Source organism: Rhinatrema bivittatum, chromosome 2 (genome assembly GCF_901001135.1).
Source record: "Rhinatrema bivittatum chromosome 2, aRhiBiv1.1, whole genome shotgun sequence".
NCBI classification, from domain to species: domain Eukaryota; kingdom Metazoa; phylum Chordata; class Amphibia; order Gymnophiona; family Rhinatrematidae; genus Rhinatrema; species Rhinatrema bivittatum.
In genome coordinates, this window is record NC_042616.1 from 506,009,614 (window position 1) to 506,152,832 (window position 143,219).

General features: G+C 44.8%; 1 protein-coding gene across 1 annotated transcript; it reads right to left on the reverse strand.

Annotated features, from left to right (window-relative positions):
* Nucleotides 1-22,228: 22,228 nt before the first annotated feature.
* On the reverse strand, nt 22,229-117,760 carry LOC115085092 (E3 ubiquitin-protein ligase RNF182-like). The gene is made up of 3 exons (XM_029590687.1): nt 117,646-117,760; nt 34,432-34,679; nt 22,229-23,524 (listed from the first exon to the last, which is right to left on the reverse strand). Exon 3 carries the CDS (start codon nt 23,298-23,300, stop codon nt 22,554-22,556), a length of 747 nt encoding a protein of 248 aa, XP_029446547.1. The 5' UTR covers nt 23,301-23,524; nt 34,432-34,679; nt 117,646-117,760; the 3' UTR covers nt 22,229-22,553.
* Nucleotides 117,761-143,219: the final 25,459 nt, after the last annotated feature.

The window sequence follows — 143,219 nt, forward strand, 5'->3', positions numbered from 1 at the left end:
GGCGCGCACAAGGGGGTGCACATTTGCCCTGTGCGCTGCCCGTTCCCTCCGAGGCTGCTCCGAAATCGGAGCGGCCTCGGGAACTGTACTGATAAAAAAGATACAGAGTGCAGTATTCCAAAATAGCATCTCCCACCTAGTGTGAGGATATTACCCTAAAATTAGGGAACCAAATCACACAGAAGAAATCGCTGAAGCAATTCCTCTGTGCACTGATAGTGAGAGGGAAATTTAATTATTTTATTTAGCTAGCCCAGTTCAATAAGACTTCTAGACCACAGCTTGAGGGAACAACTAGAACACTTGCGGAAGAGACTGACGGTGCCAGTGTAATTAGGAATGCACTATTTCTGTTATTTAAAGTTTAGTTAGGCACAAAGTCAAGCCAGGAGACTATGCTCCCCAATTGGAACTGGTGACAGGTTCTCCAGTGGCAAAAGCTGCGATTCCTAACAGCAATTTAGTCAGCTACGTTATCAAGCATCAGTGAAGAGACAAAGATTGACTGCAGAGCAAAGGAAACAGCTAAGTGTATGCAACCCAATACTTACACAAGGAATACTATAAAACCCCCCCCTGAGATTATAGTACTTACTGACCCTAATTCAAATATTATAAAGAAAAGAGAACACTTACAGAGAGTTATAATCTACAAAAGAGCCAAAAAGAGGGTATCACACATATATAAGGAAAGTAATCAAGAGAGATACCAACATCAAATAACTAAAGAGAATAACAATTTATACTTATCTTCTTCAGAGACCGTGGTTATAATTTATAACCAAGAAGTAAATACAAAGACTCAATTTCTTTAAGGAAAAGCAGTAAAGAAAAACACTTTACAAGAGAGTAAAGTGGTTTGTTATATAGAGGTCAACTAATCTGATAAATACTCTTTTAAATTAAAAACCGGATATTTCTTTGGAAGAAGTCCCAGCAGGAAGAAGGGCATCATATTTTTCCTCTCTCAGTCGGTGCTTTGATAACATCTGATAATGACCTCTTATTAACATCTGAAATTCCATTAGTTGAAATTTCTCACTCAGCCACCGAAGCGGGAGAGTCACTACCATGAAGTGTCCTTTTGGTGATATACATATTCTGCTGTACTGGACTGAGAACCGCGAAATTTTGTTTATCTTGCAGAACAGGTTATTTTAGAAGTAAACTATTTTTCTTTTTGGAGTACAACTTTTGTGTCACATTGTGTTTTTAAAGGTATCCTTGGCCCATTTCCACCAATCTGGTTGCATGATCCCAGTAGCTCTCTGGGACTGGGAAGGTAGTTCCCAGCAAAAGTGGGGTTACATCTGATTCTATCTCTGTCTAGAGTCTCCAAGTGAATTGGATTTTAATCAGTCTTGGACTCTAGATTTTACTATGTCAGGGTGCCTCTCCTCTGACACCTTTCTAGTACACTCATCCAGTCCTCTGATAGATCCCCCTTTCTCTCTTGTTTCTCTTCAGATTCTGATTCTCTTCAGGAACACTGCATCCTTCCAAACTCTCTGGAATCCCAGGATCTTCCCATCCTGTAGTCCTTCCTGTCAGGTAAGGCCTGGCCACCCTCTCTCTAGGTCCCAGCCACACTTTCTGAACAGGAACTACTTCTCATCTCCAGAACATTCTCTGTGGAAGGACAGGCCCACTGTCACAATCCTGTGGAGAGATGGCACTCAGCAGAACTCCAGCTCTTCGAATCCCTTCTCCATATGGATGCAGGATTTTATACCCCTCCCAATGGTGAGTGGTGTATCTTCCTAACATACAGCTACTACACTGATATCACACAAGGACAAGGCCTAGTAAGTCAGACCAGTTGAAGTCACAGATGCCATGCAAGTGAAGGGCAAACTACTTATAGGGGGCAGAATCTGACACCTTGTTATATATTTCAATGAAGTAAACTTATTGTTGCACTAAGTCAAACTGTGGAAATAAAGTTTGGAAAACCAGTTGCAGGTCTTAACCCTAACAGAGAGGTCAGCAACCTCTCTGTTAGGTTTCGTGGGTTTTGTGGAACCTTGGCCCAAGTTAAGAGTTGTTACCACCTGTGGGGAGGAGCCCCACAGGTCCACACCATCGGGAGGTGAGATCAGGTGCAGCAGGAGCTGAAGGAGAGAGTCTGTGGGGAGGTCCCAAGGAGCGGGGTGAGAGACACAGTACAGAGGGACCCCACAGTATACAGGTTGGGCTGGAGAGCAGTACCTGGGCAGAGACTCCCCGCAGAGCGGGGAGTGCGATGCAGAAAGTGCAGGAGGTATACTGCTGAGACAGCTCTGAGGGGCGGAGCTGCATTGTGAGGAAGGCATGGATGCTATGACGTAGGCTAACCTGCGGAGTGGGGAAGCCTGAGTCGAGTCTCCAGGTAATGACGTAAGCAACCCTGAGGAGTGGGGCTGCACACTGTGAAACCTCTGGAAGAGGAATAGAGGCACTATCCCGAGAAGCGGGGAGGTGTGAGTACAGTCACTGATGCAAAAGAATGCACTGCCCCGAGGAGCGGGGAAGCACAGGCAGCCACCGGTGTGGAACGTAGGCACTTGCTCCGAGGAGTGGGGAAGTACAGACAGTCTCTGGTGTAGAACATAGGCACTGCCCTGAAGAACGGGGGAGCACGGACAGTTGCTGATGTAGAACGTAGGCACTGCCCCGAGGAGCGGGGAAGCATGGAGATGAGTCTCCCAAGTGGTGAAGCAGCTCCCAGAGGCAACCCTGAGGAGCGGGGAGGCTGGTGGGTAGGACTCCCGGAAGACACAAGGCTAGCCCGAGGAGTGGGGGAATCCAGGAGACCAGGTCTCCGAAAAGAGTGCAAGCAGGCCCCTGAAGAACTAGTACCTGAGCCAGAGTCCAGGGTCCAAGGAAGGTCCGAGACAGCCACCACAGGTCCGAGGAGACAGGAGCAAGCAGAGTAGCGATGGAACTCATTGCAAGTCAGCTAGCAAGGGGTGAAGGCGGTGCTTAAGAACCTTGACCAAGTGATGTCATCAGTCAGGGATGCCCCTGAGGTTCCCGCCGTAGTGTCTTCAAAAGAGGGCCCGGTGGCACGCGCTCGCGCCTAGGAAGGCCCGGAGTTGGCGTGGGTGGCAGCGGCATCCCGGCCGCCACGAGGAACCTTGAGGTATGTGGTGGTAGAGGCTAGCCCCCGCCGCGAGCAGGCCTGGAGAGGAGAGAAGAGTAACACAAGATGTGAGTAGACGCGGTCGCAGCCGTTTGCAACCGACAGTCATAACACAACCCATGGTTCCCAAGCTTGATCTGAATGCTGCTTCATCCTCTGGATACTGGCTAGGGATGTGCATTTGTTTAAAACAAATGAGCATCCTGAAACAAATTTGGTCCAGTTTGTTTCTTTTGGGGGTTTTCAAAACGAATGGAGAGGGACTCCTGAATTAAACAAATCCTATTCATTTCATTTGTTTAGAAATGAATCATATCTATGAGCCATTAAAGTCAATGGCCCCATAGAAATCAATGTGAGAGCAACAGATGTACAGTTAGGAATTGATTCAAAGTATAAAGCAGCCAACTAGCAGACATGGGTATGACAGATGTCAAGGAGATAACAGAGATGACATATCACAGTGCTTCACTTCACACTGCTTCACTTTTTTGAAGGAGTTAATAAACATGTGGATAAAGGTGAACCGGTAGATATAGTATACTTGGATTTTCAGAAGGCGTTTGACAAAGTTCCTCATGAGAGGCTTCTAGGAAAAGTAAAAAGTCATGGGATAGGTGGCGATGTCCTTTCGTGGATTGCAAACTGGCTAAAAGACAGGAAACAGAGAGTAGGATTAAATGGACAATTTTCTCAGTGGAAGGGAGTGGACAGTGGAGTGCCTCAGGGATCTGTATTGGGACCCTTACTTTTCAATATATTTATAAATGATCTGGAAAGAAATACGACGAGTGAGATAATCAAATTTGCAGATGACACAAAATTGTTCAGAGTAGTTAAATCACAAGCAGATTGTGATAAATTGCAGGAAGACCTTGTGAGACTGGAAAATTGGGCATCCAAATGGCAGATGAAATTTAATGTGGATAAGTGCAAGGTGATGCATATAGGGAAAAATAACCCATGCTATAATTACACAATGTTGGGTTCCATATTAGGTGCTACAACCCAAGAAAGAGATCTAGGTGTCATGGTGGATAACACATTGAAGTCGTCGGTTCAGTGTGCTGCGGCAGTCAAAAAAGCAAACAGAATGTTGGGAATTATTAAAAAGGGAATGGTGAATAAAACGGAAAATGTCATAATGCCTCTGTATCGCTCCATGATGAGACCGCACCTTGAATACTGTGTACAATTCTGGTCGCCGCATCTCAAAAAAGATATAATTGGGATGGAGAAGGTACAGAGAAGGGCTACCAAAATGATAAGGGGAATGGAACAGCTCCCCTATGAGGAAAGACTAAAGAGGTTAGGACTTTTCAGCTTGGAGAAGAGACGACTGAGGGGGGATATGATAGAGGTGTTTAAAATCATGAGAGGTCTAGAACGGGTAGATGCGAATTGGTTATTTAGTCTTTCAGATAATAGAAAGCCTAGGGGGCACTCCATGAAGTTAGCATGTGGCACATTTAAAACTAATCGAAGAAAGTTCTTCTTCACTCAACGCACAATTAAACTCTGGAATTTGTTGCCAGACGATGTGGTTAGTGCAGTTATTATAGCTGTGTTTAAAAAAGGATTGGATAAGTTCTTGGAGGAGAAGTCCATTACCTGCTATTAATTAAGTTGACTTAGAAAATAGCCACTGCTATTACTAGCAACGGTAACATGAAATAGACTTAGTTTTTGGGTACTTGCCAGGTTCTTATGGCCTGGATTGGCCACTGTTGGAAACAGGATGCTGGGCTTGATGAACCCTTGGTCTGACCCAGTATGGCATGTTCTTATGTTCTTATGTAAGTGGATACAGGATATTGCTCATGTTGCATTTACCAAGGATTCAAAAGTATTCCTTTTGGCTTTCCAGTTGCTAGTATTTCTAGGAAGTTACAGATATTACTAACACAATTCATTCTGGCAGCTAGGTGTTCTTTGGTGGCTTATGGAAAGAATTCTTCAACTCCAAGCTTACACTTTGTGAATCAATGCATGAGGACTTTATATTGTTTGGAAAACCTGACTGTGATTAAGAACTATGATTTTTCTAGATCTGAAAATATTTGGCTCTCATATCGGCAATGATGCGAGGCCCATGGCTAATATTATATTTTGAAACATATTGCCCTTTTCTATTTTTTTCCATGGTATATTTCTTTCCTTTTGATATTTCTGATTCATGATTTTTGTACCTTACTCTGTACTGTAGAGGAGTGGTGGTTGGGTTGGGTTGTAGGGATGGGTTGTGATGTATGTTATAGAGTTGATGTTATTAGTATTTGTCATTTATTTTCTTGAATTATAATAAACATTAAATTGAATAAAAAATGCTGATATTTGTAAAACACTCAAATATGTGTAGTGGTCTTTACTCAGTCACCTCCTCCTCATCTCTAGATCATTCCCTCCCTTTTTCCATTTCTCCTTTGTCCTGTCCTCTTCATCAACAATAATGCCTCCTGTTTCAGCAGCCAAATTACCCCTTTCAGATCCATATCAGTGATACCAGGGAGGGAAATTTTGGCAGCTCCAACTCCAGAAGGCACTCACATCTGATCATCCACTCTCTACAAGCACCCTGTAGTGCTGGGGCCAGGGCTGGCCTGGGGAGTGGGCCCTGATGGTGTCCTGTGAAAACAATATGAAGAAAAGGGAGTCTATATTGGTGGGACCCTAGGAGAACAGAGAATCGGTATGGGTACTCTTTAAATGGTGCCAGCCCTGCTTATAGGTAGAACAGCAGAATAACAGAATAACACAGTAAGAGTTCTGTAGTCTAAGAAAATGAATTGTTGGCATCAAAGAAGCCTTCAACACTGAGACTGATGTTCTGGGTCAAGACTCAGAATAGCTGCAGTCAACTTTGATCAGACTACCCACATTCATAACAGCAATTATTGTCAGAATCATGCCAATCTGTATGACTTTGTGGCATTATTAGACACAGTATTTGCTTTGTGCCTTCTACATTGTAGAGAGTTACATCACCTTTATCTTTCAGCCACAACAATGCATGCTGATAATTGTGCCTTTCCAATGGTGTGCACATTAAAAGTTAACACTTGGTAGATTATAGTTGTATAAATTGTAATTCATCTTTGGTTTATTCAAATTGCTGTATTGTACTGTTATATTCTTATAAATAAGCATAAAAAAAGTTAACACTTGGTCTGAAGCAGGTGTTAAATTTGGCCTTTTGTGAGCATACATTATCTAATGGAAGGAAGAAAGAATACCACACTATTTCCTGTGCACACACTAAAAAGTGAATTTTCAAGGAAGTTACACATGTAAATTGATGCAAGAGTGGACCCTTGGACCGAGGTGAATTGGCGCAACTCATAGGGAGGAGTCCTATAAGTCCCCACTGTCAGCAGGCTGAGCTGGCTGGAGCAGAGGCCCAACAGGAGCTTCACCAGTACCAACCATTGTTCCCCTTAGGTTGAGCCCTCGGGTGCTGGGACTGGCTGGACTTAGGCTTGGGCCTCTGTAGAGATGTAGATCTGTCATGTAGGGTGTTACAAGCCAGCATGGAGAGAAATGGGGTCAGTACGAGCAGTGGTCAAAGCAGGCAGCAGGCAGAAGAGGCTGGTGCAGGCTGTGGTCAGAGGGAAATAGAGCTCATTCAGTGTCGTGGCTCGGGCAGAGGTCTGGGCAGGTAGAGTTCAAGCAAGCCAATGAGCAGGCAGTAGTTAAAGGCAGGTGGAGGTCAAGCAGAGTCAAGGAACAATCCAAAGTCAAGACCAGGAATCCAATCCAAAGTCAAAGCCTGGAGTTCAATCCAAAGGGGTGAGTAGAGGAGGAACAGTAGGACAGATGAGAGGAAGACAGATGAGGGGAAGACAAGAACTCAGAAGAAGGCCAGACTTGCAAGGGAATGAGGAATAGGACACAGGAACTTGAAAACATACAGTGGAACAGGAACCAGAAGACAAGGATCAGGAACCCGGAACGCAGAGGCAAACTAATGAAGTCAACTTATTGCCAAAGTGCCGGTGTAGTGTCAGAAGGGGTCATATAAGGGCCAGGATAAATGAAGTCATTGGTGGGTGAGGGACTGCAGGCTTTCCCTCCTTGGTCCCTTTAAATTCTTCCCAGGGCAGCATTGCGCGCATAAGGAGGGCATGCTGCAAGAAAGCCTATCAGCAGCGCCACGGCCCACAAGTACCGCCAGCTTGCCATCGCATCGGGCGGCGGTGCTGCTGCTGCAGATGGCAGCACAGCGCATAGAAGAGGCCTCACAGCACCAGGACACAGTGGTTCTGTATAGGCCTGCTGGAGGTGAAAGTGGTGGTTTGTGGTATGGGCTGGCAGACCCTCCCGAGGCCTTTAATTTGTTGGGCTACTGATCATGACAAGTTCTTCAGACCTCTACAGGTCTCCTGGTTCGGGAGATAGGTTCTACAACCAAATGATTGGTTTTGTTCCCTAGTTCATGCAATTCCAGGGAGTGAACCTGAACTACCAGCAAAGAGGTGGTCTCATCAGGGTTGCTTTGAGAGAAGAGAGGCCCCAATATTGGGGCGATGATAGCTTTTCCCTTTTCAGGGTCTAGACAGGCAGGATCAGACAGGACTAAAGGTTTCTTCTCTCTCTCTCTTGTTGCAGAAGGGTGTTCAGAGTTCATATTTCTTCCCCTTTCTTAGAAACTAAAAACTCAAACCTCTTCATTACATGGTTGAGGTCCCTCTCCAGGTTCTTCTGATCTGTCCTTTCTTGTCCCAATTGTTCTTTGAGTTGTTAAAAAACTAACCAGAGCATATTTTCTTAAAGACATCATAGAGAGGTCTGGGTTCCTCTGGAGTGATGGCAGGGAATTGACAGCATTGGAAAGGTGGTAGCCATGAGCATTTGGGAAGATGCCCCTTCAGGTGCAAAACAAGATCCCATACATCCTGGTTCCCAGTGAATAATTTCAGCGGTAGACCACTCAAACTGGGGCTGATGTTCCCGCAGCCATGGCAAACCTAATATCACTGGGCTCATGGCTCGGGGTAGCACCATGAGACTAATACCCTCCATGTGAGAAGGACCAATATGAAGTGTGAGGGGCATAGTGGAGCTGGTTACCTGCCCTGGAAGGGGGTCCCTATGGACAGAAGAGAGGGTCAAAGGAGGAGACATGGACACTATAGAAATGTGGAACTGTTCAACAAGCTCCTGTCATACAAAATTTACTCCAGAACTGGAGTCTACCAGGGCCTGAATGGAAAAAAAGAACATGTGGAGGTTTGCTCAAATAAAATTGGCAATAGAGACTGGGGGGTCCTGGATGTCAAGCCTATGTTCATTTGCCTAGGTATCTCAGGGCATAGTACTGTTCCCCCTCTCTCCAGGCATAGAGCCAGTAGGTGGCCAGGAACTCCACAATAAAGACAGAGGCCTAATTGGTGGCGTTGAGCTCTCTCTTCATTTGTGAGATGAGAATGACCTAATTGCATGGGATCCTCAGATAAGCCTCTCAATGGTGTGATGGAATCAAGCATAGAAGGAGATGATGTCCTGGAGAGACCCTTTTGGGCCAAGCGTGTTTCTCAGGCTCACTCCTGGAGGTGTCTATCAATTTTCCCCATGAGATCGATGAGCCCTTCGAGAGAGGTGGGAAGTTCCCACACCGCAAGCTCATCCTTACTGTTGGGAGCTAAACCTTCTAAGAATAAAGCATGTAAGGTATCCCCCTGCCAGTATGGTTCTGTGGCCAGGGTTCGGAACTCTATGGTGTAATCCATTAATGACCGATTTCTTTGGTGCAAGTGCAGGAAGTCAGAACCTATCGTGGGCAGCCGGCCAGGCTAATCAAAAACCTGCTTGAAGGCAGAGACAAATTTTTGGAGAATCATGAGAAGGGGTTTGGAGCACTTCCATAGCAGGGAAGCCCAGGCCAGGGCCTTACCATCGAGAAGGGAGAGAACGAAAGTGTTGTCATCCAGGAACAGTGCCACCTGGAGGGAGAAATGCATGTGGCACTGGTTAAGGAATCCCCGGCATTGTTTTGGATCCCCAGCATACTGGGATGGAGCTGGTAGGTTCCTGGAATTGTGCTGGAATTGCAGCAGGCAGCGGTGGGGCAGTGGGTAGGATCAAGGAGTCCAGGTGTGCAGTGAGGAAGTTCATATCTGTGACAACTAGTTCTATGACTGACTGGAGGATCTGCCGTTTCTGGGCTAAACCAGGAATGGCTTTCAACGTGGCTAGATCTGCTGGGTCCATGGCCTTGGCAATCTGTTGCAGGAGTGGACCCTTGGACTGAGATGGATTTAGTACAACCCACAGGGAGGAGCCCTGTGGGTCCCCACCATCAACAGGCTGAGTTGGCTGGCTCAGAGGCCCAACAGGAGCTTCATCAATACCAGCTCTCATTCCCCTTAGGTTGAGTCCTTGGGTGCTGGGGCTGGCTGGACTTGGGCACAGGCTTCTGTGGAGATGTAGATCCATCGTGTAGGGTGTTAAAGGCCAGCATGTAGAGAAGTAGGGTCAGTACGAGCAGTGGTCGGGGCAGAGACTGGTGCAGGCTGTGGTCAGAGGCATGCAGAGTTCATTCAGAGTCATGGTTTGAGCAGAAATCTGGGCAGGCAGAGTTTGAGCAAGTTGATGAGCGGGCAGTGGTCAAAAACAGGCCGAGGTCAAGCAGTGTGAAGGAACAATCCTAAGTCAAAATCAGGAGTCCAATCTGTGCCACAGCCACAAGTACTGCCAGCATGCCATCACATCGGGCAGTGGCATCGCTACTGCAGAAGTGAGCACGGTGCACAGAGGCGGCCTCACCGCTCCAGAACATGGTGCTTCTGCATAGGCTCGCTGGAGGGGAGAGCGGTGGGAACTATAGATGCTGTCACCTAGTGTTTATCGTCCCAATGTACCATCAATCCTCATGGAGTTTTAGTTGGAGCATGCATTGACCAGTTGTTGATTTTTAGTTTAGCTCTTGTGGGAACCGGACCTCTCTGGCTCTTGTTCTATAATTTTCCTCCTAACTTATAGGAACGGAGTAAGGAAGATTCCCTTTCTGGGGTTAGCTTTCCAGTTGCCTTTTTGATTGTTTTGAACTCTTTTAAGCCAATTTCTGAGTATTCCCTGTGTGAGCCTTGGTACCCTTTCGCAGTGGATTGGGGTGTCTGCTGTGTGAGGTTAGATCATGTGTATGGGAAGATTCTGGCAGACTTTTGTCTCTCTTCTAAAGGATAAAGCTGTCTTGTGACCCGATGCAGAGCAATTATATTTTTGAATTAATTATTTCTTTTTGCACTACTTCTTCTGTTGGAGGCAAGGAAGTTTTATTCCACCCTTTGTGCTTCTTGCTTGATTTTTCCCCTTTTGGATTTAAGTAATATTTTTGTTCCACTTGGAGCTGATGCCGCTTGGTACCCAAGAATCAGTAAACCAAATCATTGAGAGAGTGAGAGAGAAAGGAACAGAAGTGCGGAGAGATTCATCTAAAGGAAGGGATCCCAGCAAAGTGCACTAAGAGGAGATAAACTAAAGGATACAAAGTAAAGGTAGCAAGAAGTCTGTTGCTGCTATTTTAAGTGTTAACTTAAAGAGGTAGAGTTTAACAGCAAAAATGGCCACATATGTGCATATGCAGGCCATGTGTGAGCAACGCAAATTTTAAGAAGCTGTGAAGTACACATGTAGATATCCATGCGCGCGTCATGAATGAGGGGGTAAAAAAGGGGGCAGGGTATGGACAGGGCATGGGCATTCCGGGGCAGTGCCAAGAGTTATGTGCATAACTCCAAATTTAAAAAAAAGCTGCCCATGGCATGCGTCTGCATGTTATCCGCGTAACTTTACTGCTTGCCCTGATGAGGAGCAAGTCTGGAGATCTCCAGTTTCAGGGATTCCAGCACAGCGTGAAGGTTCAGGATCAAGTAGGGGGCTTACAGGATGAAGAATCAGAGGGGGTCTTGAAGACCTCAATATCAACTGGACACACTGGTGGACTAATTTGAAAACATGGTTTTTCGCTTGCGCGAGCATGTTTTGAAATCCGTCTACATGCATGCGCAAAAGCCGCTGAAGCCCTAGCATAAATATGCATGGGACATTTACTCGAGCCACCTCTTAAGATTATGCGCACACATACGCACAGCAGAGGGATTTTAAATGATCCGCGCGTACTTGTGCGCACGATATAAAATTGCAGCGTATCTCTGCAAATGCGCGCCGATACGCGCATTTATGGGTGCACACTCGTTCTTTTAAAATTAGCTGGAAAGGAAGTGAGAGATGCCCGCCCGGCGCTGATCAAGGAATTAGTGTAATTAAAGAGGATTGGGGAAGAGGATTAAATCTGGGACTAAGTTCTCATAATAAATTGGGACTATATACATTCTAATCACCTCCAGTAGGAAGAGCAGAGACTTAAATTGGGGATAGAAGAGGGATTGAAATATTTTCAATCTAAAGACTGGAGGATGGCCAATGTAACCCCAATATTTAAAAAGGGCTCCAGAGGCGATCAGAGTAACTACAGACCAGTGAGCCTGACTTCAGTGCCGGGAAAAATAGTGGAAACTATTCTAAAGATCAAAATCGTAGAGCCTATAGAAAGACATGGTTTAATGGAACACAGTCAACATGGATTTACCCAAGGGAAATCTTACTTAACAAATCTGCTTCATTTTTTTGAAGGGGTCAATAAACATGTGGATAAAGGTAAACCAGTAGATGTTGTGTATTTGGATTTTCAGAAGGCGTTTGACAAAGTCCCTCATGAGAAGCTACTAAGAAAACTACAAAGTCATGGGATAGGAGGCGATGACCTTTCATGGATTACAAACTGGTTAAAAGACAGGAAACAGAGAGTAGGATTAAATGGTCAATTTTCTCAGTGGCAAAGGGTAAACAGTGGGAGTGCCTCAGGGAGCTGTACTTGCGCTCATGTTATAAAATCGGGGGTCGGCACGCGCAAGGGGATGCACATTAGTGCAACTTGTGCGCGCCGACGCCCGCGGCCTTCCCCCGTTCCCTCTCAGGCCGCTCCGATTTCAGAGCGGCCTGGGAGGGAACTTCCCAACCCCTTAAACTAACCTCCCTTCCCCTTCCCCTAACCTACCCGCCCCCTAGCCCTAATCTAGACCCCCCCTGACCTTTGTCATACCTGCGCAGGTTGCGCTTGCCGGCAGCCTGCTAGCATGTGATCCTCCGACATAGCGGCAAATGGGCACTGTGCCGGGGGCCTCTCGCCCCGCTCCTGGACCGTCTCGCCCCTTTTCTTCGGCCCCGGGACTAACACGCATCAGGGGGCCTTACGTGCATGGCCGAGACTTTTAAAAATAGGCCTAGCATGCGTAAGGCCACCTACGCGCGTAAATCCACTGGATTTATGTGTGTAGAGCTTTTAAAATCTGGGCCTCATTGTCTAAGTCTTTCAAACCCCTCTGGTTCTTTATTCTACATGCTCCCCAGTTGATCCAGATCTCTCACCATATTCTATAAGCCCTAAAATTCAAGATCTACAAACTTGCTCCTCATCAGGAGCAGCAGTAAATTTACATGGATATCTTGTGTACGCGCATTGTGGTTTTCGGTTTTAAAATACGGAGCTACGCGCATGTATTGGCCCCGCCCCAGAATGTCCATGCTCCGCCCCTTTTACACCCCCCTTATTCCTTATGTGTGCATGGGTATATACACACGTAATTTGCAGCTTTTAAAAATCCATGTTGCTCGTGTGCAGCCCACCTACGTTCCTATGTGGAGCAACGCTTTAAAAATCAACCTAACTTAGGTAAATGGGCTTTTGAAAACTGCTACGATAGAATGTAACATTTATATTTTCCTTTGAAAATTACCCTGTGAAGTGGAAAGTGCTTGAGAAATGTAATTGAGCAATGATACATATTCTGAAAACTTTACTGCTCTTACATTATGTTAAAGAGATGCAAGGTATATGATGCCATACATATGCCATACTGCACAGATAGAACACAAGTCAGTCAGATCATTCATTTCCATGACTGTGTCCTATAGTACATTGGGTGGCAATGACTGTCACCCATCCACATAATGCACATTGACAAAACTTCCTTTCAGTAAGAGCCAGTAGCTTGCTGAAGTGACAGTAGCAGACACAGTTCATGCCTTGCTCAAGATTCAGTTCTTACAATGATTTTTTTTGGCCTGGCAGTTTTCTCTTGCTTATTTGGGCTTCCAACTCGATTGGAACCAGCCTCTACTGGGCTACAGCGTCATGAGCCTTCATTTGGAATTTATACAAGGTTTCTCTCCGTGTTATACACCCTCTTCCTCCCTCTAGCCCAGCCATTCAGTGACCGTCCTTGGCCAGGGGCTCCTCCTTGAACCTGAAACAAATGTACCCAGAGTGAGGCCATTAGATGCATCGTGTGATGGCCATTAGATGCATCGTGTGATGGCCATTAGATGCTACCATAGTGTGATGGCCATTAGATGCTACCATAGTGTGATGCTAAGGAGGTAGTGTGAATAGACCTTGGAACTTTTGAGCTCTGTTCACCCCGAGGTTAGCGCTGGGGATAGGAGGGTGGGGACAGGGTGTTGCAATAAGGAATTTTCTCTTATTCCTAACCCCCCAGGGAACTGCTTTCTTCATAACTAATATTCTCTGTCAGATAGTTTCCAACCTTTGGTGTTTCTGGCTTGATTTAAAGCTCAGTGTCTCTCTCTTCTCATTCTTTGTCTTTGTCTCTATCTCTTTTCCTTGGTTTCTGTTTCTTTCTGGTGTTCTCTCTCCTTTTCTTTTCTATCCTCTTCTCCTGCTTTTCTCTTCTTTCCTCTTTTCTTATTCTTCTTATCTTCTCTCCTTTCACCATTTTTCCTCCTCTCTTTCTGGCATTCTGTCTTCCATTCCTTTTCCCCTTCTTCTCCATTATCTTCCTGGATAACCCCCCAATCTAGGATCCATTTCTCCATTGCCTGCCATCCTTAGTTCTCTCTCTCTCTCTCTTGTCCTCCTCTCCATCTTCTACTATTGCTCTTCCCCTTCCCCATACTCTCATCTCTCTCCCCTCTGCTGTCTCCTTCCTCTTGCTATTCCTCATCTTGCTCTCCCCTCTCTCTTAGCCCACTCTTCTCCCCCAGATTTTGATCTCCCCTCTCATATATACACACACGCGCACACTCTTGCCACCTTGTACTTTTTCCTCTCTCTTTTCTCTGCTCCCCTTATTCTTTTGCTCTGTCCTTGCTCTCCTCACTGTCTGCGTCAGTCAGTCTCTCTTTTCTCCTTTATCTCCTTGGATCAGTGCAGTCGCTGGTAAGGCTGAGAGACCTGCATGGAAAGGGCTTCCTAAAAGAGTACAGCTATTGTTTCCTTTCCTCATGTTGCTGATTGGCTCTGGTTAGCAGAATGAGAGCCAATCAAAAGCAAGGAGATGAAGTAGCTGTAGGCTGAGAGGCATCCCCAACCCCCTGTTCCTCCCTGCTTTGGCTGCTATCCTAGTGCCTGCCTTTTCTTCATCACAGTCTCTAGAAAATAAGACAGCCACACCAGCGGAAAAAAAGGATGCTTTTTTTAAGACCCTGGAGAACTTGAGCGCCCTCCTAGAGACCTGGAGTTGAGTCTCTAAACCCAGGGATTCCAAGTCAAATCCAGATGGTTCCCAGGTATGTGGATGATCCAGAGATCAGAAGCCGGGCCCACGAATAAATGCTCGGATCTTCTGTATGGCAACGCACTGCACTATTATTAAGTCACTTGGCTGACCCACCTAAGTTTCCTTTATGTTTGCAGGATTTCCACAGCTTCAGTCCTCAATGATCGATGCTTTCAGCTGCCATGGAGGTTGCCAGATGTGCAGTTCTTCCCTGTACTAACAACTATTCTGTGCCATCTCTTTGCTTTGTTTCATTTCCTTATCCTCCCAACTAGCAGTCATATTTCAGTTTTTAGGCTGGAAGGGGATGCTTGCACTACTCTACGTTTGCACTCCCAGAAAGCACTAACATGCCCCATAGAGCCTATAAATGGAATACTGCCATCTGTTAGAAAGGAGAGGAAGCTTAAGAGAGGAGAACAAATATCCAGGGACTGAGGGGAGTCAGTGAAAAGGCATGGACATACATACAGCTTCAGTTCTAGGCTATGTGTGAATGGTGCAATCACATTGGGTTCCATGGCTGGAGGGGACCCATGCTGGTTGCACTACACAGTCCTAAAACAGCCCTGTAGCAAGAGCTGGCAGTGGATGAAGGAGTCAGCTAAAACATGAGGCAGGCACAAGGAGGAACAGGCAGAGAAGAACTGTGTAAGACTGGCCAGGCAAATAGCCAGAAAGAGGAGTCATAGGGGAAGGCAAGGAAGTGCCAAGTCTCTTCTTCCCTCCCCTCCCCTCCCCTCCCATAAATCCCATATCTGGTCCTATCCAACCCCTGATCCCAGGTCTCCCTTCCCCTCCAATTTCAAGTTCTCAATTTTCTCTTCGATTCTCCCGATCTGCTATCCTCTTTCCATACTTGCTGACCCTGAGTCCTTAAACTCCTTTCCCCATCCCTTGGACAGCAGGAGAAAAACTGCATTTTATTCTCACAATGAGTGATTTCAGTTCTGTAGTTTGAACTTCACAGGACCCTATTGTTTTCATTTTGCTAATGGTGTTTTTTTTGTGGGGCGTGTTCATTTTTCATTTTCAAGGTTTTTACTTTTTTCATTTTTTTTGTGATTGTTTTTGGAAAATAGTGTGCACTATGTGTCAAAAACAAACAAACCAAAAAACATCAAATGAAACAATAATGGGCTTAGTTGTACCCATTTGCTTCAAATGAATGCACATGCCTACTATTGATCTCATGCTAATCTTGCAGGACCTGCTAGCATTGCATGGTTAATACTGTGGGACTGGAGCCATGGGGTAGAGGCTACATGCAGGTATGAAGCACTGTTGTTCTCCTATTGACTGGAGGAAGGGAATGAGCACCAGGAACTGGGGTGACAGGAGGGAGAGAATGTTAGGGTATGTGGGCCCTGGACCGAGGTGAGGGATGGTACCACCCACAGGGAGGAGCCCCATGAGCCTCACCGTCAGGAGGCGAGGTCTCAGCTGCTGGGTGCGTAGAACAGCAGATGCTGGAGAGGGAGCAGAGAGCGAGCTGGAAGGACAGAAGGAGCTAGAGAGGATGGCCCCAGGGGGTGGAGCCATGGAGCATCAGAGCTGGGTGCTGACGTCAGATACAGCTCGGAAGTCCTTGAGTTTCCATAGAGAAATAGAGCCACACTAGAAGGACTTGGGGGTATTCCATGAAGTTAGAAAGTAGCACATTTAAAACAAATAGGGGAACATTCTTTTTCACTCAATGCCCAATTAAGCTCTGGAATTTGTTGTCAGAGATGTGCTTAATTTAAAAAAGGTTTGGTTATGCTCCTGGATGAGAAGTCCATTAACTGCTATTAGGTTGATTTAGGGAATAGCCACTGCAGTTAGTAGCATGGGATCTATTTAGTGTTTGGATACTTGCCAGGTACTTGTAGTCTGGATTGGCCACTGTTGGAAACAGGATGCTGGGCTCGATGGACCCTTGGTTTGACCCAGCATGGCAATTTCTTATGTTCTTATGTTCTTACCTGTGGAGCGGGGAGTGTATCAGGAAAGTCACACAGACACAGAGGTGCCACGGGGTCTGTGGGGTATATCAAGGAGGATTATTTCGTAGAGATGGTACGGCAATGGTCCGTAGAGCGGGGTACACCAGTGAGGATTCCTCAGTAGAGATGATACGGCAATGGTCCGCAGAGTAGGGTACACTGATGAGGGTTCCTCAGTAGAGATGATACAGTAATGGTCCGCAAGCAGAGTACTCACAGTAGAAGTAGTGGTGGTTCCAGAGGAAGCCCCAGGGAACATGACAGGCAGCAGTCCTAGGGGCAAGGCCCTCTGAGGAGTGGATAGCCAGAGACGAGGAAAGGGCCACCGAGGAGCGGGTACCCGGGACGTCTCACGCCGAGGAAGCAGGAACTGGAACAGGAAGTCCGTAATGAGCGAAGCGGATTCAGCAATGAGGGAACTCATTGCCAAGTCGTAGGCAAACAGGGCCAGCTGGCTTAAGAGTCTACGATGAATGAAGTCTTCCGGGGGGATACCCCTGAGGTTCTCGCCGTGACATGCATAAGACTGGCCCAAGAGTGTGTGTGCGCGTGCCTAAGGAACTCCAAGGGCAAGATGGCAGTTGGCAGTGTCCAAACTGTCCAGGGAGGCCCGGGAACAGAGGCAGGCAGGCTGGCGATAGTGGGCAGAGGCCACAAGTCTACCCAACAAAGTCAGTGCAGTGAGGCAAGAGGTGAGCAACAACGGTCACAGCCATCTGCGACCGATGGGCGTAACAGTACACCCCTTCTTAGGGCCCCTCCTCGGGGGTTTGGGCTTTCTTGGGTGAGAAGCATGGAACTGCTTGATCAGTTCTTTGTCAAGGATATTGACTGCAGGCTCCCAGCTGTTCTCTTCCGGACCAAATCCTTCCCAAGAGATCAAATATTCCCATGGCCTGGGTGTCACTCCCAAAGGGGTGACACCCAGGCCAACGCTTTTCCATCCAGAAGGGACAAGATGTATGTTGTCTTGGAAACTACAGCAGGGAAATATGCAGGTTGTAAGAAAAAGAGCATGTTGCACTGGTTCAAGAAGCCCCTACACAACAAGGGGTCATCTGCGAAACGAGGGGGTGCTGGCAAGGGTGAATGGTGAAGCATGTGAAGCTGGGCTTGGCTTGGCAGGGGTCGAGGCGGAGTCCAGCTGATTGCTCAATTGATTTATGGCACTAGCCAAAGTCTCCGGAATTTTTTGCTGCTCTGTAATTTGCTGGGCCAGGCCAGGGATGGCCTGAGGTGCCACGACCTGTGCTGGGTCCCTGGACTTGGCAATCTATTAGGGTTTGTGGATATGTGGACCCTGGGCCAAGGTGAGGGGTGGTACCCCCCATGGGGAGGAGCCTCGTGGAGCCTCACAGTTGGGAGGCGAGGTCTCAGCTGCTGGGTGCATAGAACAGCAGGTACTGGAGAGGGAGCAGAGAACAAGCAAGCTGGAGGACAGAAGGAGCTAGAGAGGATGGCCCCAGGGGGTGGAGCCACAGAGCATCAGCGCCTGGTGCTGACATCAGATACAGCTCGGAAGTCCTTGAGTCTCTGTAGAGAAATAGAGCAACACTACCCGCGGAGCAGGGAGTGTATCAGGAAAGTCACACAGACACAGAAAGTCACACAGACACAGAGGTCTGTGAAGTGGGGTATACCTAAGGAAGATTCTTCTGTAGAGATGGTACGGCAATGGTCCGCAGAGCGGGGTACACTGGTGAGGGTTCCTCAGTAGAGATGATAGGGCAATGGTCCGCAGAGTGGGGTACACCAAAGAGGGTTCCTCAGTAGAGATGATACGGTAATGTTCTGCAAGCGGAGTACTCACTGTAGAAGTAGTGGTGGTTCCAGAGGAAGCCCCAGGGAACGTGACAGGCAGTGGTCCTAGGCGCAAGGCCCTCTGAGGAGCGGATAACCAGAGACGAGGAAAGGGCCCCGAGGAACGGGTACCCAGGACGTCTCATGCTGAGGAAGCAGGAGCTGGAACGGGAAGTCTGTAGTGAGCGAAGCGGATTCAGCAATGAGGGAACTCGTTGCCAAGTTGTAGGCAGACAGGGCCAGCCGGCTTAAGAATCCATGATGAATGATGTCATCCGGGGGGACGCCCCCGAGGTTCCCACCATGACGTGCCTAAGGAACTCGGAGGGCAAGATGGCAGTCGGCAGCATCCACGCCATCCAGGGAGGTCCGGGAACAGAGGCAGGCAGGTCAGCGATAGCTGGCGGAGGCCGCAAGTCTACCCAATGAAGTCAGTGCAGTGAGGCAAGAGGTGAGCAACAGCAGTCTCAGCCATTTGCGACCGACAGGCGTAACAGAGGGGTCCCAGGTTCATACTGCAGGGTAGAGGAAGGAAGCAGGGAGAGAGAACCAGAGAGTGGGCGGACAGAGAGGGAGGACCTGAGATTTAGCTGATGGGAAAGGGAAGGGAGATGCTCAGGGATGGAACAGGGAAGAGATGACCAACAATCAAGCTAGTGGGAAGGGGAAGAGAAGGTAAGAGAGTTGGGGATGAATCTGGTGGGAGGGAAGGAGTGGGCATATATCTATAGATATGAAAAATCGCCTATCTTATTACCTTGCTCTAGCTTAAAGACCACTCTGTGGGTGCAAGATAGGACAGAGATATTAGAAACAATGAGAAGAAATAAACAAAAAAGGAAAAGAGAAGAAGCAGGTAAAGGGAAGGGGAAAGATAAAAGAAACAAAATGAAACAAAAAGATGAGACATAAAGATAGAAGCGAGAGGAGTAGAAAATGAAATGGTATACAGAGGATGAGAGACAAAGGAGGCAGAACAGAAAATTTGGAAGGAAGGCAAGCAAAAGGGGAGAAATAAATAGACAAAGTGGGGAGAAGAAATAAATGGAGGAGAGAGGAAGAGACCAATAAATGGGGAGAAGAGGGAAAAGGAGAAGTGATGACAGACAATAGATATAAAGGACAATAGGTAGACAAATGAGCAAACAATAGGAAGATGACTTGATTTTAAAAATAACCTTTGGCCCAAAGCATTTTTTTTTAAATCACGACCCTCAGTTTTTTTGTATTTGACTCCTTCAAGATCCATATTGAGTACGCAGGAGTGCAGGAAAGCTACCCATGTAAGTTTACTCAGATATTCAGAGGAACATTTCTGGGTAAGTGTTCCACTAAAGATACTCAGGTAAATTTAGGACAATGGTTTTTCCAATGAGACTTACCTGGCTAAGTGTATCTGGGTAGTGCGGAATAGCGTTGCTAGATGGATACATTTTAGTCACTCCCCTTGAATGCCCCCCACCCTGCCTCTTTATCTGACTAAATTTTAGTGGGGTAATGATTTATGTGGGTAAAATTTCACCAGTGAGAGGGGTGAGAAATTAAAATCTCAAGATTTGTCCAGACAACTCTGACAGTTTGAATATTGAATATTGATGTCCTTCATTTTTCTCTAGTGGCCCTTTGCACCACTGCTCACAAAGCAAACTTTAGATGGAATATGATGCCAAATAACACTCACAGAATATGGACACATAAATAAACATTTGATAAACATTTCCAGAAATTTCATTTTGTGCCATCCTCTCCATTTGTTTGACAAGTTATAGTTTAAACAAAACATGTAACACAAACTACTACAAACATGCTAATCCCCAGTGATACACAAGTCCTCAGAACATTAGATATATTCTTAGGTCACATAGGGTCGCTTACCTCTCTTGGTTGACTGTGCCATGACATTGGGTTGACAGATTCATGGATCATTTATACCAGGTGAGTTAGCTATTCTGGACATAGTGTCTTATCTCACTACACATGCTTTATTACCACAAGTGTTCATCTTCATAATGGCAATTTCTATGAAAGTCAAAAAATTCATAACTGCCAGATATCCAAAGCAGGTTACTGAAAAGCCACCTTCCTAGAACCAACATAACTCTATTATGTCATTAACGTGTCATTCCTAGGAAATTTAATTCCAATAGAGCGCTGTTTTTTTGTCTGATCACAAAAATGTATTTTTATAGGCATCCACTGTGTATACTAAAAAATTACAGTAATTGTTTTATCTCAATCCACAAAATCTTCATGAATGCCAGATTGTTTTATAGGCTGCTTCAATCACCCATAACAGGGCTAGTAGTAAGATATAAGCTGTGTGTTCTTTCTCTTCCTGCCTGAGCTTCCACGCAGGTTTATTTCTCTCTTTATATCTTAATATAGACCCTTTTGGTAGAGTAGTCCTCCACTTGGCTTCTTTCTTCAATCTTCATAACACACATAACGCCGTAAGTCCAATGATAAATGTTAACAATACTTCATCTTTCCTTTTTATTGTTTTGCTGTTATAAAGATTGTCTGGAAAGCTTCTGTTAGGGACACACAGAGAGCAGAAGTTGTAGACCAAAAGACCAATATTTTCTATGATGGTGGGGAGAAGTAGTCAAGCTTGGAGAGGACAAATATTTTAAAACAATCTAGTTGTATTAAAAAAGGATTAATATGCCTAGATTGTCCTGTCTGAAAATGCCCTCCTCAGCCCAGGTACATGTACATGTACTATGGGAGCCTGCACATTCTTTTAGTCAGACTGTAAGGAGGCATTCCAGGGGACCTGTACAGATTGGGAAAGGAAAATAGTGCATGTACACGACAGTTTCATAAGTATGCATACTATTTTACCCTCCTTGACCGCCTGTACAGACTAGCAGCTGTGAAGTACATGCAGTGCTTTTACCACATGTACTTTATGTCAATCATTTTGAGACCTGATTTACACATAGAAAAAACCCCATAGAGAATAACTTTCAAACAACTGCATGCAGAAGCATATATGTGCATTTATGGCCACGTCCAGATTTAGGATAGTATTTTATAACCTGTGTGTATCAGATATGCACATGTTGTAAAATATGTGTATCTTTATCCCACAACGTGGATGCTTACACACAAATACATTCAATGCACTGAAAGTATTTCAATGAGGTTCACGTGTATATTTTACAATCAAAAATAAAGAAGGACTTACTCGCATAAATTGGGATTTATATGTGCCAGTTGGTATATTTTAAAACATGTGCACGTAATTATAATGACCACTTTTACCAATTACTCCACCAATTTGTCCAGTCCATCTCCAGGTCATTGAGACCCTCCTTGTTCTTCAGCCTAAACACCTCACAGTTCACCCAGACCTCTCACTTGACCAATCATAGTACACAATAAACATGTTTAATATCACTGTGCAAGATAATTAGCAGGTCTAAAAATATGTAAGTTGGCAACTTTATGCACATAAGTGCCTTTTGAAATAGTAACTTCTACATGTAAATGCTGGCCCCACCCCGGAACACCTCTAGATCACCCCTTTTTAAACACGTATATGTGCACATGAAAGCAAAAATACGTGCATATGTATGATGTTTATAAAGAGCATGTACAAGAGTAGATGCTACTTACACCCATATATACTAATTTTTATGTATGTAACTCTTTGAAAATTCCCCCCTAGTAAATTAGACCCAAAGAGAAACTAAAGGCACCCATATACTTTGCAACTATGTAGGTTATTTGAAAATGCCCCCCCCCCCCGTAAGCCTTATAGCATTCTCTACAAAGGTTTTAATAAGGCACTCTTGTTTTTTTACATTTGCATTTAGAGAGCTAAAAGCTTATCCTAAAGCTGAACTTTCAAACAATATGTTAGAAATGTAAAATTATTTCCAATGATTAATGCAAAATAAACTACTAGAGTTAAGAGAACATTACCATAAAAATGGTTAATGTTTTACTTTTAATCTAATGAACTGTAATAAATAACAGTAAAAAAATATAAACATAACATCTATCGGCTGACTACATTTTCAATACTACAAACACAGTAACCTATGCATAAATGCTAAATTTTCACTATGAAGAGGACATGCAATCTAAAAACTCATGACATATACACTGACAAAAACCATAGACCATGAGAATAACAAGGCTTGAAGGAACAAGGCTGACAAAGACGACCCCAAGGGTGACTTTCTTGGATACCAGTAAGTAGATCCCCAAAGGCAAAGAGCTGAAGTATAGTAAGCCTAGCAACCAAACAAACAGTCGAACAGAAGTCTGGCAGATCAGCGAAGTACAGTTCCACACTGTCCAGTGGTAGGGCATTGAAGAAGCAGAGTCAAAATTAGAAGGTCTATAGAATTCCACTACAGGTGTTGAGTTCAGAGACTGGGGGCTTTCTCTCTGCACCTCCATAATAGTTATAACCAAGCAGTTGGAGGAGCTATGGGAAGGACTCACAAGGGTTGACAGTCTCTTTGGGGTCAGCACTAGCTCAGAAGGATTTTCTGGTGTGCCTTTCTTTCCTTGGCCCCCACAAGTCAAGTTCCCAAGGATGTTGTTGTCATCTGGAAGGCTGCTAATCTCATCATCAGGCAGGCATGTTTCAAATCTACAAAAAGGACACACTATGACACCCTGTGGAGAATCTCCAAAATCTATGATTTTGTGAAGACATTTGGCACATACTCTGTGACAACATTCCAGCACTTTTGGTTTTCTTTGTCTAAGGTTGTAGCGGTTGTAGCAGATCTTGCACTCAAGTTCATCCGAGTTAAAAGTTGGAGACTCTGTGGTTTCATCTGCCAACTGACCGGTCATTTTTTTTTTCAGTTTCTGAAGAGATGGTAGACCAGTTTGTGATCCTGTGGTGCTGAAGGATCAGTCTTCCAATATTTCTAGTTCAGTTACACTCCTGAATCATTTATCCTGGAGCAGACTGAAAACCAAAAAAGTTACAAATGTCCAGTATCTTCATTTACTCTCCACTTCCACTTGAGATCCTGTCTGTATGCAAGCATGTGAAATAAACCAATGTGGAGCTCCTGTAGAGGAAAAGGAGAATCAAATGTTAATATGGTCTTAAAGTAGCTGGATAAAGATACACAACTTATTTGTAATTTCAGTTTGCTCATTTTTCTGCAAGCAAAACCCATCCCCCACATGTGTTACAATGGACCTAGCTGCATAACCTACATAATAACAATATAAATACATCATAAAATATAAATACAAATTATAAACATAAATACAACTATGTAAAAAAATCCCTACTACATTCTGACACCTCTACTCTCACTAGGAGGCTGGAATCAGATTGCATTAACAAACACACACAACATCATTATTCCATCTCAAAACCTACACATTAATAATACAATAAATATAAGTATGAATCCTAAACAATACCCATATTAAAATCCCAACTAATTATCCCTGTTCTAATCTATTCCTTTATAGCTAACAAATTTATCAAATGAAACAGACTAACCATTCCAAAACCCTCCCAAGTAAACTAACCAAAGCTCCAGCACAAAAATAATCCACCCTGTAATGGAGTGATCCCGTTTTCTCCTTTGTTGTATATGCAGGACCAGGCTAGAGGCCTGGTCCACCTTAAATTCCATAGAGGGAGAGAACTCTGTGGGAGGGACCCTGAGGTACAGGGGCAGGACTGAGGGCAGGAGCAGCTGGGGAGCATAAGCATGTAAGCCCAGTTGGGTTCAGGAAGCCCCTACATGTCCAGGAAAGGCAGCTCCTATAAATATATGCTGACCCAAACCCAGGGAGTGGGAAATGTACTGCAAAGATAGGCAGTCATTCTATTGTGCTGAAATGCTGTAACTTGAATAAAGTTTTATCTGCATTAGAAAAGCTGGAATCCGTGTGGCTTTGTGCCTCCAGCCTGGGAAATACCGCTTGGTTTCCCATATATGGTTTCAGGTCAGGGATTTTTTTCTCTTTGCTGGGCACAGAGAAAAACCCCATGTCTCCAAGGGAGGACTTGAAGTTGGTTGTGTGGCCTGCCATAGTATTTAGAGTCAAAGCAGTGCTGCAGGGAAAATGGTATGGCTCAGGGAGCACACTGAAGTGAGGCGGGCTGCATAAAGAAAGTTTGTCTAGCCTTGCCTAAGGAAGGGGGCTAGGATAGAAGAAAAGCAGTGTTCTTAAACTATGTACAAGAGCACTGGAAGATAGAGGGCTTGTGTGGCTCAAGGAGCACACAAGAGGAAAAAAACCTGAAAACTGCCTTTAAACTAATAGTGGTCTGTGGGACCTGCAGGCAGGGTAGATTTTTCTTTGCAGACTAATAGGACAAGCCTCGTCTGAAGATAGAACTGCTATATTCAGTACTGTCAGGGCTGGTGAGGCGGTTTTTGTTTTTTTTTTACTTTGTTTTTCCTTTAAAGAGAAAAAAAAATAGAAGTGAGAGAAAGCAGTTTGTGCACTGTGGTTGGAGCAAGGCATGGCCCAGAATGAAAATGAAACTGCTAGCAAGAGCAGAAGCCAGAGAGCTTATAGGCCTGGGTAATACTACCAAAAAACCTGGTTTGGATCCAGTGGGTGTACTGCAGTACAGGTAAAAGAAGAAAGAGAATCCAGAGAGCTCAAAAGAAGTGTATTGCCATAAGAACATAAAAACATAAGAAATTGCCATACTGGGTCAGACCAAGGGTCCATCAAGCCCAGCATCCTGTTTCCAACAGTGGCCAATCCAGGCTACAAGTACCTGGCAAGTACCCAAAAGTAAGTATATCCCACGCTACTAATGCTAGCAATAGCACTGGCTATTTTCTAAGTCAACTTGATTAATAGCAGATAATGGACTTCTCCTCCAAGAACTTATCCAAACCTTTTTTAAACACAGCTACATTAACTGCACTAACCACATCCCCTAGCAACAAATTCCAGAGTTTAATTGTACGTTGAGTGAAAAATAATTTTCTCCGATTACTTTTAAATGTGCTATATGCTAACTTCATGGAGTGCCCCCTAGTCCTTCTATTATCTGAAAGAGTAAATAACTGATTTATATTTACCCATTCTAGCTATGTAAGTCAGTGTAGTGGGAGTTCCCCAGTTCCAAGAGCTGGGTGAGAGGGGGAACCTGAGACTGCAGGTGTAGCAACTGGAAAGGCCAGCCAGATCAGTGGGGGCAGCAAAGCCACTCCCAGATGTTGTAGATGCCTAGAGAGGAGTGGCTACAGACAATAGCTGAAATACAGGCACTGGCTGCAGAGATGGACCAAATGCTACAGGCAATATGGTAATGTGCCCTTGAGGAACAGAGGAGCACTATTACAGTTGAAGACATTGCTGTGAGCCAAGAAAAGCTGTCGTGGGAAACCCAGAAAAAGGGACGTGGAGCCCCCTGAGACAGGTGTCACAGAAGGAAGCAGTATTAAAAGGCCTGAGGCAGCAATAAAAAGCCTGAGTGGGGCGCTACAAGGAGGCCTGAGGTCAGAACTACAGAAATGCCACAGGAAGATGCTGTAGGATGCCAAAACACTGAAGAAAACCTGGGAGAGGGCAACCCTGACTGTCCAAAAGGAGGCCATATTGAGTGGCCAGAGGAAGGCAGCATGGAAAAGCCTGAGAGAGGCGCTGCCAAGGGGCCAGCTGAAGAGGTCGTAGAGGCTATGGAGTCCCCAGTGAGAAAGGCTACAGAGGAGTCTGACAGATGCATTGCCAAGGGATGAATTGAAGAGGCCACAGAGGCCATGGAGTCCCTAATGAGAGTACAGGGGAGCCAATGTCAGGGAGTGATGAGGAGTCAGTGAGAGCTGCAATGGAGTCGCCAGAGGGAGCTGGTTGTGACAGTGCAGATGAGGCACAAGTCACCACAGAGATGACTGAAAAGTATTCACTACAAGTCTCACAGCCAGTCCAAAGAGTCCCACTAGGGTGGAAGTGGAACCTGGAGCTACAGATGGACTCAGATGAAGGACTGTGGATGTACACTGGGCAAGGGTCACAGTAGGTGGTACTAACAGTATTGTCTGGGGAAACTCTAAGGTGCGGAGGTGAGTCTGACCCTAGGTCCCCGACCCCAAGCCTAGCTGGTAGGAGGCCAAATGAGGGGACTCAGGTGTGTGGTACTTCCCTGGATAGGATCCACGGGGGAATAGTGATGCTTGGACCAATGGGGCCAAGCTAAGATGGGGATGTAATGGAGTGACCCCATTTTGCCCCTTGTTGTATATGCAGGATCAGGTTAGAAACCTGGTCCAGCTTAAATCCCACAGACAGAGAGAACTCTGTGGGCGGGACCCTGCAGATCAGGGGATAGGACTGAGGGCAGGACCAGCTGGGGAGCATAAGAGTTTAAGCTCATCTGGGTCCAGGAGGCCCTTACGTCTCCAAGAGAATTAGCTCCTGTAAATCTAAGTTGACCCAAAGCCCAGGGAGTGGGAAGTGTACCGCAAAGGTAGGCAGTCATTCTATTGTGTTGAAGAGCTATAACTTGAATAAAGTTTTATCTGCATTAGAAAAGCTGGAGTTCATGTAGCTTTGTGCCTCCAGCTTGGGAAACACCCCTCAGTTTCACACACACCACTTCCATAAAGCCGCTTACAATCTCATCCCCATCACTCCAACTAGCTCCTGAAGGAACTCCTCCAGAGGAGACCCTGTTTAGGTTGCTGTTGCGCTGGAGGTGGACCCTTGGCCTGGTGCAGGATTGGTACGACCCTCTGGTCGGACCCGGAGGGTGCCTGCCACCAGGAGGCGGAGCAAAGGAGGAGACAGAGGCTAACTGGAGCTTCGCCAATAGCAACCCAGGATTTCCTTAGGTTGAGCCCTTGGTTACCCGGGCCGCCTGGTCTTAGGTGGGCCTCACAGGGTCTCTGAGAGAGGAAGCGCAGGGGAGTGCCCACCACGAACAAGGGTGCGTGGTCGATGTCAAAGCAGGAATGTCCAGAGGTCGCAGGAGGCCAGAAGAGAGTGTCCGAGTGGATAGCGAGGATCAAGGCCAGAGTAGCAATCCAGCATGGTCAGCCGAAGCAGTGATCAGTACTGGTTGTCAATCCGGGAGTAGTCAGGTCAGGCAGAGGTCAAGTTCCAGGCAGCAATCAGGAGCAGTCAGTGAACAGGCAGAAGTCAGGTCTGGGCAGCAAACAGGAGTAGTCAGGAGCAAGCAAAGGTCAGTACCGTGAGATCAGTCCAAAGGATACTATCAGTGATGGAGAGCCGAAGGAACAGAAGACGCTGGAACAGGAGACACGGGAGACACTGGAAAAGGAGACACTGGGACAGGAGACACTGGAACAGGAGACACTGAAATAAGAGACACTGGAACAGCCAAACTAGAGACAACGGAGTGTACGACCCGATTGCCAAGGCAAGGAAGGGCATGCCGCAGAGCTGGGATCCGCCCCTGGTCCTTTAAGAGGCCAGGCGGTCCGCACGTGCGCGCCTAGGGGCGGGGCCTACGCCATGGAGGACGCTGAGCCCTGCCGTGAGGCCTGGATGGAGGACTAAGCGTGGGGAAGCCGGAGAAGCCGCGAACCGACTGCGGCTGAGGAGGAGAGCCCGGAGCTCATGGACGGGAGAGAAAGGTGATAAGCAAGTGAGGCCCCTGAGGAGTGGGTACCCCGTTAGCGTTAGAGAGTCCAATAGAGATTGGAGAGGCAGAGTAGCTGGGTATGGAGAGCGAATCCCATCCATAAGATTCCATAGGATTACCCTTGCTAACTCAAAGGCTAGCAAACAATGTAGGCTTTAAATATCTGGCCAGCATGACGTCATCATAGGGGGATGCCCCGGAGGTTCGAGCCAAGTAGGAAATAAGAAGAAGGTCTACGTGGCGCGCGTGCCCTATGGTACAAGCGGGGCATGGCGGGAGGCAGCGCCCAAGCTTGTCCAGGGACGCCGGAGAGGACGGCAGGCAGACGCCGCGGTAGCCAGGCATCCAACCGCAGCATGAGGAGGAGCAAACAGAGAGGTAGGTGGAGTGAAGCCGTCGGAAAGGGACGGTTTTGCAAACAATATATTCGGATATCGCCTTAGTCTCGGGGAGCGAGAGTGGAAAGGTCCTACCCTTGGGAGGTGTAGTACCGGTAGAAGTTCGATAGGACAATAATATTTTCAGAGTGGAGGTAATGTGTCTGCTTTCTGTTTCGAGAAAACGTCCTTGAAGTCTGAATACTGAGCCTGTAGGCTGGCGAGGGTGGTGGTCTTCAGGACGGTCACTGTTGGGGATATTTGCTTCAAGCAGTTTTTCTGACATTGTGGATCCCACTGAACTAGCTGGAGGGACTGCCAGTCAAATTGTGGTCCATGAGTCTGGAGCCAGGGGAGGCCCAGTATAACTGGGTGTGTTGAATGCTTTAGAACATATAGGGATATCTCTTTTTCGTGTAGAGTTCCCACGGTGAGTCGGAAGGCCGCCGCGCGGTGCGTGATACGTTCAGGGAGATGTTGCCCTTGAATAGAGGCTATGTGGAGAGGAACTTCTAGGAGTTGTACTGGAATCTTCAGAAGGTTCACTATATTATCCATTAGGAAGCTGCCACTGGCTCCTGTATCGATGAAAGCCGTGGTGGAAAAGGAGCGGGACTCCATGGATAGAGTAACAGGTAGTAGAAGTTGGGGGCCGGTGACATTAGCACCCAAGCTCGGGATCCCCGCCGAGCTTAGGCCTTGAAGTTTTGCGGACGGACCGGACAGGACTGCCTCAGATGTCCTGAAGCACCGCAGTAAAGGCATAGGTCCTTACGTTGAAGATGTTCCTCGGGGGACAACCGCCCATGGTTGACTTGTATCAGTTCTTCATTGGAGGAAGGTGGTGCCAGTACAGCCTTCAGCTGAAGGCTAAGGGCATGTGCTGGGCATTGAGCAGGAGGCCGGAGTTCTTTTACTTCATGGTGCCGTTGTCTGAGGCGATGGTCAATTTTCCCAGTGAGGGAAATCAGGTCCTCTAGAGATATGGGAATCTCACAGACAGCAAGTTCGTCTTTGAGAGCAGGTGAAAGACCCTTGAGGTAGAATGCCCGAAGGCAATCCTCTTGCCATCCCAGTTCCGTTGCCAAAGTCCGGAACTCCACCGTGAACTCCAAAAGGGATCTGGAGCCTTGACGAAGGTATAGTAGGTGATGGCCAGCAACTGCCTGACGACCAGGATCTTCAAAGGTCCGCTTGAAGGCGGTGATGAACTGGGACAGTTGCGTGAGGATAGGGTCAGAATGCTCCCAAAGTGGAGAAGCCCATGCCAGGGCCTTCCCCTCAAGGCGAGAGAGAATGAAAGTAATCTTTGTTGATTCCTTCAGCAACAAGGAGGCTTGGAGAGCAAATTGCATGATGCACTGATTGAGGAAGCCTCGGCAGAGGCGTGGCTCCCCATTGAAGCGAGGAGTTGCTGGCAGTACCAGTGATGCTCTCAGTAGCAGGGTAGAGGTTAGCCCACTGGATTGGCCATTGCTGCATCCTGCATTTGAGAGTGGAGTTCCTCTACGGAGGAGGCTAGAGTCTCTATGGCTCTTCGTTGTTCTTGAACAGTTTTGGCCAGACCCCGAATGGTCCGTATGGTGGGAGACTCTGCCAAGTCATGGCCTTGGCAACCTATTGCGCCAGGAGGTGGACCCTTGGCCTAGTGCAGGATTGGTAGGCTCCCTGGTTGGACCCAGAGAGCGCCTGCCACCAGGAGGCAGAGCACAAAAGGAGACATAGGCTAGCTGGAGCTTCGCCACTAGCAACCCTAGGTACCCCCGGGTTGAGCCCTTGGGTACCTGGGCCGCCTGGTCTTAGGTGGGCCTCGCAGGATCTCCTTGATAGGAAGTTCAGGGGTGTGCCCACCACAATCAAGGGTGCGTGGTCGATACTCAGGCCAGAAGTCCTGGGTGCCTGAGAAGGCCAGAAGAGGGTCTCTGAATGTATGGCAAGGATCAAGGCCAGATACAAGGAAGCGTGGTCAGCCAATGCAAGGGTCAAAGCCAGTTATCAGTCCGTGAATAGTCAGCCAAAGCAGTTCCAGGCAGGAAACAGTCAGACGTGGTCGAGTTCAGGCAGAGGTCAGTTCCAGGCAGCGTGAAGACGTGGTTGGTAATCAGGCAGAGGTCAGTTCTCTCTCTCTCTCTCTCTCTCTCTCAGCTTAAACCTACTAAGCATGGTCCCCCTAGTGGTTGTATGTAGGAAATACATAAAAGTTATCGCAATTTGCGCTAAGATAGTGCTTCACATAGGTATTAGCGCAAATTGTGATAAACTGCCTATTACCATAAAACACACCCCTTTTCCTATCACATGCGATATTTAGTGCATTTTGATAAATCCAGGCCTCAGTTTGGCCAGGTGGGTGGTATTATACTCCTATCTCTATACTCTTCCCCAGCGCATATAGGATTTCTACCCATAAAGATTCTACTATGCTTTTAGTCTCTATGCCATCCTAAACATAAAGTGCCACCCCACCCCGACGTTGATCCACCCTATCATTGTGGTATAATTTTCTAACTGGTATAGCACTGTCCCATTGGTTATCTTCCTTCCACCAGATCTTTGAGATGCCAATTATGTCTACCTTTTCAGTCAGTGCTATACATTCTAACTCTCCCAGGGAGAAATATTTAAACCACAGATTTGTTCAGCTAAGTCCAAATTTGCCAGACAAATCCTTTTGGATATTGATCTCCTAATAACTTTTTCATTTTCCACCTGATCCACACCAAAGTTTTAGTACATATCAGGGGTAAATGAGAATTCTGGCAATTGTTTTTGGATTCACTTATTCCACAAAGACATGCGTGCAATTATGTCACTTAATAATGTTTTGGTTTTGCTTCTAATCCATACCAAGTTTTCAGGACATGTCATGGGATCTATGATGATCAGGATGGGTATTTTTAGAGGAAATCTATATGTTCCATGAATATATGTTGTCTATTCATTTTGGGGTTGTGTATATGATACCAAATTTTCAAGAGATTTCTGTGACACCAAGAGAGGTTGGATACAGGGAGGACGATTATCAGAGGGTTTAGGCTCCTAATTTTTGGAGTTAGAATCTGAATTTGGCTCTTTGGAAAATGTAATAGGGTTGATATTCCTAAATTTGGAATCCTAATTTCACTTGAAGCCTATATTTAGGAGCCTAAAAGGTGGGTGATTTCTGGGGTGGAGTTAGAACAGGAAAGAAAAGTTAGGGGCTTAATACAGATTTTCAGCATAGGCTTCTAAATCTAGGAAAATCAATTGTATGACTAAATTTAGGTCCTTAAGGTTTAGGATCCTAAATTTAGGTGAATTTTCAGTTGAAAATGTAGGTCTCTTCCTATCTGTAACATCACCTCAGGTTCTATTCTGGAACACCTCTTGGTAGCTAAGTAGGTAAGAATACCTTATCCACTTTTCTCTGCCTTGCGTGTGTGTGTGTGTATATATATCAGCATCTCAGTTCACTGTGACTGGCATTATGTCCTAAACCAGCGGTTCTCAACCGGTGTGTCGCGACACACCAGTGTGTCGCCAAGAACACACAGGTGTGTCGCCACACTTCCCGGTCCCCCACTGACCCAGCTGCTCCCTGGTCCTCCTCCGCCCGGGCTTAAAATGCTGTCAGCCCGGGTGGAACGCAGCAGAACAGCTGGAGTCAGTGGCGCCGGCATGGTCTCTTCTTCCCCCCCCCCCCCCGGCCCGGAAGAGGAAGTGGTGAGCAGCAGGTGCGTGTGCGGGAAGAAGAGACCATGCTAGTGTGGTCAGCGTCAGCCCGAAGAACAGAAGAGAGATGCCGCCGGAGGAATGAGCAGTGCGGCACGCAGAAAAATGAAGAAGCACGTCAACCCCCACGGCCGAAGCGACTCCTTTCTCCATGCGAGAGCAGACAATGAAGAAGGTTAGGGTTGGGAGGAGGCTGCTGCTGCCGCTAGTTCTGGGGAGGGAGGGAGGAAGAGCGAGTGAATGAGCAAGCAAGCAAGCAAGCATGTGTGTTTGAGATCCTGTGTGTTTATGTGTGTGAGTGAGATAGCATGTATGTGAATGATTGAGAGCCTGTATATGTGAAAGAGAGTATGTCTGTGATTGAGAGCCTGCCTGTGAGAGAGAGAGCATGAATGTAAGTTTACGATTGGGAACCTGTATAAGTTTGTGATTGAAAACCTGTTTGTGTGAAAGAGTATGTGTGTGTATGATTGAGATCCTTTGTGTGTGAGAGAGATCATGTGTATGTATGATTAAGAGCCTGTGTGTATAAGTAAGAGAGAGACCATGTGTGTCTAGTGTGATTGAGAGCTGGTTTAGGTGAGGGAGCATGTGAGTTTGTGATTAAGAGCCTGGGTGTAAATGAGAGAAAGAGAGATAGCATGTTTGTAAGCATGTGAATGAGAGTCTGTGTGTGAGAGAAAAAGACAGCATGTATGTGTGTGTGATTGAAAGCCTGTGTGTGTAAGCGTGAAAAGATAGACAGCATGTGTGTAAATGTGTAATTAAGCGCCTATATAAGTGAGAGAAAAAGCATGTGTATATGTGAATGACTGAGAGCATGTGTGTATAGGTGTGTAATTGAGAACCAGTGTGAGAGAGCGCTGGTATGTGACAGAGAGAGGAGAAAGTTCCAAGCAAACCACCCCTCCTCCTGCTAATTCAAAACAACCTCAGGAGACCTGGATATCAAACGTTCCCAGGTATGCAGAGCAAAAACATTTTTGTATCCTTATTTTTCATTACTGGGTCTTTGTGTCTGCTATTTTGAAATATTTTATTGGTATCTAGAATTTTTTATGAGTTTTTAATTATTGGATATTCCACTCATCAGTGTTTCGAAATAATCTGTTCTTTTTTGTTAGTATGGTTTTACTGCTACTGATTCTATATTTCTTGATTTGTTTTATAAGAATGGGTGATGTTTCTTTTTTCCTTTATTATACTGCATACGGAGATTCTGGCTTATTGCAGTTTCCAATTCAGTTTTTTCTGCATGTTTCTAGTTGTGCATTTTGGTCTCTTTATTCTTTGTTAGGTGAGACTCAGCACATGTGATTCAGGTGAGGTTTTCTGCTGGCATGTAGTTTCTGTGTAGGGCTCTATAGCAGCCTGGCTTGGTCCGTTTTCCTAATAGGAGATGTATTGGTGTCTTAAGGCCTGGCGTAATATTTTCAGTGTTGCCTTTTCTTAGGTAAGGTGGTTACTGTTAAGTGCTGGAAATTGGTGCTATTTTGGTGTGGGATGTTTACTAGTTATGTAATTTCTGTTCAGACAGAATACATATCTTTTCCTTGTTCATTTTAAACAATAAAAACAATTAACGGACCTTTACTTTTTATTTCCGCCGTGAATTGTAATGAGCAGCGTGTCACACATGTGAGCATGGCCTGACAGGTGTGTCACGATGGGGAAAAGGTTGAGAACCACTGTCCTAAACCATTCTCAGCAGCCAAATAATACCATTAGTTACTCTGCTGTGATTAGAATATATTTTTTTGTATGCTGGTCTAGCTGAAATCCAGCATTCTTGCATAGATAAGATATACGTACACCGACTTATTCTACTCACTAATTGTTTAATACAAGTGTTCTTTACTGGTCTTTTAACCACCAGTGATTTCTTCCTTCTTTCTTCCTCTTACACCATTCCCACATCTCCTTGTTTGAGTTCATTTTGTATGATTTGTTAAGATGGCAACTACTTACCCTAGTTAATTAGCTACTTAGCTTTCACCAAATTTTCCATGAACCAAGATAACAGCTTATTCCTCCATCTTATGTCTCAGCAATATATGTATTTGCTGCAAAATGGTGAATATTATGGTGTAAACTCACAACCACAGCAACTAAGTTTATGGAAAATACATGAACAAAGAATCTGGACCTTAAAACTTTCTCAGGGACTAAGATGAATATGTCATAGTGACCAGAGACATCTCAGTACCATCCAGATAGTAAGATACATTGTTTACACTTTCAGTTATTTTTCCACTTATAATTGTAATTAACCTTCTCAGACTTCTGCAAGTATGCCTACCTTCCTAAAATTTTCTTATCTTCTGGTCTTATCTTATTTTCTTATCTCCAAAGACCTTCCTGGGTTCTTCTTCATTACAAGTAACACCGCACTTGCTTTCCTCAGTGATGAAGGTTCACTTCATCATGTGGGGCAAATGTTCTGGACACTCGCCATTGGATGATGACTCCTCAGTAGATCTCTATACATCTTCTTCTGATGTCTTCTGATGTGTTGACACATGTGGTCTGATGACTGTTTGGAATATGCTGAGAGGAAGTACCAGTAGAAAAGAATTATTTAAAACCAATTTTCTTTTCCAATCAGAATTATAGCAATACTACATTGCTTTAAATTAAAGCTATGAAAAGCCTTGGCTGTTACATTCATAGAAATTATATATCCAAATATATATATACAGTATATATAAATTAGAAATTTATCCAATATCCCCCATTTTTATATATCTCTAAAATAAAAATAAAAATATTCAAAATGGCAGTGGCCAGCCAGACCATCAAAGCAACAAGGAAGGCTATCTAAAAAAGCCGTTAGGGCAACAAAATGGGTTAGAAGCCAAATGTCCAATCAGAACATTTTTATTTCATGGAGACATGTTTCTTATTAGCAAGCCCGACTCTGGCTGAGTTTTGCCCCCTGCATTGGGGCTGCCTCAGGGGCTAAAATACACAAACAACATGTATAAATCAACAATATTTGACAAATAAAATAATAAAACATAATATTAAAATAGGATATATACAATGGTAACATATAAAACTGTGTATTAATGTGCAAATGATGATAAATTTATTGTTGAGCAGCTCTAAAGAAACCTTGTAGTATATTTTAAAGAAGAATGATGAAACCATTAGTGCCAGTTTTTACCTATGTGCAGTCAAGTGTACTGAATCTGAGAATCACTATCATTCAGGCAGATTATGTTAGATGGTCTGAAATGGTAGGTTTATAAACATATAAAATCAGGGTAAGAAAAATAAAAATGAATATAAAAATCCTTAATGTGTGATAATGTCACGTGATACCTACGAACAGAACAGTGGTCTCTTGTGAAGATTTGCTGGCCTTCGGAGTGAGGAAACTCACTCCAAGATGAGATTTGGGCAATGTTCTCTCAACCTAGCTTGATGTTACCCAGGTAGAGAGTCCTTCAAGCTAGGTTGAGAGAACCTTGCCCAAATCTCATCTTGGAGTGAGTTTCCTCACTCCGAAGGCCAGCAAATCTTCACAAGAGACCACTGTTCTGTTCGTAGGTATCACGTAGAATGTCAAAGTGGCCCCTAACCCCCTACACTCTTACCTAATCCCCACCTCGAGTTTCTAGGTGGGCCTACCATAGGGATACAAATACCTACCTATGGGCCATGATATTATGGCCAGGTGCGCTCTCTCTCTCTCTCTCTCTCTCTCTCTCTCTCTCTCCTCAGTAAAAATGGTCCCCCAGTCTTTGCACAGATAAATGCTATATTAGCATAAAACACACCCCTTTTGCTATCGCATGCGGTACTTACCGCATTTTGATAAATCCACCCCTAAGGTGGGGGGATTTAGGTAGGGCTGGGGGGTGGGTTAGATAGGGAAAGGTGGGGGGGAACAAAAAAAAGGTTCCCTCCAAGGCCGCTTCGATTTTGGAGGGAACGGGGAAAGCCATTGGGCCTCCCCTAGAGCTCGAAGCACGCATGTAATAAAATCGGGTGTACATTTGTGCGCGCGGGTAGCGCATACAAATGTACCCTCGCATTTAATTTAAAAAATCTGCCCCATAGTGTGTGTCCTTCATATAATATAAAGTATTAAAAGACCACAATTGGAAATAAAATTATTGCATTAAATTAAAATGAAAGATGATAAAATAATAAAATCAATTGAAAAAAGAATGAAAAAATAAAACTGGGGGTTATAGCTAGAAAATATATAGGGGCAGATTTTCAAAGGCTACGATTTCGAATTGGCCTTGGAGGAAACGGGAAAAACCATCGGGGCTCCCCTAGGGCTCGGCGCGCGCACGGTGCACATGTGTGCACCCCTTTGCGCGCGCTGAGTCCTGATTTTATAACATGCCCACGGCAGCATGCGCATGTTATAAAATCAGGCGTAGATTTGTTTGCGCCAGGTTGCACGAACAAATCTACGCCCGCGCACACCTTTTAAAATTTGGCCCTATAGTGTTAACTAAAAAAATTAAAAGATATGAAAGACATATTAAAAAGGTCAATGGTGTGTACTAACTAAAACATTTATGCCTCAACGGTCCTAGCATAAAATATTAAAATATTAAGGATTAAAAGGCCTCAAACGGGAATAAAACTATTACATTAAAAAGTCCAAGGAGTGTGCAATTAAAACAAGGATGATAAAATAATACAATCCAAATTGAGAAATAACCTGGAAAACATATGTGTAAATTGATGATAATCAATTGTATTGATATGTAAATTAAAAATTGTGAATAAAATGTATATAAAAGATTCAAATATAAGGATAAAAAATGAATAAAAATATGTTAAAACAATGATAGTGTGAGTCGATTAAAAACATGTAGGCAGACCAGCTATGAATGAACCTGAGTACTAGGTAAAAACATAGGCACTTTAACTACTAACAACCATATGTACAGGGAATTCTTAGCAATTGGATAAACAATGTTCAGAGGAACACAGAATAATCTATTTCTAAATTCAGACCATTTGGTTCCATTGTCATAAACTCAAAGATATATTTCTGTTCTAATTGTAAAAGTAAATTATCCAAGTCACCTCCTCTCCAGTTTGAAACAGGTTGTTGTAGTACACAGAATCTGTAATCATTAAATTTATGATTCTTCTCTAACGTGTGTGAGACTAAGGGTTTAGATTCAACTGCTCTTTTTATACTACTTCTGTGTTCTATAATTCTCTTATTGAATTGTCTTATAGTTTTTCCAATATAAATTTTATTACAGGGACAAAGTGCAAGGTAAATTACCTCTTTGCTTTTACAGTTAGTAAATGATTTAAGTTTGAATTCTTTGTTTAAGCCGGGAATATGTAAGTTAGTTACTTTCATGTTCACATAACAGACTGAACAGTTTCCACAAGGATGATGACCCGGTGGTCTTTTGTCTTTTAATTTTGTTGCTGGTAATGCAGATGGAGTGTTTACGGCGGGCCGCGACCGGGACCAGGTGTCATGGCTGCCGGTTGCGGCGGTCTGCGACTGGGGCCAAAGACTCACCTGAGGCGTCGGGCCGCCTCCGGGAACCCCACAGAGGCAGGCAGGCCTCTGTTCTGATGCCTTCGCGGCCACTGCCGATGCTGGGCCCAGCCACTGGTGCTCTCTCTCGGCCGGGCTGACTCCTCCCCCTTTGATCTTCCTAGAGCCACGCGCACGGCAGTGACTATTCATTTAAAGGGGCCGCGACAGGAAATGGTTGTGAGCTCCACCTTCCGGATTACAATTTAGGCAAAGGTCTGCTCTTCAGACCTTGCCTTGGCTTCTTGGCTCGTGGTTGGGGGTTCTGTGCTCCAGTTCCTGTCTTCTCTGTTCCTGGTTTTGCTTCGCTCCCAGTTGATTGGGAGTCTTCTGGCATTGACCTGTGGACCGGCTTCCGACCATTCTTCTGGCGTTGACCTGTGGACCGGCTTCTGACCATTCTTCTGGCATTGACCTGTGGACTGGCTTCTGACCATTCTTCTGGCATTGACCTGTGGACTGGCTTCCGACCATTCTTCAGGTTTGACCCTTGTACCGACTTCCGACCATTCTTCGAGCTTTGGCTCCTGGACTGACTTTTTCGACCTGCTGGAGGCGCCAGCTATCTGGACTATACGACCTGCAGGAGGCACCTGCAATCAGATTCCTGCTCAGTCTTCAAGAGTCTACCTGAGTCCAGCCTCGCCTTCTGACGGTAGGCAGCCAGGAGGGGTTACTCTCTCTTGGGTAGTGCCAGCTCTACCTCGGACCAAGGGTCCACCTTCAGAATCATAACAGTAAGCCAAGGCCATGGACCCGGCAGAGGCTTCAGCCCTGCAAGCCATTTCTGGCTTGGCCCAGAAGATAATGGAACAACAGAGGATGTTGGAATCTAGGGCAGCATCTATGGATCGACTCCACGCCCGTCTGGATGCGGTGGTCGCAACACACGCTAGTCCTCCTTCAGCACAAGCATCGCCGGCAATACCTGACTACCCTCGGCCGGTAATTCCACTGCTAGCTTCTCCACGGTATGCTGGGGAACCTTGTCTATGCCTGGGATTTCTCGATCAATGCAGTATTCATTTCTGTCTTCAAGCTACCCTCTTTCCGGATGACATAACTAAGACAACGTATAACTTGCCCTTATTGGAGGGCAAGGCTCTGGCTTGGGCTTCCCCGCTGTGGCAGTGGTCGGATCCAGTATTATAAGATTTCCCATGATTCCTGGAGCTATTTCAGACAGTGTTTGAGGAACCTGGAAAACAAGCAGCCGCTGGTTCCGACCTTCTTCATCTTCATCAGGGAGGATGTCCACTCACGGACTATACTATCGAATTTAGAACCCTAGCCACTGAACTCCATTGAGAGCGTGTTCTCCAGACTATATACCTCGAAGGACTGTCAGCTAGGATTAAGGATGAGCTGGCAGCTCGGGAACTTCCGTCCTCCTTAAATTCTCTCATAGAACTAGCCACCAGAATTGATCGTCGTCTACAGGAAAGGGCTTGTGAAGGTCTGGGTTTGAGGGGATGCATGGCAGCCCCTGTTGCTTCACATTCATCTTCCTCTGCCTCTCGAGATTCTTCCAACACCGAGGGGATAACCGAAGAACCCATGCAGTTGGGTAGAGGTCCTCTCTCACTGGCAGAACGTCAAAGATGCCGTAATGCTGGCCTCTGTCTATATTGTGGAGGGTCGGGCCATCACATTGCGGGCTGTCCCATACGTCCAGAAAAACTCCAAAGCCTAGGTTCCACGGGAAGAGTAACCCTAGGCATCACTTCACCAGCTCCTCCACTTACCTTGCCTGTTACTCTTTTTATCGGAGGACATACATTTACCACACTGGCTTTAGTAAATTCTGGGGCTGGTGGAGACTTTATCCTGCAAGAAGTGGAGGAACAACTTCATATTCCCACACGCCCTTGCCTGAGACCGTTGGTTATCTCCTCTATCCATGGAGAACCCTTGCCGGAAGAATAAGATACCACACAGTACCTCTGGACTGTCACATTGCACCCAACCATACAGAACAAATCACATTCTATGTCCTCCTGAAAGCTATTCATCCAGTTGTTCTCAGTATTTCCTGGCTGCAGCGCCACAATCCACAGTTTGATTGGACATCTTTAAAACTTGTTCATTGGGGTCCAATGTGCCACGAAACCTGCTCTAAAGGAATTAATACTTCTGATACTTTCATCTGTACCTCTCTTCTGAAGTATTTGCCCTTTCAGTACAAACAATTTGCGGATTTTTTTCAAAAAAGACCGCAGATTCCTTGCCTTCGCATCGAGATTTTGACTGTGCGATTAACCTGATCCCTGGATCTACACCACCTCGGGGCAGAGTCTATCCCTTGTCCACTCGTGCTATGTCCGAATATAACCAGGACAATCTTCAGAAGGGTTTATCCGAAGAAACAAATCCCCCGCCGGGGCTGGGTTTTTTTTGTCGGAAAAAAAGATGGAACTTTACGTCACTGTATTGACTACCGGGGACTGAATGCTATTACTGTCAAGGATCGCTATCCTTTGCCCCTTATTGCTGAACAATTTGATTGCCTACAGGGGGCCCGGATATTCTCCAAATTGGATCTTCGAGGAGCATATAACGTAGTCAGGATTCGTGAGGGTGATGAGTGGAAGACGGCTTTTAACACCAGGGACGGCCACTATGAATAGCTTGTCATGCTGTTCGGACTAACCAATGCTCCTGCCGTCTTTCAGCACTTTGTTAATGAAATATTTAGAGACTTACCCTACGTCTGTGTGATAGTCTACCTACACGACATTTTGATTTTTTCCTGCGATTTACAGACGCTTCATCAACATGTTATTCAAGTATTGCAACATCTAAGAGAACATCGACTCTATGCCAAACTAGAGAAATGCATTTTTGAAAAAGAATCATTACCCTTTTTGGGGTATATCATCTCTAAGCAAGCTTTTCAAATGGATCCCACTAAATTAAAATGTATCCAAGAATGGCCCCAGCCTAGTGGTCTACGCGCACTCCAGCGATTCCTTGGATTCGCAAACTATTATTGTAGTTTTATTGAGAACTTTTCCAAGCTGGCTGCGCCCCTTACCGCACTCATTCATAAGGGGGCAAACATCAAGACCTGGCCTTTAGAGGATGAAGAAGTCTTTCAGGCTCTCAAAGATTCCTTTCTATGACAACCTTGCCTCTGACATCCTGATCCCAGACATCCGTTCATAGTGGAGGTTGATGCCTCCACTGAAGGAGCAGGAGCTGTCCTGAGCCAGATTGACATATCAGGAATGTCTCATCCGTGCTCCTACTTCTCTAGAAAATTTTCATCAGCTGAACGCAACTATTCCATTGGCGACAAGGAACTTCTAGCTATCAAGCTTGCATTTGAGGAGTGGTGTCAGTGGTTGGAAGGAGCACAACATCGTATCACTGTTTTCACGGACCATAAGAACTTGGTATACCTCCAACAAGCTCAACGCTTGAATCCACGTCAGACTCGCTGGGCACTTTTTTCACACATTTTGATTTCGAACTACGATATTGACCAGCTAACAAGAACATCAAGGCTGATGCGTTGTCTCGATCTTTCTCCAATGAGGACATTGAGGAGCCACTTCAAAACATTATTGACCCGGCTCGCATCATTCTTTCTGCAACCTTCATGGTTCCACCGGGCAAGACTGTGGTGCCCAAGAAGCTTCGTAATAAAGTATTAAAATGGGGACACGATTCCCAATTGGCCGGACATCTGGGACGTATACGGACACAAGGCCTTATCCTACAACATTATTGGTGGCCCGAGATGCGCAAGGACATTCGCGTTTATGTAGACTCGTGTCCAGTCTGTGCTCAGCACAAAAGCCCTACAGGGAAGGCTTGGGGGTAATTACAACCACTTCCGACTCCTACGAGACCATGGACTCACATCTCCACGGATTTTATTGTGGATCTTCCATCTTCTGAAGGACATACTGTGATATGGGTAGTAGTGGATCGATTTTTGAAAATGGCTCATTTCACTCCGCTACCTTCCCTCCCGTCTGCTCCCCGTCTGGCCCAGCTCTTTATGTTACATATCTTCCGCCTTCACGGAATACCTCAGCACATCACATCTGACTGTGGTTCACAATTCATGGCCTGATATTGGCGGAGCCTCTGTACCAAGTTTCGCATTGCTCTGGACTTCACCACAGCATTCTACCCTCAGGCAAACGGTCAGGCGGAACGTACTAATCAAACTTTGAAGCAATTTCTACGCATGTATGTTAATACTCATCAGGACGACTGGGCTGCACTGCTTTCCTGGGTGGAGTTCTCCCATAATTTTCATGCGGGTACCTCGACTGGGGCTTCACCATTTCAAATTGTCTTTGGGCAACAACCCAGTCCACCTTTGCCTATACCTCTGCCGGTTTTGTCCCCTGCGACCCAGCTTACAGCCCTGCAACTGAAGAGACTCTGGGTTCATACTCAACAGATGCTATGCAAAGCAGCTAGTGCCGCAAAAAAATTTGCAGACAGACATCAACGACTGGCTCCTCGGTTTCTTCCAGGGGAGAAGGTGTGTCTCAGCACCAGATATATCCGCTTAAGAATTCCTTCGATGAGATTGGCCCCTCGCTATATTGGTCCTTTTCCAGTGCTACGGCAATTAGGTCCCATGACCTATCAACTATGTCTGCCTGCCACATTGCGAATATACAATTCTTTTCATGTGTCTCTGTTGAAGCCATCGGTCCTCACTTGGCCCTCTCGGAAAGCTCCCACAGCTCTACAACTGAGGGCTGAAGAAGAGACTATATACCAGGTTCGTGAGGTTCTTGATGTCCGGAGAAGAGGATGCAAATGGGAGTACCTCCTGGCCTGGGAAGGTTTTGGGCCAGAAGAGAATTCCTGGGAACCAGCTACTAACATCCTGGATAAGACTCTTCTCCAGAACTTTCACGCTGAACACCCGGGAAAACCCAAACCTTCTAGAGGGAGGTCTAAAGGAGGGGGTACTGTTTGTTGCGTTCGTGCCTATTCTCGCCCTTGCTCCACCCTCTCTACCTTTGTGGCGACTCCCTTCGAGTCTGACGAACAGATGCTGCCACGGCTTCTCCCTGCCTCTGAGTCCCGGAGTCCCCGGGCTGGCTTGACGCTACGGATCCGCCATGTTCCTGATGACGTAAGGGCGTGCGCGTAGTGATGTCATCTGCTTCCAACATAAAAGGTCTTTGCTTGCAGCTATGAATCGAGTTAGCAAGGAGGAATCTTTCTCCGCTGCTCTGCCTCTACAAACTTACCTAGGGGCCCAGCTCTTTCTCTTCTTGATTTCAGATACAGGACAGAATACGGTACTCGCTCCACAAGGGCCTACGTTCTGAAGACTCAGAAGACTCCTATTCCCTGGAAGTGATCGCAGACGTGAATACTGTGAGTTCTATTCAGATAGGAACCGGTACTCGCTCCACAAGGGCCCATGTTCCTAAAACCCTTCACAAACTCTCTTCTTTCTCAGAAGATATCGCATACCTATATCTATGGATTGCTATTACAGATTGCAGATAGGAACCGTTATGCGCTCCACGGGGGCCTATGTTCCTCAACTCTCCTAAACTCTCTTCTATTCCAGAAGCCATCTCATACACAGTTATTGTGAGTTGCTATTTCAGACTGCTTACAGGAACCAGTACTCGCCTGTGGCTCCTGTTCCTGAATACTGTAGACTCTCTGTTGCATAAGAGGACCTTACAGACATCTACCACTGTGAGTGTATCATCCATTACTGGTTATGTATCCAGCATACTCTGTCTACTCACTACCTATAGTCTCTCTCTACAGCTCAGCAACTCAGAGATCACTATTCCAGTATCTGAAGGACTTCAGCCCTGCCAAGCACTATCAGCTCACTACTGCCACCTCTGGTGGTTCTACTTTCAGTCTAATAAAGAACTATCTGTGTTTGTCTCAATACTCCAGCCTAGCCGGTGGTTCCTCTCAGAATCTCTCTTGAGGGCGCTGTCATCTGCCATCGGCCCAGGGATTCACCATTTCTACTAAGTGTTCATTCCGTACACTAATAGAGCGGTATTATATCATCTACCACTCTGTGGGAGCCAACCCACATTAGTTCACTAATTCTGCCTATGGAGTATCATCACTGTTACTCCTTCTTCAAGGGAACAGATCCATAACAGATTGCTACTTCAGTACAGAGATTACCGTATTTTTCGCTCCATAAGACGCACCTGACCATAAGACGCACCTAGGATTCAGAGGGGGAAAATAAAAAAAAAAAAAAATTGTGCTAAACCGGCTCTGCGTCTGGGCGTCTTATGGAGCAAATTAGGGGAGTGCATAGCTTTTTTTTTTCTCCCCATTTTGTTTTCGGGTCTGGGGAAGGCCATTTCGGTCCACTCCCCAGATCAGAAAACTTTTCTTTCTCTGGGAACCCCTCCCCCAAAACCCCCCCCATCCCAACCCTTTAAATTAACAACCCCCACCCCCCTGACCCCCAAGACCTGCCGACTTAATTTACTGCAAACCCCCACCCTCCTGACTCCCCCAAGACCTGCCGACTTAATTTCCTGCAACCCCCCACCCTCCTGACCCCCCCAAGACCTGCCAAACGTCCCTGGTGGTCCAGCGGGGGTCCAGGAGCGGTCCGGGAACGATCTCCAGGGCGTGGGCCGTCGGCTGCCAGTAAACAAAATGGCGCCGACGGCCCTATGCCCTCACTATGTCACTGAGACCGACCAATAGCAGCGGTCGGTCTCAGTGACATAGTGAGGGCATAGGGCCGTCGGCTGCCAGTAAACAAAATGGCGCCGACGGCCCTATGCCCTCACAATGTCACCGAGACCGACCAATAGCAGCGGTCGGTCTCGGTGACATAGTGAGGGCATAGGGCCGTCGGCGCCATTTTGTTTACTGGCAGCCGACGGCCCACGACCAGGAGATCATTCCCGGACCCCCGCTGGACCACCAGGGACGTTTGGCAGGTCTTGGGGGGGTCAGGAGGGTGGGGGGTTGCAGGAAATTAATTTGTCAGGTCTTAGGGGGGGTCAGGAGGGTGGGGGGTTGTAGGAAATTAAGTCAGCAGGTCTTGGGGGAGTCGGGGGGGGGGGGGGTTGTTAGATTTTTGTTTGGTTTTTTTTTATATTCGCTCCATAAGACGCACATACATTTTCCCCCCACCTTTGGGTGAAAAAAAGTGCGTCTTATGGAGCGAAAAATACGGTATATTAAGTGCTAACTCCCTAGCGGATCTGTCTCAGATTGCCCAAGTCCAAAGCAGAATTATAACAGAGTGCTAGCTCTTTCATTCTACAGGAACCAGCGCATACCAGATTGCCAACTCTGCCCTCCTGGCGGGGTCAGCCATATCAGACTGCCAACTCCTCCCCTTGGAGGAACTGGTTGATACAGACTGCTAACTCCACCCTCCTGGCAGGTTGAGCCACAACAGATTGCTAACTCCGCCCTCCTGGCGGGGTGAGCAATAATAGATTGCTAACTCCGCCCTCCTGTCAGAGTGAGCAATAACATTGTTATGGCTGCTGGCCGCGGCGATCCGCGACCAGGGCCAAAGACTCACCCGAGGCTTCGGGCTGCCTCTGGGAACCCCACAGAGGCAGGCAGGCCTCTGTTCTGATGCCTTCGCGGCCGCTGCCACTGCTGGGCCCAGCCGCTGGTGCTCTCTCTCGGCCGGGCTGACTCCTCCCCCTCTGATCTCCCTAGAGCCGCATGCAGTGACTATTCATTTAAAGGGGCCGCGACAGGAAATGGTCGTGGCTCCTTCCTGTGAACTTTACCTTCTGGATTACTATTTAGGCAAAGGTCTGCTCCTCAGACCTTGCCTTGGCTTCTTGGCTCGTAGCTGGTGGTTCTGTGCTCCAGTTCCTGTCTTCTCTGCTCCTGGTTTTGCTTCGCTCCCAGTTGATTGGGATTCTTCTGGCATTGAATTGTGGACTGGCTTCCGACCATTCTTCAGGTTTGACCCTTGTACCGACTTCCGACCATTCTTCGAGCTTCGGCTCCTGGACTGACTTTTCGACCTGCTGGAGGCGCCAGCTATCTGGACTATACGACCTGCAGGAGGTGCCTGCATCCAGATTCCTGCTCAGTATTCAAGGGTCTACCTGAGTCCAGCCTCGCCTTCTGACAGTAGGCATCCAGGAGGGCTTACTCTCTCTTGGGTAGTGCCAGCTCTACCTCGGACCAAGGGTCCACCTTCAGAATCATAACATGGAGAGATAAATTCTTTTATGTTCTTCGCTGAACGACCTCCTGCAGTCGATCTCCTGCCGGCGCCATTTTCCGTACGGAAAACGATTCGCGGCAAGAAATTGCTTCCTGAACCCCGCTGGACTCCCAGGAACTTTTGGCCAGCTTGGGGGGCCTCCCGACCCCCACAAGACTTGCCAAAAGTCCAGCGGGGGTCCGGAACGACCTCCTGCATCGAATCGTTTTTGTCTATGGCCGCCGCCATTTTGCGGTGGCCATTTTGCAAAATGGCGCCGGCTGAAGACAACAAGATTCAATTGAGGGGGCCGTTCCGGACCGCCGCCGTTCTGGACCACCGCTGGATCCCCAGGTTATTTAAAGCATTGGGTGGGGGGGGGGGGGGGTTCGGGAGGGTAGGGGATTTAATTTAAAGGGTCGGGGGTGGGTGTTAGGGGGTTTTAGTGTGCCGGTTTTCCTGCCCTCCCCCTTCCCCCGATTTACGATTTTTTAACGATAAATCGGGGGAATTGGTATTGTATCGTGGCCCTAACGATTTTTGACGATTTAAAATATATCGGACGATATTTTAAATCGTCAAAAAACGATTCACATCCCTAGTAGTATAGTTGTCATGGACAAACTAAAATACATCCAGGAAATTGATCGCCAACTTTCTGATAGCACATTTTATTATCCAAGAAAGGAGGTTACCTCACTAATAAAGAATTTTAATTTTTAAGTTAATCATCCAATATTACCAACCATCTACGTTCTTCCAAAAATTCATAAATCCATGATAGATCCTCCTGGCAGGCCAATCATATCAGCGATTGGTTCTCTCCTTGAGCCCCTCTCCATTTTTATTGATACCTTTTATTGATACCTTTTTAAAAGATCCCGTCATACATCAGAGATTCAGCACATTTTATCACCTTTTTAAATGATTTTAGAAATCTCGAAGAAGACATTATAATGGTAACAATGGACATAGAGTCATTATATACGAATATTCCATAGGATGCAGCTCTAGATATCATTTCCCACCAACTTTCAGAACATAACACACATATGAAAATATCTAATTAATTTTTAATGGAACTTGCACAAAATTTCATCACTTTTAACAATAATTTTTTTATGCAGACAAAGGGAGTAGCAATGGGCTCACCTTTGGCCCCTTCAGTGGCCAATCTATATGTGGCAAGATTTGAAGAATCATTTTTAACTGAGCACAACTTCAGATAGAATATTCTTTTTTGGAAGCTATATATTGATGATATTTTTATAATATGGAACGGCAGTGTGGATACGCTGTGTTTGTTTCATGAGTGGGTGAATACTTTGAATTCTAATCTGAAATTTTCAATGGATTTTAATTATTATAATATTCCATTTTTAGATGTTTTAGTCATTTTTAAAAATGGATCTTTTACAACAGATATTTATAGAAAACCCACAGATACAAACAAATTATTGCACTATGAAAGCTGTCACAACAAATCCCTACAGAAGAACTTATCATACTCTCAATTTTTAAGATTGAAAAGACTATGTGGCGATGAAAAAACATATCATATCAGATCAAAAGTGATAGATTTCTTGAAAAATCATACCCTAAGAAACGTATCTTAGCAGGGTACAACAAAGCCTCTGCCACAAACAGAAGTGAGCTGTTGACACATAAAGCTAAGAAACCCAATGATCGAATCGTTTGCCCAATAACACGTACACATATGTCATTTCATATTACAACCATTTTAAAGAAACATTGGCCTGTTTTACAATTGCTACCATGTTTTAAAGATAAAAATGTAATGATTGCTTACAAAAGAGAAAAGAACATAAAAGAATTTGTCTCTCCATCTGCATTACCAGCAACAAAATTAAAAGAAAAAAGACCATTGTGGAAACTGTTCAGTCTGTTGTGTGAATATGAAAGTAACTAACTTACATATTCCCAGCTTAAACAAAGAATTCAAACTTAAATCATTTACTAACTGTAAAAGCAAAGGGGTAATTTACCTTGCACTTTGTCCTTGTAATAAAATTTATATTGGAAAAACTATAAGACAATTCAATAAGAGAATTATAGAACATAGAAACAGTATAAAAAGAGCAGTTGAATCTTAGGGGCAGATTTTCAGGAGGATTTATACGTGTAGGGGTTTATGCGCCGGGCCTATTTTCAAAAGGCCCGGCAGCGTGCGTAAAGCCCCGGGACGCGCGTATTTCCCGGGGCTTGAAAAAAGGGGCAGGGCAGGGCGGGACCGAGGCCTCCGGCACAACGTCCATTTACTGCTGTGCTGGGGGGATCGTGTGCCGACAGCCGGCTGGCGAGCGCAAATTAACTTACAAAATAAAGGAGGGGGGGATTTAGGTAGGGCTGGGGGGCGGGTTAGATAGGGGAAGGGAGGGGAATGTGGGGGGGACCGAAGGAAAGTTAGGGCTGGGGGGAGGATTAGATAGGGGAAGCGAGGAGAAGGTGGGGGGACCGAAGGAAAGTTCTCTTGGGCATAGGCCCGGCGACGTGCGCAAGCCCCGGGACGTGCATATGTCCCGGGGCTTTGTGAAAGGGGCGGGGCAGGGGCGGGGCGGAACCAAGACCTCCAGTACAGAGACAGGCGCAACTTATTAAACAAAGGTGAGGGGGGATTTTAGATAGGGCTGGGGGGTGGGTTGTAGGGGAAGGGAGGGGAAGGTGGGGGGGGGGGGTGGAGGGAAAGGGGAAAGCCATTGGGGCTCCCCTAGGGCTCGGCACGCGCAAGGTGCACACGTGTGCACCCCCTTGTGTGCGCCGACCCCGGATTTTATAACATGCGCGCTCCTTTTTTCAAGTCCTGGGACATACACGCAAAATAGGCTAGGCACGCACAGGAGTGGGTTTAAAAGGGTTCCTTTGTTGTATTACTGTCACTTTTAAAATCTTGTAGTATATATACCATTTTCAAAACAACTTCAAGAAGATTAAACATCAAAAGATCTTATCGATAACATATATGAATTGGTATGTCTTTTTTTATTGTTACTTTTGCTACTATTAATTGTTAAGTGTTGCTTCACTCCCTTACCAATAGTTTTGCCCTTGACCAGCTAGAGAGAGAAGTTGTTGCCTGTTTCAAGACTATCCCTAAGATTTTTCTCTACTTAGAGTGCTGGGATTGGTCAAGCTCTTCTTTAAAACTGTTTGGTGCATCTTTAAATTATGACTGGTTGTAGGTTTCTTTTTGGAGAAGAAGGAGTATTTTCTTGGTGGATCCCAGTAGGTCCCACTGGGATTGGGGAAAAACAAGGCCAGTAACCTGGATGAAGCCCTCACAGACCTATAAGGTACCACCTTGAGCAAGAAGGAAGAAAAGTGGATTTTTTGTCGTTTAAGAGAGTAGATTGTTTTCTTGGTCCATTTCCAGCTGAAGGGGATAAACACCCCTGCCTGAAGAGTTTGGAACAGAAAGCCTCATTTGCCTTGCATCCAGTAAACAATGGGTTTGTGATTGTCAAAGGATGAGCACTAGCTTTTGAGAAGATTTTCCTTGACCTTGGATAGGAGGAAGCTTTTTTTTTCCATCACCACCTCCCTAGCTACATTGGAGAAGAGATTTTCCTATTTTTCTCATCATTGGGAAGAGACAGTACCAGAGGTTGAAGATGGAGAAAGAGTTTGTAGCACTTGGAGTTTTTATTCTTCTTTGCATTCTCAAGATTTTTGCTATTTTAAGTTGGCTGTTATTTAAGTTACAGTAAAAGTATTATTTGACCACTAATCCATGTGTCCTACTTGCCTCATTTCAAGACGACAAGGAGTAAGTACAGCAATTACTGAGACTGAGAAAACTAAGAGACTGTTGTGGAGTGGATTCTCATCTATATACCTAGGGTCCTGGAGGTTTGACCTCCTCCCAAACGGTGGAACCCCAGACCTCAGTTGCTAACGTGTGATGAATAGAGAGAAAAATGAGAGGTCCAGGACTTTGAGATTGGCCCTGGGAGAGCTTCAGGGCCAGATTTTCAAAGGGGTACGCGAGTAAGATACGCGCGTACCCTCCCGAAAACCTGGCCCAAACTCCCCCTGTGCGCGCCGAGCCTATGTTGAGTAGGCTCGGCGGTGCGCACAAGCCCTGGGATGCGCGTAAGTCCTGGGGCTTTCCTGGGGGGGGGGATGTCGGGGGGCGTGTCACGGCCGGCGCGTCATTGGGGGCATTTCGGGGGCATGGCCGCGGCCTCCGGACCAGTCCCCGGATCGGACCTTGACGTGCCGGCGGCCAGTCCAATGCGTGCAAGTTACACCAGCTTCGAGCAGGCATAACTTGTATAACAAAGGTAGGGGGGGAGGGAGTTCAGATAGGGCCAAGGGGTGAGTTAGGTAGGGGAAAGGAGAGGAAGGTGGGGGAAGGCTGAAGGAAAGTTCCCTCTGAGGCCGCTCCGATTTCGGAGTGACCTCGGAGGGAATGGAGGTAGGCTGCGTGGCTCGGCGCACGCAGGCTGCCGATTTTGGGCAGCCTTGCACGCGCCGACCCCAGATTTTAATGGATACGCGCGTATCTATTGAAATCCTGCATACTCTTGTTTGCGCCTGGTGCGCGAACAAAAGTACGCCTGTGCGCAAATTTATAAAATCTACCCCATTGTGTGCATTTCACATCATCAGTTGGGAAGCTCGACCAGTTTGCTGAACGAAAGGACACCTACCCAGAGTGAAACACCCTACCTGTAATAAATTCAGCTATAACTGCACATGAAGTCCAGTATCCTATTTCCAACAGTGGCCAATCCAAGACACAAGTACCTGGCAAGATCCCAAACAGTAGACAAATCACATGCTGCTATTACATTTGCATTTATTATATTTCTTAATTGCTCAACACAGTACCGGCCTGAGCGATGAACAGTAAAACATATATAGTAAAATCATGTAAATAACAATACAAATGAATAAAAACAGTGCAGTAGACTCAAATATAAGTCAATGCTAAAACATGATTAGTTATAAATAAAAACATGATGTCCTTTGGCGTGAGGAAACTCACACAAAGATGAGATTTGTACAATGTTCTCTCACCCTAGCTTGATGGACTCTCTACTCTCTCTTCTCCCACCTCCCTTTTGCTTGCTTCTTCCTTCTTTTATTTCTGATTTGATCTAATCCCAGAAATCTCAGGATAGCCTTTTTCAACACTGCAGTTCTTGGTCTCCATCACCTCAAAGGCTCCCTCCCTAACTCTGCCTGCTGTCAGTTTTTGCCTCCCCCTTCCCCAGAAGTTAAAATATGCATTCAGCCTATGCTGAACGCACATTTTCATACTTTATGTGCTTTTAAAACTCCCAATTGTCACAGTTTCGCCTGCCATGCAGCCTCTCTGTGCCTTGGTCCTGCCTGCTATGACTCCTCCTCACCTGAAGAGGCCTTCAGTGAACCTCACCACCAGCCTTGCTAAGCTCCTCCTCGCTGCTTTCACCACACCCAAGTCTCAGCCCGATATAAGCTAGCCTTGCCAGAACTACCTTGCCTCTTCATGGAGTCACCCTTGGATCTCTGACCTGGCCATTCTTGTCTTGTACCTTGCCTTGAGACCTTCAGGCCTGTTCTTATCCTGAACCTTGCCTTGTGGCCTATCCAAGCCATTCCCTGCTCCTTGCTCTGTGGCCTACTCTAGGCTTTGCCTTGCCTTGTGGCCTCCAGGCCTGTTCTTGTCTTGTGTCCCACCTTGCAGCCTTTATGGCCTCTCTATACATAGGGGCATTTGGGCCTCCAGTCTAGTGGCCTTCAGGCCTCCATTCTTGCTATCGTCAGGCCTTTATGTTCTTTGTTGTCTTGCCTAGTCCTTGTCCAGTCTTGTCCTGTCTGCCGTGTCCATCCTGTCTTTGTTTGGTCTTGTCTTGCCCTGGCCAGCCTAATATCCTATCCCTGACTTGCTTCTGCCTTGCCTTACCCCAGCCCCAGTTCATGCCCAGTCTGTGTACTCAGCCCCAGCCCTGTGTCCATCCCCAGTATCCAGTCCAACTTTGCTCAAGCCTGTCTCTGTCCACAGTGCCAAGCCTTGTCACATCTAATCTGTCCAAGCCTTGCTGCATCCAGCCTTGCTTCAGTCTGCTTGGGCTCACCATGTTGGACTGCTGCAGCAAAGACCTACTGGCCCCCAGAACCTAAGGGCTCAACCTGTGGGAGATGGGGTTGGCTAGATGGAAGTCCATCCCTTGTTCAACCCAGTGTCCTGCCTTGCAGTCCGGCACCACTCCTGGGGTAATGTACTCAGCTTACAGGAACCAGGACACCAATGTATTAGCATATCATTAGCTTACTGCATCAGGAGTTAAAAAAAAAATGTGATCTGTGCGTTAAACGTGTGCACTGAAATCCAGTGCAAAGATTATTGCAATCGGCCAGAGAGTGCCTGTGATACCCTTGGAGCGGTCTAAGACAGGAGAAGGTCGGAGAACAGACCAGGCTGGAGTCTGTTCTGCTTTTCAACAGTTTAATTACAAAAAGTTCAGCAAGACAAAATCAAAATGGCTGCTTACCTCAGCAGACCGACAATGCAAGAACAGTTTTCAACAAGAGCACAGCACTCCATTACAGCTTCCTTCTTCTCCCTGGGGCCTATCTAACTCTCTCAGGGCCTCATCTTTGTATCCCTTACCTCAAGGAAATGCCCCCACCCGAGGATCCCTTTCCTGTCTGTCTTAAGGTGGACCGGGCCAGATAGCTAGAGCCGGTCCAATAAGGCAGTCTGAGGCTCTCTGTCATATACTCTATCACAGTGCCTTAACCCTATTTCTGGTCCAGAGTTTTGGAGACCCTTTTGTTACCGGAGAAGGAATTTTTATCACCCTTCCTTTCTCCTATTTGGTTGCCCTTTTGAATAAGATTTTTCTGTCTAAGTTTTACAGAATGATAATCCTAGGGCCCAGTGGCTCAGATTTTTGGTTATCTAAGGAAGAGGTCTCTCACCTGGAAAGGACCAGAGGAGAAGTCATGTCATTGTAGATGAATGGATTCACAACCATTATCAGAGAGAAGGAGTTATGAAGGTATCATTCAAGAGTATTTTTACTACTGACCAAGGTGTGCTACACTTGGGAGGAGAGTGCCAATTTAGTACTGCCAGAAGGAGTTATAGGAGAATAATGAAGATTACAGGAGAAATATGAGAAATGGGTCTTTTCATTCTATTAAGTAATTGGGATGGAACTTTTAAAAATTACACAATGGGAAGAATCTATTAGAAAACTGAGAAATTTACACTTTCTTCAATCTGATTTATTGGAAAGGCAAAGGAGATAAATTATTAATAATTTGGCTTTCATACATTCTAAAGGCTTTTGCTGGAAAGGTAAAGTCACTTATTTATTAATTTTTCTACAATGTAAATCAATCAGATTTAACATCAAAGAGCTGTAAAAAAAAACTTTTCATTCATCTTTTGCAATTTATAAGTAAAATTAAGTTGGAAACCAATTAGCTTCGAATGTGATTACTGCTGCTATAGATTTTGGAGTTTATTAGTGCTTTTTTCAGAGAGACTGAATGGCTGTGTAATAGTAAACACAAAAAGGCCTTGAAGTTAAGCTTCCCCCCACAGGGAGCCCTGGACACTCAAATTTAATTGAGAACTTTGCAAATGGGGTCCAAATTTAGATTGTGTGCCTTTGTATCTATTATCTGAGCTTTCCCATCCAAGGGTAACATATGAATCTATATGACATCAGAATGTAAATCAACTGCATTCTAGCAGAGCTAGATGCCACTACCAAAGTAGATCCTCACCCTGCTCAAGCAAAACAAACCATATCCTCAAATGCCCCCATGACTTTCCATCCTCTTTGCATCCCAGACATAGATTCAGTCTTCTTCAACCTTAAATCCAATACATGCTCAGAAGATCCCTGTCCCCTCTAGCTCATTAAACAAGCCAAATCTAGACTGCTCAATCATTTCCAAGTAATTATCGACTTCTTGCTATCAGAAGGACTCTTACCAAAAGGCTTTAAAAAAAGCAACAGCGAGACCCACTTTGAAAAAGCCTAAGCTACACCCAATGTTTTGAGCAAATACTGCCAAGTCTTCGACCTACTTTTCCTCAGCAAGAATACTGAAAAAGCAGACCTGCTGCAAGCCACTAACAATCTGGTCCTATTCCAATCTGGTTTTTGACCCCACCAGAGCACAGATTGCTTTAATCAATGTAATTAATGCCTACAACTCTGTTTAGACTGAGGCTACACAACCCTCCTGGTGCTTCTGGATTCCTATGCTACATTTGACACCACTGATCACAAAAACCTCATCTCTTGTCTAATTGATCTAGGACTCTCAGGCATAGTCTTAGCATGGTTTAAATTATTCCTCCATAACCAAACACAGACCATTTTCCTTGTACATACTTTGTCACACTCTAATCCTCTCCCATGTGGTGTGCCACAGGATCTATTCTCTCCCCAGCTCTGTTTAACACTTACATAAATCCCCTTGGTCAGCTTCCTAGGAAACCCAAATTGCTCCAGCACAGTTATATAGATGATATCCAGATATTGTGCCCCCATGGGCTCAGGTACGGACAAATAATCACAGACCTAAACAACTGCTTAGATAAAATCTCAGACTGGCTCTGCTTCAACAAACTTGTTATGCTTGGTGGATCAGAGGATGGCCCCATGAGCCGCTGCACTCACCCCGATCATCGCTGGCATCCTTCCGTGCAAGGATGCTGCCAATGGATAAACACAGCCGAGAGTGGTATGCGGCACCCAGACGCTGCAATCTTCCTGCTCCTCCTCATGATTTTCTTATGCACACGGCGCGCACCAAGACTTAATGGGTCTTAAAGCAGGAAAAGTTCCCATGGCACCCTTTCATGATGACAGCAGCTCTGCCTATACAAGGTTTCCCAGGATGATCCACCAACGCCTCAGCAACAGGTCTCCCGTGTGGTGCAGTATGTGATGCTCCTGCATTCAGCTGTCCCTCTATTTCAGTGCTCTTCTTATCCTGTGTTTTTGTGTTCTTGGTGCCAGTCTTGACTTGCCTGGCCCTGCCTTGTCCAGCCTTGCCTTGCCATCTTGTACAGCCTCGTTTCTTCCTTCTAATTATTTATTTATTTATTTTTAATTTTTATATACCGAAGTTCTTGTGGGAATTACAAATCACTCCGGTTTACATAAAACGATGAACTGCCCAACAGCAGAAGGGGGCTTTACATATAACTGTAGAACATAAGGAACAATAAAACCGGATGTCAATTTAACATAGTATTAATAAATATAATATAATATGTACATACAATTTAACTATTTAACGTAGTGGTGATGACCTGTCAAATTCAAATCTCATCCAAATTCAAATTTAACATAGTAATAATAAATATAATATAATATGTACATACAATTTAACTATTTAACGTAGTGGTGATGACCTGTCAAATTCTAATCTCATCCAGTGTTTCTTCATATGTCTTCTTACACCCTTGGCCTGAACTCCTAGCTCTGACTTCTTGCCTTGGACCTGATCATGCTGTTGTGCCTGTCGGTCGCAGGCGGCTGCGACCTTTGCTGCTCCGAGTCGGGGGAGAATGGCGGCCTCCGCTTTCACACGCCGACCCTTATGGCATGCCCGGGACGGCGTGGGCGCTTCCAGCAGCCATCTTACATCCAGGGTTACCTAAGGCACGTGCGCGTGTGCCTGCCCCCTTCTTAAACGCATCATGGCGGGAACCTCGGGGGCATCCCCACCGCATGACGTCATCTGCCTACCATACTTAAACTCAGCTGACTTCTTGGAAGACGAGTTAGCAAGGATTTCTGTCCTATTTTCGCCACATTGGGACTCCATCTCGCTATCCTACTGGGTGACCTAGGTACCCGCTCCTCGGGGGCCTTGCCTCACTCAGGGCTGTCCGCTCCTTGGAGAGCCATTACTTTCTGCTTCTCTGTTCTAGTGAGTTTCTGCATCATCCCCGGACGACCCTTGCTGTTCTTGTTTGGACCTCCTCAGTGCCTGATCCTCCATCTACTTCTACAGTACTGGCGTGAGTACAGAACCTGCTCTTCTACCTTTGTGGCACGGATCCTCGGGTTACCCCGCTTGCGGGCCACTACCTGATCCCTCCTGTCTTGTGCAATTTCTCATCGGCTTCCGGCCTACCCTGTGCTGCAGCCCACTACCAGAGTTGCCAGCACAAGGTACGCCTAGAGAAGGTATTCATCGGACTACTCCATGCTGAGGATTACTCGGACCGACCAGCTGCAGGTCACTCTCTCGGGACTGACTCTATTGATCCGCTCCTTGGATCACCATTGGCTGTATAATAAAGTTGTGTCCTCTGTTGTCCATCACTGCTGAGACCTTGCCTGTTGTGGTAAGGGCCCACAGGGCTCCTCCCTGTGGGCGGAGTCTTCACTCGCCATGACCCAAGGGCCCACTACTAGTTCAAGACACACTGAACATAACAGATTGCTAACTCCATGGACCTGGCTCAGCTCTCAGCCCTGCAGGCCATTCCTGGCCTGGCCCAATGGATCACCGAGCAACAGAGGTCTCTCGACATGTTGGCTACCGCCTTTAACCAGCTGAATTCCAGACTGAAGGATTCTTCTTCTTCCAGCAAGAATGCATCACCCCCGGTAATTACCGGGTGAACTACAGTTCCTCTACCAGCCCCCATGCGTTTCACAGGAGACTTCCTGTGTGTAGGGGCTTCCTCAGTCAATGCTGTATGCATTTTGCTCTAGAACCAGCTTACTTTCCTACTGCTACTACCAATATTACTTACATTTTGTCCCTGTTGGATGGGAAAACCCTGGCTTGGGCTTCACCCCTTTGGGAGCGCAATGACCCAATCCTAAATGACTTGCCTGGGTTTCTGGCTCTCTTTAATTCAGTTTTGATGACCCCGCTCGCCAGTCTATTGCTGGTTCAGCACTCCTGGATCTACAACAGGGAACCAAACCACTCCCAGACTATGTGATTGACTTCAGGACCCTGTCTTCTGAACTCCTATGGGATTCAGGTTGCCTAAGAGCTATATTTCTATGAGGACTCAATTCCCGCATAAAAGATGAACTTGCCGCTTGGGAGTTACCTGACACTCTAAGCTCACTGATGGACCTTGCTGGGGGAATTGACCACCGTATACGCGAATGCTCAACTGAGGTAAAACCTCTGAAGAAACTTGTATCCAGTGGAATCCGTTCACGGAATCTGCTGCCCGCTCCGGTCCAGGCTGCACCTAGCCCTGAAGAAGAAGATGAACCTATGCAATTAGGCCGTAATCATCTGACAGCCAAAGAGAGGCGGTTTTGTAAAAAGATGGGCCTGTGCATGTATTGCTAGAAGACCGGCCATGCAGTTCAAACCTGCCCTATCTGTCCGGGAAACATGCAGACCTAGATTCCGCTGGAGGACTCTTCCTAGGTCTAACTGCTCTTTCTCCTCCACTGACTCTTCTTGTTTCCATCATCTCTGGGCCTCTCGAATTTGCCACTCAAGCCCTGGTCGACTCAGGTGCAGGTGGGAACTTTATTCTCAAAAGATGTGGTTGAACACCTACGACTTTCTACTGAGCCAGTACCCACACTGCTCCTCCTCTCGTCCATTCATGGTGAGCCCTTGCCTGGAGAACTTATGACCACCACACAGCCTGTCTGCCTCCACACGGGATCCTTACATACAGAAACCATCATGTACCTGGTTCTTGAAAAGGCCATCCACCCTATAGTGCTTGGCATACCCTGGCTACAAGAGCACTCTCCTCAATTTAATTGGTCATCTATGGAGCTATCTCAATGGGGCCCTGACTCCATAACAGATGTCTAAAGAAAATAACTCCACTGCCATGTATGGCTACTACGTCTGTTCCTCCTGGTCTACCACCACAGTATGCTTCCTTTCAAGACGTATTCTCAAAGCAAGCTTCAGATGTGCTTCCACCGCACAGACCCTTTGACTGTGCAATCAATTTAAATCCCAATTTTGAGCCATCCAGAGGAAGAGTGTTTCCACTTTTCTTAGTTGAAACTGAGGCCATGACGGCTCTGCAGAAAGGGTTTATTAGACCCTCCAAATCTCTGGCAGGAACTGGATTCTTTTTCGTCGGCAAGAAGGTTGGATCCCTTCACCTTTGCATTGACTACAGAGGTCTGAATGAGATCACCATCAAAGACCGGTATCCCTTACCGTTAATTTCAGAATTATTTGATCGGCTCCAGGGGGTGAAGATTTTCACAAAATTAGATCTAAAAGGCGCCTACAATCTCGTTCGTATCCGTCATGGTGATGAGTGGAAAACGGCCTTTAATACTCACGATAGCCACTTCAAATATTTGGTAATGCCTTTTGGCCTCTGTAATGCCCCGGCTGTATTTCAAAATATGATGAACGACATTTTGCGTGACCTACTGTACCAATGTGTGGTCATTTACCTAGATGACATCCTCATTTTTTCCCGTGATGTGCAAACTCACCAAATTGATGTCATTACCTTTTTACAGCGGCTTCGGGATAACCACCTGTACACCAAGCTCGAAAAGTGTGCCTTTCACCAAGAGTCTGTTCCATTCCTTGGATACATTGTGTCCAGTAAGGGATTTCAGATGGATCCTCAGAAGACAAGAAGCATACAAGACTGGCTTCAACCCACCGGTATCAAGGCTCTATGCCACTTTCTTGGCTTTATAAATTATTATTGCTCCTTTATCAAGGACAACTCTACCTTGACTGCTCCCCTCACCACTATGACAAAAAAAGGGGCTAACCCTTCAAACTGGTCTCCAGAGGCCATCTCTGTATTCCAACGGCTCAAAAGGGCCTGTTGCGAGCATCGCTGCCCAAAGGCTTCACTCTGCCTACCTTTCCTTGTCTGCGACTCCTCCTGCTCTTCATGGATGCCTGGCTGCCGCGGCGTCCCCGGACCAGCTTTGGCACTGCCTCCCACCATGCTCTCCGGGTACCTTAGGGCGCATGCGCTGCACGGCCCTCATTCTTATTTCCTCATTGGGGTGTTCCTCAGGGGCGTCCCCCTGTGAAGCTCTTTTTGCTTACATATCTAACCTGACACACATCAACATACCAGATATTCCCATAGACCTAGCTCAATCTAAAGCCGAGGAATTGGCTATTTTCTTCCAAGACAAAATATCTAACCTGCTAAAGCGACTGACCCCCAGCAACAATTCTCGCCCTAATGCGCCACAGATACAAAACAAAGGAACCTCCTTTGAATCATTCCAACCCATCACAGCCTATGAGATTCTTCTGTTACTTAAAAAAATGAAACCTTCCTCCCACCCCTTCGACCAAATACCCACAAAGCTCCTCCTTCTAATACCGGAAACGATATCCAAAACTCTGGCAGATATCATAAACTGCTCATTATCCCAGGGTCTATTTCCAGAAGACCTAAAACTAGCTTCGCTAAAACCACTCTTAAAGAAACCTAATCTAGACCCCAAGGACCCCAACAACTTTCGTCCGATTTCCAATCTTCCATTTATTGCCAAGATAATGGAAAAGCTGGTCAACACTCAACTCTCCAACTACATTGAAGATCACAAAATACTTTACCCCTCACAACATGGTTTCCGTAAAGCTTTAAGCACAGAGACGCTACTCATATCCCTGACAGACCACATCATCATGGGGCTAGACAAAGGCCAATCCTTTCTACTTATCCTTTTGGACCTTTCGGCCGCATTTGATACCGTCAAACACTCCATCCTCATCAATCAACTTGCGAACATAGGAATCTCAGGAACTGCCCTATCATGGTTCAATACTTTCCTCAACAACAGAGGCTATAAGGTCAAGATACATAATAAGGAATCCTCCCGCTTCTCTTCAGCTTTTGGAGTTCCTCAAGGCTCCTCCCTATCCCCTACACTCTTTAATATTTACCTTCTACCGCTATGTCAACTGCTAACCCACTTGAAACTAACTCACTTCCTATATGCAGACGATGTGCAGATCTTGATCCCCATCAAAGAAACCATCTCCAAAACTCTTGAATTTTGGGAAATTTGCCTTAAAGAAATCAATCGCCTCCTCTCGAGTCTAAACCTGATATTAAATACAGCCAAGACGGAACTTCTCATCATCTCACCAGAAAATAGCAACCCACCTCCATGTCCTCTAACCCACCATCTTACCACCCAAACAAGGGATTTAGGCGCAATTATCGACAACCATCTTAATCTAAAATCCTTCATCAAACAAACTACTAAAGACGGATTCTATAAACTTCAAGTACTTAAAAGAATCAAACCGCTCCTTCACATGCGAGACTTCAGAACGGTCCTTCAAGCAGTAATCTTTTCTAAGATAGACTACTGCAATTCCATCTTATTAGGTCTCCCTTCTGCTTCCATTAAACCCCTTCAGATGCTTCAGAATTCAGCTGCGAGAATTCTGACTAACACCAGGAGAAGAGACCACATCTCTCCCATTCTCAAGAACTTGCACTGGCTGCCAATACACTTTAGAATTATCCACAAATCCCTCACCATCATCTACAAGACTATCCATCACCAAGCATCCCTCAATCTTCAAATTCCACTCAGAAAGCACACATCCACCAGACCCATCAGAGAAGCCTACAAAGGATCACTCCTTGTTCCACAAACCAAAACCACTCACCACCTAACCTACAGAGACCGAGCCTTTTCCACAGCCGGACCTTCACTATGGAACTCTATTCCTCCCGATCTAAGACAAGAACCATGCCTTCCTACTTTCAGAAAAGGCTTAAGACATGGCTATTTAAGCAAGCCTTCCCAGATCCATATTGAAAGACAGTAACATCTTATAAGACACTACACAATATTATGTAAATTATTAATGTAAATAATTCATCTTTACTACTCAACTATCTTACTCTAATTCTCTCCCCAGTTTTATGACCCTGTTGTAATGTAACTTTTATTTCTTTGCACTTGTTTATGTTCTGTTTTTGTGCACACCCTCTTGTTATTTGTAAACCGGCATGATGGGGTTCCTAATCTCGAATGCCGGTATAGAAAAATCTATAAATAAATAAATAAATAAATGATGTCACGCTGCCTGGATATTTAAGCCTACTGTTTATTGCTAGCCGTTGAGTTAGCAAGGGTGATCTTACGGATGGGATTCGCCCTCCGTACCCAGCTACTCTGCCTTCCATCTTCCATTGGACTCTTTCTGTTAATGAGGTACCTGCTCCTCGGGGGCCTCTTTGCTTCTTTCAGGTCACTGTCAGGTAACCGGTACTCGCTCCTCGAGGGCCCATGTTCCTTGACCCACTGCCTGCATCTATCTCCTCTTCTACTTGGAAGAATTCGCTACAGACACCATCAGTGAGTACTACTATCACCTACTCCTCAGAGCTGTCTCCCTGGAACCAGGTACTTGCTCCTCGAGGGCCTTCCCCCGTTCCAGTGCCAGTGCCATCTCTTACGTGGAACCGCTGTGTGAGTACTTTGCCAACAAGTCTCTCTACCTCCAGGGATCTATTACTCGCTCCTCGAGGGCCAGCTCTCCCTATCTCGGGGCTTCTCCATATTTGGGACTCTGTGAATGTTCTATTGTACTCACTTTCTCAGTTCTCTCCACTACAGCACTGCTACCGGAGAAACCGCTCTTCCAGCGCTCTGGGGAACACTAGCCCAGCCGGCCTACATCTTCTACTCACTACTGCCACCTCTGGTGGCTTCTCTAACTATCTAAATAAAGAACTATCTGTGTTTGTATGTCCAGAGCTGAGCCTGACCTGTGGTCCCTCACGGGACTTTCCCCCATGGGCATGGTAAAGCTGCTACAGTGTCCAAGGGTCCACCCAAACCTCACTAACTATAACAGGGCCTTCCTCCAGAAACCCTGTTTACGCCAACATGATCCTCATAAGCCATTCATCATTGAGGTGGACACCTCAGACGTCGGCGTTGGGGCCGTACTTAGCCAGCGATACACTCATTCTACATTCCTGCTCATTCTTCTCGAGATGCTTCACACCGGCAGAGAGGAATTACGGCATCGGCGATAAGGAACTGCTTGCCATCAAGCTAGCATTTAAAGAGTGGCATACCTGGTTAGAAGGTGCCCAACATCAGATAACCGTGTTCACTGACCACAAGAATCTGGAATATCTTAGACATGCTCAGAGGCTCAATCATCGCCAAGCTAGATGGTCCCTGTTTTTTAACAGATTCAACTTCCTGCTCAAATATCGTCCTGCTGAGAAGAATGTTCGGGCGGATGCTCTCTCCCGGTCCTTCACTTCTGATGATGTCCCAGACGAACCACGTCACATCATTGAGAAGTTAATGCTGGCCGCTACCCATTCAGTTCCCGCAGGTAAAACAGTGGTTCCACTGTCTCTAAGGAAGAAGCTGTTGAATTGGGCTCATGACTCTAATTTAACAGGCCACCCAGATCAAGCCCGTACCCTTGCTACTCTACAGTGATACTATTGGTGGCCGTCTATGAGAAAAGACGTACAAGCGTACGTAGGATCCTGCACCTCCTGCGCCAGGCAAAAGCCTCCTGCCGGTCACTCCTGGGGTCTTCCCCAACCTTTGCCCATTCCTGATGAACCCTGGACGCATATTGCAACCAACTTCATGGTCGATCTACCTCCTTCTAGTGGCAACAATACAATATGGGTTACTGTGGATCAGTTCTCGAAAATGGCGTACTTTGTTGCTCTACTGGGACTGCCATCTGCCCCAGAGTTAGCCAAGCTCTTTGTGCGGCATATTTTTCACTTACATGGGATGCTGAAACATATTGTATGGGACAGAGGAGTCCAGTTCACCGCCAGGTTCTGGAGGGCACTGTGTCGAAAGTTCGATATTTCTCTGGATTTGACATCTGCATACCACCCCCAATCTAATGGACAAATGGAGAGAATAAACAGGACTCTTAAGCAATTCATTCGCGCCTATGTCAACTCTAGGCAAAATGATTGGGTAGAGTTACAACCCTGGGCTGAGTTCACCTTGAATTCGCACCCTGCATCCGCCACAGGATCCTCGCCATTTCAGATTGTGTATGGCCGACAGCCACTTCCACCACTTCCCATACCATTTACTGGTATGTCTCCAGATGCCCAAGCTACTGCTGACGAGATTCACCAACTCTGGACTCAGACCAAGGAGCTTCTACATAAGGATGGAAAATGAGCAAAAAGATTCTATGGTACTCATTAGAGATGTGAATCATGTCCTCGATCGTCTTAACGATCGATTTCAGATGGGAGGGGGAGGGAATCGTATTGTTGCCGTTTGGGTGTGTAAACTATTGTGAAAATCGTGAAAATCGTGAGCCAACCCCCTAAAACCCACCCCCGACCCTTTAAATTAAATCCCCCACCCTCCCGAACCCCCCCCCAAATGCTTTAAATTACCTGGGGATCCAGCGGTGGTCCAGAACGGCGGCGGTCCGGAACGGCCCCCTCAATTGAATCCTGTTGTCTTCAGCCGGCGCCATTTTGCAAAATGGCCGCCGCAAAATGGCGGCGGCCATAGACAAAAACGATTCGATGCAGGAGGTCATTCCGGACCCCTGCTGGACTTTTGGCAAGTCTTGTGGGGGTCAGGAGGCCCCCCCAAGCTGGCCAAAAGTTCCTGGGAGTCCAGCGGGGTTCAGGAAGCGATTTCTTGCCGCGAATCGTTTTCCGTACGGAAATGGCGCCGGCAGGAGATCGACTGCAGGAGGTCATTCAGCGGCGGTCCGGAACCCCCGCTGAACGACCTCCTGCAGTCGATCTCCTGCCGGCGCCATTTTCCGTACGGAAAACGATTTGCGGCAAGAAATCGCTTCCTGAACCCCGCTGGACTCCCAGGAACTTTTGGCCAGCTTGGGGGGGCCTCCTGACCCCCACAAGACTTGCCAAAAGTCCAGCAGGGGTCCGGAATGACCTCCTGCATCGAATCGTATTTGTCTATGGCCGCCGCCATTTTGCGGCGGCCATTTTGCAAAATGGCGCCGGCTGAAGACAACAGGATTCAATTGAGGGGGCTGTTCCGGACCGCCGCCGTTCTGGACCACCGCTGGATCCCCAGGTAATTTAAAGCATTTGGGGGGGGGTTCGGGAGGGTGGGGGATTTAATTTAAAGGGGCGGGGGGTGGGTTTTAGGGGGTTTTAGTGTGCCGGTTTTCTTGCCCTCCCCCTTCCCCCGATTTACGATTTTTTAACGATAAATCGGGGGAATTGGTATTGTATCGTGGCCCTAACGATTTTTGACAATTTAAAATATATTGGACGATATTTTAAATCGTCAAAAAACGATTCACATCCCTAATACTCATCATCAAGCGGCTCCTCAGTTTAAGCTAGGAAATGAGGTATGGCTCAGTACCAAATATATCCAGCTCAAGCTACAATCGGTTCGATTCGCTCCACGATACATTGGACTCTTCACTGTTCTCCGACGTTTGGGACCTTTGACTTACAGCTTGAGGTTGCCACCCTCAATGCTCTGCGGGCCACTACCGGATCTTCTCAGCTGTGTCTCATTCTGGGTAATTCCCATTGCCCAGGATTGTACGAACATTTTCCATTTTCTGTGGAGACTAATTCTTCCTTCCTATTTAATAAAGCCCTGATATTTGGCCTGTTCCCAGTATCTCCAGTTTGCTGCCCATCCTGACCCCAGCATGCCTTTGGACTCTTGCTCTCACTACTGCACTAGGGACCCTAAATCCTGCCAACCACAAGAACCCAAGGGCTCAACCTGTTGGGGAGGCAGCTGATATAGGTGAAGCTCCAGTCTGTTCCACTTCATGGCACGCTCTCCAGCTGTCAATGTAGGCCTTGTAGGTTCACCTACGAGGCTGCATCAACTACACCACAGCAATAAGAGCTCACTCCCATGCCACTCATCACAAACTGAAGTTAAACCCTCATAAAACGCAAGTGCTATGGATTGGAAAAAAAGGAGTACAACTAAATCCATTCCAGAATAATCTTGGAGGGAACAACACAGCCTTTTAGAAACCAAGTCCACAGCCTCAGCGTTCTCCTAGATTTTAAATTCTCTATGGAGGCCCAAATAAGATCAGCATCAAAACTTGTCTTCTTCCACCTTTTCCAACTATGCCACACCTCTCTTTGACAATCTTGCCTTTGCAACAGTGGTATAGGCCTGTGTTATCTCCCATCTGCACTATTGCAATTCCGTCTACATAGGACTGCCTGAGAAGCTCAGCCATAGGTTGCAACTCATACAGAATGTAGCAGCTAAATGATGTAAATGTCAGAAAGTCTGACCATATCTGCTTACTCCTGAAAACCTTAGAACGGCTGTCAACATGCTAGAGTCCCATTTTCAAAATCCTGGTCCTAGCTTTCAAGACTCTCAAAGGCTGGGTACCATCCTATCTTAAGACCCGACTTTCCCTTTTCACACCCTCCTAGCCATTGTGCTCACAAACCGAAACCCGACAAGCGATACCAGCTCCCAAATAAATCAGGCTCTCCAACACTCAGAGAAGAACTTTCTCAGCCCAGCCTTTAGAACTCTTTGCCACTCAACATTAAACTTTCTCAGATTCAGGAAACGATTGAAAACCTGGCTATTTGAAATAGCCTTTGGTTCCCAGTCAGAACTTGAATCCCTACATAGACTGCTAATCTCAGTCTCCCTGCCTCAGAAGCACTTCAGAGAGTCAATCTTAGCCTAATTGTTCGCTGTAAGTTGCCTAAGCTCTTTTTTTTGCTTTTTGTATCTAAATGGTTGCATTTACAATATTTACAGTAGCTTGTCTTGCCTTTTATTTCACTACCTGATTATAGATTCCTTCCTACCTTTATTATTTAACTATAGCCTGCCTACTTGCTATAATATTTACTGATCAAAATGTAATGCCAACATTTTTTGCTATAACACAATTTGAACTCCTCTGCTGGAAAAAACGAGAAAATAAACAATGATGATGATGATGCTAATGAGGAAGAACAGAAAGCTGTAAAAGCACTATATGCCCATATTTCAACATAGCTAACATAGATGCATAAATGTAACAACCATGTTATCTGTACTACTATTACTACTACTACTACTACTACTAATCATTTCTATAGGACTCCTAGACATAGGTAGTGGTGTAAAGACACACATAACAGACAGTCTCTACTGTCAGTTTCTTGTTATGATAGAATGAATGTCCAAATTATATCATGGAGATCTTCGCACTTCTCATGCTCAGGCTCATATATGAAGTAGGAATTTCAAAAAACCTGAACTAGTCCCGAGACCATTTCCAAGGGGCAGTGGGAGTAGTATAATAAAATACATAAAGGCAGGCTTGCATACAGTAAAATAATCTAAGAAATGAGCTTTGTAAAGATATGTACAGATAACAATAAACTTATAAATATTAACTGTTTTGTAAGGTAGCCTGAGAAGAAAGAAAAGAGAGAAAAGAAAGGAAAGAGATCCATTTCTTTCATACACCCACATAAACACTCCTCTTTCTAGGACAGAAGTCTCAAACCAATCAGGTTTTCAGGATACCCCTAATGAATATGCATGTTATTGATTTGCATACAGTTGAAGCAGTATGCAAGCAAATCAACCTCATGCATATTCATTAGGGATATCCTGAAAACCTGACAGTTTTGCAGCCCTCAAGGACCAAAATTTGAGACTCCTGCTCTCGGAACATTCTCTGTCATGCAGCTTCTGCAAGACAGAGAGAGTCAGAAATCTGCCAATGTCTGCATCTGTCTGTTTCCCATGGCTCATTCCTTTTGATGTGCAGATATCTCTTTGATTCTCCAGGACACCTGTGTGATATTTCTTTCCTAATAGGAGGCAAATTAGCATTCTTTAGAAGTTCAAGATATTTCCCAACAAATGTTCTATCCATTTGGTCTGACATACTGACAACACAAGGTCATCTCTTCTGCAGTGTGAAATGTTATTCAGAATGCCTGGTTAGACCCAACAGCCTTGCTGTACCGCAGGTGCAGAAGAATGCTTTTTTGGTTGCGGGGAGCCAAACAAACCAACCTCTGCCCCTATCTGTTCCCCAGCTCCCACCAATGATTTTTTACTTTACGTTTACACTTAATGTCACTTTCTTACATATTTTGTGCAATACATAGAGTTTGACTGATCATTATTAACAATTGAGATTGGTATGAGAAGGCTCTAACTTGTACACAGATTGTTGTGCGCAAAACTCCTTGCTGCATCGGTAGAAAAGTTTGTGCACAAAATTGTGTGCACAACTGCTAGTTAAAGTGTGCACTCTGCCAAGCACAGCTTATTACATAGATCCCCCATGGTTTGCTCCTGTTCTTATGTTCTTCTTATGTACCTGCACCAACAACAGAACAGAGTCAGACACATGAACAAGAACACAGGAGTAGCATGGGCTCCCATTGATTGAATGGTCACTTGCCACACTGCAGGATCAGAGATTCTAGTGTCTGGCAACTGAAGCTAGACACAGTAAAAGAAGTGTCTACATCCTAGGTATTCTGCCCTGCCAAATGCTGGTTGGGCTATGGTCCGAGTGGCTCACCCCATTGCGCTGTATATTATACTGAACTGTGGGATACTAACACTGCTCCAATGATCTTAAAATCTTGTCAAGACAAACAAGAGGCCATAGAAAATGTATTTATTATAGAAAAATGGTTAAAACCAACAAGATGAACATTAGGAAAGAGCCAGTATTTAAGATTTAAAAACAGCATAAAAAAGGTGATTTAGATTAGCTTTGAATATGGCCAGAAAGGAAACATGATGCACTAACTCAGTAAATCTATTCCAGGCATACAATGCAATAAGGTACAAACAACATAAATCAATGACACTGTCTGTTTAAGAATGACATTCTTTGTAAACAACAATATATGACTCAGATTAACTAAAAATGGGAAATTAGCAAATAAACAATAAGAGCTGTTTTCCTTGTATATACTGGAATGACCTGGTTTTACTTTGAGCCACATTCTAGATAATAATTAAAATTATTATTAGCATAAGGATCACAAAGCAAGGCTAAATTATTTTTCATTAGCAACTACATTTAGTGTTCCAGTCAATAAAAATAGCTTTAACATGGAAATCAACATGTTTATCATTTTCAAACCAACTGTCCAACAGTTTTATGTTATACGAATGTAACCCCTGGGTGGAGATCCTCATTGAGGAGACAAAGGGCACTCTTAATGTTCAAGGGCTTACAATGTCCTCATCTCCCATGCCTTCTGTGATTCCCTGCTGGGGGTGGGGGTGGTGAGATTAGTCTCCAAGGTCCTGGACATTTTTATATCCATCTCAGAAGTGACCAGTAAAAAGAACGCTGGACTCGGGGTATATTTCCAACATTACTTTAGTGATAATTGATATTAAATTGATGTGAATGACAAATTACAAGTACTAGTTCAATACAGTCCATTACATAATCTATTCCCAATAAATCTGTGTGTGACACCCCCTCTAGAGTATGTGCTGTATACCCTAAGTCCAAGAAGAGGGCTTCACTATAAAAGAAAAAAATATATATATACTGTTTATCTATTTAGTTATTTATATTCCCGGATTCTAGACCTTCAGGGGCCTGGATAAAGTCCCAACGCCAACCTGATACATTTTTCTAGTAAGCCTTTAGTTGTAACCCCAGATACTAGAGGAATTCACCACACAGGGCAGTAACCCCAGATACTAGAGGAATTCACCACACAGGGCAGGAACAAGGTTACTCTCTTTACTAAAACTGGTGGTAAAATAGGAACCTTTATGTCAAAAACAATATCCAAGCAACTGAACTGCAAGGAATGTGGGGTAGAGAAGAAGCATTACGGGCCATCCTAAAAAAAAAAGATGATGGTGCATCCATTTTTACTGGTGTAGTTTACAGGCCTTCGACTCAAATGGAAGAACTAGACAGAGATCTGGTCGAAGACATCCAAAAGGTGGAAAAGAGGGGAGAAGTGTTGATTGTTGGAGATTTTAATCTGTCAGACATAGACTGGAGAATCTCTTCTGTGGAATCTACTAGAAGTAGAGAAATTCTGGATGCCCTGCAAGGGACTCTGTTCAAACAAATGGTAATGGAACCCATGAGGAAGGGAGCTATACTCAACCTAGTGCTCACTAACAGGGATATGTCTCTAATGTCCGGGTGGGTACCCACCTCAGCACCAGTGATCATCAAACGGTATGGTTTGACATTGCAAATAGGATATGGAGAAGTCACATGAAGACCCGAGTTTTGCATTTCAAAAATATGGATTTTGTCGAAATGGGGACATACCTGGAGGTAGAACTAGAAGATTGGGAGAAAATGGGAGAGGTGGAACAACAATGGGCCAAACTAAAAGAAGCAAGTACAAAAGCAATAAATCTATATTGTTAGAAAAGTAAACAAAAGTAAAAGAAATAAGAAACTGATCTGGTTCTCAAAGGAGGTGGCTGACATAATAAAAGCAAAAAGAACAGTGTTCAAAAAATATAAAAGATCCCAAAAAGAGGAACCCAGGGAAGAATATCTGGTGAAACTGAGGGAGACAAAGAAAGAAAACAAGAAAGTAAAATGTCAGGCAGAAGAAAGGATTGCCAAAGAGGTAAAGAAAGTACAAAACATTTTTCTGATACATCAGAGAAAGGAGAAAGGTCCAAAATGGTATAGTGAAATTGAAAGGTGACAAAGATCAATGTGTGGAGAGAGACGAAGAAATAGCAGAAATATTAAATAAATGCTTCAGTTCGATGTTCACTAAAGAAGACCCTGGAGAAGGACCGTCGCTAGTCAACAAGACTATGGATGGGGGTGGAGTAGACGAAACTCCATTTATGGAAGATAATGTATGGGAAGAGCTAGGAAAACTGAAATTGGACAAAGCCATGGGATCTGATGAAGTTCATCTTAAGATACTGAAGGAGTTCAGAGATGTGCTGGTGGGTCCTCTGCATGACCTGTTCAATAGATCCCTGGAAACAGAAGTGGTGCTGAGTGATTGGAGAAGAGCAGTGGTGGTCCTGCTTCAGAAGAGTTGGAGCAAAGAGGAGGCTGGAAACTACAGGCCGGTTAGCCTCACCTTGGTGGTGGGAAAATTAATGGACACTCTGCTGAAGGAAAGGATAGTGAACTATCTACAGTCAGGAGGATTGCTGGACCTGAGGCAGCATGGATTCACCAGGGGAATATCCTGTCAGACAAATCTGATTGATTTTTTTGATTGGGTGACTAAAGAATTGGATTGAGGAAGCGCTACTTGGATTTCAGCAAAGCTTTTGATATGGTCCCGCATAGGAGGCATGTGAATAAAATGAGAAGCTTGGGAGTGAGCACCAAGGTGGTGGCATAGATTACAAACTGTTTGATGGATAGAAGACAGTGTGTGATGGTAAATGGAAACTACTCTGAAGAGAGAATGGTGTTAAGTGGAGTGCCACAAGGATCGGTGTTGGGACTGGTCCTGTTCAATATCTTTGTGTTGTGTTTGTGGCATTGTGTGGACCCTTGGTCGATGTGGAGATGACTCCTCCCACGGGGAGGGGTCCTGTGGAGAACCACAGCGATAGGCTAAACTCAGATAGCAGACACGTAGTAGATGGAAGGCTTTACTGTACTGCTGTAGATAGATGGTATGAAGCAGGAAGGTAAGGCACTGCAGTCTGCGAGGTGCCAATACATTCAACAGTCTCTGATGTTGAAGTCTCACACAGATGTTCAGATAGGTGGGGGCCCGCAGTGCGGGTAATGCCGAGCCTGATGGGTGGAGTTTGAGCACCTGATCATAGAGGTACTCACAGGAGCATAGTGTAGACGTATTCCTGGTAATGAAGATGATAGGACCGAATGTCCGAGGTGCAGGATACACAGACTGATAGGCCCTTGAAGAGCGAGTACCTGATAGTCCAGAGATCCTGAAATAGAAAGAGAGAGAGAGAGACCCCCAAGGAGCGGTTGTCAAGTTATTAGAGGCCCCTAAGGGAGTTCAAGTAGAGACCCCCGAGAAGCGGGTGCCTAGAGCTTCGTAAGGAGCGAGGCTCGGAGTGTAGAGAGGCGTCTAAGCGTGCAGCTTAGACGCGGTCAGAGTAGCTAAACCGAAGTTCTTGCTAACTCAACGATGATAGTGAAGTGGAGGCTTTAAATATCCGGAGGTATTGACATCATGCGGTGGGGACGTCCCTGAGGCTTCCGCCATGATGTGTATTTGAGCGTAGGCAATGTGCGCGCGCGCGCCCTAGGAGGCCCTGGGAATGAGCATGGTGGACTGGAATGCCCATGCTGAGCTGGAGACGCCGAGGCCCTTGGCACTCGGCACCGGAGGCAGCCATCTTGCCCAAGGAGGAGGAAAAGGGAAGAAAAGAGGTAAGGCAGAGCGGTCACAGCCATCTGCGACCGATGGATGCAACATTTTGTGAGCAACATTGCGGAAGGGATAGAAGGTAAAGTTTGTCTACTTGTGGATGATACTAAGATCTGCAACAGAGTGGACACATCGGAAGGAGTAGAGAAAATGGGGCGTGATTTAAGGAAGCTTGCACAGTGGTCGAAGATATGGCAGCTGGGATTCAATGCCAAGTGCAGAGTCATGCATCTGGGTTGTGGTAATCCAAAAAAGAGGTATGTGAATGGGAGTGAAAGGCTGTTGTGCAGGGAGCAGGAGAGAGACCTTGGAGAGATAGTGTCTAGCGATCTGAAGATGGTGAAGCCATGTGACAAGGTGATATCTAAAGCCAGAAGAATGCTGAGCTGCATAGAGCAAGGAATAACCAGTAAGAAAAAGGAGGTGATAATCTCCTTGTACAGGTCATTGGTGAAGCCTCATCTAGAGTATTGTATTTAGTTCTGGAGCCTATATTTCAAAAGGGACAGAGACAGGATTGAGGTGGTTCAGAGAAGGGTGACAAAAATGGTGCAGGGTCTCCATCAATTGACTTATGAGGAGTGATTGAAGATCTTAAATATGTATACCCTGGAGGAGAGAAGGTGCAGGGGGGATATGATATAGACCTTCAAATACCTGAAAGTTTTTAATGATGCACAATCAATAAACCTTTTCCATTGGAAAGAAATCAGTAGAACTAGGGGTCATGTAATGAAACTCCAGGTAGGATGGAATCCGAACCAACGTCAGGAAATATTTCTTCATGGAGAGGGTGGTGGATGCCTGGAATGCCCTTCTGGAGGAAGTAGTGAAGACTACGGTAAATCAGTGAAAGATTTCAAAGGGGCATGGGATAAACACTGTGAATCCCTAAAGGTTAGAGGATGGAAACGAAGAAAAGAGTGCATGGGGTTAACTTTCTTCAAAGGTCCTGATAAGTTTATTTTATCCCTCTTACTCTGCCATTTTGGTGTGCAAACCACTGCAAAGGAACTAGTATAAAGTGGGCTTCTTTGCTGTGATGTTTCCATTTTTCTTTTTTCTATGTAAATCTAATACAGTATCTCCTTGCTGAACATGTTTTGTTTCTCACTGGCAATAGAAACGACAAGGTCTCCAATTCAATGGCTCTGAAAAGTTTTTCTGATTTACCTACCTACATCAAGCATTTTACAGAGGCTTTCTCATGAAGTAGAACGTAAAGTCTTTTGATATTGACCATTAGATTGCTTTCTACTGACATGTGAAGCTCAGGTGATCATATTATGAAATTCATAAAGAACATTTTGATTATGTCCTCAAAGTTCCCCTTACACATATGAGCCCTACTATCCAAGTAGAAAGTGAATGTCATGGATTTTCTCTCCTGAGTAGGGCTTTGGAGAATCCTGCTTCAGGACTCACAACATTACCTTTCAGTCTATATAATGGCAGAATTCTTGAATTTTGCTCCTACATGACTCACAGCAAAAGATTCTGACAGTCTTTGAAATAGAGATATACAGGGGAAAAATTAGTTTTGTGTTATTTTATTTTGGATTTATGTTGTGTACATCATTTTGTATTTCTTTCTGCATTGTATGGTTTCATTTTTTATTTTAGTATGTGCTGTTTTTTTTTTTTTTAATGTAAGGGAATCTCCAAATTTACCCCTTACTAAAGGAGTTGGCCACAGTAGCGTAAGATAAATGATCTCAAAGATTCTGCCCTGCTAGTGAGGTCAGTGTAGGTGGAAATGTGTTAGGAGGTTTGACACTCCCTAATGGGAGAAGTCATTGGTTTAATACAACTTCTGCACCCTTGTGATACAGTAACAGATTGTTGGGGATTCCTGATAGGGAGTCTGGAGAAGCCAGTCTGCCAACTGCATTTGTGTCTCAGCACCCCATGGAGTGGTCCTAGTGGGGGTCTTTCCTTTCACTAGGAATGGATTTGGAGTGGGATTATCTCACAACTAAGGAATGCCTGGAAAAAGAAGAATTCCTGTCCAGTGAAGGGGACTGGGGCCCAGGGTCAGGATACTCAGATCTTCAAGGTAGGAAAAGGGTCCTGGGCTTCAACAGAAAGAACCTTAAGAGATACAAAGAGAGGTTAACAGGAAGCAGAGGCATTTTAAATTCCTCATCTATCTTGGAAGAAGTTTTGGAGAAGTGTTCAATAAGAAAAGGTTTTGTCCTTGGGGTAGGAGTTTGAGAAAGGAAGAAACTGCCCTTTTGAGGAAGGAGTCTTAAGGAGTTCTTGGTTGGAGAAAGTCAACCAGATGGTCACCAGCATGGGGAAAAACTGCTGTGATAGAGGATAAGCGTTGCCTTCAAAGTAGGTATATGGGAGAGCCCCAAAGGAGGAAGGTTCCTGTTCCAAGAGCTGGCCTGTTTGGGAAGGCAGTTGCTTATAGCTGCTGAAAGTGAGTGATATTTATTTTTGTGCTATTTTGGACTTTGTGTTTTCTGCACAACCATTGGTGTATCATTGTTTTTGGACTTTTTTTTCCTCTGCCATCAGCACTAGTAAAGGACTTTTATTTTGAGCAGCAGCCTTGGTGTTTATGCGGTGTTTTGCACCTGAGCTGGGCTGATAAACAGAAGAGCCCCAGTGAGGAAAAATCCTAAAGGCATTGAACAGTTAAATCTTTTCCCCCTGTGCGGAAGCCCTGGGAGGTAACGGAGCCTGCTCATGGCCATGAGCTTCCCTGTGAACCCCTATGTCCAGGACTGGATTGGGGCAGGGGCTTCATTTACAATGCATGCTATTTTTTTTTTTTTTACAATGCATATATATTTTTCTATAATACATGTATATATTTTACAGCCATTTACAGGATATGCTGTTAGGGATGGCCCCCCTTCTCTTCCTGAGTTAAAATGTTTTAGTGGGTTTGTAAACTCCTGATGAATTGGCATAGCATTAGCTTACTGCATCAGGAATTTAAAAAAAAATATGGGTGTTAAAAATGTGCACTAAAAACGAGTGCATATTTTCTTAGTGCCCAGATTATTGTATTGGCCTATGTGAGTCATGAGCCAGAACAGCAGTTTTCTATGAGTTCAAGAATCTTTTCAAGAATCTTTTTTTGTTTTCCTGCAGAGCTTTTTTTCAGAGAGCTTTCAGGTACTCCTGGATTGCATCATCCTGCTAACTTAGCTTCAACCAGGGCTGTCACTGCTTCCCGCAGTTCTCAAGGGGAATCCCCTCCAATATATCTTCAGATCCCTTGCAAGTTTTCAGCAAGGGACTGAGCCATGAGGAAAAGAGGATTCTGAATGCTGTTTAGCACATACATACTAAGTTGTGCAGCATCTCCATGCTAATTAGGAATGAGGTGGATATAACGCAGGAGTCCCTATACTTTTTGGGTTCGCACACATGATAGAAATGTGCACATACCACTGAGGCTACCTTTAGCATTGCACATTAAGTGACGTGACGTGCCGAATCAAAGTCACGTTAATGTGTACTTTAATATTTTTAGTGACCATGCACTACAAGATTTTTAGTGTGAGATTTTCTGCATAGGCCTCAAATGAATGAAAGCAGAGAACTTAATGCCTGCTGATGTAACTTCTGGTGTAACTGAGGACCTTCATTTTCAGTTTTTATTTTATTTTCCCTGGGAATTTCAATGTTTTAACAAAAAACAAAAAAATAATCAGTGAAAAATGACTTTGTTATAACAAACAGGAGAAAAAAAATGGTTTTTTTAATCACATTGAAATTGCCAGGAAAAATAAAATAAAAACTGAAATGGAGGTCCCTAGGTATAATAAAACTGTCTTACTAGTGAAATGCTTTAAATAGCTTTCCCGATTAGAAATGTTAACTGCAGTGGAACTTTCTTACAGTAGTGAAACAAATACCTCAATGATTTATGCTTTCATTGCATTTTCCCCACAGTTTAGCATGAGCAGTGGCTAGTCTATATTATAGGGCTGTGTCAGTGATGCCGATATAGTCAGATTTTGTAGCTACTACCCTTTCAAATCTCTTCTTATTATGGCAGTTTTAAAATGCTCCACCAGTTTAAACTTTGTAAAATAAGAACATAAGAAGTACCATGCTGGGCCCAACCAAGGTCCATCAAGCCCAGCATTTTGACTCCGACAGTGGACAGAGGGCCACCAGTACCCCTCAGATCATCAATAGCTTATCTATTGCTTGTATTTCACTCCCAGGGATCACTACTGGCTTTCCCAAGTTTATCTGGCTAATAACTGTTTATGGACATTTTCTTCAGAAACTTGTCCAATCCTTTTTTGAACCCCACTATATTAGTTGCCTTGACCAAGACCTTATTCAACAAAAAGTAAACTGGCACAGTGTACAAAAAGAATGAGCTTCACTTACCGCTACACTTATAAGGTAGTAGCCCGGACCTCAATCATTCACCCAGAAAGAGTGTAGAGACAACAGTGTACAAAAGTTAGTAAATTGTTTCAAGTACTTTTCTAATGCACATAAAATACGCCTGTAGGTTAAGCACTCGGAGAAATCAGCATGATAAAAGAGATATACAAAACCCCAACGTCAGCTGGCATTTTGAATTTCCTGCATCAGGGGGACTTATCTGAAACATGCGAAGCTTTTCCTTAACATCAACCGCTCTGAATGGATCTCCTGAACTCTACCCTTACAATTTGCTAAATAGCTGTCCGCTGTGCATTACATGTGATTCCTTTGGTCCTGGTTTGATCTTTTGATGTGGCCAGGTTCTGCGGGGGGAGGGGGGGGTTTTCTCTTAGTTGGGTTATTACACACTTTGCATCCACAGAATGTCCCTTAACAAAAGACCTAGGATGTTGACCCTTACAATTCAGCATTAAAAAAAAAAAACCTTTCAAATTCTGTTATCACATTGGTAGCAGCAGCACAAGCATCTTCCAGTGCCAGCCACTTTGTGAAATAACACAAAACTAGAAACTTAGAAACTGTGAACAGCTTGGTCCCCTGATTTTTCTACAGGAGAAATCCCTGAAGTAATAGCTAAGGAGAATGAACATCTGAATCAAAGGAAGAAAGGACAAGAGAAGGAATCAGGACAGGCTGGATGTCCAGTGGAAAGAAGATGTCTAAAGGTAGGATTTTTACAAAGCAAAGGGGATTCCTCCAATAGGATTCCCATTCGGCCGCTGGGAGAGTTATGCGCATTTAAAATCACCATGGGCTCTACCCCGAGGTCTGTGATAATGACACCTATACACAGAAAGAAAATCCTATAATCACATCTGTTTGGACAAATGGACTTTATTTAACTTTATTAATCAGAAAACTCTAATTTAACACCCAGACCTGGTCCTGTCTAATTCTTAAAGCCTCTCACCTCATGGGAAGCACCTAAAGTACAGGACACACACTGGCAACCTTTTTCTCAACATCTGGGCCATAAGCGAGAGCTTCGCCTGGTAAAAAGATCCCCTCCACCCCCAGGTATAAAGAGTCAACGTGGGAGTGAATAGTTAGCTGGAGCAGCCCCTAAGATATAAATTAGATTGGGTGTCCTTGGGACTTAACACACCCCACTAAGGGTTAAAACATGTTTCCCCATCCATTACTTCACTGGTCCCATTATGTTGTCTCATCTGTTTTGTTTTGTTTTTAACTTTTACTCCTGCATTATCTTACTCTTCCATCACCTCATCCTATCCTCTTTTCTCCAGTCTCTCACAGCCAGCCATCTTTCTCTTTTCTCCCTCCCCCTCCTTCCTCCCCCAGCTCTCTCTCTGTCCTTTAACCCTTCCCAGCCTTTCATCTATCTCCTTTGTGCCACCTTTATCTCAATATGCCCCATTTTTCTCTCTCACCTACTCTCCAGTGGTGCTCTCCTGCCTATATATCCCTCCCTTTATTGTAACTGTTTATTTAATAAAATACACAGACAAAATAACACCTTACACAGGAGATATAAACAAATTAGAGACAACCTGACATCCCAGCATATCAAACGGTTCAGTGTGAATAGTTACCATAAACCTTGAGGATTACAATGATTTGAATACATACTTGTAAAAAAAAAAAAACTTGTGGGGCATACTGGATGGACCACTTGGGTCTTTTTCTGCAGACATTTACTGTGTATTGACATTAATAATCATGGCACTGGCCCTGTTACTTTTCAGTGGCTTGCAGGACAGCCCCACGAGCCTCCTCACTCACTCCGGGTCCACTGGCAAGTCTTCGTGGCAAGAATGCCATATGTGGCTTGAGACGCCGCCACATCAACTCTCCTTCTGCCCTCTCTAGGCAAGCAACTGCCCGTCACGCCGACATTTAAAGGGCCTGAAGCAGGAACCCAGCCTCTGCACCTTTGATGATGTCACAAGTCCTCTGGTATATAAGGCTCCCTTGGAACAGCAACAGGAGCCTCAGCAACAGGTCTCCTGCTTAGCAGTGCGTGTTGCTAGCATTCTTAATTTCTCATTTTCCATTCCAGCCTCATCTAGCCTGGTCCCTTGTCCAGGCAGGTGTTTCAGTCCCGCCTCGTCTTCCTTACTTGTCCTGTCCAGTGTCTTCAATGTGTCTTTGTTTGCCCTTGGCTTGCCTCTTCGGATCTTGATCTCTTGCTTGCACTTGATCATGGTTACCTGCTGCCTAGATCTGATCCCTTGCCTAGACCCAACTACTCTTCTTAGCTGCCTGCCCTGATCTTGGCCTGTCTCTGACAAAGGGGCCGATCCAATACAGTGTGTTTTGGATGCGCTCGACTAGCACCCATTGCAATAAACATAGAAACATAGAAATGACTGCAGAAGAGGACCAATGGTCCATCCAGTCTGCCCAGCAACCGAATCGGAAAAAAACCCACCCCAACCCTTTTAATTTTACTTTATTACAACCCCCCCACCATCCCGATCCCTCCCCAAGACTTACTAAAAGCCCTGGTGGTCCAGCGGGGTCCCGCGAGCAATGTCTCCCTCTCGGGCCGTTGGGCCTATCACGAATCAAAATGGCGCCATGCCCTTTGCCCTTACGATGTGACACTGGTCATCCCCTGTCACATGGTAGGAGCAATGGACAGCCGGCACCATCTTAGAAAATGGTGCGGGCCAATTCTCTAGTCACCCAATTTGAAAAAACAATCAGATTTGTCTGACAGGACCTTCCCTGGAGAATCCAAGTTGCCTTGGGTCCAGCAACTCACCAGACTGTAGATAGTTCATTATCCTTTCCTTCAGCAGCATCTCCATTAATTTTCCCACCACCGATGTGAGGCTATCTGGCCTGTAGTTTCCAGCCTCCACTCTGCTCTCACTCTTGTAAAGTGGGACCACCACCACTCTTCTCCAATCCCATGGCACCACTCCCGTTTCCAGGGATCTATTGAACAGGTCCTTCATCAGACCTGCCAGCACATCTCTGAGCTCCCTCAGTATCCTGGGATGTACCCCATCAGGCCCCATGGCTTTTTCCCTGTTGAATTTGCCTAGCTCTTCCCATATATTTTGTTCCGTAAATGGAGTTTTGTCTTCCCCATTCCCAGCTACGATCTAGTCTACCAGCAATGGTCCTTCTCCAGGGTCTTCTTTAGTGAACACCAAACTGAAGTATTTGTTTAATATTTCCACCATTTCTTCATCTCTCTCCACACATTGTTCCTTGTCACCTTTCAATTACACTATTCCACTTTGGACCTTCATTCTTTCTCTGATATATCTGAAAACTGTTTTGTCATCTCGCTTTATCTCTTTGGCAATCCTTTCTTCCACTTGATCTTTTGCTTTCTTGATTTCTTTCTTTGTCTCCCTCAGTTTCACCAGGTAGTCTTCTCGGTGTTCCTCTTTTTGGGATCCTTTATACTTCTTGAACACTGTTCTTTTTGCCTTTATTTTTTCATCTACTTCCTCTGAGAACAAGATTGGTTCCTTTTTTCTCTTACTTTTGTTTACTTTTCTAACTTTTTCACAGTCTTCCAGATCTTTCTCTAGGAACATTTCATTTTGAGAAAGACAGTGTTTGTGAAATTCAAAACTCGGGTCTTTGTTGCCTTCTCTGTATCCTGTTTGTGATGTCAAACCATACTGTTTGATGATCACTGGTGCTCAGATTGGTTCCTACTTGGACATTTGTGACATTATCTCTATTTGTAGCATCAGCTCAAGTATCACACCTTCCCTCATGGGTTCTACTACCATTTGTTTAAACAGAGCCCCTTGAAAAGCATACACTATCTCTCTATTTCTTGTAGATTTTGCAGATGGGATACTCTAATCCACATCTGGCATATTAAAATCTCCAACTAGCAACACTTCTCCCTTCCTTTCCACATTTTGGATGTCATTGTGTCCATTTCTTCTGATGAGTTGGAGACCTATAGACCACACTGATGTAAATGGAAGTACCATCTTCTTTTTTTGAGGCAGCCCATAATGCTTGTTCCTTACCCCACATCCCTTGCATTTCAGTTGCTTGGATATTGTTTCTGACATAAAGGAGATTAACGCATCCAAAACGCATGCCCAAACAATTGCCTAGCTGATAGCGCTCATCACATGTAAATTCCATGTAGATTAGGCTAATAGCTATTATCTCCTGATGCATAAAATCACTGTGTGCCCAAAGCACACTTTTTAATGCGGCAAATTTAACTCCAGCCCCGGAGCTGGTATTAAGTCAACCTACAACTCAAGGGCTCAGGAGAAATTTAAAAACACTGTGCTCTGTGATTCCTACTAATAGTATTGTTGTGATACTTAAATCTACTTCTTGCGGTGTTTAAGAATAAAGGTATAATGTAATAGCGTGATGAAAAAAAACCTGGATGCACAATATACAGGCACAATAGACAAGCTCCATGCTGATTTTGCCACTTGTTATTGTGTGTGTACATTGGGCAAAATCGACCTGTTGCAACTGTATGCGCCCAATGCATTTGAGAGCTAGGGATGCATAATTCTTCCCTAGCTTGTCCTTTTTAATGCAGCAGTTCATTTATATATTGCATCGGGCACCCAGGAGAAGAGGCTGTGTGTGCATTAGGAAAGTGGGTGTCAATATGAGCACCTATGTTAACACACGTCTTATTGCATCGCACTGTCTGTTAGCTTGTTGCCTGCCCTGACCCTGGTGTGTCTCTGGACTCTAGCTAACACCACTGCCCTAGGATCTGCCTAAGTCCTGCCGGCCGCCAGAACCCAAAGGACTCAATCTGCGAAGGAGGCAGCTGGTAAAAGTGAAGCTCCAGACTGATCCGTTTCAGGGCATGTTTTCAGCTGCCAGCGTAGGCCTTGGGGATTCGCCCTCGAGGCTGCGTCAACTATGTCGCAGCATTAAGGGCACATACATACCTGCTACTCTTTACAGATTGCTGAGGCCATGAGCTTGGCAAACTCGCCTCCTGTCTCTGCTGGTCTAGCACACCAGCTTTAACAGCATCAGGGTCAGCTGAATATCATGGCTGGATATCTTCAGGGCCTTGCAGCCCAGCCTGCTCCAGATCCTGCCCCAGCACCCATCTTGCAGCCCGCTACTCTCATGCTCCACTTACCTCTGCTTCCGAGATATGATAAGGATCCCAAATGCTGTAAAGGCTCTCAACCAAGGTGGGATGCAATTCGAGTTGTAGGCACCCTTGTTTCCAATAGACCATCAAGGTAACTTATATTCTTTCCTTGCTGGGTGGGCATGGCACTGGCTTGGGCCTCCTACCTTTGGGAAAGGGATGATCCACTCTTGGGGGATCTGGCGAGCTTCCTGCAGGAGTTCTGGCAAATAGCTGATTATCCCGGTTGCACGACTTCCAAGGCTTCTGAACTCCTACAGATTAGGCAAGATTCCCAGACTGTATGGGAATATGTGCAGCCTTTCAGTACTCTGGCCTCTGAACTCCAGTGGGGCAGCAATAGCCTGATTGTAATTTTATGACAAAGGCTCTTGGAGCACATTAAAGATGAGATAGCTGCCTAAGACCTCTCAGATACCCTGTAGGAGGTGATTAGCCTAGTTGTGCACCTAGACCTGAGGTTCCAGGAACAGAGCAAAGAGAGAGGCTCAGCTCATTGCCCCATCCATCTTGCTCCAAAGTTCCAGCATCCTATAGCCACCTGCTTTCCTCTGGTGTCAGGACCACTGAAGTAGAAGCCATGTAGGTGGATCGCTTCAAGCTCTCAGCTGAAGAGAAACAGAGGCACCATAAACGTAACCTCTACTTATACTGCGCTGTACCAGGCCATTTTGCAAGTCACTGCCTGAACAAGCCGGGATAGTCAAGGACCTAAGTCTGGTGGGTCAGGCCACCCTAGGTCATCCCTACACCTCTCCACAACTACTAGTCCCTGTACATCTGTTTCTTGGGGACATTTTTATCGATGCTCTTGCCTTTCTGGATACTGGTGCTAAAGGCAGCTTTATTCATGAGGCTCTGGTCCAACACCACAGCATACCCATGGTTCCCTTAAATGTCCCGCTCTCGATCTCCTCTGTTTATGGAGAACCCCTGCGTGGACAGGTTACAAGAGTCACATTACCACTGACCATGCAAACTGGGAGAACAAATCAGCCTCTATGTGTTGCTGAAAGCAATGAATGCAATTATTCTGGGCCTGCCAAGGTTCACGTTACATCAGCCCCACATCGACGGGGCCACATTGCAAATCACCAGATGGGGTCCTAATTGTCATGGGCAATGCCTCACCAAAGTCTCCCCTGTGTTACTTGTGGCCCAGACAGTCACTTCAGAACTCTCAGATCTGCCACCACAGCATATCGACTTTGCTGATGGTTTCAGTAAACAGCAGGTGGATGTCCTGCTGCCTCATCACTCCTGCGATTGTGCCATAGACTTGATACCCAGCAAGGTTCAATCCAGAGGCAGAGTATACCCACTTTCTGCTCCAGAAATAGAGATTATGGCCAAATACATTAAGGAGAACCTGGACTGAGGCTTCATTCACCCTTCTTCCTCACCTGCAGGGTCTGGATTCTTTTTCATTGGGAAGAAGGACGGGTTGTTACATCCCTGCATTGATTATTGAGATCTTAATTCTATTACTGTGTGCAGCTTAATTGTAGCACTTCATACTGATATTTATATTAATGATGACATGCACCAATATTTATCCAAATAACTGTGGATAGAAAGATTCCTTGAGGTAACTTGGTGTTTTGATTATTACTGACTGGGCATGATAATAATAAAAAAAAATTCTCCAGAAACTTAGAATTTAAGGAATAGTATTGTTATGTATCTAAATCAATAAGACCAGTAAGGAGGAGTGACCATCCAAGAATACTATCTAAATGGGGTAGTTTTAATTAATTTCAATTTAAATAGAAAGTTAATGGCTATGGAATTAAAAGGGAATTTAAATAGCAAGTTAATGCATATAGGTTGGAGGACCTAGGTCTGTTCCTAATCCTAGTATAAGTTCATTGGGTTATTGCCAATGTGAAATGCATGACTGTATATCTAATTAATCAAATAAATGTATGGTCTGGTTTATCTGTTTTATAGAATCTTTGAATAATCACCAAGATAGGAATTTAAAGTGGTTTCCAAAATCACATTATAATCATTCTAAGCAGGTAATTACCCAATTCTATTTAAACATTAGTGACAATAATGTGTTTAACAACTTTGGTCTTATTTACTTGTCATGCAAATATATTTAGAATAATGTAACTATTTAGGACCAAATATCTAACCTGTATGTCCTTCTCATTCATTTTTTAGTTGAGATTTTCAACATTATCCAAGTGTGTTTGAGTACACATTTTGTAAAGTATTCAATTATAAGGTAACAGTTGCCCTTATATTTTCAAATTTTGATCAATTCAGAATGATTGCTAAACTATATGTGTGGCATGTTTTTTCTATTCTTATCAAATACATGTGATATGCTGTCTCCCTCTTTTATATTGTGGCATTTTATGTATGTGTATTATTCAGTTTGAACGAATGGATTTTATATATTTGGCTTGATTTTAATTTAATTTATACATTGGGTTGATTGATTTTAGTTTTACATATATGTAATATATACATTTATTGTTATATTTAATTGTTATTTTTTAGAGCCCCTGATGCAGCCGAAAGGGCGAAACTTGGCCGGAGTCTGGTGGGCATTATTGTATTGAATAAATTTACTTTCCAAGGTATCGGACTTGCTTTTGTTTTTTTCACATCTGTGGCTACTCTAGACCGACTACCGTTTTGTTTTTCGGACCTTCCTTACTCCGATCACTATACTCTTCTCCAACACATAAAGATTCGATTGTGCATTTAGGCCTGGATTTTCTAAGGTCGCAGACTTTAGAGAATCGGGCAGTAACGGGGGGGCAAAGCAGGGGGCGGGCCGGCTTTCGCACCCTATAGCGCCATCGTAAAAGCTGGTGCTGTTGGGCGCGCTACTGGCAGCAAAAAGGGTTCATAGCTTTTCGCCGCCAGCGAAGTTGCCGCTGCATCCGCCCCAACGATGCCCCGACTCCTTCTCTTCTGGGGCCGACTCCACCCCAACTCTGCCCTCTTAGTCTCATGCAGGATCTTTATCCTGTTGGACTCTATGCCATCCCAGACATAAAGCGCCTCCAAGATGCTCCTCTCTATCATTGTGATATAATTTGTACCCCAGTATACCACTGTCCCATTGGTTATCTTCCTTCCACCATGTCTCTGAGATGCCAATTAAGTCTATGTCATCATCTACTGCTATACATTCTAATTCTCCCATCTTACTTCTTGGACTTCTGGCATTAGCATACAAACATTTCGAAGTGTGTTTTTTGTTTATATTTTCATTCTGCTTTTTTTTTTTAGCTCAGTTAAGCTTTTAGTTACAGGCACTTGGACTACTTTTCTTATTATTGAAATCTCACTGTTGGGATGCCCTAATTATAATGCATCATTATTATCCTTTGAAGATACCTCCCTCTGAACCATGCGCTGCTGAGCGACTGTTGGCTTTCCCCTTTGTTCTTAAAGTGGAGCCCATCCCTTCGGAAAAGACTCCCCCTTCCCCAGCCTCTGGAACAGGGAGCATTTGAGAGAGAGAGAGAGAGAGAGAGAGAGAGAGAGAGAGAGAGAGAGAGAGAGAGAGAGAGAGAGAGAGAGAGAGAGAGAGAGAGAGAGAGAGAGAGAGAGAGAGAAAGAGATGAGAGAGAGAGAGAGAGAGAGAGAGAGAGAGAGAGAGAGAGAGAGAGAGACCCTTACTATAGTGCCTATGCCCTACATAGGTATTGAATCCCTATGGGAGGGCTACCTACTAACTCGGGGTGGGGATTAGGTATGAGCGTCGGGGGTTGGGGGCCACTTTTGCATTCCACATGAGACCTACGGACAGAACAGTGGTCTCTAGTGCAGATTTGCTGGCCGTCGGAGTGAGGACGCTCACTCCAAGCGGAGATTTGGCCAACATTCTCTCCACCTAGCATGTTGTTGCCCAGGTAGAGTGTCCATCAAGCTAGGTAGAGAGAACGTTGCCCAAACCACTTCTTGGTGTGAGCGTCCTCACTCCGATGGCCAGCAAATCTGCACTAGAGACCACTGTTCTGTCCGTAGGTCTCATGTGGAATGCAAAAGTGGCCCCCAACCCCTGACGCTCATACCTAATCCCCACCCCGAGTTAGTAGGTAGCCCTCCCATAGGGATTCAAATACCTATGTAGGGCATAGGCACTATAGTAAGGGTCTCTCTCTCTCTCTCTCTCTCTCTCTCTCTCTCTCTCTCTCTCTCTCTCTCTCTCTCTCTCTCTCTCTCTCTCTCTCTCTCTCTCTCTCTCTCTCTCTCTCTCTCTCTCTCTCTCTCTCTCTCTCTCTCTCTCTGGGAAAACATCGTGTGCGGCACTAATGTTTTGGCAAAAACATCGCCGCACACGATGTTTCCCCACTGCACGAAAGAAGCCTCATTTGCATTGGTAACGCCCCCTAATGCGTTACCAATACGATATTGGAAAATAAGGCCCTATGTCAGGTCGCCCGTATGACATAGTGAGGGCAAAGGTAGCGCCGGCGCCATTTTGAAGATTGGCAATACGGCCCGCGTGCAGGATGTCACTCCCGGACCCCCGCTGGACTTTTGGCAAGTCTTGTGGGGGTCAGGAGGCCCCCCCCAAGCTGGCCAAAAGTCCCTGGGGGTCCAGCGGAGGTCCGGGGGCGATCTCCCGCACGCGTGACGTCGGGAGCCAGGAAACAAAATGGCGCCGGCGCTACCTTTGCCCTGTCACATGATAAGGGCAAAGGGCCACCGGCGCCATTTCTCAACGCAGCGGTGGCCAGAGAGCAGGAGGAGATCGCGTCGGGACCCCCCCACTGGACCCCAGGTAATTTAAAACATTTTGGAGGGTGGGGGATTTGTTTTAAAGGTTCGGGTGGGTTTTAGGGTTTTTTTGGTGTGCCGGTTTTCCCGCGCCCTATTTAACGATACAATACAAATGCCCCTGACGATAAATCGGGGGCATTTGTATTGTATCGCATATCTAACGATTTTGGACGATTTTAAAATTATCTGACGATAATTTTAATCGTTCAAAAATGATTCACATCCCTACTAATTTCCTCATTCTATTATAATCTCCCTTTTAAAAGTTATATGCCGCAACAGTAGCTTTACTTAATGTCGTTCCTCCAGTGATTATGTCAAATTTGAGTGCATTATGATCGCTATTGCTTAACAGTCCCACCACAGTAAACCATTGTACCAGGCCATGTGTTCCACTGAGGACTAGACCTACTTGAAAGGTTTTAATGATCCATGGTCAACAATAAACCTTTTCCATTGGAAAAAATCAGTAGAACAAGGGGGTCAAAATTTGAAGCTCCAGGGAGGAAGACTCAGAACCAATGTCAGGAAGTATTTCTTCATGGAGAGGGTGGTGGATGCCTGGAATGCCCTTCCGGAGGAAGTGGTGAAGACTAAAACTGTAAAGAATTTCAAAGGGGCATGGGATAAACACTGTGGATCCATAAAGGCTAGAGGATGGGAATGAAGAGAAGAGCCATGGGGGTGGAGTACTGGAGTGGAGGCTACTAACTGATGATTACTACCCTTACTCAATAAGCCTTCTCAACTCCAACACTGCTCTCTGCTTCAACGGCAAGGGGAAATGTGGAAAAGAGGATTTGCATTCAGATAACAACCAACAAGGACTGAACTTCACAATCTGGGTAAACAAAAAAGCAAGGGGGTAGCTTGCTTATTACGGCGGTTACTACCCTAAACCAATTAAGCCTGATACATCACTTTGAATACATATAGAGCACTGCTCTTTGCTTCAAAGGTAGGGGGAAATGTGGAAAACAGGTTTTACATTCAGACAACATCCAACAAGGCATTGATCTGTGCAGTCTGGGTAACCAAGCATCGGGGTAACTTGCTTGATGCGGCGGTTTCTACCCTTAACCATTAAGCCTTATGCTCACCTTTGATGCAACTCCAGCATTACTCTGCATCAATGACAGGGGATGGCAGGAAATTTGAATGAAACAGTTACCAACAAGAGCCCTGAACTTGGTGGTTGATGAAACAGATAAGTATGGGGAAATAAGTGTGGGAGCTTGCTGGGCAGACTGGATGGGCCGATTGGCCTTTTTCTGCTGTCATTTCTATGTTTCTATGTAAAGTAACTGCCTCTTTTGTCAGTTCTAGGACCAGCTGCTTCATTAAGAAGTCTTTCACACTTCTAGCATATCCCACTTTAGCATATCCCAAAGCACTCAGCTTCATTAAGAAGTCTTTCACACTTTAGCATATCCCAAAGAGACACTGACCCAATCAATACCAGGGTAACTGAAATCTCCCATTATTATTGTGTTTCCATAACACTCTCCTGGTGGGTTCCTTGCAACTCCTGACAAACTTTGAACGCAATGCTTTATACTGAGAACCACATCCCTTTACAGGACTTCTCTTCCATTCTTTCTTTAAGGAGAACACTTCCAAATACAGTCCAATAAACACTCTTCCACATTTTTCCATACATGCATAGTGTAATTTTAATATAATGTCATCTAGTGGCTATTCAGGGTACCACACTTTCCATAACAGTGACTAAGTAGTAACTGATAGCTTTTGCTCTCCTATAGTATCTCCACATTGCCTTCATTCAACAGTATTTAGCATTAGAACCTAAGAGGAAGTTAAGTAGTCTCCCATACCCAGAAGACTCTCCAGGGGTCCTCCCAGTGACGTAAAAGGGCTATGTCTTGGGAAACCTATCATATCCTTTTATATGCTGAGTTTGTATATCTTATTGCTAGATATCCTTCCTATACTATGAAATCAATGTCTACCATGTATTGCTACCTATGCAGTTTTGCATTATTCATTTCCCAGTTTTGTTATGTCCCCTTTTCCCACCCCCAAACATATGTACTGCAATTTACATCATTTTTGTAATCAGCCTTGTACCTTTCCTAAATATTTTGAATATCATTTTGAAATAAATAAAAATGGTTTTGATAATGTTGGTTTATTATAAAAACTTGCATGTTTGTTTGAACAATTAAGAGAGAAACTGAAATGAAATGATTTGCTTTTAGAACAGTATTTCAGTTCAAGTTACAGGATTAAATATGTATATATGGTTATGAAAAGAAAATATCAAGGTTTTAATTCATCAGCATTCAAAATGTTCCTTTCAGCCTTCCACCCCTTGTTACTTATCTTTCTTTCTACTGTTCAGTACCCTACTGATTCTAAGGCCTTCTTTCTTGTTGCCTTATCAAAATTCACAGCTTGTTCACTTAACCCTCTGCCTACTCTCTTCTATCTTCTGCTCTTTATCACCACTTACCTTATTAATATTTATGTCAAGTACTTTGCCAGCTATCATCAAGCAAATATATTTTTCTGCTTTGAAATTGTCAATCATTTGTCTGCTGTCATTAATTTACCCACTGCTCAATCATGCATATTGATCATAGATGTATATAGAATTTTTTGTTGAAAGTGGTGGTTTATAAATAAGTAAAATAATAATAATAATAATAATAATAATAATAATAACAGTTATGGCTAAAAATAAGTTTCCTACAGTTTTTTTTTCTATTCCCATGACCAGCCATGTCAGCAAAAGAGCTCAAGGTCTTGAATAGGGGCTCAGTTACAAACAGGTAATGTTTCTGGCTATTGATTCAAGTACTGTGGCTTAATTTTGATAAGAGCTATTTTTAATTGCTTTCAGTTGTTTTTGAAAAAGAGATATTTGTTTATCTTGCTTTTCTGTTTGCTGGGTTAGATTTGCTGCTTATTTTATAAAAGGAAAGGGCGGCTTCACTGTTGGGAGATTTATTTTGTTTGTTTTTTCCTTCTTAGGTCTCACCCAACCCACGTTCTATTCTTACTACATAGACTAACACACAAATTAAGGGGTTGGATTATCCAGAATAACTTGACATTGGTTGGTAGAGAAACATAAGGACATAGTTTAAATTGCTAGAGTAGCTGGGTTTAAAAAGGCTTGGACAAATTCCTGGAAGAAAAGTCCATAAACTATTATTAAGCTGACTTGGGGAAATCTATTGCTTATCACTGGAATAAGAAGTGGACTTGGAGAAATCCACTTTTTATCCCTGGGATAAGCAACATGGAATCTATCACCTTCTTGGAATCCTTGATTGGCCACTGTTGGAAATAGGATACTGGGCTTGATGGCAGGGGTGAATCTATGAGACAGGCAAAATTTTGAGGCAGCAAAAAAATGCCCTCCCAAAATGGCCGGTGGCTGCCTTACCTTGTTGACAGATGTTATTTAAATATCAGTGGGGTTCCCATCCCCTGTCAGTGGCCAAAAAAGGAGATGGTTCTGCATGAGCCCATCCCACCAGCAGCCTAAAAAGAAGAGGAGGCCTAGCAGGCCATTGGCAGACCCCATTATGCTGGCGGCTGAAAAAGAAGTGGTGGCCCAGTGGACTGCTGTTGGAGCTCATCCCATTGGTGGGCGAAAAGGAAAGAAGGCCCAGTAGACCTCCAGTGGAGCCCATCCCACTGTCGGCCAAGAAAGGAGGCTTAGCTTTGGCCAAAAAAGAGGAGGCAGCCCATCAGGCTGCTGGCAGATGAAATAAAAAGAAGCCAGTGCATACCAGCAACCAAAAAATAAAAGGAGAGAGAGTATGTGTGAATGAGGTAGAAGGATTATGTGTTTATGAAACAGTATATGCATGGGTTTGTATGGAAGACAGCATGTGAAGAGCATCTGTATGTGAGAGAGAGCATGTGTGAGATCATCTGTACGCATGTGAGAGAGAGTGTGTGTGAGAACATCTGTGCATGTGAGAAGGAACAGGTATGAGAGCATCTGTTTCCTTGTGTAAGAAAGCATGTGTGAGAGCATGTGCGTGTGTGTGTGTGAACATGTGTGACAGCATGTATTTGTGTGTGTGAGAGCGTTTGTGTTTGTGAGAAAGCATGCATGAGAGCATCTGTGCATATGTGAGAGATAGCATGTGCAAGAGCATATCTGTGAATATATAAAAGGAGAGTTTACTCATCCTGCCTCCCTCCACCCAACAGCCAGATTTTAAAACCCCGGCGCACGTTAATCCCGGGGTTTATGCACGTGGCCGGTCCTTAAGTGTGCTGGGCCCATTTGAAAATGGGCCCGGCCAAGTGCGTAACTGAACTTGCAAAACAAAAGGTAAAAAAAATAAAAAAAGGGTTTTAGAGGGTTGGGAGGAGAGGGGAAGGGGAAGGGAGGTTAGGGTAGTGGGTAGGAAAGTTCCCTTCCAGTCCTCTTCTTAATTGGAGTGGACTGGGAGGGAACTGGGGAAGGACCTGATCTTGTCGCCACGCAATTTTGTGTTATTCCACCCCCCAATGCATGCTGCCCGGGATTTTATAACATGCGTAACCCTTTAAAAATGGTCTACCTATCAGACAGTTTTTTTGCTTACAACGGCTTTGTTCTGAATTTCATAACAATCAGCAGAATTAGTTTCTCGTTTCCATGCATGCATGTATCCAAAGAAGATTTTGAAGAAAGCTTTCACCTGAGCACGATTTTCAGATAGAGAACAGTTGCTCCAGTACAAGGCTAAACCAGCGACTGAAAAAGTGGCATGCGTCTTAAGATATTCAAACATGGCCGATAATATAAAAAAGATCATTAGGAAACACTAGCATATTTTGAGGTGGTATCATGTTTTTGACACTTTCCCTTTGTTTTCATATACAAGGGGCCCCAACATTAAACAGCGATTGGTTAGAGCTCAAATACATTTACCACATTTGTGCTGGAGGTGTATTCTTGGGCTGAGGTGGGGTTGACGCAACCCGCAACCAAGGGCCTACGGGTCCCACCATCAGCAGGTGGAGTGGGCTGAAGCTAGAGGCCACTGGAGCTTCACCTGTACCAGCCCACGTTCCCCTTGGGTTGAGCCTTTGGGTGCCGGGGCCAGCAGGACTTAGGCGGGCCTCGAGATAGAACATCAAAGGAAGGTAGTTCAGCCCAGAGACAGCAGCCCGCAGATGGCATAGTATTATCCTGGACTGGTCCTAGTACAGGAACCCAAGCACTAAAGAACAAGGATTGACTGGAGGCGCTTGAGCAGAGAAAGGCCGGAGCCTTAGGAGTCCAAGTCCAGAGGATAGGGATAGAGGCGTCACTGTCGAACTTGAAGAAGAGCTGGCGGTAATTGGTGTAGCAAGCAATATAGAACTCTGGACACAAAGGAGTCTGTAGCGTGGTCAACTGTAGCAAAGGTCAGGGCACGGAGAAGGTAAGCATAGTCAGACGTAGCAATGCTCACGGCACGGAGAAGGCAGGCGTGGTCAGGCGTAGCAGTGGTCAAGGCATGGAGAAGGCAGGCGTGGTCAGGTGTAGCAATGGTTAAAGCACGAAGAAGGCAGATGTGGTCAGGCGTAGCAATGGTTCAGCTTGGAGAAGGCAGGCAAAGTTGGACGTAGCAGAGGTCAGGCTTGGAGAAGGCAGGCAAGGTCGGACGTAGCAGAAGTTGCCACCAGGAGGTCAGTCGAAGTACAGACGAGACGAACAAAGACACAGGAACTGGAAGACATTCAGGAACAAGGAACGAGGAAGCACGGAGGCAACGAGTACCAACAGGGAACTGAGGAGACCTGTTGCAAAGGCAAAGCTTCAGTGCAAAGCTTGAGCTTATATACGCTGAAGGATCTGATGTCAGCATCCGGGTCTGCGGCCAGGTTCCTGCCGCGGGCCCTTTAACAGGTTTACTGATGCGTGTGCGCCTAGGGAGGGGTGCGGCGCTGCTGGCGGCGTCTCTCCACGAACCCCGCGGAGAGGCCCGACGGATGGAGGCATCCTGGCTGGAAGTCCTGGGAAGTGGAGCAGGGCCGGAGGCACTAGCAGGAGCCCGAGGTCGGAGCCGGCGGCCCACTGCCACAAGCGACGGGACGATGGAGCCTGGAGGTTGCTTAGAAAGGTGAGAGGGCTACACCGCGGGGCTGCTGCGGGTGGCGAGTGTAACACCACAGGTCCCTCAAGAGGACATTCAGGACATACTCCATGTAATAACTGAGACTTATGTTTTACCACCATTTTGGGGATACAGTGGCATGCAACAAACACAGATATAGTTGTCACTAGACGTCACAATGCCAACTGTACATCCCGCAGTGTTATTTATGCAACCGCGGAGGAGCTGGGAGCATGGGGAGCGGCCTGGACACGCAGGCGGCTGCCCACGGCTGCAAGAGAGGCAGAACCAGGCGCTGGAGCAGGCAAACCAGGGTAAGTGGGCCCGGTCGCGGGCGGCACACGCAACATATGGACGGCACGTAGACATAAGCCTAACTGACAACTTCATTTCACGCCTTTTTCCTTTTAAAATGCCATGGTCTCAGCATGACCGGTTTGCTGTTCCTGTTTCTGCCGGTGGCGTATTTATCTGTTTGTCATTCAAAAGAAAATTTACAAGCAGTAAGTTCACTCTGTGAAAATGTATTTATTTTTTGTAATTTATAGAGATGTGAATCGTGTCCTCGATCGTCTTAACGATCAATTTCGGCTGGGAGGGGGAGGGAATCGTATTGTTGCCGCGAATCGTTTTCCGTACGAACCCCCGCTGAACGACCTCCTGCAGTCGATCTCCTGCCAGCGCCATTTTCCGTACGGAAAACGATTCGCGGCAGGAAATCGCTCCCGGACCCCCGCTGGACCCCCAGGAACTTTTGGCCAGCTTGGGGGGGCCTCCTGACCCCCACAAGACTTGCCAAAAGTCCAGCGGGGGTCCGGAACGACCTCCTGCGTCGAATCATTTTGGTCTATGGCCGCCGCCATTTTGCGGCGGCCATTTTGCAAAATGGCGCCGGCTGAAGACTACATGATTTAGTGTGCCGCTTTTCCTGCTCTCCCCCTTCCCCCGATTTAGCTACGGACCGCCGCTACGGAGGTAATTTAAGGCTACGGACCCCCAGGTAATTTAAGGCATTTGGGGGGGGGGGGTTCGGGAGGGTGGGGGATTTAATTTAAAGGGTCGGGGTGGGTTTTAGGGGGTTTTAGTGTGCCGTGTTTTAGTGTGCCGTGTTTTAATGTGCCGTGTTTTAGTGTGCCACTGGACCCCCAGGTAATTTAAGGCATTTGGGGGGGGGGGGGTCGGGAGGGTGGGGGATTTAATTTAAAGGGTAGGGGGGGGTTTTAGGGTGTTTTAGTGTGCCGGTTTTCCTGCCCTCCCCCTTCCCCCGATTTACGATTTTTTGACGATAAATCGGGGGAATTGGTATTGTATCGTGGCCCTAACGATTTTTGACGATTTAAAATATATCGGACGATATTTTAAATCGTCAAAAAACGATTCACATCCCTAGTAATTTATAACATTTGGATGTTGTGGGTAATTCTTTTTGCCCCTTTCTTTTTGGTAGCTGTTACTTTGTCTGCGCGGTGCCTTCTTAATGTTGGGTCGTTTCTCTCTCTCTGTTTCTGGCTGACAGCTCAGTAGCGTTATTTTAGCTTTAGTATTGCTGCCGCTGTACTCTTCAGTGATTCCTCTGTTGCAGTGAGTTTCCAATACTGTTCACTTTGGGATTCATTCACATTAGTCTATTTAGTTGCAATAATAGAATTCGATGTATGCACATACATAACTGTGGCTGTGTACTTGTCGTGTTTTTCCTTTTTCTTTGTATCTTTACAGAAATACCAGGTTACCTCATTCCTACCAGAGTATGTTTTCAACTTTCCCCTTAAGAAGGAAGGTCTTATCCTTCCAAAATGTTGCGACGTCAGGTTAATCAAGAAGGTCATTTTTTTGACATCTTTGGAAAGTTGTTTAGGAGACTTCTGCTTTATCCCGGTGTTTGACACATTAATAACAATACACAGAAAAGTGCATGTATACATATTTTTTTTAAAACTCTTGCTGAAAAAATAATAAACATTTTAAAAAATGGTTGCACAATATTTTGAATGACTGATGATTAAAATTACTAGCCCAAAGAGGGCTATTGAATAATCCCTTAGCATTAAGAGGGTTTTCAAAGCACTTCCCTATGTGCTTATACTAGTGCTAAAATTATGAATGTCATTCATATATTTTTTCATATGAGATCTGATTCACACATTGCTATTGTTGAAGTGAGATCTTTTTTTGTGGTCTTTGTACTGTTCTTACACTTCGGGGTTCTTTTGCATCTCGCTTAATGGACTGAAACATGGCCCTTGGGTTAAGTTCAGGTTTCTCCCTTGGATGAAGTCCAGATCATTTTGGATCCTTCAAAAACTGGGAAGTATTGCTTTTTTCATAGAGTGGCAAAATATATTTTTCATTAAGGGTGCTCTAAGTGATTTGGTATGTGCAGGAGCTCAGAAATTAAATTATTTTTTCAACTTAAGAATTAGTTATAAAATGAATAATGGACTGTGTAATATATTTTACAAAGTAGACTGTTGGCAACATTTTATTTGCATAATAAAATTACATAAAATTCTATAATATTCTTTGGGGGTCTATGATTAGATCTGATGGTTAGCAACATTTTCTTTTTGTTTACCTCACCCTAGCTGTGAATGCCCCTTATTTTTTTTTTAAAGAAGTAACACAATTTATGTTGATGATACTACACTTTGTATTTTCTACATTAAAACTCAGTCAGTAGTGCTAAGTTAAATATCCTAAAATGATAGAGGCCAATATTAAAGGCATTTAGCTGGAAAACTCACAAGTTGAAAAGAATCTAGCCATTTAAGTGTTGACAGAGTACAAAAGAAAATTGATTTGCGGGCCTTCATCCCGATTTCACATACCTCCAGCCAATATGTAAAAATGGGCTTTGCTGGATTGAGCCTTGCCACCTACTACTAAACCCCTGCAAGAGTATTTAACAAATACAACTGTTAGGGGTGCACTGAACAGCCTTCCCCCTACCTACGCCCCTCTCTGGTTCAGCAAAATTTGTAAGCAATACCCCCTCCTCTCCCTCCTTCTCATCCTCCACCCCAATCCTAACCCACCTACCCACCCACCTAATACCCTCACAGATCCTTTTCTTGGCACGTTTGTGGTACACTTGTACCATGATCCCAGCAGCTTTCAGCAATGCTGTGGCAGCAAAGCTGGAAGTGTAAACTATCAGTGTTGCTGACAGATTACCAATGCTGGTAGCTTAAGTATCCATCACTGCTGCCACAGCAGTGCCGAAAGCTGCCAGGAGCACGATATGAGCGTACTGCAATCCTGTCCCAAGAAAAGGGTTTGTGAAGCTACTGGATGGGTGAGGGTGTAGGGCTGGAGAGGGAGGTTAGAGGGGGAAGAAGTGAGGGAGCGCAGGGGCTAGGACATACATTTTTCCAAAACTGAGAGTGGGGAGGCCCCCCAGTGGAACCTATTAGTTGTATTAAAAGCTTTTGGAGAGGTTTGGGGACATGGGGGAGCTCAACCCAGAAAAAGAATATAACTGGTTAAATGGCACTGGTCATTTTTTTTTTTTTAAGTACGGGCTTGTGGACCGATTTCTCCCTTCCTCTGCCAATATTTCACCCTGCACCCCTCCAAAAGTGCATTAAAAATGTATTGGGATCTGCAAGTTGGCCCTCCCCTTCTCCTTTTTAAATGTTAATCTGCCTCCATTCTAGCCCCCTCCCCACCCATAAACTCATTTTCACCCTCTTCCTGGAATTGCTAAAACCCCAGCCTGGAGGGAAGCATTTTTTTACATGCTCCTGGCGCTTCCAGTGCTGTTCTGTCAGCCATGGTCAGGATTGCTAAAATGAGAATGACTGATATTTCCTTACAGTGGTGCAAGAGCAAAGACATTCAGTTGCCCCTTTCTACAGTACTATATCAACCTACTTTGCCATTACCACCTTGTATGTGTCCCAAATATGCACATATTCTTTTATGGTTTTAATTGCCACCTCTTTTGCTAGTAGGCTATAACAGGCATCTAATACCCTCTTGGTAAATCCTTACATTTCCTTTGGGCCTCCCTCCCTCCTGCTTCATATCATGGTTCCTTGTAACTGAGGGTGAAACTGAGGGTGGGGAAGGGGCCAGGAGAAATTAACATAGAAAAATGGGGAAAAAGTGGAATTGTTTTCTGCAGACCTTGCAACATTATTTTAATGCACTTTCAGAGGGTTTTTGGGAGGTTGGGGTGCTTGCCCGTCAGAGCCATTTGTGAAATATTGGAGGATGGGGTGGGAATTTGCCCCAGACCGGCACTTAATTTTTTTTTTTATCAGTGCCAGTTATATGTTTGGCGGCTCATGGATTGGCCAGTGAGCTGCCGCACTCACCCCAAATGCCAACAGCCTCTTCTTGTGCTGTCCACAGACAAATGCCATCACCCATGAAGCCTGGACGCTGCCATGATTGAATCTTCCTGAGGCTGCTACATGTGGGCACCAATACTTAAAAGGCCCTCAGTGGGAAAGTCCCTATGTTGCCCTTTGATGACATCACCAGGATCTCCCTATATAAGGCGCTCCTATTCAACCTACTGACACCTCAGTAATGTGTCTCCTGCCTAGTGCGGTGCGTGTTGCTCCTGCGTTGTACTTTTCCTGTGCTTTGGTGTTACTCTGGTCCTGCATTCAGCCTTGCTTTGCCCAACCTCTCTCATCCAGCCTCGTCTCCTCATCCTAGTCTTGTCCAGTGTCTCTTCATGTGTTCTTGTTCACCCCTGGCCTGATCTCCTGGTACTTACTTCTTGCATTGGACCTGACCATGCTTGCCTGCTGCTGGGACCTGACCTCTTGCATTGTACCTGACCACGCTTACTTGCCACCTGGACTTGACCTCTTGCCTTGTACCTGACTCAGCTTGTCTGCCGCCTTCCTCGATCCTTGGCCTGTCTCGCTATCTCTAGTCTGCTGCCTGTCCTGACCCCGGGGTGCCCTCAAACCCTTGCTCTCTCTACCACCCTATGGACCAACCTAAGTCCTGCTGGCTGCCAGAACCCAACGACTCAACATGTGGGGGAGGAAGCTGGTACAGGTAAAGCACTAGGCTGTCCCACTTCAGGGTGCATTTACCAGCTGTCAACGTAGGCCTCATAGGTTCGTCTACAAGGCAGCATCAACTATGCCACAGCACTAAGGGTTCACTCCCATGCCACTTATCACAATTTGCTGAGGCCATGAGTTCGGTGGACTTGTCCCAGTCCACCACCACTGCCAGGCTAGCCCATCAGTTAAAACAGCAGCAAAACCAACTGAATACAATAGCCAATTATCTTCAGGCTATGCTGCCTATCCAGCTCCCATGGCATCTGTCCTGGAACCTTCGGTATGGCCTGCTGCTCCCACGCTTCATCTACCTCCTCTTCTGAGGTATGAGAGGGATCCCACCAAGTGTAGAGGCTTCTTGAATCAATGCTGGATCTGATTGGGTCAAAGTCGCATATATCCTGTTCCTGCTGGGCAGTTCTGCCTTGGCCTGGGCTTCACACCTTTGGGAAAGAGATGATCCACTCCTAGGGAATCTGATTAACTTCCTTCAAGAATTCTGCATGATTTTCGATGAGCCCAGCCACATGTCTTCCATGGGCACCTAGCTTCTTCAGATTAGACAAGGCTTCTGGTCTGTTGGGGAGAAAGTGGCTCATTTCCGCACGTTGGCATCTGAACTCCAATGGGACCGTGATAGCTTAATAGCCATATTCAGGCAAGGACTGTCAGAGTGTATCAAAGATGAATTGGCTGGCCGGGATCTGCCTGTTACATTGGAGGGCTTAATCAGTTTGGCCATATGCCTGGACCTCAGATTTCAAGATTGGGTTTGAAAGAGGGACTTAGCTCGTCCTCCCATTCATCTTGCTTCTAGTTCCAGTTCCCAGTGCTCTCCAGGTCACCTCCTGAGCTGGGCCCAGTACAGGAGGAGTCCATCCAGATAGACTACCTCAAGTTGTCCATTGCGAGAAGCAGAGATGCCAACACCCTCGAGTTGTGCCTATATTGTGCTGCCCTCGAGCACTTCATGAATTGTTGCCTGGCCTAGTACCAATAAATCTCTCATTCAGGGTCACCCTCATTGATATACAAGCCTTCCTTCATAGCAGTGTTGGAGGCAGCTTCATTCACATGTTCTTGGTTCATCAGTATAGTATCCTGACCATCCCATTGAACACTATGCTCACCATCTCTTTGGTCCATGGAGAACCCTTATCTGGACATGTCACAATGGCTACCATTCCACTGGTTAAGCAGACTGGCCTCCTACAAGGAGAACATATTGACTTGAATGTTTTTCCCAAAGCAGCTAATGCTGTCATCTTAGGTCTACCTTAGTTCATGTTGCATCAGCCTTATATCTATTGGGGTACTCTACAGATCACTCGATGGAGCTCCCACTGCCACAAGCAGTGTCTATAGTCTTGCCTGTGGTGCACCTCATTTGAACAGTCACCCCGGAGCTACTGGGTCTGCCATTGCAATACGCCAAGTATGCAGATGTCTTTAGCAAACAGCAGGTGGAGGTCGTGCCACCACATCGCTCATACGACTGAACCATTAATCTGATTCCAGGTAAAGAAACGCCCAGGGGGTAGAGTCTACCTACTGTTTTGATATGTGTGCCTGAGCCTGAAAACCAACATGGAGAAGGTAACTGACCCAGAATCCTCTGCTACCTTAGCTTATGTGAACTCCAAGTGACTTACTGAGCCTGACCTGCAGGAATTCCCAGGACACCTGGACAAGTAGTTGAAGCTGGTGCCACATCGTGATGCCTAATTATAGGGTCACAATTAGCAGAAGGCAATGGTTGGAGCTTCAGGCTATACTGACACTATGGAGGCACTCTTTCTCAGGGGCATCTGTAAATACAGCCTAAGATATGATAATTGCCCTGACCAGCAAGATTCTAACAGAACAAAGGACTATCTAAAGAGTGATGGTAAACGGGCCCCACCTTGAAGAAATACTCAGGGTTAGCTTAGGAATAATCTTATCATGCTGTTGACTTGACAACCTATGTAAATTATTCTCTGGGTAGTCAAGACCTTCTAGAATTTTCTAATTCATTACCGAAATATTGACATGATCATCCCTGCCATCATCCTAGGCGATTTCAATCTACACGTTAACACCTTCCCCTTAACCCCCAACTGCGAAGCGCTCTTGAACTCTCTTACAGCCATAGGCTTCAAACAAATTATAGACTCCCCTACTCACAAAGCAGGACACTCCCTAGACCTAATCTTCATAAACTCACACATACAAATCTCAGAACTTCCCTCATGTACTCCTGTCCCATGGTCCGATCACACACTAATTCATGAAAATTTTTCCATTAACGCAGCAGTCAACACTACACCGAACCACATCTCCACAATACAATTCAGAAAACCATGTAAGACAGATGAACTGATTGAAGCGCTCCCACCTGCACTAAGCAACTTAGATTTAACAGACACCGAATCCGTCCTCGCAACATGGAACACTATCACAAATAACATAGCCAACCAATTCTGCCCTCTAATGACCAAAGATCTAAACCCCTCCCATCATAACAAAAACACATGGTACTCGCTCGAACTAAAAAAACTAAAATGCGTCCTCAGAAAAATTGAAAAGAAATGGTGAAGCAATCACACCCTCAGCCTACTGACCACCTATAGAACCACACTACACAACTATAGAGCAGCAATCCTCAAAACAAAATGTGATTATTACTCGAAGAAAATACATGATTTCCAATTCAACTCAAAAGCCCTCTTCGCCTATGTTGCTGACCTCACGAAAATAACTCCATCATCAATATCTGATAAAGAGTCCAAAACAAAATGCAATGAACTTGCGCTCTTCTTCAAAGACAAAATCATAAACCTAATGGCCAAGTTCCCCCCTACCATATCAAATAAAATTACACTTCCCAAAATCCCAGATGCCATCTTAAATGAATTAAAGACTATTTCCTCCTCTGAAATAGAGGCAATCATAAGAAAAATAAACCCCAGAACACACCCAGCAGATGCAGTCCTGATAAAATCACTAAAATCTATCCCAAACATTATAGTCAAACCCATTGCAGATATCAGCAACACATCCCTAACTCGGGGACAGGTACCAATTGCCATAAAAGGTGCCTTAATCAAACCCATTTTAAAAAAACCCCAGCTAAACCCTGCAGAACCAACCAACTTCAGACCTATATCCATCCTCCCTTTCCTTGCCAAACTTCTTGAAAAAGTACTAAACAAACAACTAACAGAACATCTAGAAAAACATGAAATACTATACCCGTCCCAATTCAGTTTCCGCCAGTTCTTCAGCCCTGAAACCCTATTAATCTCCTTCACTGACATAGTCCTCAGAGGATTAGATAAAGGACAGTCATACATTCTAGCAATGCTAGATATCTCTACAGCCTTCGATACCATTAGCCACAAGATTCTCATTGACAGGCTAATTGAAACTGGACTATCTGGCATCGCTCTACAATGGTTCGTATCATATCTGGAAAACAGATATTACAAAGTCAAAATTGCCAATAATGAATCTGAACCCATCAAACTAACTCAGGGCATCCCCAAGGCTCCTCCCTATCATCCACGCTCTTCAATATATATATATATATATATGCTCCCCATATGCAAACTACTAACTGACCTAGGACTCACGTTCTTCATATACGCAGGCGACGTCCAAATTCTCATCCCCATCACTGAATCCATTTCCAAATCACTCCAATGCTGGGACAACAATCTTACTTCCGTTAACCAACTACTGACTCAAATGAACCTAGTGCTAAATACCACCAAAACTGAACTCCTAATAATAAGTCACAAATCAAATAATAAAATCCTCTCTGGCATCGCCTCCAGCCAAGCAAAACTCCCAATTGCAAATGATGTAAGAAACCTAGGCATCACCGCAGACAGTGAATTGAGCTTAAAAACTTTTATAAACACAACAATGAAGGGCTGCTATTATAAACTTCACGTTCTAAAAAAATAAGGCCCCTCCTTCATCACAACGATTTCAGAACAGTCCTCCAGGCACTAATCCTCTCCAAAATAGACTACTGCAACTCCATACTGTTAGGGCTCCCAGCAGCAACACTCAAAACTCTTCAAATGCTAGAATCCTTACAAACACAAGAAAAAACAAACACATCACCCCTATACTAAAAAACCTTCACTGGCTTCCTATACATCTCAGAATACGCTTCAATGGGCAGATTTTCAAAGGCTAAGTGCGTAACATACGTGCGTAACCTGAGGAAATCTGCCCCTGCGCGCGTTGAGCCTCGGGGGCGTGTTCAGGGGCGTGGCAGCGGTCCGGGGCGGTCCGGGGGCATGGCCGAGTGCCCTGACACAGCGGCCTGTGTCGGGGCCTGCTGCGCCAGCAGACATTCGGCGCATGCAAGTTACGACTGCCCGGAGGCAGGCGTAACTTCCTGGATAAAGGTTAGGAGGGGGATTTAGGTAGGGCTGGGGTGTGGGTGGGGAGTGGGTTAGATAGGGGAAGGGAGGGGAAGGTGGGGGGAGGCGGAGGGAACGGGCAGCGCACGCAGGGCATGCACCCCCTTGCGTGCGCCGACCCTGGATTTTAAAAGATACGCGCGGCTACGAGGGTATCTATTGAAATGCAGCGTACTTTTGTTTGCGCCTGTTGCGTGAACAAAAGTACTCACTCGTGCTTTTTTTAAAAATGTACCCCCAAGAGTCTGACATTAATGCACAGCCCTATATAATCAAAATATACACTGGTTCAACACCTCCTTCCACTTTCAAACCCCATGAAGAACCACCAGATCCGCCAATAATGGCACATTACCGATAACCTCACCCAAACTTTACACACTATCCTCGGCCTGGGAATGTGCACTATCCCTTGCCGGTCCTTCCATCTGGAACTCAATGCCACAAGACCTAAGGATAGAGTCAAACACACAAAACTTCAAAGAGAAATTAACAACTTGGCTGTTTAAACAAGCCTTCCAATGACTCCTAAAAACACTTGCACCCAGACCCACAAAATCTAATACCTCCTCGCAAGCCATTATTTAAAGTTGCTGTTTTCTCCTCTACTGTGTTATTATCTCTATAGTTATAAAAATTATAGTTACATGTTCCTATTGTCATCCTGCAACTAAACTCCTTACCTCTTCTATACCTCTCCTGTAACCCATCTGCCCTAAAATACTGGTAAGTTTAAAAGGTTTTAAGATGTAATTTCCTTTCATGTTTCTGTACTCTGTTACCATCGGAAGGGCAGCACCCTCCATGAACTGTACTCTGTTATCCCCAGAAGGGAAGTATCTTGAATTATTATTCTAAAAACGGAATGACAAAAATAATTTAATACCGTATGGTATATTTTATTTAAAAGAAAAATATCCAAATATATCAAAGAAAATCTGGATAAGGGGTTCATTCGCGCTTCCTTGTTGCCTACTGGGGCTGGTTTCTTTTTTGTGGGGAAAAAAGATGGTTTGCTTCGCCCGTGCATCGACTAACGTGAGCTCAATGCAATTACCAAGAAGAATTGATATCCCCTCCCACTAATCATAGAGCTCTTCAACCATCTCAAAGGGCACAAATATTTACCAAGTTTAACCTGCGGGAGCCATTCAATTTGATTAGAATCAGAGAGGGCGACAAATGGAAGACTGCTTTTAATACCAGGGATGGTCACTATGAGGTTCATATTCAGACACAGTCCAGCTAGCAAAGTTAGCCAGATAAACTTATTTGGCTACATTTGGAGGTATATTCAATATATTCAATAGTGAAACTGTACTATTGAATATAGCTGGCTATCTTAAAGTTAGCCAGCTAACTATAGAGCCTAACTTTAGGACAGTTCTTTGGCCTGACCAGACTTAGCTGGCTAAGGGAGTCATTTATCAAAATGCGATAAGGTGTTTTCGCATGCGTTAAGGGCTTATCGCATGCGAAAAGCCCCGTTAACGCATGCGATAGGCCCTTAACGCATGTGAAAACGTGTTTAACGCATGCAATTGCACCATATCGTATGGTGTGATGCAAATTCAGAAAATAGGAGGAGTTAGGGGTGGAGAGTGGGCTGGGTTAGCCTGTCTGCTAAGAGCTATTGCACAGCTGTAATGCCAATTTTAACTACACCTCTTTGGATTGTGTTAGGCTGTGTGATAGCTGCTGTGACTGTGTGGTAAGGTTTCATTGCCATTTGTGATGTCTCCTGTAAGTCCTATTTCAGGTGAATTGATGGAGAGAGACAGAGAGCCTGGCCATAATGTCATGGCCCACAGGTAGGTATTTGTATCCCTATGGTAGGCCCACCTAGTAACTCGAGGTGGGGTTTAGGTAAGAGTGTAGGGGGTTGGGGGTTAGGGGGTTAGCTAGGTTGAGAGAACACTGCACAAATCTCATCTTGGAGTGAGTTTCTTCACTCTGAAGGCCAGCAAATCTTCACAAGAGACCACTGTTCTGTTCGTAGGTGTCACGTAGAATGTCAAAGTGGCCCCTAACCCCCTACACTCTTACCTAAACCCCACCTCGAGTTACTAGGTGGGCCTACCATAGGGATACAAATACCTACCTATGGGCCATGCCATTATGGCTAGGTGCTCTCTCTCTCTCTCTCTCTCTCCCTCCCCCCCCCCCCATCCTCCCAATTATGCCCCTGGAACACTCCTAATTTAGCCAGCTAAATTCTAGCTGGTTATTTTATTAACTGTCTAGAATTTAGTTGGATAAGTGCCCAAATATTCATTTAGCTGGTTAACTTCTGAGTTAGAAACAAATCAAGAGCAGAAGGACTGCTCTGTCGCTGTGAAATATTTTTAACAACAAGTTGCTCAAGAATTTTTCTTTATATAATTTCAATGGTGCTCAATATACCTACACCCTGTGGATCTATTAGTTTTCAAATAATTGGAAAAAACTAAAGAAAAAATATATTTATAGGAGGAGTGGAAGGTTTCATATATAGTGTAGGTGTCCCAGCACCAATATACAATTGGTTATAATCATCAACCTCCTACCACCTCCAAAAGCAAAATTGTTAAAAAAAATGTTTTGCACTATATTAGCATTAAAGTCCCAATGATATTCAATGACATCTGTGGTTTAATAGATATTACCTTACTTGCGGGGAAGACAAATGTGATCTTCAAAACGATATTCAATTTAAAGCGGGTACTTAAACGACTTCCTGAATCTGTTGGATTATAGGAGGAGTGGAAGGTTTCATATATAGTGTAGGTGTCCCAGCACCAATATACAACTGGTTAAAATCATCAACCTCCTACCACCTCCAAAAGCAAAATTTTAAAAAAAAATGCTAATATAGTGCAAAACATTTTATAAAAAAAATTTTGCTTTTGGAGGTGGTAGGAGGTTGATGATTATAACCAATTGTATATTGGTGCTGGGACACCTATACTATATATGAAACCTTCCACTCCTCCTATAATCCAACAGATTCAGGAAGTCGTTTAAGTACCCGCTTTAAATTGAATATCGTTTTGAAGATCACATTTGTCTTCCCCGCAAGTAAGGTAATATCTATTAAACCACAGATGTCATTGAATATCATTGGGACTTTAATGCTAATATAGTGCAAAACATTTTTTTTAACAATTTTGCTTTTGGAGGTGGTAGGAGGTTGATGATTATAACCAATTGTATATTGGTGCTGGGACTCCTACACTATATATGAAACCTTCCACTCCTCCTATAAATATATGTTTTCTTTAGTTTTTTCCAATTATTTGAAAACTAATAGATCCACAGGGTGTAGGTATATTGAGCACCATTGAAATTATATAAAGAAAAATTCTTGAGCAACTTGTTGTTAAAAATATTTCACAGCGACAGAGCAGTCCTTCTGCTCTTGATTTGTTTCTGATTTCAGTGGATCGCTGTTTACAGTGGTGGTTGTTTCTGAGATTTTCTTAACTTCTGAGTTAGCCAGCTAAATGCTTTTGAATATGGACCTCTATGAGTACCTGGTGATGCTGATTGGGTTGTACGGTGTGCCCACAGTTTTTCAGTTTATGATCAATGAGATTTTTCGGGATTTTCTCTACTCCCATGTGGTGGTATATCTGGACAATATCCTAATCTTTTCAGAATCATTAAGGTAACATCAAGATCATATGAAGCAAATTATCCAGAGGAGTTAGAAAAATGTACCTTCGAACAGGAGGAACTCCGGTTCCTTGGTTATATCATTTCCCGGCAAGGCCTGTGTTTAGACATGGAGAAACTGAAAGCCATTCTGGAGTGGCCTTGACCAGTGGGCCTGAAAGACCTGCAGTGCTTTCTTGGGTTTGCTAATTATTATAGGCAATTTATCCATGGCTACTTGATGTTGGCCACACTCTCACTGCTCTTACTAAAAGAGGTTCGGATACCAAGAATTAAGTAGATAGCACTATTCAGGCATTTCAGCACCTCAAGGAAGAATTCACCCATGACCCATGCCTACACCACCCTGACCCTTCCAAGCCATTCATTCTGGAGGTAGATATTTCTACCCTCGGGGTAGGGGCTGTCTTCTTACAGCACAACACCCATGGTACTCTTGTGACCTGCTCTTATTTCTGTAAAATATGTATTCCCACAGAGAGAAATTAAACCATTGGAGATTGCGAGCTTCTAGCAGTCAAGCTAATCTTAGATGAATTGCAACATCTGTTAGAAGGGGCCAGATACCCTGTGACTATCTAAACGGACCACAAAAATCTGGAACACATGGCACAAGCACAACAACTGAACCTGTGGCAAGCCTACTGGTTGCTGATCTTCAACTGGTTTAACTTTGAACTGTGATATTGTCCTGCAGAGAAAAACCGACAGTCTGATGCCCTCTCATGTTCTTTTGACCCTGAAGTGTTCTTGGAGTCTCCAAGGCATATCATTGACTCTACAAAAATCTTGGCCGCTGCATCAGTGACAGTGCCATGTGGGAAAACTGTCATTCCTCAAAATATACTGACTTACACACGTAAGTCCTACTTTATTTTTGTGCGTAAACTATACGAGCGTATATTTTTAAAATTGGAAGGAAATACTCACTTTCAATGCAAGACATATGTTTGTGTGTAAGTTGGGGTGGACATATGATACATGATTTTATAAAATGCATGTATCTGATATGCACAGTTTATATTATAATATTGTAGATCTCTGCGTTGTTTGAAAGTTATCCTCACTGTGTCTTGTTCAATAAAGACTTTTTTTCATAGGTAGGTTTTAATTCTAGTTCTATCTATGACAGCAGCACTGAACAACTGTAATATTGCCAGTATGTGCTAAGGTAATGGACTGCCTAGATCAGTGGGTTTCAAACCTGTCCAAGGTTACCAAAATGAATAAATATGAAATAAATGTGTTGTGTCCCGCGGCCGTGGCAGGCCACGACCGCGGTCCCCTACCTTGTCCATGGTGGCGACCCGCCGCAGCAGCCTCGGGGGAAACCCCTGACCAGGTGCGCGTTGCCCCGGTGCGGGTCCCCGGCCTGACCGCCGGGTGGAGAGCCGTCTCTGCTCTGTCCCCGCGCCATTCCTGCAGCCTTTCCTCCACGGAGGAAATTCAAGATGGCCGCCGCCATCCTTAGGCACGAGGCCGCACCCCCTTCAGAGATTTAAAGGGACCTGATCCCTTTAACAAGCCTCACCTGTCCTTAATCAGCCTGAGCAGGGGAAGTATAAAGGGAAGCTTCCTCTGCTCATTCCCTGACTTAGCAACGTCCTTCAGCGCTGTCTAGTCTGCTTGCTTCGGTGAGTTCCTTGAGCTTCGGATCCCTGTTCCTGTTACGTCTTGGTCTTCTCGGTTCCTGACTTGGGATTGGCTTTCGGTGATTGTCTGGTGTGTGACTCGGATTGGCAAGCGGTGATTCTCTGGTGTGACTTCGGACTGGCAAGTGGTGATCCCTCAGTGTGTGACCACGGACTGGTAAGCGACAACTCTCTGGCACTTGATCTTGGACCCCTCCTGGTCTCCGTCTCCAAGGGCCCGCCTAAGTCCCAGCAGTCTGAATCCCTACGGGCTCCTCCTGGGGGGACCGCGGACTTCCAGGGCGAAGCTCCAGTCAGCCCGTGCACCGATACTGCGACTCCTCGGGGTCCACCTAAGTCCCAGCAGTCTGGGTCCCTACGGGCTCCTCCTGGGGGGACCACAGACTTCCAGGGGTGAAGACACAGCTCCTCTTCTAGCTTCTTCAGCTGCCTGCAGTTGCCTCCGTCTCCAGTGCCGAGGGTCAACTGCGCTCCTCTTCTGTTCTGCCTCGCCACCCGACGAGAGAACCTACGGATCCTCCGCAAGGTATACCATCCTCTCATCGGCCCAAGGGTCCACAAGCCTGAGCATAACAAAATGTGCATGCAATGGAGGCAGCACATGCAAATTTGTCTTATGCATATTCATTGTGGATATTCTGAAAACCTGACTGGCTGGGGAGTCCCCCCAGAAAAGGTTTGTGAGCTACTGACCTAGACTAATATATTTTGTTTCCAAGGTGCCTTAGTGCTTCTGGATAATGCATATTGCGGAAGATTAGATACTGGCATTATTAAATACCTATGGTGTTATAATAAGGTCTCACAGGTTAGTTTAATAACATTAATAAAGCCCTACAAGTTATGAAGGGAGGGGTGGAATATTATACCCCTTCACAAATATTCAAATTGGGCAAATTGCCACTATGGAATTTATTCCAAGTTCTCGGTATTTTGATCCCTAGTTATTCAGGAACTTGTGAATATTAACTGAAAATGACTTATCGCCAGTGAAGATTGCATTATTATTGAACTGGACTGTGTCAATATACTCAAAGCACAACTAAAGATGCTGAGATTGGTACTTCTACTGGCATTTAACTGGGTTGCTGTCACCTGGAAAGAAGTTGGCCAGATATTTGTTAGATGAATTAATGAGCCACAACCTGTTCTGGGGAAAAATCTCTAGAAGCAGAAGAAAAGATCTAAAATGTCTCATAGAACATGGCACCTTTATAATTTTTTTATGCGAGTTTCTGAAGTTGAAGACTAAAGGAATTTGTTAATGCTACTTTATTGCCTGGAGATGTTTTTATAGTATGGGTTAGGCTCAGAACTTCCCTAATCTGTCTTGATGACCCTAAAGCCAGTCAGGTTTTCAGAATATCCACAATAAATACACAAGAGATAAATTTGTATATATTGGAGACCCAGTATATGTATACTCATTGGCAGATAACCTGAAGATCTGACTAACTGTGGGGTCAGAAAGACAGGTTTGGGAAGCCCTGGCTTAGCTCCATTGTCGGTTGTAGAGTCACTCTGTCATGTTTCACCTGACACATTTTTAAGGTTATACTAATGCCTTTGAGTGAAGAGTATAATCATAAAATCAATAAACTTGAAAAACAATAGTGCCCTATCATACTTAGCTGATGCAGGAAAACGTATGAGTCAGATCTTGTAATTATTCTCAATTAATAAGAACAAGTAATTTAGAACAAGTAATTCTCAATTAATAGAACAAGTAACTAAGTCCTAAGATACCCTTCAAAGTATCGTTATTGTGCTTAGGCAGAGTTGCCAAAGTACCTTAGTTTAAATGAAAAAAGACTCATGCTATTGCTCACCCCCTCAGACAGATAATTTTTGCCTACCGAGTTGGAACAAACCTTTGATCTCCTCACATGAAGAGTACGAAGATGGCAAACTCTGGCATACTTCCAGTTATCATTTTTCCAATTTCCTAAACTTCTTAGGGAAATCTTATTTCCTCAGAAAGCAAATTTGCTGTGATTTGATGGGAACTGTTCAAGGCTATTTCCCCCCATCTCCCCCCCCCCCCACACACAAAACCCCAACACATGCATTCTGCTGAGAAATAACTTAATCTGTATCACTTACAGTGTGAATGTCCAGACTAAGGGGGATAAGAGCGCAATTACTTGTGCATCTACAAATTAAAGCAATATTCAGACTTTGGGTTAATTTGTACTGTTGTACAGGAATAGGATTGTAACTTGGACAGAAAAGCTGCATTTTTCTCTTCTTTCCCAAAGAAGGTGACCTATGAGATGGTTGAGCTGGCATGCATAAGTTTAACTATAGATTATAGTCTAACAAATGATAGCACCATAAAATTCTCCACTGGATTTTGCTCAGAGAAATAGGGCATCACAAATTTAACACCAAGTACAAAGTATGAGATTATCATTCACTCTTTGTAAGGGGCATTGAGGACGCCTTGAAATTGCAACATTGAAATAATCTTTTTACCTTCATGACCAGATTTAAGAACTGTATAAACATGTAAAAAAATTAAAATAAATAACCGCAAAAAGAAGTTTGCAAAGTTGCCAGTGTTTTGTATACGTAATGAATTTTTATATTCCTTAAACTTAGGGCTCCTGTGAATTATTTCTCAAAGTGAGTAGACTTTAGAATATTGTGCTAGAAAATCTGCAGCACAATTCAACAATTTTAACCTAGTTAAATTATCAAGTTACAATGTGAACAGAACAACTGAGCAAATTTTAACATAGTGTAGGTTTTGCACTGAGGCACATTTATGGCAGTAGACAAAAACTTGCATAAGGAATTTGTACATACTAAAAGATGCACAGAGAGCATGGTGGGGTTTTGGCTCTTAATTTATAAGCTTTGTTAGGCTTGTGTTGTAAGTGAGTTACATCACAAATAAATATACAATACAAAAAACAGGCAAGTACAAATCAAGCAAAAATAAAAACACTACAAGCAAACAATAAAAATAAAAAAATGTTAATCAATTGCAATGAGTAAGTAAACAAAACAAAACACTTAAAATATAATAAACCAGCAAGAAAACCTTCAAGTCAAAACACTAAGCAAAAGCCTGAGAAAGAAAACATTGTCAACAGTTTTTTTAAATCCAAATAATTCAGCACTGAAGAACTGCGGATGATAAGTGTTTCAAACAATAAGGGATGACACAAGAAAATGCACACTTCCATGTACTTGAGCCAGAATGCAACATGTGCAGAGTGTAATCGTCGACCAGGATTATAGCTGACCAGCTGTTTCTCAAATATTTCACCCCATGTCATGGACAGATTTAAAAACCAGGCAAAAATATTATAAACTGTTGCCAGCCAGTGCAACTTTTCCAGTGCCTGTGAAATCCGTCCCCTGCGCCCATAGCCTACAATATATAGTCTGCCACAGTTATCAAAGTTTGAATTCAGTTTTGCTGCAGTGTAAGAAATTCCTCCAGATTTATGAATGAAAAATGCTGACTTTTTCAAAGGGGGAAAATGCCAGGGGAAAACTGGGACAACTTTGTATTGGAGTACGATTGGCTTTGGTAAACCTGCCCCCGCTACCTTTAAAAAAAAATAAAAATTGGCCAATTTGTTTTTTCGTGTTCTTTTGGGCTTCAAGCTCCATCAGAACTGGCCTTTGTTGGGCTACAGTGACATGAATTTTCTTTCACAACTACCTGATGATTTCCCCGCCTATTCTTGTTTCCCTTTTTTGAGTCCCACTAAAACGGAGACAGTCTTCAGCCAGGGGTCTTACACCACAGATCCCTCCTACACCTGGTTACTGTGGGCCCTAAGTCTGGCCACTAGGTGTCATCGTTGAGCAAAAGCTGAGACCTGCTACCCTTAAGGGCTGTGAAAGCTGCCTCTGTGGGATTTCTAGCTGGCCCAAGGTGTAAACACCTGACCTGGAATTCAATCTAGGACTTTTGCAATAACTGAAGAGGTTCACCTGCCCCCACTGTATTTTAAGTGTGTAAGTCTACAAAAAGAAAAACAAATAAATGTGGAAGAAAAAAAAAGAATCTGAAGAGCTTTTAAAATTAAAAGCATTTTTTGTGATGGTGTCCATTATGACCTTCTGAATTTCCATTCAAATTATAGTAGAGATCGACAGGTTAGCCTAAATACTGCATCAAATCGCAAAGTGCAAATGGACAACATGCATGTGTGTAACTTTTATGAACGCATGCTATAAGCAGGGATGGGCTACCAATCTCATACCAGAGGGCTTTTGCTGCTACCAATATCTTATCAAGAGCTCCTGCCAGCCCTGTTGTACGCAGGGAGATGTTTTTAAAATAAGTTTCCCAGGACCCCCTTCCAGCACATCACTGGGCAAAAGTGTGAACACTTGATAATATTTTACAAAAGATGATTTAAAGTTTTTCATGTGGGGGTTATGTTGGGGGCTCAGGTTTTGTGCACAGCTACAGTAACTGAGATTGTGCCACTGCATGACAACTGTGTTCTCACTTTTTTTCTCCTTTAACAGCTGTCTGGCAAAAGAGAAGATTTGGATTTTGTTCAGTTCAGTTTCCTTTTAAAATAAACCAAATGATAGATCTATTTTAGCATTCTTCTTACAACAAGCCTCCTTATAAGAGTGTGTGCCTGTCTTTATAAGGCAGCAGCATGTGCCAAGCCTCTTCCTAAAGACTTAAAGTGTGATGGATCCAGAACAGTTTACAGGCCAATACAGTAAAGTGCGGCCATGGTTACCCTGCTTCTAACCCGCGTTAGCCCAACCTGCTATTCACTATCCCCTTTAACCCATCCTTACTGCCTCTTTAACTCAACGGGTAACCCTTTCCGCCCACGGCATGTATATGAGATGTAAACGATCGGATTAGCTATTCCCTCCCATACAGTAACGCGCGCCCCGATTATCGCTTTTTAAACCTGCACTTTTCCCGCGCGTTTAACCTGCTAATTTACCGCCTACCCTTACCACTGTGTTAGAGGCAGGGGTAAGGGTAGGCGGCAAACTTTCCCCCAGCCCCCGCTCACCTGCCCTGGCCGCGTCCATGGGTGCCGGTCTCTGGGGCAGCCCCAGTCCTCTCAAATTGACGGGCCAATTCCCCCGGGCTCTCCGGAGCTGCAACCCAGCTCTGCCCCAGTCTTGCAAAAAAAAAGTTTCCTTTCTTCTTGCAAACGCGTTTCTTAACGGCAGGAACAATTGCAACATCTGTTCCTTGCGTGAAGCCAGGTTAAAACAAAAGAGAATAAAGTGTGATAAAAGTAAACTTACTGGCGGGAGCCGGCGGGCGCGCATTCTTCGAGGCGGGAGTGCATTCTTCGAGGTGGGAGCCGGCGGGCGCGCATTCACCGACGCAGAGGGAGCCGGCGGCGAAAGCGGCCTCCAACAGCCCCCGCCGGCGGTGAATGAATGCACACCTGTGCAATTGGGGCACTCAAGGCGTGACGTCACGACGTTTGGCGTCACAACGTGTGACATCGGCGTTCACTAATGCGCTGCCTTGAGTGCCCAAATTGCATTCATTCACCTTCGCCGGCGGGGGCTGCTGGAAGCCACTTTGGCTCCCCTGCCCCCGCCGGCGAAGGTGAATGAATGCAATTTGGGCGCTCAAGGCAGCGCATTAGCGAACGCCGACGTCACACGTTGTGACGCCAAACGTCGTGACGTCACGCCTTGAGTGCCCCAATTGCACAGGCGTGCATTCATTCACTACTGGCGGGGGCTGTTGGAAGCCGCTTTCGCCGCCGGCTCCCTCCGCCTCGGTGAATGCACGCCTGCTGGCTCCCGCCTCGAAGAATGCGCTCCCGCCTCAAAAAATGCGCGCCCACCGGCTCCCGCCAGTAAGTTTACTTTTATCACACTTTATTCCCTTTTGTTTTAACTTTCACCCTGCGCCTTGCTTCGGGAGGGAGGGAGAGAGGACCATCCACTTCCTGGTACCTGTCATTTCAAATGTCATTTGAAATGACAGGTACCAGCGCACCCACGATACTGTATAGGCGCTGTATAGCGCTCTATACAGTAAAATGGATTGCGTGGGCCTAACGCTTCATGGACGCTTCTTGGACACGGCTTGCATTTGCAAGCTATTTAAATACAGTATCGAGCGGTAGGTGAGCCGGACTGTGCGTGCGGCAAACGCGGGTGCGCCCGGTACTAATGCAGCTCTTCCTACCGCTCCTTACTGTATCGGCCTGTTAGGAAGGTGCTAACTTGTGTTTGACAGAATGATTGCCTATTGATATAAACTGGAGTACAACTTCATTTTTTCAGCACACAATCTGTTTTATTGTGAACGCTGCCTTTTACTGCAATGCCCAATGTCATTTAGGACAAGATCCAGCGTAGCCATGTCTCCTTGTATCACTGGTATGTTCATTATCAGGAGTCGGTGCTAGTGGGGTGCCAGCCTTTGGTGTGTACGGCATGCAGCTCTAGGAAGAGCCTTTGATGTTACTGGGAAAGTCGCTCCTGTTGCAAGAACGTTCTGATTATAGAAACATTTTAAATTTGGGCTGAAAGATGCTTTCAACACTAATTGCATGGCTTTTTCGACGAGTCAGCTAGTTTTAAGGGCTCTGGCTAACTTTTAGCAATTGATTTGTATTTGTTTTCAAAAAATGCTTTCAAGTATGAGACTGACAATTATTTTATTGTTTATGTCTTATTTGCTTACTTTTCCAAAATAAAAATAAAAAATCTTTATGCACCTCTTTCTCTCTCTATACATATATATATATATATGTATATACACAAATCTTTTTGACATTCATACAGAATAATAAAGTATTTAACCTTATAGTAGATAAACACTACCAATCCCACAGTTTGTCTTAACACCTGATGTTGACAGTGTGCTGAGTAGCTGCCTGACAGAAATAATACATTTCTAAACAGTACCATGGTGGCAGGTTTATTTATTTCTCTAGATTGCAATCACTGGCTCAATTGTTGGCTTCAGAAAGTTCCTCCGTTGTCAAGTTTAGCTATGGTAAAAGCTTTCAGAACCCCTCACTTGGCCTCTGCATTTAAGAACCAAAATATCCTAAAGACAGAGCTGATCAGGAAACAATAAAAGAAAAAAAGACTCGATGGCTTCCTCAGGTGCCCTGGTTTCTCTGAATCTAATTAGGCATGTGTCATAAATCAGTGAGAAATGATCTATTGCATTCAGCAAATGCTATCAGCCTTCATGCAGAAGCTGTTTGCCCCTCAGATTTACTATGTACAAAATGTATTTGCAAAGGGAAGGGCATAATGCCATTGTATTTCAGCCTGGAAGGATATTTGACCCACCTGTGGCCTTATCCCTTTACAGTTCAAGCCAATCTCGCACAGCCTACCACTGAGAGAGAGAGCTGGGCGAGTTCCATTGCTTAAGCATGCTGAACATTTCTGAGCTGTCCTTGTTCCTTGCCTTGAAGCCTAGTAAAGCCTTCATTCTGTGCCAAGGTTTAGAGCACTTAGTGAAATTAGTTTGTTTTTCCAAATATTTCTTTCTTAATTTAAGAGGAATGATTAGAAAAGTAGTTTGTTTTATCTGAAAGAAAATTGTGATTAAAGAAGGCAAAGAAAAAGAATTAATACAAAGTTTTGGTCAAGGGCATATACAATAAGACTTGTCTTGAGCATCGGTATATTAAAAGAATTTAAAGAAATAAAATAAAGAAATAAATACAGCAAGCAAGTACGGTAGTAACATACATAACAACTGTAACAGATAATGACCTCTGAGCTCACGTAGTCTGCTCAGCTGCCCCTATCTACTTCATCATGAATGTACACAGTAGAGATGTGCATCGGGTGCCCGATCGTTCCCGCTTTCGGGTTCGTGTGGCCGCGGATCAGCATTTTTTTGTGAAAAATCGGTTTTCGGCTTAGTGTGTGCTAACGTAGCGCGCGCACTAACAAAAACTATCAAAAAAGTAGCAAAAAGTAACAGAAAAAAAGTTTTTTGTTAGTGCGCGTTAACCCGAAAACAGATTTTCCCAGAAAATTCGGGAAAATGGAATCAGTTTTCTGTGTTGCCGATCCATGACGAATTAGGGAATTTTGTACGAAATTCCATATCATCAAAAACGAACGCACATCCCTATGGTACAATAGTGTTGTGTATTTAGGTGTACCTAAAGAGCTTGCAATCTAAACGGGTGCTTGAGGTGATGGTAGATAAAGTGCCTTCCCTAGGTCACAAGGAGTATCGGGATTTCAGTTCCCTGGTTCCTAGCCCATTGCTGAAACCAAATGGGATCTGAACTTGGATCTTTAGGTCTTAAACGTCATATCACTAGCCTATAATGCTAGTTCTGAAGCAGTGACAGACCTATGATGATTGAATACTTTATATCTCTACAGGGCATGGTTAGCATAACTTGTGCTTATTCGCACTGCATGCTCAAGCCAGCTGTGGATTCTTTTTTTTTTTTTGCACAAAGAACCTTGCTATGTTCCTTTAAAGGGCACGTTAAATCAGAGACTGAATATCAGTTTGAGGGATTTGATTCAAAATCATATCTGTTCCTTGGGCTTACAAATACGGAGGAGGAAATCTGCAATTGATTTCTTGTTTCCCTTTCTTCTGTTGGTTCCCACTCTAGAATCGGAGCAGAGCTTTCCGTAGAAGTGGTAGGTTACATCATATGAGATTGCCTGACAATTTCAGCTCACCTCACAGGCTCAACAGCTCATCAACAATACATTAATAGGTGTCGAAATCCCCACAGAGAGATTGCCAGTGAGAGATAGAAAAGGCGAGAACAAGAGAGACGGGGAGAGAGAGAGTGTGCATATTGTTAACGTTGCATTATTTTCCATGTCAGGGTAACTTTACTTATTTGGAGTTTCTAATGCTTTTCTGCCATTCGGTACCATTGCTCTAGCCTATTTATTTTCATTTTGCTTCCTTCAATAGGTTTATGACGGCTTCTACTTTTCTTCCTCTTCCAATCACAGTTGCCAATATCTGTGGTTCTTTGCATATTACAGCAGGATATGATTAATCCTACTCCCAGAGATCTGAGGTGCAGTGCTGGCTAATTAAGGGGTCCTATTTACTAAAGTGTGTTATTGCTAATGCAAATGTTGCCACACATTAATGCTTGCATTATTTAACCAACTTTAGCCCGTTAGTCTGTGGAAATGTTAACGGGATGCTAACGCAGATTAACACAAAAAAATGCTAATGGGCTGATCTGCATAGCAATTAATGCCAAACAATTCATTCATATTAGGCAAGGCATTTTTCAAACATCCCCCGCATCTTATACCTCATATACATGCATAAATTACACCAATTTTCAAAGCAGGCTTAGGCACATAAATCTGCTTTGAAAATAATCATACTACCCCACATGTCACTCATATTTGGTGTGTACAAAATGTTTCTGAAAATGTAAATGCATATACCATAACATTTTACAAATGAACTCATCTGAAGCCTCATTTTGACTTGGCGAGTCAGGGCTGGTGGGGAGGAGACGCTGGCCTCCAGGGGTCTTCACCTTACCTTGGGCCTGGGGTGGAGGGAGATCAGAGCACCCTTTGAGTTGAGTGTTACCGGCGCCCTAACACATCAGTGTTATTTCCTGCAAAATGCCTGATTTTAACACTGGATTGGATTTAAAAAAGGCCAATTTTAACATTGCCCTCTTAATAAATAGACCCCCATGTGCACTGGTGCCCAACTTCTAAACCCAATGAATATAATCAAATCGTTCAGCAAGGATACTATGGACTGAGCCAAAACAGTATAAAAGGGGGTTACACAGAAATGGAAAATACAGCTTTCTTTTGTTTAATTTAATGGTACTTGTAAGAATGTGAAGAATTATTCGCATCCTTGCCCTGGAGAAGCACTGATGATCAGTTCAGAGCTGAGCATTTTTAAGATCAGCGATGTAAAAAGTATAATATATAGGTTTATATATTCTCTGCTTCATGGAGTATTGATTTGGGACCAGACTGCCCTTTATTTGCCAGAGCTTTGAGCATTCGGCTTTGGTCTTTTATCTCAAAAAAGCACATGCTGCTTATACTCTGCAGCAGAGGGTTTTCCACACAAAGTGGGAATCTCTTTTTATTTTATTATCCTTAAAAATCAGCGTACCATACTCATGAGATTGTGTTCTTGTAGACAATATTTGTTTGCTTTAACAAATGATTTTCTTAACAGAAAGATATCAAACACAAATCTACTTATAATAAAGATTTATTTTTATTTTTTTTAATATAGTTTTCTACAGTCTGTGAAAGGAATAGCAAAGTCCACAAACTGTTTTGACTATAACCTTTAATATTACCTCTCGTCCCCTTTTCTTTGCAAATGAGAAATACTAATCATTCTCCCCTACTTTGGCTCAGTATTGTGCCCCTAATACATAAAAGGTGAGTGATGAGCGATTGGCAGCAATCATTAATAAGGAATGATTTGGGAATCCCAAGTTTCACTTAAGAGTCAAGAAGTCAGACTGGACTGAAATTTCACCCTGTAGGAAAACAGGCCCTTTATTGGTTGCACAAAAAGACAACTGGTTTCTCAGTGCTTTCTCGCTTTCAATTTTTTTTTTTTTAGGGGGGGGGGGGGGAGGGGAGTCAAGACCTCCCCTGCTCGTTCTCTCTTCCAAGAAACATCAGTAAATAAAGACAAGCGTGAAGAAAGCAGAAGCAGAACTGGCACTACTACAAAAGCACAAAACTGGAATAGGGCTTTGTTTCAGCAATGCCTTCTGGCACTTGCACTTCAACGCTTCCCTTGCTAACAACAAAAAGCTGCCAGGAAAATAGAAAGGGGGACGAAATCTCAAGTAATGCAAAGCAATTTTTTTTTCTTTTTGTTTTCTATTTTTGCCAGTTGGAGTTTTAAAGTTGCTGCCAGAACCATAAAGCAACTTGTCAGATCCTGGGCACGAATCGAGCGCTCAGTGAGGTGGCCCAGGCTGGGCAGCAAACCTTCCTCTTTGCGAGATGCTCCCCCCCCCCCCCCCCCCCCCCTTCATCCGTTCCACAGCGCGCGTCAGAAGCTGGAATACCAAATTCAGCCAGAAGCACGCTTTCTTTACTAAAAATGAAACTTTTTTCCCCTTCCTTTACCGGAGATAACTTTCCTAAGCACTGTATGTGCATTACCCTCTCCCCGTTCTTACAGATGTTTCTCACCTTTTCTACTCCGGGCACAGCAATACAGGACATGTCCTCCCTACCTTTCACGAAAGCAGACAAGAGGAAAGAGACTCTTAGAGCCATCCTCCCCATCAGGGGTCGAATCGAATGATTTGTCTTCTCTGCATGCGGCTCCCTTTAGGTAACACTGGGGCAGTAATAGGCTGACTGCCATTAAATGCCATTTCTGCTGTCCAGGTCCTTTTCAGCGCATTTGTCAGTGATAACAGTAATAAAAGAAAAAAATGTGTCCCTTCCCCCCAGCCCACCCCCTAACCCAAGTAGATCAGGGAGAGCACTTTCTTTTTTTTTTTTTTACCTGACGCTAGGCTGCAGGTTGCTGCTGGGTGGTGGTGGTGCTGCTGCTCCTTTATCCTTAATCCTCCGCCCGCGGGTATCTGAGAAGGGAAACCTCTGCCACTACTCTCGAGAAGCCGGGACTGAGCTCCGGGAGTCACTATAGCAACAGCCAGCCCGAAGCCACACCCTCTGCGGCCCCCGATTGGCGGGACTCGCTCCCGCCCCCGTCCCTGCCCCCCTTCCCAGTTCATTGAAGAATTCCCCGCGAGCATTGTGTTTTCTCCACTGTGGTCTTAAAGTGGTGCTTTTCTTCCCAGGGTAGCCTACACTGTTGATATTAATTTAGTGGGGAAAAAAAAAAAAAAATCCACACATTTTAGAAACCGAAACGTTGGTTTGTAAAGGGGTTTCTTTCTAAAATGTGTATCATTCATTCAGCTTCGCTTTGCTGTATTGCATATATTTAGTGGATGCATGATGCCTTGCTTTTTTATTTATTTATTTACATTTCTTATATTCCGCTAATTGCCAATACACCACGAATTAAAACAAAATGTGAATTAAGTTAAAGCAAACATTGATCAGTTTTATAGTCCCTTCAGCAAATAATATGTGAAATCCCTTTCTGTATGGCAAATCATTTTGCCTGGAGATGTTCTTTTCCTAGTGCATAGTATTTATTAATATCTTGCATTTTATGCTTTACAAGTCAAAAAGAATGAATTCTAGAAACAGACTGTATGTGCGATTACTGTTCAATGAAGCGTTTGACGCATATTCTTTTTTTTTTTTTTGCTTGTCTTGTATTTTTTAGGAAAGGATATTAATGAAGTGAAATGCTTTGGTTAAGAGTCGCTGACACAAGCATTGCCAGTACAAGGTAACGCCCGATTTCATTAAGAATATTTAGAGATATCTTGCAATATTTGTAATGGAAATTCTTGTGTAAATCATTGGAATGCCTATGTTACGGAGAGAGTCAATTAGTGGACCCTTGGGCCGGCTGATTAGAGACAAAGTCCAACAGTTGTTAATGAGCCGGGAGGCGGACCCTAGCTGGAGCGGATTGGTGAAGTCTTCGCCCTGGAAACCCGAGACCCCCCCAGGAGAAGCCCGTAGGGGTCTGGGTCGCTGGGACTTAGGAGATCCGGTGGTGTTTGTAGGTCGAGGCTGGCTGAGGATAGGAGAATCGTGAAGAAGTCCGAGGGTCGTGGCTGGCGGAAGACAAGGAGAATCGTGAGGAAGTCCGAGGGTCGTGGCTGGCTGAAGACAAGGAGAATCGTGAGGAAGTCCGAAGGTCGTGGCTGGCTGAAGACAAGGAGAATCGTGAGGAAGTCCGAAGATCGTGGCTGGCTGAAGACAAGGTAAACCTGGAACCAGAGCTGGAAGCAAGGCACGGCTGGAACAAGCAGGGACCAGAGCTGGAAGCAAGGCACGGCTGGAACAAGCAGGGACCAGAGCTGGAAGCAAGGCACGGCTGGAACAAGCAGGGACCAGAGCTGGAAGCAAGGCACGGCTGGAACAGGCAGGAACCAGGGCTGGAAGCGAGGCACGGCTGGAACAAGCAGGAACCAGAGCTGGAAGCGAGGCACGGCTGGAACAAGCAGGAACCAGAGCTGGAAGCGAGGCACGGCTGGAACAAGCAGGAACCAGAGCTGGAAGCGAGGCACGGCTGGAACAAGCAGGAACCAGAGCTGGAAGCGAGGCACGGCTGGAACAAGCAGGAACCAGAGCTGGAAGCGAGGCACGGCTGGAACAAGCAGGAACCAGAGCTGGAAGCGAGGCACGGCTGGAACAAGCAGGAACAGAGCTGGAAGCGATGCACGGCTGGAACAAGCAGGAACCAGAGCTGGAAGCAACTAAGCACTCAAAGGAGCGACCTTGTTGCAAAGGCAAGGTAAGGGAGGCAGACGCCGGTTTAAATAGGCAGCCGGCGTCTGACGTCAAAAACGGGGCGGTTCAGCACTTCCGGGTGCTGGACCTACAAAAGCTGTTCCTTCGCGCGCGCGCGTTCCCCAGCAGGGGGAGGAGTCAGGCACGGGCCTCAGCGGCGTCTCCACATGGGGAGAGCCTTTGCCACGCGGTCGGGTCGGCCCTGGGAGCAGCGGAACGCGGCGAGTGTGGGGGAGCTGGCAAAAAGGTAAGGACCCGGTCACTAGCCTAGCGACCGGGACTGCAACAGCCTATTCCAAAATTATTATTTCCTCTGTCAGATATGTTCAAAGCAGCACGAGCTTGTTTTTTTTTTTTGTTTTTTTTAATACCTACAGCAACAGTAAAGTACAGTAACAAGCAAACCCCGGTGTTTCCATATGCAAGGAACAAAACTAGTTCACAGCAGTACATTGAGATAGTATAAGTTACATAATGGGGTAATTTTTAAAAGGTTTCAGTTCATAAAATTGGAAGCTAGATGTATGTAAGTAGCAGGTATGCACACAAGTAGTGTTCTGTAAATGCCCCAAAAATGCAGGTAAATGTAAGCCCCATCCAAAAAAAGGGGGTGTTTTGGGGCATTCTGGGTTGGGTTTCAGTAGTTTTGCGCACAAGTTAGTATTTTGTAAGCATACATTTCCAGTCATATGCATGCTTTTAGACCTGCTAATTGAAACGTGGAAATAAAATCACACTTTGTCTTTTGTCTGCAGTTTATGGCCTTGGTTAAGTGGTGGTGGGGGGGTCAGGGTGACGTGATGGAAGATCTGGGTGAACTGGTGGAGGTGTCAGTGAACTGGTGTTTAAAAGTATGCATGCAAGTATTTTCAGAAGCGGAGTGTATGCATACTTTAAAATACCCGCCTCTGTGCATAAACTGCAGTAAATGTGTGCATGTGTTACAATTATTTTACAGATAAAATATGTGCATGTACTTTTATAAAATATGCGGCTCCCTGCATTAAAAAGATGTGTGCGTAGTGAAACACATGCAACACTTGCACTTTTGGGGCAGAGATACGTGGTATTTTATAAACTGTGCAGCTCCCTTCAGTTTATAAAATAGGGGCGTAACGTTGTGTGCACATACATATACATGTGCGTGTGTTGACTTAGACACATTATTGAAAATTATCCTCATTATTAGCTTGATTCACCAAAAGCATATTCAACCTTAAAAGGAGCAACTGGTGGGGATATTCAGATTTTGAGAAACAACAACTGTTGTAAAGTTATATATTCACCTCATAAATAAACATATTCCACCAGGATCATAGAAATATTTTAGAGTTATGTAGGAGGGGAAAGCTGGGGGTGGGTGTCCATTGATACTTCCTCAACACCTTCAACTCCACTTCTGACTGGCTTACTAATACTGCTTTATTGAAATCTAGATGCATCTTTTATGTGACTTATAGAGGCTTTCAAATCAAGGCATTTTCACCACTGGCTTAATCAGGAGTAATTCCAGCTTTGAAGACTGTTGCTGCCACTTAGCTTCAGTAGTTTCTATGAAGCTGTTTGACCTTGCTAATTTCTTTCCAGAGGGGTAGGACTTTTCCCTGGAAGAGGAACTGTCCCATTTGGAAACATAGAAACATAGAAACATAGAAATGACGGCAGACAGAGAAGACCAAACGGCCCATTCAGTCTGCCCAGCAAGTTTTGCACTTTTTTTTTTCCTCGTTCTTATCTGTTTCTCTTGCTCTTAGTAACCTTTTGGTTCTATTTCCCTTCCACCCCACCATTAATGTAGAGAGCAGTGTTGGAACTGCATCTAAGTGAAATAATCTAGCTTAATTAGTTAGGGGTATTAACTGCCTCAATAAGCAAGCTACACCTATGCTTGTTTACCCCAGACTATGTAATTCAGTCCTTGGTTGTTGTCTGTATATAGATCCACTTTTCTTCATTCCTCTCTGGCCGTTGAAGCAGAGAGCTATGCTGGATATGCGTGAAGTATCTCGCTCTTCCTCCCCTGCCGTTGAAGCAGAGAGCTATGCTGGATATGCGTGAAGTATCTCGGTCTTCCTCCCCTGCCGTTGAAGCAGAGAGCTATGCTGGATATGCGTGAAGTATCTCGGTCTTCCGCCCCTGCCGTTGAAGCAGAGAGCTATGCTGGATATGCGTGAAGTATCTCGGTCTTCCTCCCCTGCCGTTGAAGCAGAGAGCTATGCTGGATATGCATGAAGTATCTCGGTCTTCTCCCCTGCTGTTGAAGCAGAGAGCTATGCTGGATATGAGTGAAGTATCTCAGTCTTCCTTCCCTGCCGTTGAAGCAGAGAGCTATGCTGGATATGTGCGAAGTATCTCAGTCTTCCTCCCCTGCCGTTGAAGCAGAGAGCTATGCTGGATATGCATTGAAAGTGAAGTATCAGGCTTATTTGGTTTGGAGTAGTAACCACCGTAACAAGCAAGCTACTCCCCCGCTTTTTTGTGAATACAAATCCTTTTTTTCACATTCCTCTTGCCGTTGAAGCTTAGGGCAATGTTGGAGTCGCATTAACTGTGTGTATGTTTATTGAATAAGGGTATTATCTCCAGGGTAGTAGCCGTCATTCCCGCAAGCCACCCACTCTTCATTCACGTCCTCTAGACTTTATGGATCCACAGTGTTTATCCCACTCCCCTTTGAAGTCCTTTACAGTTCTGGACTTCACCACTTCCTCCGGAAGGGCATTCCAGGCATCCACCACCCTCTACGTGAAGAAATATTTCCTGACATTGGTTCTGAGTCTTCCCTCCTGGAACTTCAAATCGTGACCCCTGGTTCTGTTGATTTTTTTCCAACAGAAAAGGTTTGTCGTCTTTGGATCATTAAAACCTTTCAAGTATCTGAAAGTCTGTATCATATCACCTCTGCTCTCCTTTCCTCCAGGGTGTACATATTTAGATTCTTCAATCTCTCCTCATAAGTTCATTTGATGAAGACCCTCCACCTTTTTTGGTCGCCCTTCTCTGGACCGCCTCCATCTTGTCTCTGTCTCTTTGGAGATATGGTCTTCAGAACTGAACATAGTACTCCAGGTGAGGCCTCACCAAGGACCTGTACAAGGGGATAATCACTTCCCTTTTCTTACTCGATATTCCTCTCTCTATGCAGCCCAGCATTTCTTCTGGCTTTAGCTATCGCCTTGTCACATTGTTTCGCCGACTTCAGATCATTAGACACCATCAACCCCAAGGTCTCTCTCCTGCTCCGTGCACATCAGCCTCTCTCCCCCCATCGAAAACAGTCATTCGGATTTCCACTCCCCCATATGCATGACTCTGCACTTCTTGGCATTGAATCTCAGCTGCCATATCTTCGACCACTCTTTCAGCTTCCTTAAATCCTGTCTCATTCTCTCCACTCCTTCCGGCGTGTCCATTCTGTTGCAGATCTTAGTGTCATCCGCAAAAAGACAAACCTTACCTTCTATCCCGTCCACAATGTCGCTCACAAAGATATTGAACAGGACCAGTCCCAACACCGATCCTTGAGGTACACCGCTTAAAACCGCTCTCTCTTCAGAGAGAGTTCCATTTACCATCACACATTGTCTTCTGCAATCCAGGCCACCACCTCTGCACTCATTCCTAAGCTTCTCATTTTATTCACCAGTCTCCTGTGTGGGACCGTATCAAAAGTTTTGCTGAAATCCAAGTAGATGACATCGAGTGCTCTTCCTTGATCCAATTCCTTGGTTACCCAGTCAAAAAAGTCAATCAGATTTGTCTGACACAATCTTCCTCTGGTGAATCCATGCTGCCTCTGGTCCTGCAATTCTCCCAACTGTAGATAGTTCACTATTCTCTCTTTCAACAGTGACTCCATTACTTTTCCCACCACCAAAGTGAGGCTAACTGGTCTATAGTTACCAACCTCTACTCTGTTCCCACTCTTGTGAAGCAGGACCTCCACCGCTCTTCTCCAATCACTCGGCACCACTCTCGTTTCTAGGGATCTATTGAACAGGTCACACAGCGGACCCACCAGCACATCTCTGAGCTCCCTCAGTATCCTGGGATGAACTTCATCAGGCCCCATGGCTTTGTCCACTTTCAGTTTCCTCAGCTCTTCCCATACATTCTCTACTGTAAATGGAGTTACATCTACTCCACTCCTCTCCAGTTTTTTGTTAACTAGTGACGATCCTTCTCCAGGGTCCTCTTTAGTGAACACAGAACTGAAGTATTCGTTTAATATTTCTGCCATTTCTTCGTCTCTCTCCACACATTGATCCTTTCCACCTTTCAATTTCACTATACCACTTTTCTCTTTTCTCTTTTCACTGATATATCTGGAGAAGAGTTTTGATTTTTTTGAGGAGTTAGTTTTGTTTTTGACCAGCTCCCAGTTCAGGAGCGCTTTGATTGGGAGAAAGGGATATTTTGCCCTGCATGCCGTTAAATGGGAACTGTAGACAGTTGCCAGAAGTAAGAACTGAAGTAAGAACTGTTTCTGGAGAAATTTTCTGTATTCTTGGCTGGGAGAAAGCCTTTTTACCACCACCTTCCTGCACACATTTTCAGAGAACAGATTTTCAATCTCTGTAAACCGTCTCTGTTAAACCGTTCTGATGGGGAAACCGAATGACGGTATACGAAACACATTAAATAAATAAATAAATCTCTCCTGTCACCAGGAACGACATTGACTCAGAACTTGAATGGAAGAGAGAGAAAGAGATTAAGGCACTTGGAGTTTAATTACCGGTACATCTGTATCAAGAGATTTTTATTCTTGCATTTTGTGATTTTGTATTTTTTTCTTTTTGATCAAGCTCTTATGAGTATGTAACTCTTTTTTAGAGGATGGCTGTATTCCTAAGGGGCCATAAAATAATTTATATCTCAGGGTTAATTCCAATCATCACTTTCCCCAGTCTTCTTGACCAGGGTGGGTTCTTTCTACTGGAGGTAAGGATGACCTTCAAGGCCCAGGCGATTTAGTGGATTCCCATCTCTTTCTCCTGTGTATTACTGTGTTTTCTTCTGATGGTGCTGCATGGAACAGACAAGGCACAGTTTAGATGTTCAAATTCCTGTGATTTTTTTCAGAATCAATAAAGTCCAATCAATTAGAAATAACTGGTCCAAAGTATATCTATGTTCAAGCTGGTTTCTTTCACTGAACTCTTCTCCCCTCTTTATCTCTGTGTCTCTGTGTATGTGTCCTCAATTCAGGATCCTGGGCTAGAATTTATCCCTCAAGGAGTGACAGAATAAGTATCTCAGTTGGGCAGGGAAATTCCTATGTGTGAGGAGGATCCCCTTAATCTCAAAATCGTACCTGAGGTTCATGAGAGTCCATTTCTATCAAATCCCATCCTGTGTCTTGTGTCCTAAAAGGTAGAGATCCCATGGATGAGTCTCAGAATAGTTTCTTCTTTCTGTGCTTTGTACTTCAGATTCCTCCTGATGTGACCTGTCTTGGGTAATTGTCTGTTGCTGGAAGAAACCAGGCTATTACAGCCCAGCTTCAGTGTGAGGAAGGATGGTATTACATCTTTCCACAAACCAAATGGGGAAAACACTTTCAAAGTTCCAAAAAACTTCCTCCGAGGTGATGAATCGCAGCTGCTCCTTCCCTGGCAGTGAGAGGGGCCTAGCATTTTGTCTTTCCCCTGGCCACCAGATCTGGGGAGCCCTTACTCCAAAGGCCAGGTTCTCACTTCAGATTAAAAATCCAAAAATCTTCAAACTTCCAACAAAAGTCTCTTTACCAAAACCTTGGAAGCGGTTTTCTAACAGGCAGGCAGGGGGCCACTGAAAGAAATCTCACTTCCAAAAACAGCAAATTATGCTGGGAGGCTCCTCAGTCTCCAAAATCCAAACCAAAAAGACCATGCTCTCTACTCTCCTAGCCCCCCACTTCTGAACTGGAACATAACCACCTCAGCAATCCTCTGGGGGAAATGCTGTGGGGATGGTATCTCCCACCTAGCTAACTAACTCAAGGGCAGGGATCAAGGGCCATCTAGTGGAGATTTAGGGGATCTCTACAGTTACAGTAAACTTTTTTTTATTTGAACTCCACTTCAAGCGTTTGACTGCTCTTTCTGAATTTGAGAACCAGCCTGCTGAGATCTACAGGAGTGAGAACCAGTGTGAGGAAGATCAGGTGGAGCTTGTGGGATTGGAGAGACTGCACAGTAATCCCCATCCTTCATGCAGTTAGGGCCCCAGAGACTTGTCCTCCTCCCTGCCGGTGGAATCTCGGTGTCTCATTGGTCAGCCTATGGTGTGAGCGTAGCAGGAAGAATTAGGGGTCTGGGACGATAGGATTGGCCCTGGGACACGAGTGGCCCCTGTATTCTAGACAGCAACTGAAGAGAGGGTTACATTTATATCCAAACCATTTTTATTGGTAAGAAACTTAACAGCAATAAGCCCATGGTGCATTGTTCCTTTGACACCCCAGACCTGCAATGCAAAGTCAAAATACAAATGTTTAAGAGTTTTCTCCCTAGTCTAACTTGAATAGCAACTAAACAAAACCATAACTGTGAAAATCTACCTCCCCCATGCCACAGGCCTACCCTACCCATCCCTGTCTCCTCCCATCCCAATTCCAAGTAGCACCAGGGTTAAAGGAAGCACCAAAGGACCATATTAAACAACATTAAATTGTGAGCCCACTGGGGACAGGGAAATACCTACAATACCTGACTGCAATCTGCAGAATACCAAATCAAATGAAAATGAAATTAAATGAACATTTCCTTAAATCAGGAGCATATTTTTGAAGAATTAATATGGACAATTATTGAGAAAATTCCTAATCCATCACAGAGGAGTAATTGTAGTTATCTAAATGTCAGGGGAACAGTATTGGATTTTTATATTATAGACAGTCGACCCAGAATGGGATGGATGAAGCCAGAGTTAGGTATGAAATTTGTAGAGCAGTGGCATACTAAGGGGGGGGGGGGGGGGGGGGCAAAGGCAGCAGTCCACAGTGGGTGATAACAGGAGGATGGGTGCAAAAGTGAGGTCCTTTGGTGAAAGAATAGGCGCTGCTCTGCAGCCAGCCGCTGAAAAAAGAGGTCCAAAAGGTGTGTGAGAGAGAACAAGAGATTGGCCCTATGAGAGTGAGTGCCTGTGTATGAGCGTGTGTGTGTGTGTGTGTGTATGAGTGTATGGGAGGGTTTGTGTGTTTATGTGTGTTTATGTATGTTTATGTGTATGAGAGGGCAGGTGTGTGTTTGAGTATATGAGAGGGTGTGTGTATGTGTTTTAGAGGGCGCCTGTATGTGAGGGTGTGTGAGAGTGTATGAGAGGATGCCTGTGAGTTGTGTGAGGGTGTGTGTGTGTGAGGATGCCTGTGTATGTGTGTGTGTGTGAGAGGGTGCCTGTGTGGGATTCTGTGAGAGAGTGTGCTTGTGCCTGTGCAGGTGTCTGTGTGAGAGTGCCTGTGCATGTATGAGAGAGCGCCTGTGCATATGTGCCTGTATATATGTGTGTGAAATGGGTTAAAGTTTGTGCGCTCTCCTCCAATCCAGGACAATCTCAGGATAACTAGAAATTTAAAGTTCCCAGATATGCCGAGCAAGAGATTTTTTTTTATCCTTATTAGTTTTAATTATTAGAAGTGATGTCTTATTTTGAAATATTTTATTAGTGTTTGGTGATTCTTTTCATCAGCTGTTTTGATATGTATATTTTTTAGTATGGTTTTACAATTCCGATTAATTTATATTTCTTGATTGTATTGTTTTGAGGAATAGTGATGTTCTGCTTTACTGTTATTTCACTGCACACAGAATATGACTTGTGGGTTTTCAGTTCAGTTTTTTCTGCATGTGTGTGTGTGTGTGTGTGTGTGTGTGAAAGAGAGGAAGAGTGTGTGGGTGAGGGATAGAGGAAGCTTGTCTGTGTTGTCTCTCACACACACACACACACACACACACACTCCCTCTGTCTCTCACCAAGCATGTATGTGTGTGTGTGTGTGTGAGAGGGAGCATATTGTATGTGTGCATGTGTGTCCCCAGTCTACGGCAATCTAAGGAAGACAATTATGGAGAGCTGGAGATTGCAGAAAAATGTCAGCCGGGGAATGTTTTTCAAAACAGCCCCACGTGGTTTCTGTCTGACTCCCTTGTGCGCTTTACCTTGTACAGTTCCCAAAAGCACACCAAACTGACCTTTCAGAGGTACATCATGTGACCTGGAGCCTGGCAGAACTGAGCCAAAAAATCTGAAACATAAACTTCACATGTTTCCTAAATAACTAAGTAGCAGAGCACACCTAGACCAGGGGTGAACAAACAGAGCTGTGGGCCTTCTTCCATTCATGCAATTGGTTGCCATCCGCCCCCAAGTCTGGTTACATCTCTCATATCTATATCTATATGTTTATATCTCTCTATATATAGATATCTTGGATTCCTGTTCTGATATTAAAGTCTCTTGCCAACCAATCAACTCTTGAACCAGTTTCAAGTAATGGGATAACCACACTGCCAGCCAGTGTCAGATACAAACCCAGTCTCTCAGACACAAACATAGAGCCCATAGAGCCGCAGTCGCAGCCGCAGCCACGGGGGATACAAAAAATAAAAGAGAAGCATAGACCCATGGAGCCACAGCTGCAGCTGTGGGAAAAGCAAAAGCAAAATAAATAAATAAATAAATAAATAAATGGAGAGCCTTGGGGGAGGCTCCCCCCTCTGCCAGAACAGTGGTTGTGGGGCCTGGTGTTAATCACAGCGGCTCGGTAGACATGGAGCTGCTGTGATCAACACCAGTCAAGTGACTGGCCTGACAGGCTCACCAGCGCATGCACAAAGCCCCGATAGGCTAATCCACCCTTGATCATAAAGTGAATCACTCCTTGAAGTATCAGTGCGATTCTGTGTATGAAGGTCTCCATATACTATTTTAAACTAGTCTGAATATTAGTTTTGGTGTGCAGGTATATTGCTCATTTTCCATCAGTTTTGGTGGGTTATTGATTGTACACACATAACAGTCAGACCTACTGGCTGGGTGTGAGGCCAGCTACTGCAACTGTAATGCAGGTGGTCTGTAATGCTACAGGTCTCATGACTGATACCGTACCTTGGTTACGAAGTTCCTGCCATGATTTCTACATTGTGTCACAAATTGGGCATCCATTGAAACAGAGACATTTGTAATGTTGGAATTATTTATTTACAGTGAACGTGATAAGTCCTCAATAAACAGATGGTTATATATTGTCAGTCTGATTTTCTATTTATCTATTCATGTTCTATGTGGAAGAAGGCGAAAAGGACATCAGAGTTCTTGATAACATAGCTAATTCCTTGGGCCCTGTGGAAAGCTCATTTTGTTTGGGAATCTAAATGCATTACATCATAGTACTTTTGGACAGTGCAAACTGTAGATCATAGGTGGCAAACTCCGGTCCTCGAGGGCCACAAACAAGCCAGGATTTCAGGTTATCCACAATGAATATGCATGAGATAGATCTGCATGCTTTGCCTCCAATGTATGCAAAACTATCTCATGCATATTCATTGTGGTTATCCTGAAAACCTGGTCTGTTTGTGGCCCTTGAGGACTGGAGTTTGCCACCCCTGCTGTAGATGCTCTGACTATTTGGCGTAATAAAGTGTGTGCTGCCTAATGTGTGCCATGCTCATGTCTTGGATTATGTATCTGTCACATTATGTTTGGTTGCTGGCAGATGGAGCTTTGTGTTTTAGAAAGACAACTGCTGTTTATTAATGTTGTACAAACCATGAAAGAACATAACAACTTAAGAAATTGCCATGCTAGGTCAGAACAAGGGTCCATCAAGCCCAGCATCCTGTTTCCAACAGAGGCCAAACTAGGCCACAAGAACCTGGCAATTACCCAAAACACTAAGAAGATCCCATTGCTACTGATGCAATTAATAAACTTGATTAATAGTCGTTAATGGACTTCTCCAAGAGCTTATCCAAACCTTTTTTGAACCCAACTACACTAACTGCACTAACCACATCCCTCTGGCAACAAATTCCAGAGCTTTATCGTGCTTTGAGTGAAAAATAATTTTCTCCGATTAGTCTTAAATGTGCTACTTGCTAACTTCATGGAATTCCCCCTAGTCCTTTTATTATTCAAAAGTATAAATAACCGATTCACATCTACTCGTTCAAGACATCTCATTATCTTAAAGACCTCTATCATATCCCCCCTCAGCTATCTCTTCTGCAAGCTGAACAGCCCTAACCTCTTCAGTCTTTCCTCATAGGGGAGCTGTTCCATCCCCTTTATCATTTTGGTTGCCCTTCTCTGTACCTTCTCCATCGAAATTATATCTTTTTTGAGATGCGGCGACCAGAATTGTACACAGTATTCAAGGTGCGGTCTCACCATGGAGCGATATAGAGGCATTATGACATTTTCCGTTTTATTAACCATTCTCTTCCTAATAATTCCTAACATTCTATTTGCTTTTTTGACTGCTGTAGCACACTGAGCCGACGATTTAAAAGTATTATCCACTATGATGCCTAGATCTTTTTCCTGGGTGGTAGCTCCTAATATGGAACCTAAACATCGTGTAACTACAGCAAGGATTATTTTTCCCCTATATGCAACACCTTGCCCTTGTCCATATTAAATTTCATCTGCCATTTGGATGCCCAATCTTCCAGTCTTGCAAGGTCCTCTTGTAATGTATCACAATCCGCTTGTGTTTTAACTACTCTGAATAATTTTGTATCCGCAAATTTGATTACCTCACTCGTCGTATTCCTTTCCAGATCATTTATATATATTTTGAAAAGCACCGGTCCAAGTACAGATACCTGAGGCACTCCACTGTTTATGCTTTTCCACTGAGAAAATTGACCATTTAATCCTACTCTCTGTTTCCTGTCTTTTAACCAGTTTGTAATCCATGAAAGGACTCATGACTTTTTAGTTTTCTTAGAAGTCTCTCATGAGGGACTTTGTCAAATGCCTTCTGAAAATCCAAATACACTACATCTACTGGTTCACCTGTATCCACATGTTTATTAACCCCTTCAAAAAAATGAAGCAGATTTGTTAGGCAAGATTTCCCTTGGGTAATCCATGTTGACTGTGTTCCATTAACCATGTCTTTCTATATGCTCTACAATTTTGATCTTGAGAATAGTTTTCCACTATTTTTCCCGGCACTGAAGTCAGGCTTACTGGTCTATAGTTACCTGGATCGCCCCTGGAGCCTTTTTTAAATATTGGGGTTACATTGGCCACCCTCCAGTCTTCAGGTACAATGGATGATTTTAATGATAGGTTACAAATTTTAACTAATAGATCAGAAATTTCATTTTTTAGTTCCTTCAGTACCCTAGGATGCATACCATCTGGTCCAGGTGATTTGCTACTCTTTAGTTTGTCATCTGGCCTACTTCATCTTCCAGGTTCACAGTGATTTCGTTCAGTTCGTCTGACTCATCATCCCTGAAAACCATCTCCGGAACTGGTATCTCCCTAACATACTCATTAGTAAACACGGAAGCAAAGAATTCATTTAGTCTTTTGGCAATGGCCTTATCTTCCCTAAGAGCCCCTTTAACCCTTCGGTCATCTAATGGTCCATCCCACTCCCTCACAGGTTTCTTGCTTCGGATATATTTAAAAAAGGTTTTATTATGAGTTTTTCCTCTATGGCCAACTTCATTCCAAATTCTCTCTTCGCCTGTCTTATCATTTCAGTCTTCCAATAAGATGGCAACTTGCCAGGTTCTTAAGGCCTGGATTGGCCACTGTTGGAAACAGGATGCTGGGCTTGATGGACCCTTGGTCTGACCCAGTATGGCATTTTCTTCTTCTTCTTACATGATAGTAGAAGTTAATCAGCTGCAAGAAGGGAGACAGTTGGTGACTAGCAACCAATCTCAACCTCCACTTTGTCTGGACCGGAGGTTCCCAAACCTGTCCTGGAGGACCTTCAGCCAGTCAGGTTTTCAGGATATTCACAATGAATATCCATGAGATAACATTTGCATGCTTTGGAGGCAGTGCATGCAAATTTATCTCATGTAACAAATGTGAGGAAGATATGAGTGTCCCTCTGTTCATCGTGGAGTTTTGAACTAAGAATATTATCAAAGAGAAAGGAGAAGAGAGAGGGGACTGCCAAAAGTAAGATGTGTTTGCTTTGGATGAGAATTCTATGAACATCCCACAGCAAAATGTGATGATTATCTGGAGAGTTTTGCAGGACTCAGGAATCACGGTACTGCAGTATGGAACTACCAGCCGAGCCCATGCTGTGTTCTGACAAGAAGAAACCCACTTGTGGAGGTCCAAACCTTCATAATAATGCAGGGGTCAATAGCATGGTCAGAGCATAATGAGAGGCTCAAGTAGTAGAGCCCTGTGAATGAGTGACTTCGGAGAAACTGGCTCTAATTCCTTGGTGTCTGTGGTGATGATTAGGCCACTTGGTAAAGTGACCTTTTTGGAATGGGGAAATATGTTAGAATGGTGACACCACTGAGAGTCTCAGTAGAAAGCAACAGTAAGCAATGGTTTACATAGTGGCAATCGTCTGAGCCCTGCCTCTCTGAAATACTATCTAGTAAGAACATAGCATAAGATTTGCCATACTGGGTCAGACCAAGGGTCCATCAAGCCCAATATCCTGTTTCCAACAGTTGCCAATCCAGGTCACAAGTACCTGGCAGGATTCCAAGAGGTAAATAGATTCCAAGCTGCTTATCCCACATCCTCTGGCAATGAATTCCAGAGTTTTATGTGTTGAGTAAAAAATATATTCTCTTATTAATATTAAATATATTACCTAATAACTTCATTGTGTGTCCCCTGGTCTTTGTACTTTTTGAAAGAGTAAACAACTGATTGTATACTCATTTCATTCCACTCATTATTTTATAAACCTCTATCATATTTCCCCTCAGTCATCTCTTCTCCAAGATGAAGAGCCTAACCTCTTCAGTCTTTCCCTCATAGGGGAATTGTTCCATCCCCTTTATCATTTGATCAACCTTCTCTGTACCTTTTCTAATTCTGCTATATATTTTTTGAGATTTGGTGACCAGAACTGCACACAATACTCAGGATGAAGTCACATTATGGAGCGAGACAGAGGCATTATATTATTTCCTGTTTTATTCTGCATTCCTTTCCTAATAATCCCTAGCATTCTGTTTGCTTTCTTGGCTGCTGCTGCTGCACACTGATTTTGATTATTTGCCTCTAATCCAAATAATACCGGCCTATCTGTACAGTGTGAGCTTCATAGGTATGCCTGGAGTGAAGGTTAGAGATACAGCCTTATGCAGAGGTGGGATGCCTAGATGCTGCACATACGTATATGATTGTGAAACCTCCTAAGTATACTTGCCTTTGGCCAGCTCCTGCCTTTCACACAGCTGCTGCAGCCAGTCATCTTCAAGACACCAGAGCTCATGGGCCTTCTTCATCAAGTCCTCAATCTGTTAATGTTGAAAGACAGGAATGTAACCCTTGAACTGATAATCCCTGATAAGGGCCCAGGAACTACATCTCAAATACAGTCTTCCCATGACAATTACATTTTATCCAACAATCCAGGATTCCTCAAGTGGAGGGGAAGAATTTTCTTCCAGGCTCCGTTCATTGCTTTTACTTAGATTTCAATGTCACATTTTTTTGTAAACAGCATTGATGAGCATTCAGTTATAAAGTACAGCAATAAGCATGCTGGAAGGAGTGCTGGTTTCTAACATAACGTTTACTGATAAATGGTGAAATTAATTAGAGTTCTTTACAGTTTTAGTTGTTTCAATAGTTGATATTACAAAGTTAAGACTTTAAGTAGATTTGTGATCTTCCTTCTTTCCAACAGATTTTCAGTGACTGAATCCAATTTTCTTTCTCTATCCAATCTATTATGGGGTGGTTTTGAAGTTTCCTCCCAGTTGACAGGGGAATAGTCTTTTAGTCAATTTAGGGATTTCATAAACAAAGTCCAATTACTCATATCTCTCCTGTTGTTCTTTCTTCTCTTTACTACTCGTAGTACTTGATAAGCACTTTTTTATTCCTCTTCTCCTTAAATCTTCTTGAGCTAATTGTGAACCCTACTACTAGGTCCAAGCAACTCCTTCTCTCCTCTCTCCTTCAACCAGGAGTGGATGAGAACCCACTCCTCTTCAGAACTCCAGACAGTTCACTCGTGTTCCCTGGCTGAGGAACACTCCTTCCTTATTTCACACAGTGAGCCTCTGCTTGAGTATTCATGCATGCTGGAAAAACAAATGTTTCAAAACAGGGGAAACCAAAAGATGAGATGAGAGGGCGGAAAAAACTGCTATCTCAAGACACAGAGATGAACAGGTTTACAGACGCGGTCTGCATTGTTTCAGACACAGTCCTTCAAAAGGCTGAAACCAGGTCTCGACCCAGGGATCCCAGAGGCCAGCCTTCCTGAAAAATAAACAAAACCAGGGAACAGACATGGACATGCTTTCCCTGGAATTGTCAACTAAAAATCCCATGCTCTAAAATGGTGGCAGGTGTTTACATACTCTAAGAGCACACCATATCAGGCTTCACATGGGAGAGCTACACATCCACACGAACTACTTTTCTATTCTTTCCGCACACTGAAGTAATATTCCTCTTGAGTACTGTACTAGTAGAGATCTAAGGGGAAGATATGGAATGAGAGGAGATTGTGACAGATAGTAAGGGTGTGAGCCCTTAGTGCTGAGGCGTAGTTGACGCAGCTTCAAGGACGAACTCCCAAAGCCTTCGCCGGCGGATGGCGAATGCGCCCTGTAGTGGGACAATCTGGAGCTTCACCTTTACCAGCCGCCTCCCCCACAAGTTGAGTCCTTGGGTTTTAGCAGCTGGCAGGACTTAGGCGGGTCCCTAGGGCTGTGGTGAGAACTAGAGTCCAGAGACACATCAGAGTCAGGGCAGGTAGCAGGCTAACAGAGTCGGATACAGAGTCAGTTTGAGCAGGCAGCTAGCAAGAATAATCAGGTGCAGGCAAGAGGTCAGATCTTAGTCAGCAGGCAAACGTGGTCAGGTCCAAGCAGCAAGGGGTCAGATCCAGGTAGCAGGCAAACGGGTCAGGTCCAGCCAAGAGGTCAGAGGCAAGCCAAGGATGGACAAAGACACCACTGAAGTCGCTAGATGAGTCAAGTAAGGGAGATAAGGCAAGGCTGGAAGGGGCAAGGCTGGAAGAGGCAAGGAATCAGGAATGCTGGCAACATGCACTGCTAGGCAGGAGACCCATTGCTGAGGCATCTGTTATTTTTCGGAAGGCTCCTTATGTACAGAGGAGCCTATGATGTCATCAGAGGGCACCACGGGGACTTTTCCACCGTGGTCCTTTTAAAGCTGGGAAGTGTGTGTGTGTGTATGCATGACGCCCAAGGAAACGTCTGCTCATGGTATCATGGTGGCAGAGGAGGCTGGAGCCAGCAGCGCTCTTGCCACTCCAAGGCCAGGCATCAGGACTACAGGGAGGAGCAAGACGATGCGGAAAGCTGACTCCGGTGGCATTCTGCCATGCCAAGGCTGAGCCGCTTTGGGGGTGAGTGCCACAGCTCTCGGGGGCTACCTGTGGGCCATGAATCCTAACAGAGATATGAAGCATAAGAACCATTCCTTGCTACATCTTCTTAGTTGTGGGACTTTCCTGGCTTTTTTGGCATCTGTGTGCTTATCCCCTTCTTTTGTGATCTGATGTACCATTTGTGAGTGGCTCTTCCACTGGGATCCCATTCCATATAATCACCACCCTTTTGGTTGCCATAGTGACATTATAGATGGAAGCAGAAAAGGAACCTATTTCCCGTGCAGTTGCCCAGCTGTACTGTTCCCATTGATTTGCATATCTTCCTGCTACGTGGTAGTGTGAGCACTTGCCAGATAGGTTCCTGTGTGGCCCTTCTCTGGCCACTAGAGTTATGCTATACTTTGGAATGCATTTTTCTGCAATAGAGGGCTCAGGAGGAGTTCAGTGGGGAAATTTACCTGATTGACAGGTTGGTTCTTCCGCCCAAGGGGATGGGACAGGAGGAGATTTACAAAACTGTTCAACAAGGCATAAAGGGACACACAAGAGAGAGCAAGAAGCTTTTGAAGGAATTAGAAGAGAGAGAAGAGCAGTGTTAAAGGAGCTGGGAGACAGGGAGGAGAAACAAGGTGAAGTTTTCCTAGTCCATTTTCCAGTGTTTGGATTTTCTGTGGAAGGAAATGAACCTTTCTGTGGAGAGTAAAAGATTGTACCAGAACATCTGTCCACCAGAAGCAAGGCAGGAGGATTTTCTGTGGGCCAGCCTAGTTAGTATTAGATGTCAGATTAGTAAAAGGTTTGATCATGAAATTGTATTTCTCTTTATCTTTCAATTTTATTTTATTTTATTAGAAATATTCTGGTCTTAGGCTGGTTTATTCACTGTTTTCTATGATTGATTTACTATTATTTATAGTATTATTTTATAGTATATTATATTATTTATTCTTGTTTTATTTCTTTTAATTTTATCAATGTAAACCATTTTGATCAATTATATATTGTTAAGGATGGTATAGAAATACCTTAAATAAAAATAAATAAGAGGAACACTTTAAATTTTCCTTTGGGGTGGACAGAAAACCTGTGGGAGAAAGAAATGGATTGCTGTACTTGAAGAGACTTATTCTGCATAAGAACTGTGAGTGCAGAAGTTATTTTGGAATCTTTGTGGTAAATATTTAAAGGCCTGCGCGGGAGTCCATGTGCGCATGGTTCCCACATGGACGCGCTGATTTTATAACATGCTCGCGTCACTGCACGCATGTTATAAAATCCAGTACCTGCGCACACATGCGTCCCAATTTTGTATCCACGCGCGCATGTGTGCGTGGATGCCCACTCGCGCGCACAGGGGGGAAATTTTTTAAGTTATGTGCGGCGATGCGATCGGGCCGTTGCCCAGTTCCCTCCCAGTCCATTCCAGTTAAGGAGAGAGCAAGAAGCTTTTGAAGGAATTAGAAGGAGAAAGAGCAGTGTTAAAGGAGCTGGGAGACAGGGAGGAGAAATTAAGGAGCTGACTGGGAGGGAACTTCCCTATCCCCTTAACTCACCTTCCTCCCTTTTTCCATCTCCACCCCAACTCCTAAACCCACTCTACCTACCCTATTTTTTTGCTTCAAAACTTACCTGCTCCTTTGAGCAGAAGTAAGTTGCGTTCACCGGCCAGCTATTGGTGCGTACTTCACCGGGACAGCACAAAATGACGCTGTGCTGGCTGTCCCTGCCCCACCTCTTCCCTGTCTATACCCTGCCCCTTTTCAACTACCTGGCACTTCTGTGCGTACTGGGAGATACGTGCGTTGCTGGGCCATTTCGAAAATGTGCTCGGCTCGCGCTTGGCCTGGCTCTGCACGTATCTCCTGGTATTTGTGCGCACCGGGTTTTGAAAATTTACCCATTTATGAGCATCTTTAGTTTATTTCTAGACTTCTGTTTTGTTGTATTTACTGAAACTTGGCTATCTTTTTTTGAGTAAACTTTCTTTTTGTTTGGAGCAACAGAGTTTTTTTTTTTAGGTACCTTCCTCTCGGTGTCCTTGCAGGAGTGTTCTGCTCCCATTCCACAGAACCCCAGAACTTCTCCCCTACCCTGGGTGAGTGGCCCCTTTCTCTTCACAGGGGTTCTCCTTCCCAGCTCTCCAGAGCTGGGAAGGAGAACCCCTGTGAAGAGAAGGGAGTTTATCATACTTCAGATTTGGCTCTGAGATTCTGGAACTCTAATGGAATTACTATTTTTTGGGTCAACACTAGAAAACTCTGGGTGCAGCATATGGGCTTTGGAAGAGGCAGGCTTCTGGGAAAAGCCTAGATATGTCAATAGGCACACTAGGCCTGTGCCTAGGGCAGAAGAAATCGGGGGGGGGGGGGCAGCAGGCTAGCTGTGGATTTACTGTCTTCCAATAAATATAGTGTAAAGCTACTTCAGTTTCATAATATAATATAAAACATGGAAATCTTTACCAATTTGCTTCAGAATTTTTAAATTTTTGCAACAGGATTTATCCCTGAGCTGCCACAGGAAACTAGGGAAGACTGTGCCTTGGATCTTCTATCTACCCCATGTTGTCCAAACTTGGAAGGGGGTGGGGGGGGAATGACAGGAGGTGACAGTACCAACAGTACCCAGGGGTGCCAAAATCCTAAATCCATCACTGATCTAGACCTGTGCAGGCAAAAAAAAGTGCTGGCTTTGTGGGCAGGAAAAAGGATGAAGAGTCCAATCAGCCTGTGTGGCCAGAAAGAGAAGGGGGGTCCTGTTCGCTGTATGGGCTAAAAAGAGAAAGCTGCTGCCAATGGTAGGTTCAGAGGAGGAGAGAGAGAGAATGAGTGAGCACATGTGAGAGTGTGTGCATGTGGGAGAGGGAGTGAAGTGAGTGTGAATGGAAATGTGTGTGTGTGTGTGTGTGTGTGTGAAGGAATGGGCATGTATGTGTGAGGGAGTGTGAGTTACTATGTGCATGTAAAGGAGTGTATTTGAGTAGGTATGAATGTGAATACATATGCGTGCAGGAGAATGAGAGGAATGTGCAAGTAAGCATGTGAGTAAGAATGAGCATGTATGTATGTGTGAGAGTGAACATGTGAGGGTGTCAGAGTGTGTGTTTATGAGAGAGGAGGAAGTATGTGCACATACTGCCAGCTTATGCTGTCCCTCTCCTCATTAATTGATGACAATCTCAGGGTGTCTGATATCAAACGTTTCTAGGTATGGTCCTCATTCCAGTCTGGTTTTTGTCTATCTTCTATGGACTGCACCATGTTGGCTGGAAAAGCCTCCTAGTTGCCCATTTAGTTGCCACCAACACCTACCTTCTTCATCTTCTTCCCTCAAGGCACTTACCTCACAGGGGTTGGAAGCCCAGTGATTGAAGGCTCTGAGTATTTTATTTTATTATTATTTCGTGAAATTTTTATATACCGCGGCACGTTAATAACATCACCTCGGTTTACAATAAACAATAAATCAGCAACAAGCTTTACAGTCAATAAGAATTCAGGTGTACATAAAAATATCAATTAAGAATAAATTAAGGGAGATCACGTGATGTGGTGAGCGGAGGAGGACGTGTGTAGGAGGGCTCCGGGTGCCACAATCTGGGGAAGGAAACCGCGATCAAAATTTGAGTTTTACACTTTCCTAGGCACGGTGGTGGACCTCAGGTTAATGTCCATTACCCACGTACATGCAGAGAACCTCTCCGGGAATGCCCGTTAGAGCCGGGAGGAGAGAAAAAAGTTAAACCGGCGGAACCCAAAATGGCGCTGACACCGGGGTCAGCTGGTCACTCCGATTTCTCCCCTGCGGCGTCGGAACAGCTCAAATCATGCTTATGGACGCACGACTTAAAACTGGGGGATATCCCCACCAATTTCGGAGGTGCATGCTGCTGGCGGAAATTAATCCCCGGTTCGAACGTGTGGAGGGACGGGTAAGCCTCCTGGAGGATGACAATCTCGCCCTGACAACGAAAAATTATGGCCCTCGAAAAACAAGTGGCAGCCCAATCGTCCAAACTAGATGATCTTGAAAAGAGCCCGTAGATCCAATATTAGGCTCTTGGGCCTCCCTGAAACATTGATAGAGGGAACTGGGCTCTTTTTTGGAATCCTGGCTACCGGAGCGCTTCATGTTCCAGAGCTGGCACCCTCTTTCGCATCGAACGCGCACACAGATTGGGGCAGAGGAAAGAGGGAGATAGCAGGCCGAGACTTGTAATAGCGAAAATTTGAATTTCGCACATAAGCAAATCATACTACAGGCTTTTCGGAAGACCCCAGATCTCTGCTATGACTCCCGGAAAATCCGAATATTTCAAGACTATTCAGCGCAAGTGTCGGGCCAACGGTGAGGTTTCTCACCCATATGCTCTAAGTTATATAAACAAGTGAAATTTGCATTACAATTTCCTGCGAGACTGAAAATCTGGCACAATAACCAAACCATTACTTACGAAACACCAGAAGAAGCACAGTCTTTTTTCACTACGCACCTGAAGTAAAACACGGAGAGGGGCGGCCATTTTGTGCAGCGCTTGCTATAGCACATGGCTTTTTTATGGCGCCTGAGGCTTTCTTTTTTCTTTCCTTTTCTCCTGGGATTGTGAGTTTTCGGCATGGACACTGCTCATTTATTCCCGGAGGGGGACGCTATATGGTTGGTTTGTTTACGGACTCCATGATTGTCGACACCTGGTTGGTGTGGTTGTAGGGATATGTGACCCTTGGTGGGTGGATGGACGCTCTCCCGGGGATTGACCAGATCAGCATGGCCCTTCACAAAACTGACGGAGCTCCACGATGGACGTTTCCAAGTGCGGCAACCCAAAGTGGTGACCACCCGACCCAGCAATCCTGGCAGACAGACCGCGGACGGTATGAACCAGGGAGGGACTCACCCCTTTGCACGGGGACGTCTTTCTTGGATGCTAACTTTACCTATGCCCCAGCGGTTAGGGTTCTTGTTCGGAGTACCCCGGGCATGTATTAGGTTTTGACGGAGTTAACTCCGGTGTTTGGCACACCAGGTCGGATGTCTCACTGGGGGGCCTCCTGGGGGTCGTCCACATCCTCCATGTTGGACATGGGCAGTCGGACAACATGGCCCACACGGTTTTGGAGTTGGCTCTTATCGTCTACAATGATTGTGGCACCCGACCACATAGAACGTGATCTCTTACCACATTTAGTGGGATTGAATGTTACGGTTTTGTGTGTTTGTTTGAGGAAATGAGTATGTTTGGGGTTAGTTGTAAGGGAGGGGGGGAAGGGGTGGAAAGGGGGGGAGGGTTGGGGGAAGAGGGAGGGGGGCAAGGGGGGGTGACTGCATTACAGTGTTCACGATGCAAGAAGAACTGTGGTTTTGGATTTATGGTGTTCTAGTGGAATCATGTCTCCACTGGCATATCTCCTTAGACCTGGGTGGGTTCGGTGTCCGCTGCTTCTGGTGGGATTTTGTACTTTAAATTTCAATATCCCTGGCTCGCTGTTTTCTCTGATTTAGTGATTTACAATGGGGGATAAAACTAGAATAGTTTCGTGGAATGTTAATGGCCTTGGTAGCCCCATTAAGAGATATAAAATCCTGCAGCAGCTAAAAAAAACCAGCCCCACCATAGCTTGCTACAAGAAACCATTTATCAAACTTGGAGAGTCAGAAGTTGCAGCGCAATTGGGTGGGCTCCTGCTATTATGCCCCTGCACAACGGAAGAAGGGTGGGGTAGCTATCTTACTCCATAAAATGCTGACTTTAAGTTCTATAATTCGGTTTCAGATCCTGAAGGCAGGATGGTGTTGCTTATGGGTAATGCAAGGCACGGATGTTACCATTTGCTGTCTATATGCTCCAAATGCCTACTCGCATACCTTTTACACTTTTGTATTGTCCCAATTAGTGGAACATGCCAAGGGTTTTGTCATAGTAGCGGGGGATTTTAACTACACAGCAGATCCCACACTTGATAAATCCCCTGCGGGCATGCCTTCTCAGAACCAAGAGGGTAGGGGAGTTCCTTCTTATGCTCCGAATTTGCGCTGTTGGACTCCTGGCGCACGTTACACCAACGGAACGAGATTACACCATGTCTCTAGAGCGCATTAACGCTTTCTCGGATTGATTATATATTAGTGCCTAGGGATGGATTTCATGCTCTTACTGCGGCAGTCATCGGCCAGCAGGCGCTGTCGGACCATGCCCTTATATGGATAGACCTACAGTTGTGCCCACGGGAGCCCTGTGAGAAATTCTGGCGCTTCCCAGGGTTTTTGGGAGCGATGGGGCATTTAAACAATTTCTCTTCAAAAATGGGATGATTTTCACACTTTTAATAGCCAGCATTTGGAGGACCCATGCTTGTACTGGGAAACTGCCAAGGCAGTTTTGAGAGGGGAGGTCATTTCGTTTATAGCCTCAGAGAAAAAGATTAATTCTAGGATTTACACTTAGAAACCAAATTAGCTGCTCTTAAGAGAACCCTGTTGCCAGACCCGCTGGAAATGAGGAAATCCTATTTTGGAACTTTAAGCGAACTCAACAGTTTACTACACCAGAGGGCGCAGAAGGCGTTTCAAGTAGCGGAGAGGGATTTCTTTCGTTATGGCAACAAAGCGGGCAAACACTTGGCGAACTTAGTTCGCACGCATAGGGGGAAAACATTTATCCAGCCATGAAACCACCAATGGGCAACTAGTCACATCACGGAAGGATATTTGTGCAGTTTTCCAGCAATTCTATGAAACTCTATATTCTGATGATACAACGGGTGGGGCCAGGGAGGAAGAGTCTTTTTCCAGGGCCTCCAACTCCCCTCCCTTTCGGCGACACAGTTAGAGTTTTTAAACCGCCCCTATTGGACATAGAAGTTTTGGGTGCCATATCCACGAGTAAGGCGGAAAGGCCCCTGGGCCCGATGGCTTCTCATTCGATTTTTACAAAATGCTGCAATACCGTTTAGCTAACCCATTAACTAAATTCTTTAATGCGGTGGTTGTTGCAAATAGTTGCCCATCACTTTAATACGGCACACATCACGGTTTTGCCAAAGCCGGGAAAGGATCCTTATTACCAGGCTCCTACAGGCCAATATCTTTGCTAAACTGCGACTGAAGCTCTTGGCTAAGATTTTGGCAGAACGACTTAGCCACTTACTCCCTCAGTTAATTTCAGAACACCAGGTGGGCTTTGTTAAAAATAGATCAGCCTGTGGACATATCATCCTACTGTCGGCTATGTCCTCCTCGACAGCTTCGAACTCGCCAGCCCTGGCCATAGGCTTCGATTCTGAAAAGGCCTTTGACAGGGTGGCTTGGCCTTACCTGTTTTCCGTTTACAGAGATATGGGTTACATGGTAATTTTTTAACTTACCTCTCTTTACTGTACGATAACCCCATCTCTCATATAGTGGCCAATGGGACTAAGTCCGAGGCTGTTCCAATTAGGCGGGGAGTTAGGCAGGGTTGCCCCCTGTCGCCTCTCCTGTATATTATGGCTATAGACCCCCTGTTACGGAAAATTGCTTCTATACCCACAATTGCGGGTTTTGGAGGGGACGAATGCTCGTTCAAAATCGCTGCTTTTGCAGATGATATCCTAATCTTCCTCACGAATCCACAGGACTCGCTAAACTTGCTTGAAATTCAATCTCAATATGGCCGCTTTGCTGGCCTACGGATAAACCGTGACAAATCAGAGGCTCTAGATGTGGGAACAGACTACAACCTCAATGGCAAGGACTCTTCCCATTAAAATGGGTGGATAAGGTTATGACTTACTTGGGCATTAAGATACCCCCAGATTTATCTGATTTTTATAAGGTTAACATTGACCCATTATTACAAACTACCTCACGGCTTCTGAGCAAGTGGCAGGGACTACCACTCTCCATATCAGGCAGGATACAGTTAATAAAAATGATGATTTTGCCTAAATGGCTCTATGTCCTACAGATGGCGCCCTTATGGCTTAAGGCTAAGGACTGTAAGAAAGTGAACCAACTGTTTAGTAAATTTATATGGCGGGGCAAGAGAGCGCGTATTGCTTTCTCTACCTTGTTACAACCGCCGGATAGGGGAGGTCTTGGGTGCCCTAATATTCGCTTATACAACCTCGCCAGCCTGTTACGGTATAAGGGACTTTTTGACTGGCTCTTCTCACTATATCCCACACGACTCTCTT

What these genes read in the sequence shown, in the direction of transcription:
- LOC115085092 (XM_029590687.1), bottom strand. Translation starts at nt 23,300, where the DNA reads ATGACCGGTCAGTTGGCAGATGAAACCACAGAGTCTCCAACTTTTAAC.